The sequence below is a fragment of the Ochotona curzoniae genome, unplaced genomic scaffold (assembly GCF_017591425.1).
Source record: "Ochotona curzoniae isolate NIBS_2020 unplaced genomic scaffold, NIBS_Ocur_1.0 contig_48, whole genome shotgun sequence".
Taxonomy (NCBI): domain Eukaryota; kingdom Metazoa; phylum Chordata; class Mammalia; order Lagomorpha; family Ochotonidae; genus Ochotona; species Ochotona curzoniae.
This window is the reverse complement of record NW_024466391.1, coordinates 14,703-155,036: the sequence shown is the minus strand read 5'-3', so window position 1 is coordinate 155,036 and position 140,334 is coordinate 14,703. Positions and strand designations below refer to the sequence as shown.

The 140,334-nt window shown below is 54.8% G+C and overlaps 1 protein-coding gene across 2 annotated transcripts; it reads left to right on the top strand.

Moving 5' to 3' along the window:
• The first annotated feature begins 30,377 nt into the window (after positions 1-30,377).
• On the top strand, positions 30,378-99,373 carry LOC121161627 (bone morphogenetic protein 7-like). Of its 2 annotated transcripts, XM_040988138.1 has the most exons (7): positions 30,378-31,212; positions 54,314-54,506; positions 74,283-74,431; positions 92,784-92,981; positions 98,072-98,148; positions 98,456-98,566; positions 99,224-99,373. In XM_040988138.1, the coding sequence occupies exons 1-7, from the start codon at positions 30,795-30,797 to the stop codon at positions 99,371-99,373; spliced, it is 1,296 nt and encodes a 431-aa protein (XP_040844072.1). In that variant the 5' UTR covers positions 30,378-30,794. The 2 variants fall into 2 exon arrangements, with proteins under 2 accessions (XP_040844072.1, XP_040844073.1); XM_040988139.1 differs by lacking the exon at positions 98,456-98,566.
• The last annotated feature ends 40,961 nt before the right edge of the window (positions 99,374-140,334 follow it).

Genomic DNA, 140,334 nt, shown 5'->3' with positions numbered 1-140,334 from the left:
CCTGGAAAGCGCTCAGAAGGCGTCCTGTGTAGGACATGGCACAGCAATGACAGCTGTTGCTCGCCCTAGCCGCAGCCCCATGGAGCAGAACCGTTTGATCCTTGTTTGTCAGATTAGAAACTGGGAGGGCAACTCAGCCCTCCTAGCTCTAGCAAATGATTCAGAGCGAAGCAGGATCCAGCTCGCCCTCTGAGAGCTGCCGTGTGGAGGTAGAGCAGGTACCTTCACCAACAACGGTGCCAGAGACACCCACAGTGCCTCCGTCCCGCCTTGAGAGCTCTCCCTCCTGGAGCACTACCTGCATCTTCTACCAAGGCTGCGCTCCGTGCCCTCCCTGGGCCTCGGGCAGCTGCTTGCCTCTTCATCCCAGACAATCCTCTGTGCAGCAGGACCGGGCTGGGCAAGAGCTCAGGGTCAAGTGGTGTGAAGTGTGTAAAGCAAACTGCAGGATGTGTGAGCACCACCAGTGACCGTGACCCCAGTCCCTTCACAGAAGCACTCCTGGGGCTGACTGAGCGCGGGCCTGGGTCCATTTTGCCTCTGGCAAGTGGCCACATGCTGGCTGTGGTTCATTTCTGCCTTCGCCAGCATGCAGCCCAGGAGCTGCAAGACAGAGCAGCCCCTTTGCGCTTCCTCTTCCGCAGGCCAAGACGGACGGCTCCTGTTTGACACAGCCTCGCCCACGAGAGGCCCCAAAGCTTGCATCGCAAGCCGAGACCTGCCCTGGAGTAGGGGCCCATTAGGGGTAGTCATTACTAGGCCCTTGTCTTTGAACCTTGCCGATGGTGGTATTTATAGTCTTAAAACTGGGCTGAGCAGGCAGGCCTTGCAGTGGGTAGGCCTTGTTTGAGGCATGAAGTCATGAACTAACAGAGTTTGCAGGTGACTTCACAGAATCCTCCAAGGGGAGGCCAAGGGCTGCTGTCCTTTCTGCACCCAGAGCACTGATGGCTATGGGTGTCAACTACATGGTGGGGAAAGAAGGGGAGGTTTGGCAATGGTGTCAGGGTTAATGGACACTTTCTAAGTGCTGGGCACTATGCAGGGCTTGGCGAAGAGCCCTCCCAAACAGGAATCATTATCCCCATTTTATAGGAAGGGAAACTGAGTCTCAGAGAGGTTGGGTAATGTGCCCACTCCCACCGCTGGCATGCCTTGCACCAGACGTCTTCCTTGTCTGGGATGTGACTGCATACTCTACACCCTGTGCCATAACTGGAACACAGGGAAGAAGGTGAAAAGAGGGGTCCAGTAGGAGGAGGGAAGAGATGCAAGGGTGAGGAGTCAGTTTGGGTAGTGTGCATGGAGCCCAACCTGCTGGCATGAGGGTCAGCTGGCAGCCCCATGCAGAATTCCCCAGGGCTCAACAGGACCACATGGCCAGGGGAGCAGCTCCCAAAGCAGCCGCATGCATTCTGCTTTTAGGCTCCTATAGCGACAGGAGCCTCAGGAAGCCTTCCCAGCAGAAAAAGCTCCGGTTGGTTCCGGTGCCGAAAAGAGGAGGGTAGCTGAGGGCTTCAGGTGGGGCTGTCTCCAGGGTACCCGGCAGTTCCGGGTTCATCCACAGGGGCCTCAGCTCCTCCAGGGGGCAATGTATCTCCCAGTGGCAATTCCAGGACTCCCGAGGCTGGCTCACGCACCCATTCCTGCTCCAATCGCCAGGAGGGACAGAGGTGGCCAATACAAACAGGAAAACTTTAAGGAGGGGGAGGGTGACAGGGCTGCAGCAATGTGGTACCTCGGCAGGTGGTTTCAACCCCAGAAATTGGTCTCCCCCATTCTGGAGGCTGAACATCTTGGGATCAGGGTGCCAGTGCAGTCAGGGCCTGGCTGGGACTCCCTTCTGGGCTTGCGGACGGCTGCCCATCAGCTGTGTCTCCCTCTCAACCTTCCTTGGTGTGTGTGTGTGGAGGGGCAATGACGTGCCTGCTCCCTGGGGGTCTCTTAATACAATAGAGCAGACCCTCTGATCCCCTCCTAGAAACACTGGCTCCAAATCCCACCACAGGGGGCTGCAGAGCCCTAGCAGATGAAATGGGGTTGGGGCAGAGCACAAGCATGCAATGCCAAACAAATTTTAAGGGAACTTTCCAGAAGGTGTGAAGTGTGGTGAGAATAACAGAATTTCACGTCTACCTCAGAGATGTTTTTCTTTTCTACTAAAACAAAAAACAAAAACTACTCATCGTGTCTACTTTTCTGTGTGTCTCCCCTCACTGCAGGCACCCAAGGCCTCACATGACCGCCCACAGCCCTGCTGGCCCTGTGTGGCCACCACAGCTCCCCTGTCCTTCCTGTTTCTGACACACTAGGCTGGCTTGCAGCACCTAGCCCTCGGGTGTGAAGCTGTTCTGAGCAGTCGGAGGAGGCGGGCACACCCTTGCCCTGTGTATGCCAGAGGGGGCAGCTGCCGGTGCCACGGAGCCCGGGGGTAGAGTCCGTGGGGCCCTCATACCAGCAGCACACCAGGGTTCTGCTTGTTCCCTGGGATCACCAACACAGAGAAGGGCAAGTCCTTGTGTTTTCAACTAGCCCCCGAAGGAATTCCAAGAAAATGCAGTAAAAAATAATTTCAATAAATTTAACACTTTGAATGGGCATGGTGTTTGGACAGTTCAAAGTTCAAAAAATGTCTCAAGGTAAACAGTAACTCCGTCCACGCCCCTCAGTTCCCCATTGCAACAGGAAAGCCTACTAGTAGCTGCTCGTGGTTAATCTCTCAGGCATAGATTATTTTCCAGATTGTTTTGTTGAAAGGTAGCACTTCAGAGAAGCAGGGGGAGAGAAGGGAGGCAGACCTTGCATTTCCCGGTTCAGTCCCCAAGTGCCATCTGGGTCAGGCAAAACCCAGAATTCTGGAACTCCCTCTAGGTTTCCCACGTGGCTAGCAGAAACCCAAGCACTTGAGCCATCACCTGCTGCCTCTGAGGATGCATTAGGAGGTAACCAGATCAGAGGTAGAGTAGCCAGGACTTGCATAGACACTCTAACACAAACTCTGGGCACTTCACCCTGCTAGGCCACAACACCCACTCTAGGACTAACATCTGGCAGCGGCAAGGCTGGCCCAAAGTGCCCCTGAACTTGGGGTTTTGAGAGATGTTGCCACATCACCTACCAGCAGCACTGGTCCTGGAGCCCTGTGTGGGTGCCCGGTCAGTGCAACATGTTACCTGTTTCCATCCCCTTGGTGAGGACAAAAGCGGATGGCTCCACTGAGTGTGTCCTTGCCAAAGGTTTTTCTCATCTAGTCACCCAGTCACCTCTGCCGGTGACTTCTCAGTCACCACTGCCCGTAAGGGAGGCTGGGAGAAGCACTGTCTACAGGAGCGGATTTTCACCATGGCAATTTATTGTGCAGAGCCCAAGGAAGGAGGTGGGTTAGGGGTGGGCAGCAGCGACGCTGCCCCTACGGCAAGCCCCCTTCAGTGGCCCCTCACAAAAACGAGCCCAAGACACATAGCTTGGGAGCCTCACAAAGGTTTCCTAAATATTTGGAGTCATTGCAAGCCTTGAAGCCGAGGGTGATGTCAAACAAAAATCAAGAGTCTTAGCTTTTTTAGAATGGTGGGCAACTCTGGGTCCAGATTACTGTGGGCAGGTACTAGCTGCTGGACCTGGGTCCTGTGAGCTGCTGGTGGGTCTTTGTTCTTCTGTCCAGTCCCACCTGCCTGGATCCTGTAGGCTTTTGTGATTTTAGACCCTGGCTTAAAGGCCTTGGGGTTTTATTGTTGAGATGAGAAGGTCAAAGAGTGATGTGAGCATCTAACGGATCAGCGGTCAGCCTTTCTCATACAGTCTGCTGGTGTTTCCCCTCCTCCCCACTGCCATGCCCTGACTGCCCCAAAGTGCTAAGACTACCTGGTAAGCCCCCAGGAAATACATTGTGCAGCACCAGCTCTATAGGGATGTGCCTTCCTGAATGGGCTGGAAAGAAATCTGAGTGTTCGCCTCTTGGGCCACAGTAGGACCCACAGCAGGAACCTTGATTGCCTCCCCAGCGTCCAGACCTGTTGCCTCTCTACTGCTGCCCAAGGCGTATTGCTGTAGCAAGGTAGCTGGCTGACCCAGACGATTCCCACAGAAATCAGAGAAAAGCCAAACCAGTCCCTGTGTTAGCTCTGTGACCCTGCAAAGCAAAAGACTAAAATTTTGACAGCTTAAAGCCATATATATTTGCATTTTAAAAATCTTATTTGAGGGCCCGGTGGCGTGGCCTAGCGGCTAAAGTCCTTGCCTTGAATGCCCGGGATCCCATATGGGCGCCAGTTCTAATCCCAGCAGCTCCACTTCCCATCCAGCTCCCTGCTTGTGGCCTGGGAAAGCAGTGGAGGACGGCCCAAAGCCTTGGGACCCCGGAAGAAGTTCCTGGTTCCCGGTGCCATAGCACTCACTTGGGGAGTGAATCACCGGACGGAAAGACCTTCCTCTCTGTCTCTCCTCCTCTCTGTGTATCTGACTTTGTAATGAAAAACAAATAAATCTTTAAAAAAAAAAATTCTTATTTGAGAGGCAGGGAAATGGAGAAACAGAGCTCCAAATTGCTACTTCATGCTTCCAAAGCCTGCCATGGTTGAGGACTGGCTGCAGCCAGAGCCAGGAGCCAGGAACTCAATCTAGGAAGCTTATTAACTGAACCATTGCCACTGTCCCCCAGAGTCTGCACAGACAGGAAGCTGGACTGGGGAGCAGGAGCCAGTCATTGAAGTCAAGCTCTCACACAGGGCCTGTGACTATCTTAGCTTTCCCCCATGGGCGTGGCAGGTGTCTATCTTAGCTGCCCCTCATGGAACGTGGTAGGTGTCTGTCTCAGTTGCTCCCATGGCGCAGTTCATTATCTCACAGGCTTTGGCTGAGGAACGGACAGAGCTCGGCTGCAGGCTCTGCTCAATGCTGCTGTCATGGTACAGGCTGGGGCTGAGGTCTCACCTGAAAGCACCACTGGGTGTTGATGAACTTCATGCTGTCTGCCGCTGTTGGCAGGGCTTGGTGCCTTGCAGCCTGCTGGATTGAAGACCTCAGATCCTTGTCACACAGCCTTCCCAGTGGGGTTGTTTACTTCATCCAAGCACAGATGCCCAGAAGGCAATAGAATGAGTCAGCGAGAGCATCTGCTAGCAAGCATATGGCCTCTCATCACCCAAACAGGAAACGGTACGTCCACATCACGGCCACGCCCTAATTGGCTCAAAGCAAGTCTCTGGGTTAGCCCTTATGTGGGAGTTCTGATCACACAGGCCGGTGTGAGGAGACCAGGAGTGGGGAGGAGCAGGGGCTGTCTCCCCACCAGCTTCCTTGGAGCCAGCATCGTGGTGCAGTGGCTGAACTCATTACCTATGAGGCCAGTGTCTCCTGTGAGCGCTGGTTCAAGTCCTGGCTACTCCACTTACGATCAAGCTCCTCACTGAAGCACTTGGGAAAGCATGAAAGATGTCTGGCTCCTGGGTGGCCCCTGCCACCCCTGTGGGCGATCCTGATGGAGGTTCAGGCTTCAGGCTCTGGCTCAGCCCAGAAAATTGCAGACATTTGGGGAGTAAACTAGTAGGTGGAAGAGTTCTCTCTCTCCCTCTCTCTAACCCTGTCTTTCAAACAAATAAAAAAAGATGCAGGGCAGACAAAAGGAAGGACATCACAATTAGAAAGATTACTAATTTTGGGAAATGATTGGGGTGAGATCCTTTCAAAGAGGGGTTTTAACAACAGAAGGTTTTCATGCTGGCTGCTCCAAGGCTGAGGGGTTCCCTCATCAGCACCCATCCCCACCCTTTACTATGGTCCTACCAGCCAAAGAACATGCTAGGTGGCCACAGCTCTGGGGGCAGTACAGTGACCTACAGCAAATGGTGAGAGCAGCCCTCCTGCTCACCCCGTGACATGGGCAGAGCTCAGCAAGCCTTCAGCCACAGGACAACTGATGGTGTTCACATGGAAGGTTATGAAGGCTTCATCCTGCTGGGCGGGATGTCTTCACTTCCCTTTCATGTGCTCTTTGAGTCATAAGATGAAAAGCAGTTTATGATCATTAGCTCATGATCAGAGCCATCGGCCTGAGCCGGCAGGCAGACACACCTCAAGATGCTGCTGCAAGGTTTGGCTTTGGATCATGACGATTTCCAAAGATGTAAAAAAGTGGGAAACATGTGAAAGCCCGTAGCCTGGGTTGTTCCATTAATTAGCATTTTCTTGGCTCATTTGATCTCCCATGCATTCATCTAGCCATTTCTATCTCTACTTGTCACTCATCTCAGTTTTTTGGAGATGTATTGAAGTTCAATTGTAAGTCATTGTAAATAATTCTGGATAAATTCTGAAACCCAACAGGTGGAAATTCTTAAAAGATTAGGAGACAGACTTACATCATTTACTCATTGACATTTAAAAAAATCGTATTGTCAAGGCTAGTGTTGTGGCAGGTGGGTTAATCTGCTGCCCACGGTGCAGGCTATCCCACGGGTGCCAGTTAAAGCCCTGGCTACTCCATTTTCAATCCAGCTTCCTGCGAATGCACCTGGGAAAGGAGCAGAAGCTAGCCCAAGTGCTTGTGCCCTTCCGCCCACATGGGAGACCTGGATGGAATTCTGGGTTCCTGGCCTAGCCCCAGTCGTTCCAGCTGTTTGGGGAGTGAACCAACAGACGAAAGATCTCTATCCTCTCTCTCTGCATTTCTGTCTTTAAATAAATAAGTAAATACATCTCCCTTTTAAAATATTGACATTGCCTTTAAGACAAATCCATCCCTTCTCTTCTCTCTCCTCCCTCCACCCTTGGCCAGGTCATCAAATTGACTAGATAATTGAGATAAGAATTTTAGAGTAATTTTCAGTGCTGAGAGTATTCACCAGTAATCATTGAAATTCACTCCTTTGTTCAAACATGTGAGGGAAAGTCATGTGAGCTGTCAGGCTGTTACAAGTTCACCGGAAACCGGGACCTGAGCCATGAGCTTGGGGCGAGGGGTGGCACGTGCAGAGAGACCCAGGAACCTCGAGGTGCGGGGCGGTAGGCATGCGCAGGAGCTTGGTGAAAACACGCGGGCAGTGAGGCAGACCGCTACAGAATGCTGCAGTACCTCACCCTCTTTGCTGGCTGGCTTGCTCACTGTTTTGTGATGGTTTTAGTATCTAATGCACAGAAGTTCCTGCTTTCAAAACTTGGGAGGATTATAATTTTTGCAAAAAAGTACAAATACCTAGTGTGTGAATTGCACCATTCATGATCTATGTGGTTGGAATAATTTGTTTAAATCTGCAAGCCTCAGGTTCTCAATGGTACAAAGGCAGACAAGCACAAAACCCACACTTCCTTACGTGTGGGAGCTAAAACAAACGAACAAACAAGCAAACAAAAAACAAAAAGAAAGAAAGACAGAAGTTCCCTTGTGTATCAGTTTTGCTGCAAATGCACTGTTCTGTCAAACTTCATTTAAAATCTTTGTCAAACAAACTGTTAAGAATCACACTCCACCATAGTTTGCACAACTTTGGGACTGCTTGTAAAATTTCATTTCTGTGAGTGAACTTGAACGTCTTGTCATTTGGTTAGTTTTGTAGTCCTTGCCTATTTGCCTGCTGAATCAAGATTTTTTTTGCTTTTTCGTTGTTGAGCTCTTAATTGGTAGAGCTATCAAGTCTTTTGATTACAAGAAATTTTTTTTTAAGATTTATTTACTTTTTTATTACAGAGTCAGATATACAGAGAGGAGGAGAGACAGTGGGAAAGATCTTTGGTCTGATGATTTATTCCCCAAGTGAGCGCAACGGCCGGTGCTGTGCTGATCCGAAGCCGGGAACCAGGAACCTCTTCCAGGTCTCCCACGTGGGTGCAGGGTCCCAAGGCTTTGGGCTGTCCTTGATTTCTTTCCTAGGCCACAAGCAGGGAGCTGGATGGGAAGTGGAGCGCCAGGATTAGAACTAGCGCCCACATGGGATCCCGGCGCATTCAAGGCGAGAACTTCAGCTGCTAGGCTACGCTGCCAGGCCCAACTACAAGGAAAATTACAAATAAGTTGTTTCAAAAATAATCAATGAAATGTTAAGTTAAAAAAAAAAAGCTAAAAAAGAAAAAGAAAAAAGAAGATAACCCACAGGTTCATTTGGTGGCAAAGCCCATTGGCTTGGAGCACCATGCCCGCTTGTGGAGGATTCTGTGTCCCAGCCCGGAAGCTCCTGTCTGCTGGCAGGCAGGAGGAGGGTGGCCTCCTTGTCTTTCCATACCCTTGTGTTGTTCCTGCTCACCTGGAAGCAGCCACATCCAGAGGCAGAGCAATGCCATGTGTTACTTCTGTGCCAAAGTTCCCTTGGGCTGAGCAGGGGTGTGTCTTTGGATGACCCCCGGTCTGCTTCCTGGGCAACTGACACCCCTGATGGCAAGACCCCAGCCCCACCTGTAGGTCACCTGCGCAAGACCACTCTCGGAGCCCCAAGATGCCTTTTGTGAAGGACCAGAGAGCCCTCTCCAGGTCATGGCCGTGGGATCTGCCCGGCAGAGGAGGCAGGCTCTGTCCCTTGGCAGAGCTACGGTATTCCTCTGTTCTTTCCCACGATGCTCTGAGGGTCACAGCTATGACCATTTTGATGCCAAGGTCATTTTTGTAGATGAACGTGGGAATTCCCTGCCCCATGCAATGAGCAGATTGGCACACATTCCCTTAGGAGGCTCTGCCTTTTTAAACAGAACGCATGAATGCGCTCTCTGCCTGGGGTTGACTTTCCTTTTCCAATTTGAGCTCCTCCTCCGGGACACTCTTGCAGGTCAAGTTCTCCTAAGGACACTGTTCCCACTCCTGCATGGCCATACCATGGTGGCTGGCCCTTCTCTGCTGTGACAAACTCTGTAGCCACAAGCAGTGCAGCGTGTCCATCACCCAGGGAACTATGAAACAAAGTGTCGGACTTCGTGTTGGAAAATAGAATTGCAGGGACAAGTAAGTGGGTGGCGAAACCCAGGCCGTGAGGTTCCATGCTGGCCTGAGACCATCCAGGTGGTCTGGGGCTGGAACAAGGTTGGGATTACGCTATCTGTGTACTTTCCTAACGAAAGGGAATTTATGTGAAAGTGGTCATAGAAAGCCCAGGGCCCCCTAAGGGGCTTCCGGGCTGCTCAGGAGACCCCTGTCCCTGGGTTATGGTCTGGTGGACTTGGTGCCATCTGTAAATGACAGTGATGGTGCCCATAGGGCATGTGATTGGGGTATAGATGTATATTCTGGGTTGGATCTGGCTTAAGGATGGTGAGGCCTCGGTGGCTGATTGGGAGCAAGGGCCAGGAAGGAGCAAGAGCAACTCTCTCCTTCTGGGTACATGGGTCCAGCTCAGCAGCCCCCTTCTGTGGCTGCCAGCCTCCCCCTGCGGGTCAGGCCCACCAGCCACTCACACCTTAGTGTGAATTGCTTTACTCAGCTAAGGAGATCAGCACCCGGCCTTCCCCTGAGTGCCTCCTGGATGCCCATATGTCCACTTGGCTGGGGAGAAGTGGAGAGACAGCCCCGAGGGCTTATCAGGCTGGAGGCAGACTGATGGTTAGGGCAAGATAGTGCAGGGGGAGGGGTCTTATCAGTGGAGATGTTCTCAGTGGGGGAGGGAGCTGTTTCCTGGGCACTTAGAAGGAGGTCATTGGCACCAGTGGGGGCATCCAGGAAGCCCACGCTTCACCTCCCAGCAAACCTGTGGGTTATCTTCTTTTTCTTTGGCTTTTTTTTTTTAACTTAGCATTTCATTGATTATTCTTTGAGACAACCTATTTGTAATTTTGCTTCTAGTCAAAAGTTTTAATAACTAACATGTTCAACAATGAAAAAGCAAAAAGATCTTGGTCCAGCAGGAGAATTGACTACAAACGATAACCAAACAGAAAGATGTTCAAGTTCACTCACAGAAATGAAATTTTACAACAGTCCCCAAATCATGAAAGTCATGGTGGCATATAAATCATAAGTCTGTTGACAGAGATTTTAAATCAAGTTTGACAGAACAGTATGTTTGCAGCAAAACGGATATCCACGGAGGAGGGTCCTGGGACCCCTGGGGTGCTCCTGTCTGTCATGTCCACCCCACCTGTCCCCCACCTGCAACTGGCAGTCACTTTGACTTCGTGCCTCCCGCAGTGCCCCCACCCCCGTGAACTCATTACTTTCTGCTCTGCACCCTTGCATTAGCTGATTCCTCTGCCCTGAGCACCGTTCCCCTCCTCCCGGGACCCTGAGTCACTCTACAGAGCAGGTATGTTCCTCATGGCCACCTGCCCCTCACCTGCTCCTTCTGACGGGGAGTCAGCTGTCTGCCGTGAGTGGGCACAGGAGGTCAGAGGTGAAATGAACCCCTTGTTTCATGATCATGTGGGAGGCTGGGTGAAGGAGCTAAAGGAACTCTGTTCTTAGCAACTTTGCTGCAAACTTCAGATCACCTCCAAGGCAAAACATGACCAAGCCATGTGGATGCTCCTTCCGGCACTCCAAGCACAGACTCATGGACTCATGGGGCAGCCACTCAAAATACACACCTGCAGGGCCGCTGACCACACACACACACACACCTGCTTTTGGCTTCCAACAGTGAGCGCAGTCTGGAGACAGTGCTCTCCCAGTGTGAGGGCAAGTTCCCCTGGGCAGACTGGGCACTGAGGTTATTCACAGGCCGGTGATTTGGTGGGGAAGCAGGCCCAGGAATGGAGGAAGTGGATGGAGATGTGATTTCAGGTTCAATCCCAGGCCCACCTGACCCCAGGAATGCTCTGAGCTGAGGGCGGGACTGCAGGAGGGGAAGCACCAGGTGCTCCAGGCGGCCTGCACCTGAGCGGAGTAGCCAGTGTGCACGGGAGGAAGCCAGGAGACCCAGGGTTCCCTGAAGAGGTAAGTGCTGACACCCAGGGTTTCCGGAAGAGCCAGGAGGACATGCAAGACCAGGTGGATACAAAACTGGGGCAGCAGACACAGCTGGAAGCTTCACACGTAGAAGGAGGCTGGGAGAAGAGCTGGGCACTGCTCCAGGCCTTTCAGCTTGTGCCCCGGTGACCAGGGTGTCCCCGGAGACCGGGCCCTTCTTGGTGAGCTGAGCACACATCTGCCCAGCAGATGGAGAAGCTGCAGTGAGAACAGGGCAGGGGGGCAACCGCAGGTTCGGTACCTGCCTGGACCAAGAGGGGGAAGCAGTGAGGAGGTGCTACAGGCGAGAGCCATGGTGCTGGGACCTCAGGGACTATTCCTCAACTAACACGGAAATTGCTCTTGGGGTGAGTTGGATTTGTTCCCCAAACACACAGTGGAGGCCTCACCTCAGCATCTCCTAGTGACCTTATCTGGGAATAGGACAGCAGCAAGTGTGATGAGACTGGAGGGTGGGGTGGCTCCACCCAGTGGGGCTGTTGACTCTCCCCCTCTTTTATTTTTTTTAAAAGATCTAGTTATTTTTATAGAAAAGGCAGATTTACAGAGAGAATGAGAGACAGAAAGATCTTCCATCTGCTAGTTTACTTCCCAAGTGGCTGCAACAACTGGAGCTGAGCCAATCTGAAGCCAGGAGCCAGGAGCTTCTTCCAGTTCTCCCACATGGATGTAGGTTTTCAAGGCCTTGGACCATCCTCTACTGTTTTTTCAGACCACAAGCAGGGAGTTGGATGGGAAGTGGAGCAGCTGGGAAGTAAGTTGGGGTCAAAATGGGATGCTGATGTTTTCAGGAGAAATATTGGCCAGTTAAGCCGTGGCACCGGGCGTGGTGGGTAACCTCTTAAGAAAAAGGCACCTCACACACAGATGCTTACTGAGGCAGTGGCGGGGGTGGCTGTGGTGCCAGGGGCTCCAGGGCTGCGGGAGCTGGGCTGGATGCAATGGGCTGGGAAGACTTTTCTTGTGTGAGCTTCTCAGCACAGCCCAGCCCTTCAGACACAGGGATTTGGGCCTCCAGGCCTCCCAAGAAAGAACACATTTCAGGCTGCCATGTTTTGGGAACTTTATGCACTGGCCCCAGGAATCTAATTCAAGTGCCAGCAGACACTGGTTGAAATGGGCTTTCTGAGAGGTATGGCTTAGCCTGGCTTCTGGGGTGTCTCAGAGACCCCCAGGCCACTTAGGGGAGCACCTCTCCTCTTGAGTACTCACCCAATTGGGCCAGGGCCTGGCCTGGCCTCTTCTACAGTGCCCACACAGTGTGCTGCGGCCCGGGACAGCTCTGCCTAGCTCCTCGGAGCCTGTGGACTCCTTAACAACTTGCACCTGTTCCCTCTTCGCCCACAGTCCCAGCGCAGGTGGCCAGGCCTTGTAGCTGGTGGAGGAGCGCAAAAGTTTGCATGACAGGAGGCACCTGCTGTGGGCTGGCATTGCAGTTGGGGGGGCGAGGCCTCCCGCCTCTGCCTGCACTGGGTCCTGCTGGGCAGCCAGCCCCACGCCCAGGCTTGGCAGCTTCCTGTGAGCTCATTTATCAGGACAATAATAATCCTGCTATGATTTAGGGTTTGCAGGGATTCTCAGACTGCAGTGGTGGGACTGCTAGGCGTTTATTACCTGCTTAACCATTTGAGTAAAACGAGAAAGAAAATCCATGTTGCCCAAAAGTGATGAATGTGTCTGTGAAACATCGTAATAAAATGCTTCATTCATGTGACACAGCCGTTGGTCCCACACATGCGGGAGGTGGGAACGTCCCGGGGGTGCAGAAGACAAGTATTGCTCCTTCTCTGTTTGGTGTTGATGGGCAGGTACTGCACAGTCATAGCCCTGCAGCCACAGAGTGTGGGTCATTAAGACCCCAGAGTCATTCTCTGCTTCCAACCGTGTCCCCAAAGGAGTGCAAATCACTCCCTAGAATCCAAGAGGTTCCTTCAAGTCTGCCCCCGGATGGAGCAGCTGTGGAGTAGTGGCGTTCCCTATGGATAGTTTGAGTTCTGGCTGCCCTACTTCTTGTCCAGCTCCGTGATAAGGTTCCCGGGAAGGCAGCAGCAGAAGGCCTGAGTCCTTGGGCCCTCATGGCTACCTGAGAATGCAGAAGGAGTTCAAGGCTCCTGGCTCCAGCCAGATCCAGCTTTGGCCTTTGGGACCATTTGGGGAGTGAACCATTAGATGTTCAATTTCTCCTTCTCTCTTCTTCCCTTCTCCCGCTGTCTCTGCAGCTTGGCCTTTCAAATAAATCAATGCATTTTATTGTTTTGAAAGTCACTTGTTTTCTTGGCTGGCCTCAGCTGCACTGCCCGATGCTGTTAGATCCCTCATGGGTTGATGTGTGGTGGTGGAGGGTCACAGCATTTGGAGGTGTTCCAGAGGGCTGGGAAGGCAGTGGGGTTCTGGGCCTTGGTTTAAATTCTCACTATCACACCTGTGCCATGTGGTTCTGAAAAGGTGACTCCTCTCTGAGCCTTGGCTTATTCGCATGCTAGATGGAGCACAGAACAGGGGCTCATCTCCTAGGGCGGTTCAATGGAGAAGGCCGGTGGGGACAGAGCGGAGCTGTTCCACTGCCACAAAATGCTGATCGACACACCTCTGGGAGGCAGCCAGGTCACACCTCTGGTTCTGGCCAAGGTCCTGTGGTCTGCGCTCGTCTCCCTCAACCATACCTGCAGTTCTGTCAGCTTCTTGGGAGATTTTATTTTATTTTAACTGGAAAGTCATATATTCAGAGAGGATGAGAGACAGAAAGATCTTCTGTCCGTTGATTCACTCCCCAAGCGGCCACAAAGGCTGGAGCTGTGCCAATCCAAAGCCAGGAGCCTCTTCCAGGTCTCCCACATGGGTGCAGGGTCCCAAGGCTTTGGGCTGTCCTTGACTGCTTTCCCAGATCACAAGCAGGGAACTGGATGGGAAGTGGGGCAGCCAGGATATGAACTGGTGCCCATATGGGATCCTGGTGCGTGCAAGGGGAGAACTTTAGCTGCTAGGCTCCCACGCCGGGCCCTTTGGGGGATTTTTAGACAAGACAGCTGACTTTCCTTCTGGCTTGAATTCTTACCTCAGCCCCATAAGGTGAGCCCTACCACATGCTCCATTTTGCAGATAAGCATTGAGGCTCAGGAAGGGTTAAAGGACTCGTCTGTGATCACATGACTCTGTCCGAAGTTTTGCCACAGGCATTTACACGTGTGTCTTGCCAGGTGGGAGAGGCAGGAAGTGGGCGAATGTTTGTTTCTTGAGGAATCACCAACTAGAATCTTTCCTGCCTCGGTTTTATCTCCCTGAATCACGCAGCAGTACTTCAAAGGGCAGGTCCTGCTCGCTTGCCTCCCAGCTGCCTGCTCTTGGCAGGGCCAGCAGCCAGCCTGGACTCCTTCGGGGATCCTTCGGGGTCTGGCTTCTCTCTGTGACCTGGGGATCCTGCTTAACCTCTATGTGCCGCAGCTCCTCCGCTGGCGAGCCTGGTGGCCGCCTTGGAGGGTGGTCTGAGGCTTCCTGCGTTTTCATCTCCAATGGGCTCAGCTCTCCTGGCCCGGTTCACGGCTCGGGACCTGCTACCTGGGGCTGAGGGGCTGTGCCAGCCTGGCTCCCCACTCCTGTTCAGAGGGTCACAGGAGCCCGAGGGCCTTCCACGGCTGGAAACAGTCCGCACTGATATCAATGCCCAACTTGGTGCCTCCCCCGTCCTCTCTTGTTTGAAGGTGAAATTCATATTTCCACTATCTCCTGTAGGTGTGTCTGTGGGACTGAAGAGAGCTTTACAGATTGGAATTTAAAACCCGCAACCTTTGAAGCTGCAGCCAGCGGACAAGCCTGCAGTGCCCTGTAGTCACTCATGGTTATCAGGGGCTGGGGGTGGGCAGGGGGGAGAGCAACGGTTTCCTGGGAACAAAAGCCCTTCCCGGGGAAGGAAACTATGAGAGGCATTCGGCCCCGTGCTGCCCTCGCTTCAAGCCTGCCTCTCAGCTGCTTACCCAGCACGGCGCTCCCCCGGCCCGCCAAGTTATTAAGTTGAAAATAATTAAGGTTGCCAAGGGATTGCACCCCTTGTGAAACTGCCAGAAAGGAATCCTGTCACTGTTTAATTAAAAAAAGGAAGAAAAAAATGGAGAGAGGGGAGAGGAGGGGATGGGAGGGGAGAGAAAGGAAAGGGAGAGAAGGGCAGGGCAGGGCAGGGAAGGGAAGGGAAGGGCAGGGAAGAAGCAAGGAGTGTGTGATGTGCTGGCAGACAGGACCTGGAGGCCAGCTGAGACCATCTCTTCTAGCTCAGGTGGGTGTGGGACAGTGGTCCTGGCCTCCGCCTCCTCTTGGAGCTACCTGCTTGTTGGCCCCCAGCTTGGGAAGCTACTCTGCCCGCACTCAGGGGAATCAGAGTGGCCATGGAATCTTCCTGCTTCCTGTGCCCACCTCTCTTGAGCGTGTGGGGCCCTGCAAGAGCCCAGGTGTGAATTCTGATTCTGCACCAGCTGTAGCCAGCTCAGCTGTGTGGCCCAGGGGACAAGTCCCTTGTGCTGGCTTGCCTGAAGTTTACTTCTCTGTTGCGAAGGAGCAGTAAGGCCTGAGCCTGCTTATTTAGACTAAATCCTGTTAAGCCACTGTCCCTGTGGCTGGGCTGGCCAGATACCCGCAGAACCCTGGGCCCTCCCCTTGGCCAGCTAACAGGAAGGTGGGCGGCAGAGCTGTGTGCACACCTGGCCTAGGCTCCCTTCACACGCATCACCGCGTAGCTGGACTTGGCTCTTGCAGTGGCTCCAGGGGCAGAGATGAAGACACTGAGGCCCGTTTGGCCAAGACAGAGTGTCTTGGGCCATTGGCCTGCAAGGAGGAGCAGCCAGGAGCTGCAGCCAGGCTGAGAGGCTGGGCTGAGTCTGCCTCTCCCCCACCGCTGGGAATTTCAACGAGAATGTTTGTTACTTCAGAGAATGGTTAGACATTTTTTTTTCCCCCTTGGACCAGGAACTGCTCTGGGCATTAGGAATAGAGCAACAGGGTCAGCATGGTGGTATAGCAAGCTAATGTACCCATATGGGCACCAGTTCATGTCCAGGCTGCTTCACCCCTGAGCTGGTTTCCTGTTTACCGCTTGGGAAAGCAGCACATGATGGCTCAAGTTCTTTGGATCCTGTAAGCATGTGGGCAACATGGAAGAACTTCCTGGCTCCCAACTTCAGCTCAGCTCAGCTCTGGTTGTTGCAGCCATTTGGGGTGTTATTTCAGAGAAAGAGATCTCCTTATCTCTGAAATAACTACCTTTCAAATATAAGTAATTTCTTTAAAAAGGAATACTGTGGCAAGGACAATAAAAAGCCTTAGAGGCAGTGTTGGTAGCAGCCTCTGTGTGTGTGTGTGTGCACGCGTGCGTGTAGGCTGAGGGGTGCTTGGGTCAGACAGTGTGGGTGGTGATATTTGAGCAAGAGGCTGGACCATCTGGAATAGAACCAGGACAGCCAGAATTGGGGTGATGGTGGACTGTAATATGGGTTCCTGGGGCGGAGGGGAGGAAGCAATGGTAGGCTAGAGGTGGCAGGTGCAGGAAGGGGGCTGAGCCAGCAACATTTTCCTCCTGTTTATAGATTGCACATGTAGTACAGAAAGCAGTCAGCTCCCTGCAGCCTGTCAGTTGCAGAGAAGGGACTGGAAGCCCAGGACTCCAACAGGGGGCCCATGCTCTGGTCTCCTGTGATCCATGTCATGCGCCATGTAGGGAGCCCTCCTTCTAGAAGCCAAAGCACACATCAGTTTGCTAGTGTTGTCTGAATGGAAAGAGTTGACCCAATATGCAGGCATGGAAAGGCGGGTACCCCAACCACACAGGGCAGAGGGTGGGGCCCGCGGAGGGACCTGGTGGTTCCCCAGTGTCGGCCAGTGCCTCCTGACCACGTCCCAGGGGCCATGCTGCAAGGAGCCAGTGCATGCCCTCCATCTCACCTCCAGCTTCCTATAGGGGCTGGGGGCAGGGACCACGCTCTTTCCCAGGCCAGAGCACTTGGGGCTCAGAGGGGCACAGGGCTGGGTCTCTGTGTTGGCCGCGGAATTGAGCCGCAAGCTGCAGCTCCGTCAACTCGCTATTTGCTGTGTGTCCAGTGCTCCCAACATCAGCCTTGGAAGGATAGGGGGGCGGGATTCATAAATCAGATTGTCAACTGGGAAGCCTGCTTGGCTGCTGGTCCTCCCCAGTGATGCGAGCAGGTGTGCTTGGTTTGAGGTCGGCAGGGATGGAGCGTGAACCCAACTCGATGAGCATGTGCAGTGAGGTCCTGCGAAATCCACGCGACCCTTAATCACTCACAGACTCGATGAAGGATCCTGCTGCTGATTTATTCCCCTCCGTGAATGGTCAGAAATAGAACTGCATTGTATTCCATCTCCCCACACAATTTAAGATGATTTAGTGCCAAATAAAGAGTGACCCCAAAGCTTTTCCTTAAAGAGCCTGGAGCTCCCTGGTCGCTCTCACTGTAGAAGGGGAGAGAACGCGGGCTCCCCAGCTGATGCAACACGATCATCCCGGCCCCCAGCAAGTGAGAAACTGAGTCCCCCTTCTCTTCCCCCAGTGCTTGCCCCTGCCTTCCACTCCGCATCGGTGAGGTCAGACTCTGGCCCAGACAGGGACCCTGCTGCTCTCTGCACCCCATTCCCTTCTGCTAGGTGCCAGTAGCACCCCCTCCTCTCAGCTAGACAATCCACAATGTCCCCAGAGACTGCCACACATCCAGGCTCTAGTAGCCTGGGGAACCAAGGCCTGTGGGTCAGAGGCGAACCTCGCACCTCACCTGCACTCAGGACAGAGAGATTTGGTCCAATTACGTAGGTGTGGAGCCTGGAAGGGTGCCTCGACTCCACAGGATGGGGTGGGCCCCCCAGAGGGAGGGACAGGGCTGGCCCCAGCATCCATTCCAAGGAGGGAAGCCTTCTATGAGAGCTGTGCCACAGCCTTGCCCACCTCATGTCCCGCACAACTCCTTGGAGGGCCGCTGCCTCACCAGGACCTGGAGCAGACAGCAACCTGAGGCCTCGGAAAAGGCTGGTGTTCTCCAAGAACCCACGGGCTCTGGGGTTGCCGGGTGAGAAGCCAAGCGGCCAGGAATGCCACTCTTCAACACTGAGTCCTGGGCTGTACGGTTCCTGTTAGTACGTTTTTCTAGCAACTTCCGGGTTTCTAGCTTTTGGAAACCCCCCCACCCCACCAGGATCTGGTTTACAGTTGCTGTGTGTGAGAAAGCATGTGTACAAGTGTATATGTGTGTGTGACTGAGTGTGAAGAGTGTGTGCATATGCTGGTGTGAGTACATAGGATTGTGTGTGTGCATGTGTATGTCAGGCACTAATTACGGAAATTTGTGGGACAGACCCCTGGTCTCGCGCTCACAGAGCCCTCCCTGCCTTGCCCTCGTAGACAATAAACGAAGCGGCCCTGCTCCCAGGAGTGCCAGGACCACCAAGACTGAGCAAAGGGCCGCTCGGCCCCGCGAGGCTCTGCTAGCGCTCGGCCCCCCTCAGCTCTCCAAGAGCGCCTCAATGAGCAGCCTTGTTGAGACTTCCACTGCGGAAAACAGCTCCCGTGGAACAAAAGCAGCTCTGTTCTTACTGTCCCCCCCTGGCTGCAGATCGGGCGCTGCTGCTGGAAATCTATCCGTATCCCAGCCGACCTGGGCCCCACTGGGCTGCGGAGCTCCCGCTCGGCCCAGCTGCCCGGCGGGGGTGGGGGGATCCTGGGGACAGATAATTTACAGCAGAGGGAAAGCAGGTCCGCTGGCTCGCCGGCCCCACGCGAATGTTTTCTATTAGGAGCCGTCGGAAGCCCCCGGTAACTGGAGCCCTCTTCCTCCCACACAAGCTCAAGGTGATCACATTTAGACCCTTCAAAGAATTCCTGGGCTGGACGCTGATCCTGTCTGCGAGACCGAGTGTGGTGTGGGGCTCTGCAAACAGAGACTGAAGCAGAAGCTTCTGGAAGAGGAGGGTCTTGGTGCTGATTTGAAATGCTTGCCCTGGAAGCTTTGTGGTTAGTGATTTTCTGCTGCTGAGAAGCACCGAGCAGGCAGGGGCACTGGCGGTAAACCGCTAGAACCTTCCGGAAACAGGAGAATTGCCCCAGAGTGGAGCTGTTTGTGTGTCATGGCAGGGATGGGAATGTCTGTAGCCAGCGTTCTGGGACAGCAGATGAGGCCAGCGACCCCCTTTCTATGGAATGGTTGGCCTAGAAGAAGTTCCTTGAGAAATTTTTTTGTATTAAAAGATTTGTTTGAAAAGCAGAGAGCTAGAGAGAGGGAGATATATCTCCTGTTTACTGGCTCGTTCCCCCAACAAGCAGTTCTGAGTCAGGCTGAAGCCAGGAGCCAGATGTTCCATCTGGGTCCCCCATGTGGGTGGTGGGGACCCAAGTACTGGAGGCATCACTGCTGTGTCCAGGGTGCAACTTAGCAGGCAAGGCAGGGAGGGGCGGAGCCGGCAGCGGGGGGAACCCAGGCAGACACCCAGCTGTGGAATGGGAGAGCCCACCCTGTTCCAGCTAAAGCTTAATGTTTTAATGAAACCTCATTTGCAGTATTTGGCAAGGTTGACATTTCCAGGGACAGTCATATCTGAAACAGATTTTAGTGCTAAGCCCCTGGACTCCCATGGCTGTTTTCCTGGTGGCCGCTGCCCAGAACTGCCCTGAATCTGGCTGGGCAGGGCCAAGTGCAGCTTAGAATTGCTTCCCGCATGGAGGCTGCAGGGGAGATTGGAACAAAAGGAGTGGAAGGAACAGGCCCGGTGAAAACCCCAGGGATGAGGTCCCTTTGCGACAGGGACGTGGGTGCCTCCATGTCCCACAACTCCATGTGACATAGGTGTGGACAGACTGCCGAGTGACCAGTACTTCATCCACAATGGAATCCTCCCAGCCACACAGCTGGTGCGGGTACAGCCTGGGTATCAGAAGTCATTTCTTATATAACAGCGCCTCGCTCTTTGTGGAGTGTCTCATGAATTCCTCCTGGGATTGTGAGGAAGATAAACCAGAGGGAATGGTGCCTGCTTTCCAGAGAAACCGGAGACTGCCCAGGGCCCCGACAGGTGGGCGGGCGGCAGGTGTGGGGCGTGGGCCCCGTGGCCCGTGGCTCTCCATGTGACAATGTCCAGCAGCCCCGCTCCGAGGAGCCAGGATGGGCTAGAGACCAGCAGGTGCTTTCTGGAGGGGACCAGATTGCAAACGGTGTGATTGGGGACCATGAGGTGTCTGTCACGAGTTAATTCTGCCATCGTAGCTAAACACAAGCTTGGGTATCATGGAGGCCAACACTACCATCATCTGTCAAAGAAACTCCCTTTCTTCTAATTTCAAAGATTTATTGAAAAACAGTGGCAAAGAGAGGGAGAGACTGAGAGAGACATTGCGCATTTGCTGCTTCACGCCCCGAAAGGCTGTGGCAGCCAGCCAGGGTTGGCCAGACCACAGGTGGCAGGCAGGGACTCCACTGGGCTCTTCTGCTGCAGCAGGGATCTGCTCTGGTCATGCACTGCTCCCTAAGCACGGGGCCTCACCTGGCACCTGCCCACCCCAGGGTGCTTCTCTCCAGCGATGTGAGCGGCTGCCTCCCCACTGGCTTCAATATCTCCTCTCGAGCCATGAGCCACCAGAAGCCTTTCCTGGGCCCTGTGGTTCTTGTTGCTGGGCCTCCACTGATCCTGCACTCTGTGTCTGGATGCCCTAGGGGAACATGAGTAAGGAGTTGTGGTTTGTATCAGGTGCACCAGGATGGAATGAACCCCGAGAGGTCACTCAAGCAGAGGCGGGATGGGTGAGGGAAGCCTGTGGGCAAGCTGACCTCTCTGACAGGGGAGCATCTGCCGTGTGCCAGGTACTGTCTCAGCTGACGAAGGCGACAAGTGTGGTGCAGGAGGGGTCTGAGGAATTGGGAGCCATTCCAGACAGGTGGGTTTGGCTGGGGTAGGACAAGCACAGGGACTGTGGGAGCACCTTTTCAACCAGCTGTGCTAAACACAGTCTAGGCGCAAGCCTTCTTGCTAAATACAGAATACAGAATACAGGGCCTGGTGTAGTAACCTAGCAGCTAAAGTCCTTGCCTTGAAACTGCTGGGTTCTAATCCTAGCAGCTCCCTGCCTATGGCTTGGGAAAGCAGTAGAGGATGGCCCAAAGCCTTGGAACTCTGCACCTACATGGGAGACCTGGAAGAGGTTCCGGCTCCTGGTTTTAGATTGGCTCAGCTCCCACTTGTTGCAGCCACTTGGGGAGTGAATCAACAGACAGAAGATCTTCTCCTCTCTCTCCTCCTTTATATACCTGACTTTGCAATAAAAATCAATAAATCTTTAAAAAATAAACAAAGAGTACAGAGTGAGCATGTGTGTCCTCTGTGGGCTCAGAAACTCACGGGCAGGGGTCTCATGCTGTGCGGGCATGTGTCCTTGGGTGAGCAGCTGGGCCCCCAGGGGCTTCATCCTCCAGTCTGCAAAAGCCCAGATCAGATCAGTGTGACTCTTCAGAGGTTTTGTTTCACCTTCATAGCGCCCAGCTACCTGCCTTTTTTGCTGCCAGCATCCCCTACCCCCAGCTTTGGGAAATGGCTGCTTCCCAGGACTTGGGTCTTTGCCCGGACGCCCATCCCGACCCAGGTGCAAGCTGGATCTTGGCTGGGAAACACAGGTGTGCTGCTTTTCTGTTCACCACCTCTGGTGTGCTGGGCCACCGGAGCCCTGGTTGACTCCACCCTTTCCCCAGAGAAGCCAGCATTTAGACAGACACTGGATCCTATGGGGAGCCGGAGGGGAACAAAGCCAGGAGGCAGGGCCCCCAGAGAGGGCTTCCTGGCTGCGCTGACCTCTGCTGGGCCCTGGGCACCAAGCTGTTTTCTTTGGGCCCCTGCCACTTGCACTTGACCCACGGTGGACTTAGCAGAGCAGCTAGGGAAGCACGGCTCTCCTTCCCTGATTATAGGCTCGTGTGGGGGAACTTGTTTGCCTGCCCTGAACCCAGCGTGACAGGAAGTGCTTTGCCCCCACGTGGTATGTGGGTGTCCTCCCAGGCAGGGGACAGAGAAGCTCTGCCACAGGGACCCCATGCACGCACAGAGACAGTGAGCTCCCTGGGTCACCACAAAGCTGGCTTCTCCGAGCCCCGTCGAGTCATTTTGTCTACAAAAACTGCCTTGGAGAGTCCCACCTTTGAAATGCGGGCCGCTTGTATCTGCTCAGCCTGTTATATTGCTGCATGCCAAGATTCTGTGAAAGCCTCATGGAGGCCTCCAGGGGAGGCCACCCTCAACCCCGTTTTTTTCCTCTTCTTCGTCTTCTTCATAAATGGGAACCAAAGAACCAAATGTCTGCAAATTGAATTTTCTGCTTATAATGAGGCGTTTGAACCCCTGTCAATCATCCTTTTGTTTCCCCAGTTCCCACCCCACCCCCAGCAAATTCCCACATGGCATCTGGGAATCAAAGACGATGAGGCCGGAAACACAAAGCCAGCACCACACTGCTGGGGACCTGGAGGGCCGGGGCTGTCATCCGCAGCTCCCACCTGCGGGCAAATCCCCAGCAAGATGCCCCAGTGTCTACACTGTGGCCCCAGGGGGAGGCCTGGATCACAGTCAGGCACACAGTTCTGCATGGCCCCAGCTGTGGAGGGACCCAGCTCCCTGGCTCCAAGGCTCCACACAGCTCATGGGGAACAAGCTAGGTCAGAGGCGGCCCAGGAAGGGCTAATTCAGGAGGATGCTACGCTCGCTGCTCCGATCAGGAGAAGATGGTGGCCCAGCTGTGGCTATGTCGTTTCTGGCTGGGAGTGTGGGCTGAATGCTTCTAGCTCCAACAACAAGGCACAGGAATGAGCAGCATGGTAGACTCCTCCAGGCACAGTGTCAGCTTTGGAGAAAGCCAGGTGGGACAGATGCCTGTGGCACGCACCTGCCATGGCCTCCACCAGTGGTATCCTCCCTGTTCATCTCATGGTTATCTTCCTCTCCAACTTTACCTGCTCAGAGAGGCCTTTGGCTCGGCTCTCAGCCCTGGCTGCCTTCCTCTCCTCGGTGTCACTGTGGCTCATGCCTATATCTCTCTCCGCCCCGACCTCCAAACCCAAACTATATGGGATCTGGCCGTTCTCTCCACTGCAGCCAGCTCAGAACTTGGGAAGATGCTGTGAGATGTCAGGGAAAGAAATCAACATGTAACCGAGTCAGTGACAGAAGTTCCAGTGCTGGCTATGCGGCATGGTGAGTTAAGGTCTGGTCTGTGGAGCTGGCATTCCAGGAGTGCTGGTTCGAGTTCCAGCTGCTCTACTTCTGACCCAGTTCTCCGATCATGCACCTGGAAAAGCAGCAGAAGACGGCAAAGGGCATTGGATCCATCTTTCACCCACATGGAGGACTTGGGTGAAGCTTCGGGCTTCTGTCTGGCTTAACCCTGGTCATATGGGGAGTAACCAGGGGTGAAGATCTCTTTCTCTCACTTTCAAATAAGTAAATCTTAAAAGGAATAAAAGCACAGGGCTTCTGCCCACAGTTGCTCAGGGGGTGTACTGTACAACTCTGGGGTTGCCCTTCTCACTGGCAAGAATGGGAAGCCTGATCCATGAGAGTGCCAGGTGTGACCTGCCCCACCTGATGCTGGGTCTCCGGGCTCCTACCTGTGCCAACCTGCTGCTCATCCATGGTGGTTATGCTGGCTCCACTCTCTACCCACACTTGGTATTTTCCCAGAATTGTCTTCTCCAAATGCCAGGGGAAGTTGAATCTTGCTAGTTGTCTTGCTTTGAGCTATGCTGTTGTTTGCTCCAGCTGACCTGGGACGAAAGCCATAACGAGGCAGCCTATGGCCTCATCACTTGTGGCTCCCAAGGCAGCGAGGTTGCTTATGGTGGCCATGGGCATTTACTGCCAGCCAGGGCTTGTCCATGTCATTCACACACATGCAGTCTGTTTCTCGGGTCAAGGTCCCCAGAAGGAAGTGGTGCTGTTACACCTGCTGTACATGTGAGGATGTGGACTTGGGTGCTACTGTCCCGGCTGAGTTAAAAAATGACTCTGTGGTGTTCTGGCATTCTTTAACCATAAAAGGGGCACACAAATACCAATTTCAAGATTGTGTGTCTGGCATTGTGGTGCAATGGGTTAAGCCACTGCTTATGACACTGAATCTCATATGAGCACTAGTTTGAGTCCCTGCTGCTCCTCCAATCCAGGCCCCCGCCACTGCATCTGGGAAAGCAGTGGACGATTGTCCAAGTCCTTGGTCCTCTGTGGGAGACTCGGATGAAGTTCCACCTAGATCCTGGCGTTGGCCTGGCCTAGCCCCATCTGTGACAGCCACTCAGTCAGTGAACAAGCAAATGGAAACTCTCTCCATGTAACTCTGCCTTTCAAATAAGTAAATCTTAAAAAAAGTTGCAAGGATGAAATGAAATAATGCCGATATCGTCGCCAGAGCATGAGGCTGCTGCCAGGTGTTGCCAGCAGCGTGGGTGTGCCTTATACTGCCGTCTGCACACACTGGAACAGGCAGCTTGCGTAGGCGCTACAGCCTGGGTAGAAATGCAGAGTCGTTTCTTAGGGTCTGAGTGTCGGGTGCAGGTGCCCTGGGCATGAGTCCCTGAGCAAGGAAAGGCAACCCTCCTTTGGCAGCTTGAACACCTCTAGCTCAAGTCCACTTGAGCTAGCAGGGTTGTTTTGTCAGCTGATCTAGTGGCACAGGGCTGTTAGGGAGCCCCATCCAAGGATTGGAGAGCTCAGCAGGTGAGAATCAGGTCCTCATTCCTATGGAGGTAGAAAGGATGATAAACAAATATACACATAAGTGTGCACTGTCTCAGGGGGTGCTAAGCATGAGTGAGCGATGGCAGGCACAGGTATTTTCTGAGAAGGCCTCACTGGAGCAGAGACCTGGAGGAGGTGAAGGAGGGAGACGTGGATTTGGGCAGATGAGGCTTCCAGCTCTCTGGAACAGCATGTGCAAAGGCCCAGGGGTAGGCATTCTTCTATAAGCCAGAACGGGACAGAGCTGATGTGTCTTATTTGACCTGTTTATACAGAAGAGTCCCTTTTTGTGGGACTGCCAGATCAAACACAAGATCACCAACACAACCCACATTTCGATCAATAGTGACTATTTTTAGTATTTTTGGGATCTATTTCTAGTTTTAAAAAAGTCATTATTCATCTGAAAATCAAAGTTACCTAAAGGTCTTGCATATTTATTTGCTATGTCTGGCAATGCTATTTTGTGCTGGGTCACCACGGGAGCTTTGAAAATAAAAACCTTATGCTGACCTCAGGATGGGGGTGCTTGAGAGAAGGAGGGAGCCAGAGTCAGGGGTGCTGGGCTGCTCACCGAGTAGCAGGTGGCCAGCTCTCTAGGCTCTGAGCCGCCACATCCTCTTCCCGCGAAGCTTCGGAACCGGTGCCTGTGCAGCCCGTGTAAACTGAGCTCGCTTCTGCTCATCTTCTCTGATTACCTTTTTCACAAGAGTCAGAAGTAACCTAGTCAGAGTGAGGGTGAGCCTGACAGGCAAGCAGGAAAGATAAAACCCAGAGCAGCGAAAGAGAGCAAAAACACAGTGAGGGAGCAGAGGGCAGGAAGGGAAGGCCAGGCAGAGCCTGCACCGTGTCAGGCCATGGGACCCGAACTCTAAGCCCGCCTCTGCCTGGTCTCGCCAGAGGACTGTGGGCCCCAGGGTTTGTTTCTGCACACCGTTTCTCCATCATCATGATGAAGACACTGAAACCCAGCCTTGCAGAATACCCACATAGTTGATGAAAATACAGCACCAAAGGGCTTAAACCTGCAAGTCTGGAGGGAGCCTGCTTCAGGCACAGCAGGCACCAGGTGCTCACAATGCTATCTGTCTCGTCTTCTCTGGCTTTGCTCTCCCTTGTGGCTCTGCCCTGAAGGGAGAAGAGACACTGCCAGCAGCGCCTGACGTTGTAACCACATTGCAAGGGAGCCTTCAGGGAGGCTCTTAGCCCAGCCAGTTAAAGTTCTAACTTGAAGCTTGTTGCCTTGTATCGGATTATGTGACCATCCCAGAGGCTCCATGGCGGAAAGGAGAGGTATCCAGGCCCTCTGCACGTGCTGGATGCTGCTGGGCCACTGGGAACCAGAAAGCCCTCTGCTGGACACTCCCCCAGTGTGCTGGAACACTCAGCTGCCGTGCTGGAGTCCGGTTTGAACATTCACTCGTGGGTGATGTGGCTTTGGCAAGGTTTTTGCAAGTACCCAGACCTCAATATTCCTGTCTATACAATGGGGAAAGCAAGCAGTGTTTGCCAGGGTGGTCGGGAAGAGTGCTCCTTGGGAATCATAGCTGGCAGATAGTGAAGCGTTGATTTGAAACCTCAAATGACTTACTTGTTTTAATTTTAGATCTTCTTAGCTTGGCTCCTCCGTGTGCAGTGCACCTGTATCCCAGGAAGGAGCGCAGCCTTCCAGGCAACAGCATATTTCCAGGTCCCAGGAATCTGTGTGCAGTCAGCGTGGCCAAGGGACGCTCTGGGATAAAAACCAGGAGAAAGGGCACTCCCAAATCACGCCACGTACCCCGACACTTCAGCACCTGGCTGTGTAGACAGATGTGACCTTGGATCCTGATCCATCAGGGATTTTCTGTGTGACTTGAGTAAGTCTCCAGCTTCCTGTCTCTGTGGTCTGAGAAGTGAATAGGCCCCTGGGGGAAGAGTGCCATGGGCTCAGTGGCTGCAGGAGCAGCGCCTGAGGGCTCCCTGGAAGACTTGGAAGGGGGAGAGGAAGACCCCTGGGGAAGCTGACCAGGCAGAATGCACACTCAGAACCCAAGCCGACTCTGGAGAAGGGACAGCCACAGGAACAAACTACACAGCAGCTCCCCTGAGGCGCTGGTCAGCCCCCAGACTTGTGGCATCAGCTTGTTCTGGGTGTGTGTATATGTGTGCATTTTCCATGTGGAATTAAGGCTCTGCCACACTCACTGAAAGGTTGTTTTTGTCTCTTTCTCTGTTGTTTAAAGAAAACCCAGCACGAGCAGGTGTGAGCGTATGGTGTTTCTCAAGGGAAGGGAAGCGGAAGGGAGCACAGGTGCTCGGATGAAGCTTTGCCTGTCTCCTGCACACGCAGGAGCCTTCAAGGCCGCACCGGGAGGCTCTTGGTCCTGTGATTCCTGCTGAGGCACAGGGCCAGCCAAGCAGGTGGACAGAGGGAGCACAGCTGGGGACTCTGGCCGTGGTAGGGTGTCTTGGGGCTCTAGGCTGGCAGCGCCTCCTTGGGCAAATCTGAGTTCTGCAGATGGAGGCGAACAGTGTGTGTGTCAGCAGAAGGTGTCTCACTGCCGTGGAGACATGCTGACTCGCTCAGAATCACTTCTGCACCGTGTGACTGATGAGGCATACAGACCAGCGCCAGGAGGCCATCGGAAAAGGGGTGTGGACAAGGAGAGGGGGCCACCCCACACCATTCCTGCCGCCTTTCATCTAGACACAGGGCCCCAGGTGTGGAGCAGACCGGGCAGATCGGATTACGGCCCCAGAGCAGGCCTAGGGCCTGGCGCCCTTGGTCTGGTGGGGGAGGTGGATGGAAGGGGACTGGGGAAAGGAGAGGGGGCCCAGGGAAGTCCCTTGCTCAAGACGGTTCCTGCTTTCAGCATGCTCTGCACCGCGGCTCCCTGTCCTTGGAGCCCTTTGCTTTCTCAGCTTGGCCAAATGCGGCCATCTGACTAGCACTTTGTTGCCGTTTTCACAGGTGGCCCACTGACCTGTGAACACACGTTCTTTTAAAATCCAGATGGGAATGAACCTTTATCAAGGGTTTGTGCTCGGCCCAGCACTGGGCAAAGCCGCTTGATGGGATTCCCTTTGAGTCCCCCCTGTCCCTGCAGAACCCCCAGGGGTCCTCCTTTCTCTCCTCCTTCTCCCCCGCCACCCCTCCATCTTCTCACAATCAAGAAACTGAGATGCAGGAGGTTAAGTCCGCAGGGGACACGGTGGGGCCGGGTCTGAATCCAGGCCAGCGGGCTCCCCAGCCCACCCTGCTGCCTAAGGCAGCGCAAGGCCTTTCCCACTGGTGGCCTCAGCTCCCAAGCCAGCACCCGGCGTCCTCCTAGCTAGCTAGTTCTTGTTTGCAGTCACACCAACCGCCCCTCTACCCCGCATCCACTGGGGCAGTCTGGGGGAGGAGAGGAGAAAGGAAGCCATCCCCTCCCCCAGCTGGGATCACAGAGATAAGGTGACCTGGGGAATTGTGGGAGGTGAGAGAGCACCTGAGAAGAGCTGGCTGCCTCCTGTCTCGCATGAGAAAAGACGGTGACTCAAAGAAGAGACCTGGGTGGTGCGCCCGCCCGCACGGGCAGCCCCCTGGGCGACTGCCTCTGTTTAACACAGGTGAATCAAAGAGACCTGGGCCGTGTGCCCACCCGCACGGGCAGCCCCCCATCAGCAGGCCCCTGGACGACTGCCTCTAACACAGGTGAACATTGAGCACCTGCCCGGTGCCAGGCCCAAGGCAGAGGCACAAAGAGAAGCTCACTAGAATCCTCATCTCCAGGACTTTCTGAGGCTGAGAGGGGACAAGACTGACTCCCAGGGATTTGTTGTTTTCATATGCAAATCGATTGTAGGGACACCTGTCATTCTAGCCTGCCTGCCTGTCACCTCTCTGGCTGGTGGAGCCCCCTCCCACTCCAAAGATCTGAGAATGGATTTCAAAGCAGCAGAAGCCTCAGCCCAGCACTGGTGCGCCTTGGCTCTTTTTCATCTCAGAAGGATGCTGCCTCCACCATCTCACCGGTCTGGCAGTGGCTCCGCCCATGAATGGTAGTTTCTGCAGGATCCACAAACCTGGCTGCTGCTTCTCCTGGTATGCCCTTCCTTGGCAAGTCTGGCTCCTTCTCAGCCTTCAAGGACTCAGGTCAGTGGCATCTTTGGAAACCCTGGTCCCCACTTCCCCATCACATCACTCTAAGCTTCTCCCCGTGCCCACTGTTCAGTAGACCTGGGCTGCCCACAGCATTCCTGCATGCTCCCAGCCATGGACAAGCACTACTGAACTGCTGTCCACAAGCCCAGCTGAGCTGCCTGAGAGCCAGCCTTGACAAGGCTGCCCGTGCTGTGTCCTTCTGACTAGTGCTGTGCCTGGCACCAGGACTGGCTCTGTCATTTTCAGAATCTGCTGCAAAGTGAGAGCGGGTACCCAGCCAAGTACAGCTGTATAGGCTGCAGTTCAGACAGCATCCCCCGAGTGACTTCCAGGGCTCAACTGTCCTGGGCGATGCAGGGCAGGTGGAGGGGCATCCAGGCCCAGTCATGTTGCATGCTGGAGCCATGTGTGAATGGCGGGGGCTGCAGACCTGCCTTCCCTCTGCTGCTGGGCCTCTGGCCTCCATCTCTGCCATGGAGTGCTCAGGCCCAGAGTGCCTAGGCGTAACCCCCAGGGTCTCTCAGCTCCAGAGAGAGGCTCTGTGGGAGCCCAGGGAGGGAACATGCGCCTGTCTCCGAGCTCAGTCCTGGCCGCCCATTTCAAGAAGGGACGACGAGGTTGAACTTTCACCCCATGGCCAATGGGGTGAGCTATTGTTTTGCTCCTTTTTGACTGTGGGCCGAGGGCGCTGGAGGGTCCTGAGTCGCCTGGGGGAGGAGGTGGGCTTAGGCACAGACTTCAGCAAGCGGACTGGATACAAAGGCCTGTCCCTTCCCAGGCTGAACCAGGAGGCTGACACTGGGGGCTGGGGGGCGGGAGGTGGCTGGACACATTCCTTCCCCAGAGGGAGGCTGGGAAGAGCTCCCTGGCTCACGTGGGGTTCACGTATTCATTCAGCAAACATTGACTGCAGCCGGTGGCAGCCAGGTGCTGGGTTTAAGGGCCAGCACTGCATGACTAAAAGGGCTACAAGAGATGGCTGGTCTGGGTTCCCAGGGCGTCGGGTCCCTGTGGGGGCAGCAGGGACAATAAAAAGGGCGCTATTCCACACAGTGAGAGAAATGAAAGAAAAGATTGCATGAGGTCTAAAAAAGGGCCTACGGAGGCTCCCAAGGGCCCTGACTCCGGTCGGGGGAAGAAGCGCGGCTGCAAGACCAGACGTGGGGGTACTGAGGGAACAGATGGAGGTCTTCCTCCATCTACCCCGCCCCACCGCATCCCACACTCGGCCAGGCCCGAATTCCGTCTCCTGGCTGATCTCGACTGTGAGCCCCGAGGGCGTCAGGCCGCCTCCGGGTCCCCCCTCCCCTTTGCAACTCGTGCGGTACAGTCCCGCGGCACCCCGCGGCCACTCGGTAAATATTTGTCCAGCGCGCTTGGAAAATGAATGAACCCATTGGGCACAGCCTGGGCGGAGGGCGGGGCCGAGGGCAGGTGGGAGGCCGGCGCGGGAGGGGCCCGGGAGCCGGTCCTGCGCCTCCTGTTCGCAGGCCCCAGCGCGCACCGCTCGGCGGCTCCCGAAGCAGCCTCTCCAGCGGCCAGGGGCGCGTGGGGCTGGGGTGTGACTCGGGGCCTGGCTGTCCGCACCTGGGGTCTGCAGAGGGTGGGTCGCGGCGGCCTGCGGCGAGAGCAGCTGGAGGAAGCAGCGTTCGCTTGCTCGCCCGCCCGCCGCCTCGCTGCCTCCTCGGCGCTCTCTCGCTCTCCGGACGCCTAAGGTTGGCTGACTGCTCCTCCCACCCGCGCCCGCCTCCTCGCTCGTCTGCTCTCCAGCTCGCCGGAGCTGGTTTCCCAGCCGTGCGGTGCGCCCGGACGAGTGCGGGGCCAGGGCGCCCCGGGGCAGCGCCGAACGGGGGGGGCGGGGGTCAGGGCAGAGCGCAGCCGGCTGGGGAGGGGCCATGTCTGGCGCGGGCGCAGCGGGCCCCGTCTGCAGCAAGTGACCGAGCGGTGTGGACGGCCGCCTGCCCCCCTCTGCCACCTGGGGCGGCGCGCGGCCCCTGGTGCCCGGAGCCCGGAGCGGCGCGGAGAGCCGGCGCGATGCACGTGCGCTCGCTGCGAGCCGCGGCGCCGCACAGCTTCGTGGCGCTCTGGGCGCCCCTGTTCCTGCTGCGCTCCGCCCTGGCCGACTTCAGCTTGGACAACGAGGTGCACTCGAGTTTCATCCACCGGCGCCTCCGCAGCCAGGAGCGGCGCGAGATGCAGCGGGAGATTCTCTCCATCTTGGGCTTGCCGCACCGCCCGCGCCCCCACCTCCAGGGCAAGCACAACTCCGCGCCGATGTTCATGCTGGACCTGTACAATGCCATGGCGGTGGAAGAGGGCGGCGGGCCCGACGGCCAGGGCTTCTCCTACCCCTACAAGGCCGTATTCAGCACTCAGGGCCCCCCTCTGGCCAGCCTGCAAGATAGCCGCTTCCTCACCGACGCCGACATGGTCATGAGCTTCGTCAACCTCGGTGAGTGAAGGCAGCGCGGGAGTGCGCCTCCCGGTCAGGGGGCGCTTGGGGACGGAGAGGGGGCCGCTCCTTCGATCCAGACCGCTCCTCTTTCCACTCGCGGTCGTTTGCAACACGGCAGGGTCTCCCAGTTCCCCTGCAACTCCCTGCTCCCGGCCCCGGCGGACCCCGCTCTGTGCGCGCCCCCTCAGGTGAGGCGAGCCGGACTTAGCTGGCCTGTGTGGGTTCTGGGACCCGCCCGGAGTCCCCTCGGTGTACGGTCACCCGCCTAGCCGCAGAGCAGTTCAAAGCGCAGGGTTCGGTCATGTGAGCCGTCCCGGGCGGGCGCGGCCCGCGCTACCTGGATTTAAAGGGCCCGGTTCGGCGCGAAGCCGCCTTCCCGCCCCTCGGCCCCTCGTAGCCCTGCCGTGCCCTGGCACCGCGGGACGTCGCATTCCCTTACCTGCCCCGGCCAGCCCTATCTGTCCCGGTGCCGCGCGCTCGCCTCGGCGTGCCAGGCGCTCCGAGCGCCTCCGGGCCCCTCTCCCGGCCGCCGGGAGGCCCCTCTCTCTCCAGGCTCCCAAGGTTAGAGCCGGGGAAAGAGCCGTTGCCATTGCGAGCTTTCTATTTTAAATATGTAATGATAGGTCCCGGGCGGGCAGAATCCATTTTCAGCGTTTATCACGTGTGGCGCGCAAACCACCGGTTTTGGCGATTGGGTGGCGGGCGATCTCCGGTGCAGACACCCTCCGGGGGCGGTGTGGCCCCCAAGTTCCCGACTGGAGCGGCAGGGAGCGGGTTAAGGCGGGGGGCGGGGGAGAGGCACGAGGTACCATCTTTGCGCGCACGTCCACCAGACTCACTTAAACTCACCCCCGGCCGCGCGCTGTGAGGGCTGACGATCAAATATTTGGTTTCCGAGATAACACGCCCCGATAGCGCCGTTTCCTGAGCCTCTTTTATTCTATTTGTGTAACTCGCTGCAAACCCCTCGAGTCGAGACGGGTTAGACTCAGCGCGCGCTGGTGCCGTCAACGCGGAAATGAGGGACGCGGGAGCCCCGCGCTGGGCACCAGGGGCGCGGCGGCGGGGGGCGGCTCTGGGACGCGCTGGTCCGCCTCCCGCGCTTCCTGCTCCAGATAAGGTCCCCGGAGTTCCGGGAGGCCATTGTCCTTAATAACAGCGAAGATCAAATTGTGGACCGAGCTTTTGCGAACCAGGGGGGTGGAAGGGTTAGATGCCAGAATCACTTGGAGAAAGTTTGGATTACACTCAGCAGTGGGCTAAGAGGGAGGTGGCTTCCTGCGTCTTGATCGGGTGCCTCTCCGGAGGCGTTGGAGGCGGCAGAGGGCAAGGTGCAGAGCCCTAGGGTCACCCGGTGCTCGCTCATCCTCCCTCATCCTCCCTCCCGGTGACACTGGAGGAAGACGCAGGGACCTGCAACAAGATCTCCCGGGTGCAGGGGCGGGAGCTGGGGGCTGAGTTTTCCTGCACGATTTCCTTTTCCTGTTTGTATTTGTTGAAAGGAACTTTCAGATATGTGCATAGCAGCCAATCAGTGCAGTTGGGGCGCGTGGTCCTCCTGCGGTTCTGGGAGGCCAGGCAGGGTGAGGAGGTGGGGGTGGGGAGGTGGATTGTGATCTTGCTTTCTGCTGTGTAGTGGCGAGTCCCACCAGGGCAGCAGGTCCCAGCAGCTGCCTTCAGAGGCTGGCCAGTCTTTAAAGAGGTGTTTGTAATCCCCAGCTTCTGTGGAGGATCCTGTAAAAGCCCGGCAGAAAGTACCCTGCTTCCTGGCCGGTCAGGGGTGGGCTGGGGGAGAGCCAGTCTGTTCACTACCAAGGTGTCCCCCCCACCCCCACCCAACCCTGGCCAGCCCCTCCCCTCCGGCAGCAAAGCAAGCTGAGACCTGTTTGGGAAGGCCCCAGCTGGGTGGCTTCCCTCCTCCCGGCTACACACACACACACACACACACACACACACACACACACACACCTTCCAATCCATTGCTTTCATCTCAAAAGGACAAAGACCTTCTTGTTTGAGCCTCTTAATCAGGAGGGCTGGCTCTGGGCTTTGTGGGACGGTCCGACTTTCTCGGTCCAGCTTTCTGCCACATCACTCCAAATTAGATGGCAGAGTGGCTTTGCACAGAGCACACCCTGATCTTGCGTTCTTTCGCTCCTGGTCCCTAACCCCGAGGTAATTAGGCAGCTGAAGACCTGGACTTGCACTTTGGCATGACGCTGCCTGTGGACGCTTCTAAGGTTGGCCTGTAATTCCTGCAAGGTGATGGCTCGGGGGTCTAAGCCGCCAGTCCCTTCTGATCCATAGCGAAGGGGTCTTGGAATTTCTCTATAGGGAGCGGGTGGCAGACAGTCTGGGATGGGTTGGGGGAATGTGTGTAGGAGATGCGTTCAGACTCCAAAAGAGAGAGAGATGAGAAAGATACTGTTATCCTGGGATTGCAAAGCACAGTGATGTCTGGGAGACAGTATCCTGCTGCTGAGTTATTCTGACACACTTCACCTAAGGGAGAGGAACCATTCATTCTTATGCTCTCTCTGGGAGGACTCTGGGACCATGGATGGGGACTGGGGGGATGTGGGGGCAGGCCCCACGGCCCCTCCCCCACTGCATACCTCCACCGCGCTGCAGCCCGTGTGCGCCCGTGGGGAACCCCTGCCTGAATCCTGAAGGCTTTTGCAGGCGTCGTGCGTTTATTCTTCCTTCTGCCTGCAGCCAAACCAGGTTTTTTGTTCCTGTAAGTCGTTCCCTGTTGGAATTCAAGCAGTTTGCCAGGCTGAGTGGGATCTGGACTGGAGGGGGAGGCCGAAGGGGAATTTACGACAAAACCAGGTGCTGGCAAGGAGGGCCTGCAGTTGCCCCGGGAGGAGCACACCTCCTTGCAGAGTGCTCCAGGAAGATGCACTGGGTTCAGCCTGGGCCCACAAGTTCAATGGCAAGATTTGCGAACTGGTTTGGATTCATAAGTCTCCGTGCAGACTTAATTTGTGAATTCAAAACAGGCTTGGCCGTCTTAAATAGTCCTGGGCTGGGACAGTTCTGCGAGATGTGTTTGTTGGGGAGGTGGGGGGGGACCTGTCTGTGGCCTTTGTCTGGCATCTTCTGAAGAAACAGGCTGGTATGGAATGGGCAACTAGATTATGGCGGGACCACATTTGTTTAATCTTTAAAACTGAATTTAAAAAAAAAAAAAGAAAGCTAGGGAAAGTTGGAAACCTATCATTATAGGAGTAGAAAAGTGGCTTTTGTGTGTGGAGCAGGGGAGTGGGACGGAGGCCGGGCAGTTTGCTTTCTGCTCCCTTCCATCTGGCTGTCCTTTTTGTTGACAAGTGTTTGGCATTAAGATCGCTGCTTTTTGCCCCTCCGAACAGGCCCTACCACTGTCGAGTATTAGAGAAAGATTCTGTTACAGTTTAGGAGTTTCCTTTGGGGAGTGCTTCGCGAGCGAGCAGGCGGCAGGCATCTGCAGCTGTCACCTGGCTTGTGTTAAAATTTGGAAGGGGCTGCTCTGCATTCCAGCGCGGCCCTGGCTGGTGAGCCGCCAGAGGTGAATGTAGATGTCACAGCGGCCTCCCCCTGCCTTCGCCCTCCCTGCCTGTGCTAGAGCAGTGCACCAGCAGCTGTGTTTTTAGTAACCCTTTCCAAATTGCTTCTTTTAAACCTTGTTTTCCTGCTTCTATAAATCAGACACCCTGCCCCATGTACACACACACACACACACACACACCAGGACTACATGACCAAAATTTGAACTGTTTTGATCTTGTGTGTCTGTGTCTTCTGGCTTCAAGACAGGTGACCCCTCACTGCCAGCTTGGGTCAGTCGGTGGCAAAGCGTGGCCCCCACGGCAGGCCGAAGGCCTGGGTAAACATCGCCTTCAGGGCTTCAAGGGTGGGGCTGGGAGCGCTTTGAATGTATGGCGTAGAGAAGGGGTTTCTGAGAACCAGCCCCAGAGAGCTGCAATGTCGGTGGAACATCAGCGTGCCGGGCGGTGCAGTCTCTGCCCAGATAAACACAGCTGGTGGACGGTCCCCCAGCCGCCAGCGTGCCTGCGATGTGAGCAAATCTCACATGGCCGCTGAGCTCGGAGACTGGTGGTGATTTCATTCCAGGGAGAGTCCTGGCGAGGTTGATTGATCATCGCTATCGCCCTGATATCGCCCCGCCCCTACTGGGTAAGGTCATATTTGGCCCACTGCAGGAAGCACATGTCCTAACCCTGCCCCAGGCTGCCCCTCCGAGCAGCCAGCTGAGGATTCCTCAATAGAGAATGCTGTGCACCCAGCTGCAGGCGACGCTGCCTTCCACGGGCTGTGGCAGAGGACTTGGTTGGGGGCAGTAAAGGGCTGCTGTGTGCATCACCTCAACGCTGCCCCCCAGTGTCCCTGGGGTGACGGTGCGGGTGGGTATATGTGGGACCTGTCGCAAGGAAGGAACGAGAAGGACCTGTGGGAAGGAACGAGAAGGCCAACCTTTGCCGCCGCAGGGGAGAGCTCTTCAGCTTGAATACACTCACTCCACGAGATGGAAGTCCCACTGGTAAAATCAATATATTGAATTGCACAGCCCCTCTGCTTTTAATTAGTTTAAATCAAGCATGCTGGTGCCATTTTGCTGCCTCTAGCCTCCACGGGTTGAGGAATTACCAATATTTACATAGAAACTGTTAATTTGGGGTGAAAATGATAACACATTTAGCTTGACACACTTGAATTGCTCCAAGCTGATGGATCCCAGATCGACATGCGATGGGGAAGGGGTGGGGTAGGCCGGGATGATATCACCGGGCGAGGCGGCGGGAGGAGACCAGGACAGGGCCTGCTGCTTGCTCGCCATTGACGTGGATGGCCCGGATGGCCAAGCACAGCGGGTGCGGTTAGGCACGTGGGGCCTGGCGCTGTTCTAACTATTGCAGCTCAGGAGCATGGAGGCTTGCCCATGTCACCGAAAACCCCTTCTTGCTCCCTCTCCTTTTAAGATTTTTTATTTGAAAGGAGAGACAGAATTCTTCCATTGACCACTGGTTCAATCCCCAGATGGCTACAGTGGCTAGAGCTGGGCCAAATGGAAGCCAGGAGTCTCTTCCGGGTCTCCTATGCGGGTATAGGGGCCCAAGCACTTGGGCCGTCCTCTGCTGCTTCCCCAGGCACACTAGCAAGGAGCTGGATGAGAAGTGGAGCAGTGGAGACTCAAACTGGCACCTATATGGGATGCTTGTGCTGCAGGTGGTGGCTTTTCCTGCTATACAGCTACAGGGAAGCCTGCTTGTCTTAGGTGTTCTTCTAAGACTGTGAGACTGGCAAGTCCTTTTGGGATATCAGAGTCTGCTCTGTGGATCGTGAGCTTTCCATGCTGGGCAGCTCAAGGCCCAGGGCTGCCTTTCCCAGCGCCCGATGCTTTTCTTGGCAGTTCCTGAAGCGGCTGAGACAGGCCTGAGGGTCCCACGGACGGCTGAGCCCGGCTGTTACGTGAGCCGCAGGGTCTGAGCTGTGTGTTCTGCGGGGAGCGAACGCCGGGTTTCGCGGCAAATGGCATTTGACAAATAATCCCTGACAACAGCGTGACTTGGTTTTTCTTAATGTGGAACAGATACTTTGTCGTGGTGAACCTTCCCCGGTGAAGCGGCCGTTCCCACATGACTGTGGGTCTCTCACTCTCCCAAGTGGGGTGCTAATGGTTGGGCGGAGGGGGAGGTCCTCGGAGACACTTCCCTGGGAAGCCGGAAGGGCACTGCACTCTTGTGCTGCTGCTGTCATTGGGTGCGTTGTGTGATCTGCGCAAAGCCAAGGCTGAGCCCCGCAGAGTGGATTGAATTAATGACAGTTCTGAGAGCGCTGGTTTTAGGGTAATTGCTTTATTGTTTGGGAGCTGGGGTGCTTCTAATCCAGTTCCTGTACAAACATGTTGAACGTGTGTTAATGCATTTCCAAATCAGAGGCTCTCGGAGCAGCCCTGCTTCTCATTAATTGCTGTCGGTAGCATGGTACAGTGTTTCAAAGGGCTGGCCGAGTCTCAACTGTGTTTCCAATTTCCTTCCTTTCCTGTGTTTGGAATGCCAATGTTAATTTGTTCCCAGGCAGGAGGGGGGTGGCTGCCAACGGAGGCCTTCTCTGAAGGGTTCCAGTCCTCACTCCTTCGCGGGACTGCCTGGCTGGGTTTCCTGACCCCGTGCAGCTAATTCTGGGTGATCTATGGAGCAGGGGGGCTGGGGAGCTGTGTGTTGGGGGGGGCTTGCTTCTGTGGGAAGGAAGTTGGTGGTGACAGCAGTGGGTGTGGCCTGGCAGGGTGATCCTCTGTAGACCCAGCCTAAAGCTGTGGTTGCCTATGGGCTGTGTGACCTCTGGCAGGTTGGAGTGTCAGAATTGGCCAGGCAATACCCTACCCCTGAGCGCCTCTAGGTGCCCGGCACATGGTGGTGCTTGCCTCTCTATGGAGATGGTCAGATCAACCATCACTTTGGGACGCCAGTTGAAATTTCAGTTCTTAAGTATGTCGTTTTCAGATTCTGATGGTAAGCCATGTGGGTGGTTTCAAAGATGTCAGAGGTATGTCAGTTCCCTCTGAGGTCGGTGGCATTCACACGAATGTACCAAAGTCACTGGAAGAGGCATACAGTGGAATGCGGAATCTCTCTAGTTGTTAGCATCCAAGGCTGTTGACAAGTTTTGTGGCCTGGAAGACTGGAACAGAGTAAGGGGGCATGCAGGAACTATCTATACTGTATTGGCCACTGAAAGTAAAAAATTGTTGCCAAAGAAAAAAAGTCTAGATTTTTATTTTTTAAAAAAGGAAACAAACAAACAAAAAAGCTCACCCGCATTGCTGAGACATTTCTTTCTGCCTCTTTCTGGAAGATGGTCAAAGTACAAATTGTTTTTCCCTTCCATGGAGTGACGACCCAAAGCATTCATTAACAGAGTGGCAGGCTCCCCCACCCCGTGGTTGAACAGGTGCAAGTCTTCCTACTGCAGCTGGGGTCCAGAACAAAGCCCGGTGTTCAGCAGCGTCCACACGCTGCAGAACTGTGCCGTGTCCCCAGGGCCGGGGCCTGGCGGTGGGCCTTCTGCCTCAAAGCTGCCTCCAAGTTCCCTTCGGCTCTTTCTCAACTGTTTGAAAAACCCGTGGCAGCAAGTATTGAGTTTCTCTTGCATCTCGGAGATCATGTGTTCAATTCCATCTTTATCTCTATGGTTTAGTTTTCAAGTTTGCATCTTTTGTTGTCTGGCTTAATTAAATTTGGCTGTGATTAGAAACTTGCACTGTTTCCAAAATCCAGGGCCTGCCTGTTTTGAATGTTCTGGATTTGGGCCTGTGCTGTCTTGTAACTTCAGCCTCTCTGTTGCTTTCATTTAGTTTTGAAAAAAAGAAAAGCGCAGAGATCTAAGTGCAAGCCTGATGCTGGGCGTGCAGTGGCCCAGTGCTTGCCTGCCCAGTAGCTGGATATGCACGCACACACAGACACGTTCCAATTGGGGACTTTGAGCAAGGGACTCTGCTTGGCCACCTGCTCCTGTTGTGACTGGCAGAGCTCTCATAGCACGCAAGGTGCTCAGGGATGGGCCATGGTGTGCATAAACGGACGCAGGACTCCAGGCAGTGTCCTCCAAGGTACTTGCTCGCAGATACCCACTGGTCGATTCCAGCCTGCTTAGAGACACCGTCCATGATTATGTGATGTTAGGGTATTTCATGCTTTATACAACCCAGGGTGAAAGTAGATATTGGAGTCGGAGGCATTAAAGGTGAAAACAGTATGGAATTTTGGTATTCATTAAATAATTTGCATCTCAGCTGATCCATCAGTACGGGTTTTAACTGACATGCTTTAATTAATAAAGAAGATGCATGTAATTAGCATTCCTGCCACTGCAGTTGGCAATGGGATGAGATGTTCTTACATGCTTTCCCAAGATGTGGGTTAGCTCTCTGGGATTGCTAAGCTACAGATCTGGCCCCCAGTTGCAATGATTTAACTCCTAGTCCAGTCAGCATGAATGAAGTTACCATGTAGTCACCAAGAGCCTGTGACCTTGGAAGCCTGGAATCCAAGCTTTGCTTGCATTAAATTCCAACTCCATTGTAGGTTGGTGAGGTCTCTGCCCCCCAAATGTCACAGCTACTATGCCAGCCTGAAAGATGTGAAAAGATTGTCAAGCCTCTTCCTGGGACGGGTGTTTGGTGTAGTGGGGCAGAGGTTGGTTTGGATACCCAAATTCATGTCCTGGTCCCTGAGTTTGAGCTCAAGACCTGTTCCTGACCTGGGGTGCAAATGTGCACGTGGGAAGCACAGGTGATGGGTTCAAGTGCTTGGGTTTCTGCCATCCGCTTGGGAGGCATGGGTGGAGTTCCAGCCCTGCCTTTGATGTGGCTGGCTCCGATGTGTTGCAGGCCTTTGGGAAATGAGCCAGTGGGTGAGGGGCATCTCTTTGTTTCTCTGCCTTTGACTCTCCCTGCCTTTCAAGTTTCTTAGTTAATGAATGAACCTGGAAGAGACAGCGCCCATGCGCTCGTGTTCCCATGTTCAGAGCTGGCTCCATGGCTACACTGACCCAAGTGGGCGGGAGACCACGGCCCTGTTACACAGAGGGAAGGCAGCGGCTCAGACAGAGCCTGGAGCCGTGCTTGCCCATCACGTGGCATGAGCCGAGGCCATCTTCAGATGCAGGGCAGCCTGGAGCACGTGGCTGTGTTGCAGAAGCAGCCCCACTTGTCAGTTATGCAATGATTTCAAGGCTCAGCTCTTGAATTTCTATGCTATCAACCACTGACTTTTGAAAAGCTCTTGTATTTACTTTCATGTTTACTTGAAAAACAGAGAGTCAGTCCCATCTATTGGTTCCTTCCTCAAGTTCCTGCAATAGCCAAGGCTAGACCAAGCCAAAGTCAGGAGCCCAGAATTCAATCTAGATCTCCCAGGTGGGTGGCAGGGATTCAAGGACCTGAACTGTCCCTTGCTGCCTCCTAGGGCAACTGTGAGTAGGAAGCTGGACTCTGAAGTGGAGTCAAGTCTGGAAGTGGGCATCGCAGGCCACCTACCCAGTGTCAGTTCTGGCTGACTGTCACTTTTGAAGTTCGCTTAACCAGAACAAGCCCCATGTGTCTTCTGTGCATCCAGTGACTCCATCTTGCTGTCCTGTATGTTGAAGACCAGTATTTCTGGAAGCTTCAGAACGTGTCTCCTTTTGTGACGGCTGGTAATTCCCTTGCTAACAGGCTGACCAGGCGATACCCTCCCACTGAGCTCAATTAGAACAGTCATTCCTCCTGGTCCCACATGAAAGGTGGCTTTAAAACTTGCTTGTCCCATGGGGCCCGGCGCGGTGGCGCAAGTGGTTAAAGTCCTCGCCTTGCACGCCCGGGATCCCATATGGGCGCCGGTTCTAATCCCGGCAGCCCCGCTTCCCTTCCAGCTCCCTGCCTGTGGCCTGGGAAAGCAGTCGAGGACAGCCCAAGGCTTTGGGACCCTGCACCCGCGTGGGAGACCCGGAAGAGGCTCCTGGCTTCGGATCGGCATAGTATCGGCCCGTTGCGCTCACTTGGGGAGTGAATCATCGGACGGAAGATCTTCCTCTCTGTCTCTCCTCTCTGTATATCCGCCTTTCCAATAAGAAAATAATAAAAATAAATCTTTAAAAAAAAAAAAAAAAAAAAAAAAAAAAAAAAACTTGCTTGTCCCAGAGAGGGGGACTGGGACCTAGACCGGTGTCTTTCTAGGAGGATTCAGTAGAATGCGGATCGGGAATCCTTAACCTGAAACCAGAAATGCCCCAAAATCGCTTCCAATGCTCCAAGTGGAAAATTCCACACGGCAGAGTTTTGTTTCATGCATGGAATCATTTGGATTCTGGTGACTTCTAGGCTAGTGTAGAAGATGTGCATGGTGACACTGTGCATTTACTGGTGGTGTGCTGCTCAGTATCCTAGCAAAGTACAGAAAGATGACAGGAAGGACTTAGTACCCTTGGGTGACAGCAATCTGGAAAACCAGAGACGGGGCTTGGGAGAATTGAGAGAGAGAGCATGCTCCCAGTGACTGGGGCTGGACCACGCCCAAAGCTGCAAAGTGGGGACCCAGTGTAGGCCTCCTGTGTGAGTGACAGGAGCCCAACTCTTGGAGCCACCGCCTGCTGCTTTCCAGGGAGAGCATTAGCAGGTAACAGGTTGTGAGAGGAACAGGTACTGGAACCCAGTGCCCCGACGTGGGAGGCAGGCATCCCCAGTGTTTGGCCAAAAACCTACCCTGGGGAGAAGCCTTAAAGCAATTCTGTGTGTTTCTGTCAAGTCTCTTTCTTTTCACGCTGGGACACCTGAAAGAAGTACAGAGTGGTACTGGGGGCAGAACAGGGTGTCCACCAAGACGTGGGTTCACATCTCAGCCAGGCCTGGAGCCTTCAGGACCCGGTTCTCCCCTTCGGGGGAGGCCAGCCGGGGAGGGGTACTGGCAGTGCCCGCAGCTGTGCAGCTTTCTTGAGATCTACGGTGACTTCCATAGAGCCTGGGAGCCTGTCAGCCAAAAGAGACAACAACAGGCATCAGGGTGCTCACGCTGCACAGCTGGTGGGTCTTGCTCTGTGTACAGTCCTGTGGTTACACTTTCCCCCAGCAAACCAGAAACCCCGCTTGGATGCCACCTGCAGAGCTTGGGGGTGCCACCCCTGTGTGCCCTGAAGAGCAGACACAACCACTGACAGAGCACAGTGGGCATAGTAGGGACCCAGTGCAAACTTCTGAAAAGCCTGCAGGGCCCATCAGCTGGCACTGCCATGCTCACCAGGTGCCCCACTCCACACAGCCCTGGTTGACAGGCAGAGAGGGGAAAGTGGAGCTGGCGTGGGCCATGCAGCCTTGCCCTTGACCCTGAACTCTGAGAAGCAGTCTCTGTTCTTTGCCGCCTTCTCAAATTCCCTTTTCTGACTGACTCAATCTGGAGTCTGTGGAGAAGGGGTAGCCCTTAAAAATGGCAGCAGGGCCTTGGAACCTTCCGGGGCTAGTAAATGTTTATGGGATGGAGGTACTGGTTGGTCATTTCCTTCAGGAGGAAACAATAAATGCTGTGACTTTGCCTTTTACCTCCTCAAACCCTGAGCGTCTAATTATTTTAATATGTAGGCCGGGAGGTTGGGAACGGAGGTGGGGGCAGATGGTCAGGAGTTTTGGGCATCTGGTGACTGTATGACCCTGGGACTGGGGGGGGTGCCCCTTTCTTTTGCAATGTTGCCTTTAATTAAGATGAAATAATGTATTTATTTATGTGAAAGCAGAGTGAGAGACAGAGAAAAAGAGAGAACCTTCCATGTGCTAGTTCCCTCTCTGAGTGCCAAGCAACAGCTAGGGCTGGAGCAGGACAAAGCTGGGAGCCAGGAACTCCTCCTGAACCTGCCATGTGGATGGCAGGGACCCAAGCCTTTGGTCATCCTTGCTGCCTTCCAGGTGCTGGGAGCTGGATCGGAGGAGGAAGAGCAGGGACTTGAACCGGAGTGCCGATACAGGAGGCCAGCAACCCAAGGGAGGCTTAACCACAGCACCTGCGTGCCCCTGGGAGGGGCCCTTCTTGGCTAGTTTCTGGGCAGGGCCCTGGTCATCCCATGTGTCATCGCTGAAGGCACCACTGGTCCCAGCCCATTGCTCCTGCCCCTCTTCTGAACTGTCACAACCAAATGTCCAAAATGGCTCCCTGTGGCTTCAAACCTGACACAAGGGGCCTGCTTCTGTAGACCCTAGTCCTCAAAGTTGGCAGCCTGGGGCCGGCGCAGTCTGTGAGTCAGGCTGGTTCCAACTGGGACATCAGTAGGGAAAGGAGTCAGAGTTTAGGGGCCACAGAAGAGCCAGGAAATGCAGATTCCAGAGGCTGTTAACAAAGCCTTGCCAGCACCCCTTGGTGCATCTGTGTCATTCAGGCCCCAGAGTGCCTGGGTCTATCATTGGCCCTTCCTGGAGGCGTGCAGTACCCTGACCCTGGCCGTATGTGATGCCACCTGCAAGATGCAAGAAATAGGGCCTGATACGATAGATCTAATCTTTCATCTCCAAGTGCCAGCATCCCGTATGGGCACTGGTTCATGTTCTGGCTGCTCCATTTCCCCTCCAGCTTCCTGATTGTGACCTAGGAAAGTAGTAGAGGACTGCCTTGGGACCCCGCACCCATGTGGGAGACCCAGAAGCTCCTGTTTTCTGGCTTTAAATCGACTCAGCTCTGGCTGCTGTGCCCACTTGGAGAGTGAACTGTGGACAAAAGATCTTTCTCTTTGTCTCTCCTTCTCTCTGTGAATCTACCTTTACAATAGAAATAAATATATCTTTAAAAAAAAAGACGCAGGAAATGAACAAAGTCTGAATGTCTGCCCCCATGTCCTGCAGGTGTGCAGGGGCTCAGATGGGCCTCTCTGCCCCCACTGTGCTTTCAGGTGACTCCCCTGAGGACAAGGCGCACATGCCATGACACTGCCCGAGTTTTCTTTGTTTCCAGCACCTATTTCTCCAAATTTTCTTTTTCTTTAAAGATATAATTTACTTATTTGAAAGTCAGAGTTACAGAAAGAGAGAGAGGGAGTGATTCTCTTGTACCGCTGGTTTGTTCCCCAAATGGCTGTCACGGCCAGAGCAGAGCCCAGGCCGAGGCCAGGAACCAGATCACGGCCAGAGCAGAGCCCAGGCCGAGGCCAGGAGCCAGGTCACGGCCAGAGCAGAGCCCAGGCTGAGGCCAGGAGCCAGGTCACGGCCAGAGCAGAGCCCAGGCCGAGGCCAGGAGCCAGGTTACAGCCAGAGCAGAGCCCAGGCTGAGGCCAGGAGCCAGGAGCCAGGTCACGGCCAGAGCAGAGCCCAGGCTGAGGCCAGGAGCCAGGTCACGGCCAGAGCAGAGCCCAGGCCGAGGCCAGGAGCCAGGTCACAGCCAGAGCAGAGCCCAGGCCAAGGCCAGGAGCCAGGAGCCAGGTCACGGCCAGAGCAGAGCCCAGGCCGAAGCCAGGAGCCAGAAAATAGGGGCTTCATCCTTTTCTTCCACACAGGTGGCAGGAGCCCAAGCACTTAGGCTTTTCCAGGCCATCAGCAGGGAGCTGGATAGGAAGTGGAGCAGCTGGGTCTTGAACTGGCATCCATAAGAGATGTTGGCATTGTAGGCGGAGACTTGCCTTGCTATACCACAGCACCATCCCAAATTTTCACCCAAAGTGTCTCAGGTGGTTATTGGAGCTTTGGCTCTGGTCACGTGTTAACCCTATTACCTTGGGTAAGCTGTTGAATCTGGGGCTCTGTTGGTACCTATCCCCTGTGAAGGTGCCATGGTGGGGAGTCAGGAGGAGAGCTGAGTGTGGTCCCTGCTGGGAGGCTGCCACCTGCCCACTCTGAGGCTCCTCCATGGTTGGCCTCTTGTGCCTGTGAGCTGCACCTGCAGCCTGGGCACAGCTGAGCACATGACCCAAGCCTGGGGCGGGTGACCCAAGCCCCGACTCTAGGGGATTTTGGTCAGGTGGCCGTCCCTGGGCTGTGACACCCCAGCCCGAAATGGGCAGCTCCGTGTTGGCATGCAGTACAACAGGAAGCTGGAGTGCTGTGATGGATCCTGCTATTCTAGAAAGTTCCCGTCTCCGATTAGGATCTGTGTTTATTGGCACAGGGTTTTAAGGAAACACTGAAGCACCAGGACCGGCTCTGGGTGTTCCCCCTGCCAGCCTCGGGCACAGGCAGCCTGTTAGATTCAGACATCTGGCTGTGAGCGGACCAACACTATGTAGATAAAAGTTCACTGTAAAATTGACCACAAAAAATTGCTTTTTGTCTCTCTGGGTACCATTTATACTGGATGTGGAGGCATGGCCTGTCTTGGCATCGTTGGATTGAGGCAGCTGATGCTCTCCCCCGTTCCCGTGTTTTCTTTTTAAGACTTATTGATGTATTTGAAAGATTTACAGGGAGAGAGAGAGAGAGAGAGAGAGAGAGAGAGAGAGATCTCTTCTAAATGTCTACAGTGGCCAGGGCCAAGCCCCAAGCCAGGACCCAGGAACTTCATCATGTTCTGTGACGTGGATGCAGGGGCCTGTACACTTAGGCCATCCCAATCGCAAAGGCTTCTTGGACAGAGGCCCAATAACTCGAGTCATCTTCTGCTGCTTTCCCAGGCACATCAGCAGGGAGCTGGATGGGAAGTAGAACAGCCGAGATACCAATTGGCACTCATGAGGTATGTTGGCGTTGCAGGCGGCAGCTTGGCGCACTGAGCTACAGTGTCGCTCCTGTATTCCCATCTTAAGTGAAGACCCACCTTCTTGAGCACGCTGAGCCCACATTTGTTTCAGGGTATGTGGAGACAGGGCCTGAGATGACAAACCCCTCTCTTTGCTTTGGGCATAGCCAGTTCCTGGGCGTTTGAGCCCGGGGGGAGGTAGGAAGAGGGGGTGGTGAGCGACCTTGGAGGAATGACTGTGGAGTCCATGTGCTCAGAGATTTAGTGTGAGTATCATAGGGCGTGTGAAGTTTTTCCAGCTCCCTGGGTTGGTGTTGAGTAGAAGCCTGGCATTTGATAGAATGTATGCCAGAATGATCCCTCCTTGGGGTCAGGCTCAAGGCAGCGGGCAGGGCAGACCTGGCAGAGCAAAGAGCACAAAATGCTGGCCGGCGTCAGGGCTGTGCGCCTGCGTGTTACGGAGCGCCTGCCCAGAGCGTCTTCAGCACGGAACTGTGCTATCGCTTCCTGTAACCACAAGCCATGTCCAGCTAGAGCTTCCATCTGCACCCTCTCATTCTCACATTCTTCGTGCCTGTGACCGCATGGGTACGTGACAGCTGCTGCGTCCCCAAATGTTGCATCTTACACAGACTCACGTTCAAGGCAGGAGGGGCTGGATCCCCTTTCTGGCCTGTGGCTGCGTTTCCTGGGAGTTCCCTACGTGAGTTATCCTGGAGTCTCATGGACCCAGGTGGGTCGTAAGCCTGATTTGTTGTAAGGAATGAGAATAAGAGAGACAAGGGCTGCTGGTCAACCCAGGGCAAGGTGGCTGAGGGAGCTCGGTGGGTACATTCGGTGGCCACATTCTGAAGATCTGGATGATCTGTCTCCCCCACTTTGGTGTTGTTTATTTCTTTTCAATTTTTAAATTTTTAAAAAAGATTTATTTATTTTTATTGGAAATGCAGATATACAGAGAGGAGGAGAGACAGAGAGGAAGACCTTCCATCCAATGGTTCACTTCCCAAGCAACTGCAACGGCTGGAGCCAAGCCAATCCGAAGCCAGGAGCCAGGAGCTCTTCTGGGTCTCCCATGTAGGTGTAGGGTCCTCAAGGCTTTGGGCCATCTTCAACTGCTTTCCCAGGCCACAAGCAGGGAGCGAAATGGGAAGTGGGGCTGTCGGGATTAGAACCAACGACCATATGGGATCCTGGTGCGTGCAAGGCAAGTACTTTAACCACTATGCTATCATGCCAGGCCCCTAATTTTTAAAATTTTAAAGGTTTATTTATTTTTATTGGAAAGTCAGATTTATGGAGAAAGGGAGAGATAGAAAGATCTTCTGTCTGCTGGTTGGCTTCCCAAGTGGCTGCAACAACCAGAGCTAAACCAATCCAAAGACAGGAGCCAAGATGTTGGGCCATATACTATTGCTTTCCCAGGCCACAAGCAAGGTGCTGGATGGAAGTGGAGCAGCCATGACACGAACTGGTGCCCACATGGATCCTGACACTTCCAAGGTGAGGATTTAGCCAGTAGGCCATCATGCCTGACCCTCTTCTTTATTTTGATTTTTAAAGATTTATTGATTTATTTGAAAGGCAGAATCACAGAGAGAGGGGAAAGAGAGAGAGAGAGAGAAGAAGAGACAGAGATAAGAGTGAGTGAGAGAGATCTTTCATTTAACAAACTTTATTTTTCAAACTCAGGTGCCATGGCTTTCTTCGGGTCACTCCCATGGGTGACTTGGGTCATTTCCCTCCATTTTTCCCAGGACATTATCAGGGAGCTGGGTTGAAGGTGGAGCAGCTGGGACTTGAACAGATGCCCATATGGGATGCCAGCTCTGCAGGCGGTGACTCATCTTGCTGAGCCACCGTGTCAGCTCCTGCTCTGCTTTCTGTGTTGCCTCCTTCTGAAGTTGGAGTCGCTCCTGCTATTAGAAGTGTGGAGGTCTGCTTCAGCATCACAGCCTCCTTGGAGCTCCCCAGAGTGAGGACCTGCAGAAGGCGGACTACTTGGTCATGTAGTTTAAGTAACCCCTGTGCCGCCCCTGGAGATCTGAGTTTCTCTTTGAATCATACCTTACAGGTAGGACCCACTTTAGCACTGGCTGTGAAGACTGGACAGGCCACCAATCCATAGGTAGTTGTTCGATGGAGAAAAGTCTGCTTCATGCATTTAACCCTCAGATTTCCTTGGACAAGGAGAACATTGTCCTGCAAGGGACCCAAGAAGCTCAGGAGTTGTCCCTTTGGAGGAAGTGGGGACTAAGGCAGTTTGACCAGCATTCTGTCTTCTGAGTTGGGGACAGACAGAGCAAAAGATCTGGAGCACTTTGAAAAAGTGTGTGTGACTGTGAGCCACAGCTGGGAGCTGTATGGGAGGAGGCCTGCCTGTCCCCTGAGAGCCCTCTAGGACTTTGTCTTATCAATGAAGTGGATACCTGTGTTGCTCTGGGAGTATGATATGACAGAGCAGGGGTGGGGAACCTGTCCTCTGCCAAGGGCCATGTGATATTTGCAACACCATTCACTGGTCATACAAAATTGTCAACTTGGGGCCCGTTGTGAGAGCATAGCAGTTAAAGTCCTTGCCTTGAACATGCTGGGATCCCATATGGGTGCTGGTTCTAATCTTGGCAACTCTGCTTCCCATCCAGCTCTCTGCTTGTGGCCTGGGAAAGCAGTCAAGGATGGCTCAAAGCCTTGGGACTCTGCACCCACATGGGAGACCCAAAAGAAGCTCCTGGCTCCCGGCTTTAGACTGGCTCAGCTCCTTGGGAAGTGAACCATCGGACAGAAGATTTTCCTCTCTGTCTCTCCTCCTCTCTGCATATCTGCCTTTCCAATTAAAAAAAAAAATTGTCAACTTGCACTTGAGCCTGCTAGAGTTTCATTGAATTTTGAGTCCTGCTTGCAGTTGCCTTGTTAGGGCCAGTCCAAATGACTGTGCCTGGCTTATACAGCCCACGGGAAGGGCATGAGAGGGTTGGCGTGGCCCCCTGACGTTCACTGGAAGGAGGCAGCATTTTTAGGAGTTGTTGAAATTCTCTGGTTGAGGCAATGAAAATCTATTTCAACGAGAGCAAGCGGGTAGAGTGGTGGTGGGGCAAAGAAGCGAAGGAAGAGGAAACCATGGGCCCGCAGGCCTTGGGTAAAGATGCCCAGCCCAGCAACTGGAAGTTCTGGGGCATGCATGGGTTATTCTGTCCACATCTGTCACTCTCTTTTGCAACTTACCGGTGTGTCCACCATCTGGCTTCTGGGAGGGAAGGCAGCCATCCATAGCAGCTTGTAGCCCAGCTCCCCAGCCAGCCACACACTTGCTTCCTTCTTGTTGGGACACATGAGGAAGTCCGCTAGGGGTACAATGGGCTGGGAAATGGTTCTAAAAAATATTTAGCCTGTCGGTGAACAACAGCTGAAGGTTCCAGACCCCAATTTCATTTAATTGAAATTCTTGGGGGGCCACTCCTAGGCAGCTTGAATCAGGAAATACTTAGAGCCACTGGGTCTGGAAGGTGCATCATGCTGCATCAAGTTGCCTGGGGCTGCTTCTGGCCGCCTGGCTGAATTGGATACGTCTTTTCTCTAATTATGCCTGCATTTGCCATTCTAATGATCGCTTAGTAGAAAGGCTTCCTGTGTGCTAAAAACTTGTTTAATTTGCATTGTAGCCCTTCTCACTGTCATCTCTAGTTTACCAACCAGGAAACCGAACCCGGAGCAGTGGGGGAGCTGGCCGGGGGTATATTGCAAGCAAGTGTGTTGGCCTTGAGCCTTCCCTCTTGAACTTGATTCTGAGCTGCTCTTGGGGTTGGATAGATTGGCTTGGAGATGCCAGCTCAGCAGTCTTGCCAAGGGAACACTGCCACAGGAAGCTGCATCGTGGTGTTACATGCCTGAGGGTGCCCGCCTCCCATGCAGGAGCCCCTGGGTTCCACTCCTGATCAGCCCCCTAGCTGATGCACGCTCCGAGAGGCGGCAGGGGTCCCTGCCAACCACAGCGGGGGAAACTGAGATCGCTGTCTGTGCTCTGACTTTGCCTGGCCCAGCATTCGTTATTGAGACATTTGGGGAGTGACCCAGCAGATGGAAGACCTCTCAGTTCCTCTACCTTTCATATGCGATGAAATGAAATCAGAAGTTTAAAAAAAAGTTAGAATGGTGACCAGGCACTGCAGAAGGTCTTGAAGGATCCCGCATTCTGCCCACCCTCCCCCGCTGTCCCTGGGCAGTGTCTCCCAGCTCTGTGCAGCCGGGTCCACAGGACCGCAGGAATGCCACTGACCACTCTGTCCTCTGAATGTTGGTCTGACTTTAGAGAAGACTTTTATTTTGACAAGGATCTGGGAGTGGGGCAGGAGGGCCCTGCTCTGCCTTTGCTGCACCTGCGCCTCTCGGCTCAGGGAGTTTGGGCTGATGGAACCCAGACCTCAGGAAGGGCTATAAATTCTCATTTGATTTGATTTGCTTCTAAAATACCTGGAACCAGCTGTGCCTGCCCAGCTGACCCAGGCTGCTCTGACTGTTGCGGTGGGGAGAGGTTCGGGCAGGCACATGCCTGGCGGTAGACTGCCACCCCCACCCCTCGGCTCTCTGGGGCCTGCTGGCGCTGGCTGGGAGAAGGAAGGCCCTGTAGTGGCTGCCTCGGCCTGTGTCACAGACGTTGAAGCAGCATCTTGCCGAGGTGAGCCGGTGTTCCTCATGGCAGGTGCTTTATCCCCATCCTCCTGTCACTGCGTGAGTCCATAAGGGGTTTCTTCCTTCTCCTGGACCCACGGGGAGGCTTACAAAGGCTTCGCATGGCAGGAGGAGGGCACTCAGCAGCAGCCTAGTGGGCACGGCAAGTGGCAGAGGTACTCTGACAGCTGAGTGGGCATGGTAGGAGGCAGGGGCAGTCAGCGGCAGAGAATTTAACAGCTGCATCCTCCAAGATCCTCCCCATGCCAAGTGTGCCACAGACAGCCTCTGGGCCGGTATGTGCCCGAGTGGGGGTCACCCACCCACTGTGAGAGATCCTGTTTCTGAGTCGCACCCCAGGCCTCGAGTCAGAAATCCTGTGAGTGCACACTCAGGCTCCAGATCCCGCCGCAGCCCAGGGAGGCAGTGCCGCCTGCAGCCCTGCACTGGCCAGTGGCAGGGCCACGCGCCTCAGGGGCCAGGGCACTGGCACTTGCCTTGCAGGTGAACAGCATTGTGGAGGGCCCTGTCCTTGGGCCCTTTTCTGGCTGTCCTGCATTGGAATCTACTAGAAAGAATGGTGAGCAAACAGCAAGCCAGGCCGGTCAGCACACAGATCCACATGGTTTTGGGAAGAAAGTTAGCTGCCAGGAACATGCCCAGGATGGATGTGGAGCTGAGGAGAGAAATGGGGGTCCTGGAGCAGGGACCATCCTCCCCCTTTCCACCCACTGCCCGCCTGCTGTGTTCCTGAACTTGGCGTGTGTGATGACTGCCCAGCATAATGTCGTTGGCAGGCGCTTGGGGGTGACCTGTGGCTAGTGTCTGCTTATAGACACAACATAGGGTCTCAGCTATGTGCATCCCCAGCCCCAAACACCCACCCCGGGCCTCAAACCTACAGCTCTGGAGGGGTCATCTTCCTGCTTGGGTGGAATTTCTTGTACTCAGCCTCTTTAAGAAGAGGGGTGGAGGCCGCAGGGGCTGGGCAGGGGTGAGGGAGGCATCCCTTAGTTCTTCAGGATGAGACAGCTCTGGGGTGCACCTGGGTGAGGGGTGCTGTGTGCACCGGGCTGCATGCGGAACTCACAGGCATTTTTGCTTTGTTTTATTTTGTTTTGCCACACTTTGGCATAAAAGCCGCAGCTGGGGCAGTTGCTAGCTTCAGTTTCACAGGTGCAGTCAAAAGGCGCCTCTCCTTAGTGCTGGGCCATTCGAGAACCCCCATCATTTTTTATGTCGGTGTCTCATCCTATTTCTCATGGCAGTGTCAGTGTGGCCTCTGTAGATGTAACCCCATCCATGGTATCAGAATGGCTTCATGGTAAAGCGGTCAGGGACTGCTGTGTGCTTTCCCTAGCTTCTAAAGGCCGCATGCTGTTGGCAGCTGTTCTAAGCTCCTTCATTGTCACATTTCAGATCCCTGTAGCTGCAAGCTGTGCGTCTCCTGCCAGGAGCAGGGCACCTCGCTCAGCCAGCTCGGTGAATTCCTGTATGTGCTGGCACATTCTGGATGAGCTGATCTGCTGGGGTGGCAGGGTGGGCAGCTCTTGGGATATCTGAAAAAACTTGGTTCTGGAGACTCAGCTCTGGCTTCTGGTTAGGATGTGGGCTGGGTTGATCCTGCTGGTTCCTTGAGCCTCCTTCCCCACAGGGAGCCAGGAGTCTGTCTCCCACCCTCACTGATGCTCAGAAACCTCGTGGGTGGGTCTGAACCTGGTGAAGACCCAATTGGAGCCAGGAGTGGAAGGTTCTACTGCTCTCCTGAGGGGTGGTTTCCTGGGAAGTGTCTATGTGCTAGTGAGCCCTTAGCTCCCGGCTCACGGTTGCAGCTGCAGGCGGAAGGGCGAGAGGCACTGCTGGGTCATGTGGGCACTCAGGCCTCTTGGAGTGGGAGGGTGTCTTTCCTGATGGGTGGGTGGGGGTCGTGGGCAGGGGTGCCCACCTAGGTAGACAGCTTGTTGTTATTGAGTGCACCTAGCGCTCTCTTGGCATGTTCCAGCCCAGACCTTCCCCTCTGAGGGTCAGTTTTGGGGTTGTTTGTGGCGTTTGTAGGGAAGGTCCTGGAGTTGACTGGGGTGTGACTGTCAACAAATGAGCAGTGATGAGCCCAAGTCTAAGCAAGGTCCTCCTCTGCTTCCCAGAGCTTGCTTTCCCTGGGGAGCCCCTCCCAGAGTGGCATCTGTGGACAGTCACACCGAGTTCTTTCGGGAAGCTTGGATGCTGTGGGTGTCAGGAAGGGTGGAATACAGCGGGTCGTGCCCCTGCCGTCTCCAAGCAGTAGAATGAGTCATCTCAGGGATGCCTCTTCGCACGAGCTCCTTTTAGAGACAGAGACCTTAGAATCCCAAGAACTTTAGGCAGTTGAGAAACTGTTTCTCTCCTACATGAAAGCAGGACAGATCCATCTGCTGCCCCCTACCCCATGTTTGTCATTGCACGCCATGGGCGTCACCTTGAGCAACGCACCTATGTTTGTGTCATGCTCATTCAAACATGACTCCATTGTTTGGTGTGATTTTTTTTTTCCCGATTGCTGAGATCTCAGCTTGAAAAAGGCAGGTCTCAGCGCAGATGTCTATGCTGCCAGTCAGCAGTGAGGTCTAAGCTGGCAGATGTCAAGCATAGCACTTCACCCAGGCTTGCCGAACACACAGAATGGGGTCATGACATGATGTTGGCAGCCATTTTGCTGCCCACTATTGTATTTCTTCTTCTTCCCTTTTGTTTTCTTTCCAAGTAAAGTCATGAACGGAAAGATCTAAATCCCCCCACTTCTCTTGCCCCTACTGTCTGTCCTGGCTTGTTCCTTTGGCAGACGTTGCCAGGTAGGTGCCCACGATGTGGTCTTCCCACCACTCTCTGGGGAAGGGGCATAGGACTAAGGGGAGGCACATAGTAGTTAAGTAACTTGGCCAAGGTGACACTGCTGGTGAGGACGCCCTGTGTTTCAACCTTAAGCCACCTGGCCTCTAAGAGTGTCCTCTGATTCCCCAGCTGCATGGTCACCCATAGTAAGCATTTGTCCTCCCTGCTGGTGGAGTCCCAGGCTGCTCCCCCACCCCGGGTTAGCCAGAGAGAAAGGAATGGATTGAGGAGCTGATACCCCAGGCCTAGAGTGAAGGTGGAGTGTGACAGGGTGACTAGGGGAACTCTGATGGGGCAGCGATGTGGGTGAGAACCCCACATCACCAAAGGAGGGGATTTGGAGATTTGGTAGGGAGCAGGCTTGGGTGGGAGGAGTTCTGGAATGGTTTTGGAAATGAACTTGGGGTGGTTTTGGTGTTCTACAATGATAGTTGGTGAGGAGGCCCTAGGTAATGAGCTTGCAGTTCAGAGAAGCATCTGGGCCAAAGAGGGGGTCATCTGTGTGTGGGGACCAGTTGCGTGTAGGGGACCCTTTGTATGTAGGGGCTGTCCACAGTGGGAGCCGTCCGCAGGTGGGAGCCGTCTGCAGGTGGGGGTGGTCCACAGGTGACACCTGCAGGTGCCTTCCACAGGTGGGTCACACCATAGTGTCTGGGTGGGTGAGCTCTCTGGGGGAGGCTCTGATGTATGAAGAGGGTCAGGCCTGAACCTGCAGTGCGGTACCCAGTGTGCAGGGAGGGTTCATTGCCCTGGATGAGTCTGTATCCAGGTCTGAGAAGGGGCAGCCAGGAGCTGTGGGCACTCCCAGGGTTGCAGACCGCAGGAAGAGGAGGTCTGTGTGGTGGGAAGAGGTGCTGCTGAGTGCCGTCCCCTGCAGGTCCAGCAAGACCAGGGCCCCTGTTGCCTCAGTGTGGGTACTGGGGCTGCAGGTGGGAGCCCGCGCTGGAAGCCCTTCCCTGTGGTGCCAGGCTGGAGGCACTGACCGCGCCCTGAGGGGACAGGGCTGGCTACTCCCTGAGGGGCACAGGGGTGGTCTCTGGGAATTACCGTCACCTTCTGGGTCTCCAGTCCCTGTAGTTGCATGTGTCCTTGTCTCCTTTTGAAGCTGTGGCTGTCCCCAGCCTTGCCCACTCTCCTTGTCAGGCAGCCCTGCCCTGTCCACTGCTCCCCTGACACACTCTTCAGAGCTCTCTGGTAATCTCGGTGGCATTCTGAAAGGGGGACTGCCCCGCTGTACTCTGGGGGCTCATGCCCGCGGTCACCACACACGCACTCTGCGCAAGAGGCCAGGCGCCGGACTGGAGAGCGCAGCCAGCGCTCACGGGCCTGGAGGGCGCAGCCAGTGCTAACGGGCCTGCTGCTGTGTCTGTCTCCCCTTGCAGTGGAACATGACAAGGAGTTCTTCCACCCGCGCTACCACCACCGCGAGTTCCGGTTTGATCTCTCCAAGATCCCTGAGGGGGAAGCGGTGACGGCCGCTGAGTTCCGGATCTACAAGGACTACATCCGGGAGCGCTTCGACAACGAGACGTTCCGCATCCGCGTGTACCAGGTGCTCCAGGAGCACTTGGGCAGGTGGGTGCTAAGGGGCGACTGGGGATGGGGACGGGGCGGGGACCGGCGGGGCCGGCTGGGATGTCTTCTAGAAGGAAGACGGCTGGTGAGTAAGCTGGCGAGAGGCATGGTGGGGAGCAGTGGGAGAGGGGAACAGGGGCTTCTGGTAGATCCTTCCCTGACTCCCCAACTCCAACCCAGTCTGTACTGTCAGCAGCCCCGGAAAGTGGCCTCTGGTGATAAAATGTTAGGGAAGCAAAACCTGAAGCCAACCTGGGCAGTGAACCCTCAGCCTCCCACGAGTCCCAAAGGATGGAGCGGGAGAAGCTGCTATTGGGAGACTAATTTCCAGGGACCCTTGACCTTCAAGGTCTGCTGGGAAGTCAGGAGACACAGTGAGGGCTGGGATGTCTCTCAGGCCCTGAAAGGCAGGGGACAGGCCTTGTGGGGTGGTGGCTGGGCGTTTGCATTCCCCAGGCTGCTGGCATTTCCCTGCTCCGAGGTCAGGACATGGGCACCAGTGGAGGAAGGCCGTGGCGCCTGTGGAGCGACCCTGTTCCTGCAGACACGGACGGGTCTCGCCCAGCCCTGCAGACCCTGGTGAACGCTCTGGAGTGTTTCTGTTGTCTCCTCTGTGTTCATGCTGGCTTCCACAGCCACAGTGGACACGACTGCTCCCCCAGCCTGGGGCTACCGTGGGAGAAAGCGGCCGCCTGAGGCCGTGGACCGGGTAGGGGAGCAGAGCTGCAGCACTGTGACTGTGAGTGTGTCAGACACACTCATGAGCAACAGGGAGGAGAGTTGAGGAGCAGTGCAGACAGGCAGAGCCCCCGCCCCACACCACCTGCTGAGCCACCGCTGCCCCCCAGCACACCCCACCCCAGCCCTGAGACGCCCCTCCCACAGCTCCCCAGGCCTCCCAGTGCTGTTGTACGTTTTGCACTTAAGAGCCCATCATGTGCTCCTGTGGCACCTTGACTTGGTCATCTGGATGGACACTGACCTGGCGTTCCCTGGCTCTGTGGTGACAGGCAGCACTGCAGTGGGCATCCTTGTCCACATACCTATGCACATGCGTGTCCATCAGATGGACTTTGAAGTGGGATTGTGGGGCTAGGCACCTTGTGGGTCACTTGCATAGATGTTGCTCACACCACCCCTTGGGGTTCTGCCAGTTTTTGCTCTCAGCAGCTGGAGCAGAGAGGGCTTGTTGCCTGCGTGATCCCTAATGCCCTGTCTTTCCCTAATGCCCTGTCTTTGTCATGGTCGTGGGCATCGAGGACGTCCACTGTGGTTAGGGCTGCATGAGTGCCCACACCTCGCTGTGTCTCGCATCACTGTCCCAGCTAGAAGAGGCCCAGGTGTGGAGCTGGGTGGCATTCCTTGGTTTTGCTTCTGAACGGGTGTTCCTTACATGGGAGGGCAGACAGCTTTGGTGGTCACCCATGAATGTCAGGCGTCCCCAGACTCAGTCCCAGGAGCTGTGTCCTGCCCCCAGACTCGGTCACCAGGAGAGGCCTGGAGTTTGTTGTTGGGTGCTGCAAATGTTGCCTCTGTGCCCTGAAGAATTAGGCCAGGACTTCTCTCTTGAAGGTGCGTCTGTCAGGGCGAGGCTGGTGCCCAGGAACCCTGGGTCAGGCGTGCCCCACTGGTCTCCTGGTGTAAGCCACGAGCCATGAGCCATGCCAAAGCCAGGCTGCCCACACCTGCCCCTCTGGAGGCCTCTCCAGGGGGTTGACCACGGGAGCTTGGTGGCTTTGAGCAAGTCCAGCTCCACATAGCTGGAGGGGTTGGAGGGGTCACCTGCACACCCCTCCAATCCCCGTGGCGCTGAGTGCCTCCTTCCCAGGTCAGAGCCTGCTCCCCGACCAGCAACACCCACAGGCACTGCTGTTGCTGCCAACGGCATCTCCACCCACTGCCTCCACTCCTCCCATTGGAGGGGAGGTGCTGGGGGCTCAGGGCAGCCTCGAGGAGGTCAAGGCTTTGGCCGTTATCAGGAGACGTGTGGGCTCAGGAGAGTCTTATTTGGGCACAGTGGACTCCTGCATGCCAGGCACGTCTCAGAACTTGGACAGTGTGGGAGCCAAGAAGCTAGGCTCCCGGGCTCAGGGGCCTCACCTGCCGTTTTGGCTGAGGGATGTGTGAGTTGCCAAGGACCCCACAGCAGGTGACTGGAGATGGCAGGTGTTTTGTTTCTCAGAATTCTGGACTGTTCTCTGCCCATGGAAGCCCTGCGCCCCTATGACCCGAGCTTCCTCCAACTCCTGCCAGCCACCACTGAGTCTTGGCATGTCCTGGCTCACAGGTGAATCCAGACTCTGTCCCTACTGCCACAGGACCTCTCGCCTTCACCTGGGTTTCGCCCATGGCTCCTTCCTTGCCTTGTGTTGGATGAGGGGCCAGCCTACTCCATAGGGCCTCATCCTAAGCTTTGGATCTCTTCCCCGATCAGACCACCCTGATGGAGGCCAAGGTGAGAACAGCTGCTTTAAGGGGTCCAGGTCCCCTGATAGTGGGAGGGAGGTGATGGGGCAGGATGCCTGGGGGCAGAGGAGGAGACAAGGTGAGGCAGGTGCTGTGGTTTGGGTTGTCATGGATGCCTTGCTGAGCTGGGGGTGTTTGACAAACAGATCTGGCAGGAGGAGAGAGGGTGTGTCACCAGTAACTGTGAAGGCCACATTCCCCAGGCTGGGCACGTAGCAAAGCCAGGGGAGGCCTGTGGGTCCAAGACCACCCATAAGCTACCTCCCACGTGTTTAGAAAGTACGAAGGCTCTGGCTGAAGGCAGCTGCATCAGGATGGTCCATTGCTGGCATTGTGGGCCCCTGGTGCCTCCTCCGCCCTGCCTGCAGGAGGGATCCTAAGGCTTGCAGGGGAAGGAGACGCTTGAGTCACTGTGGTTGGGACGGGTGGGACAGGCGTCCTTCACTCCTGTGCAGGTGGGCGGGCAGCCGGGGTGGGCCACACAGACATCAGAGATGGCAAAGTGGCTCAGATCTGCCACAGGTGACCCTTTGGTGGGGTTCTGTGCACCTGCCACTTGCTGGGCACTGGGCGCTTGTCAAAACTCTTCAGGCCCTGGCTTCATGAAGCTACCATGAAGGCAGAGATGGTGGTGCAGGTTCCATGACCTGGCAAGTGGGAGGTGTAACAGTGGGCGTGGTAAGACCTGGGCAGTGAGAAGAAAAAAAAGGGATCACTTTTGTAGTTTTCTAAGTGCTCTTCCGCATCTGAGAGAGCACACAACGCTGCTGTTTTCTCAAAGTGAAAACTCCTAAAGGAGGTCAGCTGGGCATTTTCTGGCCTGGTGGCCATGTTTCCGGCAGCTCTCACATGTAACTCTTATAAGCCAGTTGGTGTGAATCACCTCAGCTTGGGTTTGCTGCTCTGTGATGCATCACACAGAGCAGGTGGAATGCATGGGCTTTCTCAGGAGACTGGACAGCCAGCCAGCACCAGACTTTGGCCATCACTGCCTCTCCAGTGTGTTTCAACCATGCTGCCTCCCTCAATGTTGATTGCCCTTGGAGACAGAGCTGGGCTTCGGGGTTGACAGGGAGCCTCTCAATTAGATTGGGGGCAGGGAATGAATGTTGGCATCTCTTGACAGGCTGCTGGGGTGCCATATGAGTTCTGCTTGCCTCCCTGAGAAGGTGTGTGGGGCTCAGGGTAGAAGCAGGTGCATTGTAGCCCCCACAGCCCAGGCTGGCTTCGGGGAGGTGGCACATTGGATCCTCACTCAGCCTGGTCCTCCTCTGGACTTGCAAGTGACAGCCCCGTAGCTTGTGCCTGGGGACTTGGTGGCAAGATACAGGGCAGGTCTGAGTTGATCTTGGTGAAGGTGAGTGAGCTGGGCAGGGAACTGTCCTGGCCCCAGCACAGCTCTAGCTGGGGTTGAAGCTTGTTATTTGGTGCTTGCTCTGCAGCCATGTGCTAGATCCTTCACCTGTGTGTGAGCCTGGGCTACGACCCCATACATCTAGGCTCAGGTTCTGGCTCACACCACTGGTTTGCAGCCATGGGGTATGGCTGTGCAGCCCACATCAGGGGTTTCCTCACCTGGGCACCCTGCAGGTCAGGTGCTACCTCCCACACTATTTCTGGCTCCAACCATGCACCAGATCTCCTGGGGCTTAGGAGGCTCCTGGTACCCACGGTGAGGCAGGTGTGCTAGGTGCTGACATTTCCTCAAAGTGTGCCAGGGCCACAATTGTCAGTCTCCATGATGCAGGAAAGGGAATAGCTTGGGGTGGAGATCCCTCCAGCTTCTGGCTCTGGAGGCTTCTGGAAGCTTCTAGAGTCTTCTTACCACTCCTGAAGGCCTACGTGCCCAGTTCCACGTCTTCTGGCTTCCATGCCACTGCTCTGCACCTCTGCCCCAGGGCGGGAGTGCTCCTTAGAGGATGTGGCACCTCAGCGCCCAAGTGCCTCCTTGGAATGCCAGGTGGCTGCAGCCGCCAAAGCCCATGGGGATGTCCCTGGAGGTCACAGCCGAGGGGCAGGGCGACTTGATGCTTCTTCTTGCCACCCTTTCCCGGGCCCCACTCCAAACCCCATCTCAGCCGCTTGAGCCCGCTGTGCCCTGTGTTTTCTTGCAAAGTCCTCTCTGGAAAAAGCCTGTGCTCAGTGCCACACAGCCAGACAGAGCCAGGAAGCCACCGCGTCCGCCCTGCTAGTGCTCGAGCCGCAGACATGCGGCACCCTGCAGCCACATGCCCGCTGGCTTCCTGGCCCGTGGGTTGAGGCCATCTGCTGGGCTTGGGTGGCTTTGATCTTTTTGCCTTTTATTTTCTTCCATAATCCATCCCAAGCCCAGCTCTGCAGGGAGACTACGGGTGGTGGGTGGGGTTCTGCTTGCTGAGTGCTGGTGGCGCAGTTGCCTCATGCTCCCAGCTACGAGGTGTCGTCCCAGGTTCTTTGCAAGTGTTGAGTTGTGTGGGATCTGGTGAGCCTGTGTCCCCATGGGGTGGTCGGTCCTGCTGATCTCTAAGATGTGCCAGACTCTCAGCCTGCCAGCTGGAAGCAAGGACAAAGCCCACTCTGTGCTGCTGGCCCTTGACCTACTTCCTGTAACACCATTCCCCCTGCCAGTGGGGGCACTTGTCTGTCCTATTTCACAGAAAGGAAAACTGAGGTTAGCAGTCGAGACAGAGAAGCTTGCATCTTCGAGCTGTGTGTGTTTTCTCGCCCCGGCCGGTGGATATGTGTGTTCCCTATCAGTTGAGTAACCATGGGGCAGGTTACACTTTCCAGGCAGGGAATCAGGCAAGAAGGAAGGCAAGTGCCCTGCTCAGCGTGTCCCGGTTGTGCCGTGTGGCAGGGAGTTGAAGGCCGTGGGCATTGGAGGCACACGTGGAGCCGCCCTGGCCCTACTGCTTGGCAGTTGGAAGGATTGGGCAGCTGGCAGGCTCTGGCTGGACTCACTGAGCTTCATAGGAAACATCCAAGTGGGAGCCGTCAGGGGAGGCGACAGGCATCCGTGTGGCGGGAGCTCTGTCTGTTTTGGTTGCTGGCATATCCCGGTATGCCAAGAACCTGGCACACGGTAGCCACTCCGTAAACATCTGTTCTGAGCCTGGGATTGGGCCTTCCCATGAGCACATGGGCACCTCGAGGTCACGGACCCAGCTGTGTCCTGCACGGAGCCGTCCTGCGGTCCCACCTTGATGGTACCTGCTGGGCGAGTGGTTGTTGGCTGGAGTTTTGCCCTCTTGCTAGTCAGTTGGTCCCAGCGCACTCTGCAGCATGCTCTCGCTCTGAGAACTGTAACCCAAGAATGCGTTGTTTGCAACCTTTTTCAGCATCTGAGCTCCATTTCCAACAAGTGAAAATTGCCCATAATTATACTGCTTTCCATCCTTTGGAAGGCTCCCTGCGATGATTGTAATTACATTATTTGGAGCCTGTGGGCCAGCGAGGACCCCAGGGTGGGGACTGACACCGGCTGGTGGGCTGTGGCCTGGGCCCTGCTGGAATGCACCCTGGGAAGAACGGGGCTGCAGGACAGGCTGTGCGCACCACTTGAGCCAGCGCTTTCATTCCAAGGAGCACTTCATGCTTGGCCCCAGACCTCTGCTTGCCTATAGGAGCCTGTTTTTCCAAATGTATTCACATCTGTGTTTCATATCAGGGCCTGTAATTGCTTTAGCCTTTTTTGGCAGGAGACAAAGAGAATTAATATTTTTCAATTTGGTCCTAAGCAGTCATCTGTAGCTGGGAAGGAAAAGGCCTGCCTGAATGTTAACTGCAGGGATGGGCAGTGTAGGTTCACCGGGAAGGTCTTTTAGCTTTTAAAATGTTTTTATTTGAAAGTTTGATTTTACTTGTTTGAAAGGCAAAGTTAGGGAAAGACACAGATCTTCCATCTACTGGTTCACTTCCCAAACGGCTGCCAATGCCGGGGCTAGACCGGACTGAGGCCAAGGGCCGGGAGACTGCTCCCGGTCTCCCACATCGGTGCTGGAGCCTAAACATTTGGGCCATTCTCTGCTGCTTTCCCAGGCACGTTAGCAGGGAGCTGGGTCAGAAGTGAGGACTGGACTGAAGCAGCCAGGACTGGAACCGGTGCTCCTGTGGGATGCTTGCCCCCAATGCCACAACACTGGCCCTTGCCAGGGACACCTTTTAAAGGAGGCTGCCATGGCTAATGAAGTTGTAGTTGATTTGAGTCCAGGCCAGAAGTAGGCAGCCAGATAGACGCTCAGACTTTTCCCATGCACTGGTTCTTCCTCTGCCACCTAGCCATCCATGCACTGGTTCTTCCTCGGTCACCTGGCCATCCTCAGCAATGCCTGTGGAATTCCCCTTTGCCTCTCCAGGAATGGAGGAGAGAAGGCTGACTCTTGCCCTATCGTGCACCCCATTCTCCCTCTGGAACCAAGGCAGGCATTGCTAATCAAGCAGTTTCCTTCCTGCGGAGCCAGGCTCTTCCTGAACCCTCAGGAAGCACCATGCCTGAGCCAGGCATTGCTAATGGAGTGAGGTTGCCCTCGAGGGAAACCTGCTGACCGCTGGTCTGAGGTCAGGTCCGTCCAAAGCCAGCCCTGCCTTGAGACAGTGTGGCTGTGAAAGCTGGACTAAGGAAGGATTGGGAGAGGACAGTCCCACATAGTGTCCCCAGATGGTGTCTGTAGGGGTTCTGGGACAAAATATTACCCCCACCCTAGCCGAGGTACAGAGTTTCTGAGCCACAGCAGGATGCTAAGCAGTGACTGTGGTTCTGTGGTTTGGATAATAGTTCAGGGTTCCAAAAAGGTCCCCGTGTCACAGGTTTGATAACCCAGAATTCTGTTTATAGATGAATAGACATTAAGACATTTTCAGTGTCTACAGGTGGAGCTGCAGCGAGCAGTGGGCAGCTTCTTGGAGAGGCATGTGAGCATAGGCTGTGAGTGCCCTGTCCCTCTGTTTCCTGGCTCCACATGCCACTCCGTACACGCACATAACCCTCACTGATCACCTGACATATGGAGTGTCCGATCTCGGCCTATAGGCCTTTATGGCAGGGCCACAGGCATTTTCCTTAAAAGCTGGCCGCCTTCCTACTGGTCTTCACCTGTACCTACCCCCAGCACCACTATAGTACCCGACTCCTGTGCTTCGGGCCAGCACAGGGGCACCCAGGGTTGGTTACTATGTGAGCCACCTGGGAAGAGGTTGAAAGAGACCGCAGTGCACAGCCCAGGCAGGGCTGGAAGCCTTGGTCACTGAGGTTTCAAGCCCAGTCTGGGCGCTGGCGGCGTCCTTTGCAGGGCTCCTAGTGTGGGCAATGACGTCAGCCTACGCCTGCCTTCTTCTGCGTGCCTGTCATCTGTGCTTCCGGATTGCTGTGATCTGTGACTTCAGCCTCATGCCCAACTGTCCCTGTGTGTGTGTGGATGCACGGGGAAGCCAGACAAACAACGGCAAATGTGGCCTCTTTGGGGCCTGTGGGTGGGGTGCGTTCACTGTAAAGAAGGACCCACATTGGTGCGTCTGCAGGCATGATGTGTTCACTTCTGCGTTTCCCTCCCTGTCCAGCTTCTGCTCCAGGCCCTTCCCTGGACGCTCGGGGATTTCAGGCATTGGTGGGCTCAGGATGGCTCTCTGGGGCCTTCTCGGAACTCCCACAGGATAAAAGCAGCAGGGGAAGCAGCATCTGGTGCTCTGAATTTGGGGCTTTGTTTGGGCTAGCCCCATGCGGTTTGATTCTGTCTGTGACGCTGAGCAGTGGAGGTGAGCACGGCTCCCAGGCCCCAGCGTGAGCACCTGGCTTGCCCCAGGGTTCTGTACATTCCAGCCACTTCTGACTTGTGCTGTTTTCAACTCTTGATGGGTTTGTCGGTATGTAGCCCCGTGGTGAAGGCGAGCAGCATCTGTAGTGCCATCACCCCCATGGTGTCTCTTCCCTGTGAGTTTGTGCCACTTGTTTCTGGTGAGCTTGACAGTCAGCCAGTTTGATGGTGAGTTCACGGCTGTGGAGTTCTGTTGCCTGGTCCACTCCCCGAATGGTTGTGACAGCTGAGGCTGGGCCCTGTCAAAGGCAGGAGTCAGGAGCTCTTCCCGTGTCTCCCATGTGGATAGCAGGAACTCAAGAACTTAAGCCATCCTTTGCTGCCTCCCAGGCACATTAGCAGGGAGGGAGCTGGATCGGAAGTGGAGTAACCGGGGCCTGAACTGGAGCTCTGCTAGGAGATACAGATATCTCAAATGGCAGCTCAGCTGTATCGCAGTGCTGACCCCACGGCAACGCCCATCCTCTGCCTGGACATACAGGCAAGTGCTGGACATGTAGGCAAGTGCCTACAGTTCCTGGATGCTCAGCCCGCAGCCCTTGGCATCCATGCACAGCTGGACGCAGCACATGGCATTGCTTGTTGAAGGGAGGCTGGGTCAAAAGAGCTTATTCCCACGTTAAGTTTTTCCTTTTCTCTTCCTCCGGGCCTGGGTAAGTCCTGATGTCTTGTTCTCCTCTGTGTTGGAATTTGGGATTTGGGCTCTCTGCCTGCTTCTTAGAGGTTGGGTAGCCACGTCCTGGAAGCAGGCAGTTGGTAGACAGAGTGATTCGAGTCAGGTTTGCTGTGGGACTAAAAGCTAAACCTGGAAGCCTTCCTGGAAACCTGTGGTTGACACAGCAGAGGCCCCAGTGGAGGGAGGTCTCGGGTGCGTTTTCCTGCAGAGCCCACCTCAACATCCTACAGCTCCAGAGGTCACTCACAGGATGTGCCTGGTTACATCCCCGGGGTCCAAGTCCCCGAGAGCCAGTGGCCTGAGGTGACTGACCAGCGGACCCCTTTCTCACTGTGGCAGGCATGTTCTGTCTGCAGCCCCAGCCCTCAGGCCATCTTGGTGGGGTTCCGCTGGGAGTCTAGGAAGCAACCCTTCCAGCAGCTCACATCAGCTTCCCGGGGTGAGCTTGACTGATCCTGTGAGTTGTGCTGGCTTTGACCTGGGGTTGGGCCGCAGACTGGCAGCTTCTCGGCCAGTTTTCTCCCTGCAAGGGGACCCTGCTCGGCTGCCCTGATAGACTCCCTGGGCTGTTGGGGCCCTGAGGGCAGGGGGTAGTGATTAACCTCACAGGGTACTGGTGGGCTGGGCTCCCAGATGCTCACTGTTCCGTGTTAGGGCTGTTTTCCATCTCATCTCCTCTTCCCACCCTGCCCCCGTGCGCAGGGTTCCTGGTCACCTCTCTGATCAACCCTTTGCTGTGAGGTGCGTGACTCAGATCTGCTTCTGGGGGGTCCTCAAGACATGACAGAGACTGGGAGCGTCTGCCACACAGGGCAGCCAGCGGGAGCTGTGGCGGGAGGCACGTAGGCACCTGGCACATCTCCTGGCACCCAACAAGTGCCTAACAAGTGGGAACTGTTTCCGTAGCTGTCCCTTGTCCTGGCGCCACCCTGGATTAAAGAAGCGAGGGTCGGGCTGAAACCTAGACACCCCCTCCACCCTGCCCTGGTCATGGGAATTCTTGCGTTTAGGAATCCGACCGCTTGCTTCTGCCTGCAAACCCCGCGGTTAAGTTCATTTCCTCTGCCCGTTGTGTGCGCCTCTTTCCTGTCTCTGTGTTTGGGATCCTAAAACAGCCTGTGGTCCTGTCTCTTTTAAGTTGGGCAGCTGACCCAGCATGCGGCCTGTGTTCGGTTGGTTTGTTTATTCCTTGAGTGTGCGTGGAAGAGGCCGAGTTGGCCGCGTGGATTCTATTTTGGTCTGGAGCTGGAGGCTGGAGGAAATGAGGCAAACAGGGAAAGTCTAGAAAGCTGAGTGTCCCAGCCCAGTGGCCCGCCTGTCTCCGTGAAGCCAAGCACCCGCCTGCCCGCCCATGGGGCTTTCCCAGGACACTGAGCGCTCCCCACAAGCCTTGGTTTCTCTGAGGGATCCGTGTGATGGCGTGGTGGTCTGCAGCACAGCTTTTGTGCCTGGATTCCAGTGTACCACGTGGGCCCACTGCCATGGCAGGTTCCACAACAAGGCCCTGGGTTCAGGGAACCAGTGACGGCCGTGCCCAGGGCCCTGGGTTCAGGGAACCAGTGACGGCAGTGCCCAGGGCCCTGGGTTCAGGGAACAGGTAGGGCAGGAGGTAGGTCTGAGACCTGCTTTCTTCCCAGCCCTGACTCTGCCCCAGGAGATCCTCTTGGTTTTTCTTGATGTATGGAAAAAGGGCGTGCCTGGTCCAGTAGCCCAGCTGTGGCAGAGGAGTTGTGGAGGTGCCCGGGGGCTGCTTTGGGCTCCTGCCAGCAGATAGCAGTGTCTATGGCAGGACAGGCAGGTTGAGACCCCCGGCAACTGGGAGGCAGCAATCCCAGCTTTCATCATAGCTCCCGAGAGGGACCATGGAACCCCCTTCCCCCACAGCTGGACAGAAGTCACCAGCACATGTGTTCATGGCAGCAAGCAGGCAATGGCCACGAGAAGCTCCAACTCCTATGGGGGACAAGAGTGCCTGCAAGTGTGCCCTCTGACCTGGGCTGCAGCCTGTGGACTTGGGCTGTGTGGTGCCAGGGGCTGTGCTGTGGGGGTGTCGGTGGGCATCTCCCTGGGGAGCTGGAGGATGGGGGGAGGAGTGGTGTTGCAGCAGGGGAAGAGCATGCACGGAGGCCAGTGTGGGCTGGAGTGTGGCAGGCAGGAGGGCCTGAGTAGGGCTCGGGTGGGAGGATGATGTGCCTCTGGGGGGCGGGGGAAGCCCTCATGGGCTCATCTTGGGGCCTCATTGCTCCAGGCAGGGCTTCCCAGGTTGGACCCTCCGTCATCACTGCCCATCCTTCCTGTGCAATTCCCAGCAAAGTGTGAGACTGTCCTGGTCTGTCTTGCTTTCTCCCCTAAGAACATGAAAGGTTTTAAGGCAGATGCAGCCTAGTTCAGCCTGTGCATAAGCTGGGAACCAGGCTGGGGTGTGGAGTGAGGGGCATGGGCAAGGCAGGGGTGTGGAGTGAGGGGCATGGGCAAGGCGAAGTGTGAAGTGTGACCTCGGTGGGGCTGAGCAGCAGCTTGCACTCCACCGTCACGGTCGTCCCAGCCCGCACGGCAGGTGCCTTGCAGATGTCGGAGCGCTCCAGGCTGGCTCCGTGTACACCTGCGCACACTCCTGACCTTCTCTGTTGTGGGAGACCCCAGGCGTGTGGCAGGGGTTTGCTCAGTGTCAGGCCTGTTCTCTGTAGGCATCTCCACCCACGATGTGGACGAGGCCTGTTGGCTTTGGTGCAGAACTTGCAGCACAGTGGAAGGTTCATACCTGTGCTGGTCTTGGGGCTGTGTCACACAGTTCATCTGGCCCTCAGAACAGGCTCTCACATTCAGGAAACTGATGGACAGAGGTGGACTATCCAGCTGGGATTCTACCTTAGGAGCTGCGATGTTCACACCGTGGTCACACAAATGACCATCCTGGGGAATGTCACCATAGACACCATGGGGATCCAAGCCAGCCCTCTGATGGGGCAACAGCCTCCCAGTGTTGGCTGGAATCCTCAGGGGGTCCCCCAGGGTGACAGGACTCTGAGCCCCTTACTGGGCTGATGAGCAGCCTGCAGGGAGCATGCAGCCCCAGAGCCATTTTGCGCTCTGAGCCTCCTGCTGTCCTCTTGTGCAGTTCTATCAAGGAGAGGTGATTTCCAGGCCCTCAGCAAGTGGCAGACCCTTCCCCCTGCTACTAGGAGAGCAGGGACACAAAAGCTCAGGGTGGCTGTCTGCCCCCTGACTGTGACATCACCAGACTGCGATATGCTTGCCCACCCTCCTCCCACCGAGAGCTTTGGCGGGCCCTGCCTGAGAGAAGGGGGCTGGTGGTGTGGGGGTGAGCCGGGCACCACAGGCAGTGCTGCAGAGCCAGGGCGAGCAGGTGTGGCTTGTCCAAGCAGATCTTGTTCCTGCACCCAAGCACGGTGGGCAGTGTCTGCGGACTGAGGCCTGATCTTGACTGTGACAGCGAAAGCGTTTTCCAGCACACACCCCAGGTCCTGACCTTGGAGTCTGCTTGGCGCTCAGCCGGCGGCAGCAACCAAATACACTGACACTCTCTCGGGTCTCCGGAGCCCGTAGCTCACGCATCAGAGCTCCAGTCTGCTCCTGGCCCCCAGCTCCAAGGGCATGGTTGACACGGGAGTCCTGCCCACTGCCCAGGGCCCAGGGTTCCCTGAACTGGGCAAGTGCCTTCCCCGGGGTTGGTGGGGTTCCATCTGGAAGCTGTGTGGGGATCCTCTTCCTCCATGAGCAGGATGTGGGTGGGGCCCTCAGGGTCAGTCTCTGAATAACCTCTAAGTAGTCTAGAAGCCAGAAAAAAAAGCTCTTTTTCCACCTTCCCACGTTCGAGATGTTAAAATATCCATTTTTCCAACGTGGTCGATCTTTCCAGGGAAAGGCGGGTTGGGAGACACCGGAAATGAACCCTGACACGAGGGGCTGTTCCTGCCAGGATTAGATTTCAGTGGTCAGGGAAGGGGAGTGCCTGGTGGGGGGGTCCCCCCCCGGGGGTCTCCACCCCTCCCAGTGGTTCAGTCCTCATGCTGCTGGTTACGTAATAATAGTCCCTAGGCAGGAGAGTGGGGGTGGTCACGCTCTGCAGTGCTGGGTTAGGGGAACCTGGTGTCAAGCACTGCGGAAGCTTGCTGGGTCTCTTTCTGGCATTTCTTTCCTTGAGAATCAGGGCCAGGAAGGGATGGCGGGGGACATTAGGTGGAAAGGTGCGAGGGACCTCGGTGGAGGGGTGTGACCGCCTGGCCAGGTTTATTCCACTGCTCAGGTTACACATTGTGAGGGATGCCCTGTGCAGCCGGAGGTCTTCTCGGACTAGGGAGAGCTTGCTTGAGTGGACACGGGGGACCCCAGGTGTGGGCGCTGCCCCAGAGTGGATGGCGTTGGTATCCCACCATCTGCCCTCATGTTCTCTGTGCACCTGTGTCCCATGGCACAGTGTGTTACACGACGACTGTGACACCAACATCCTGTCTGGGAGTGGCAGGGCCATGCCCGTTCCAGCCACTGCACTTCCCATCCAGCTCCCTGCTAATGTGCCTGCTGTGGCAGTAGATGATGCCCAAGCGCTTGGGCCACTGCACCCATGTGGAAGAGCTGGATGGAGTTTGAGGCGCCTGGCTTCTGCCTGGTTCAGGCCTAGTTCTTGAACAAAGAGTGGATGGGATATATTTTCTTTCTCTCTCCCTCTCCCCAGCCCCGCCCTCCCTTTATGTGTGTGTGTGTCTCTTTCTCAGTCATTTGTCTCTTAAGGAAATAAGTATTTAAAATCAATTTAAAAAGAAATGTGAATGACTTAGTAACTTAGTGCTGTGTTCTAAATGGGGCCTTAGCTTGGCCTCAACCATTGAAAAAAAAATACAGCCGTATTGAAAAGCAATTTGCGTGCATACCCTTGACTCTTAGAAGGGAGATGGTGATTTGGAGGTTTTGAATGGGATCTGAATCCCTCACCATGAACAAATGTCAGCAGTCTTCCTTCTCCCAGAAGGAAGTGCCATCCCCATCAGCAGACACCTGCACTTCCTCCCTCCTTAGCTGTTGGTGGCCCTGAACCCCGACTCCAGGAGTTCACTCGCTATGGGGTCTGACTTCTTCTACTTTTTTTTTGGTAAATATTTTAAAATTTAATTTGGAAGGCAGGGTTATGAGGGTAGAGGCGAGGGAAACATCTTCCACCTACTGGTTCATTCCCAACATCGCCACGGTGGCCAGGGCTGGATGAAGCCCAGTCCAGGAGTCTGGAACTCCATCCTGGTTTTCTGTGTGGGTGGGAGAGGTCTGAGTGCTCAGGCCATCCTTGTATTGCTTTCCCAGGCACCTTAGCAGGAAGCTGGCTAGGAAGTGGAGCAGTTGGGACTTGAACCGGTGCTCATACGGGATGCTGACATTGCAAACAGCAGCTTTATCCACAAGGCTACAATGCCAACTCCCTCCTGTGACTTTGTTGTTGTTGTTTGTTTTTAAAGATTTATTTATTTTTATTGGAAAGGCAGATGTATAGAGAGGAAGATCTTCCATCTGATGGTTCACTCCCCAAGCAGCTGCAATGGCTGGAGCTGAGCTAGTCCGAAGCCAGGAGCCAGGAGCTCCTTCTGGGTCTCCCACACAGGTGCAGGGTCCCAAGGTTTTGGTCTGCTTTCCCAGGCTGCAAGCAGGGAGCTGGATAGGAAGTGGGGGCTGTCAGGATTAAAACCAGCACCCATCCATGTGGGATCACAGTGTGCTCAAGGCAAGGACTTTAGCCACTAGGCTACTGCACCTGGCCCCCCTCCTGGAACTTTTAACATAATTATTTCAAGGTCCCTCTGGGTCCTAGCAGGTGCCTGTGCTTCCTTTCATGGCCCATCGTGGTAAGGATCTACCCTGTTGTTTATCCATGCATCAGCTGGAAGTCTCGTTCCCCTTCAGTGACTGCTGTTGTTAGCAGTGCTGTTGTGAAGGTGGTTGTTTGTGCACGCCATCTTCTTAGGACACCGCTGTTCATTTCCTTGGGTCATGTGAGCAAGCCGTCTTTCTGGAATCTGGAGGACTGTTTCAAGGTAGCTTTACCACGCCTCGTGTGTGGGGTGCCATTGCCCTGCATGCTCGCCCGTGCTGGCTCCTGTCTCTGACTTCCCTAGCCGTCTCGGAGGGTGGGTGGTGCGGTGTGTCCGTCTCGGAGGGTGGGCGGTGTGTCCGTCTTGGAGGGTGGGTGTTGCTGTGTGTCCATCTCAGAGGGTGGGCGGTGTGTCTGTCTCGGAGGGTGGGCGGTGCGGTGTGTCCGTCTCGTCTCGGTGGGTGAGCAGTGCTGTGTGTGTTCTGACTTCGTCCCCTGTCTCGTGCTGGGTTGCCGGTCATCAGACACCTTTCCTCACATGAGCCTCTTTCATTTGCCCGGCCAGCTTGTCAAGGAAGAAATTACGGTGATAATTTGGTAATGTTAGTAAAATTGCAGTCTGTAGCCAGCTGGGGTTAGAGCAGGGAAAGCCCTTTGTTCCTGCGGTCCGTTTTGGACTGCGGTGCTTTGTGTGTGGAGTTGAGCGGGTCGGGTTTCCCAGGGCACTCACATCCTGCTCGTGCTGTTTCGTTGCACCTGCTGCTTTGCACGCATCCCCCTTGGCAGTGGTGGGTTGTGGGGACTTTGAAGCAGCGGGCATGAGGCTCTGTGCCTGGGACCCTGTAGTGACCCTCGGGTGGGTGGCTGGGTTTCGGGTTTTCGGTTATAAACAGTGTTGGCTGTTGTTTGGGTTGTCTATCTCTGGAGCCAGCCACCCACACATAGTGGCTTGGAACAACAATCATTTTATTGCTCAGGAATTTGGGCTGGGTCTTCTGTCTTTGTAGTGTCTGCTGTGGTCACCGGTGATGCCTGGGGCCTGGCTGGGGCTGGGCTGCCGAGGTTGGCGCCTCACCTGGGGGTTGGTGTGGTTTCCCCTTTGTGGACCCCAGTCCTTTGGAATGTCTGCCTGCTTCCCTTCCATGTGGTCACACTCATCAGCAGTACAGTCAGAATTCTGTTTTTAAGACTTAGTCACTTTCTTATTGGAAAAGGAAAGTGATCAGAAGGAGGGAGAGAAGGAAGGAGGGAAACGTACGGGCCGTTTCCCAAAGCGCAACAACAACCCTGGCTGGGCCAGGCCAAAGTCAGTAGCCCAAAGCCAGCAGCTTGGAACTCTGGGCCTCCCACATTGGTGGCAGGGGCTGTCCTCTGCTGCCTCTCCAGGTACATGAGCTGGGAGCCAGCTCCCAGCTCAGAGACAGAACTCCCAGGTGGAATGCCATTGTCACAGGTGGCAGCTTAGCCAGCTGTGCCCAGGCCAGCCCCCACAGTCTTGATTTGGTGTTTGACTTCCAGGACTGCCAGGACTCTGCTCAGCCCTGAACCCAGGTCTGGCAGGGTTCCCCAGGTCACCACTGGTCACAAGGCCCCTCCAGCTGGCGGAGTGGGGGAACAGCAGCCCCCTCCAGCCCTGTGTGAGCGAGGTGTGTGAGTTTCCAAGATGGGAGGAAATGGCGGTGGCTGTGCTGGTGGCAAAATCTCACACAACTGCCAGATGCCAGATCTTGCCCACCTGTCTGATGGGTTTTGGAGTCCACAGTGAAGGTTTTCTGAAGGCAGGTGTGTGCACGGCAGGGGGTGGATTGGAGGCTTGGCACTGTCCCATCGCCTCCATAGTGAAGCCATGAAAAGTCCCTGTCCTGGAGTGGCCTGGGGTGCAGCTGGGAGCAGGTCCTGGGGCAGCCCGGCAGGACCCTGGGTGCCCTCTGGATCCCCAGTCCTTGAGGAAGAGGGCAACTTCTGTTTCTCAGCAGGGGAGAGTGGCTCCGGGGTGAGCTTTGTCCATTGCCCCACTCCTGTGTTCTCTGCCACCGTGCCGTGGGATGGCATGCGTCATGTAGGAGTCAGTGGCTTCCTGTGTTGCTTTTGTCCCCAGGGGCCTGACAGGGCCACAGTGGCCCATCGTCTTGAGTCAGCTTTCCCAGCTCTGCCACCCACAAGGTCTTTTGCAGGGGACAGTGGCGTCGCCTCCCTGGCCCTTGCTTTCCTTATCTGAACCGGGAAACAGCTGGTCCTTCCAGCACGTAGGGCTGTCGGGGAGATTCAGAGGGGAAGCTTGGAAAGCACCTACATTTTCAGGGGTGACAAAGGTGAAAGAAGGCATTTCACTTCCTGGGGGCCCTTCCCCCACCACGCCTCAACCACCTCTGCTCTCTCCTGGCCTGGGTCACACAGGCCACTGTATTTAGTGTCACTACAAATGTCACAGAGCCCGGAGCTCTCCTGCCCACATGGACTCTTGGAAGTTGTTGGAGGCAGCAGCTCCTGCTGCCCACTTGCCCAGCTGTTGACCTGCATTGGCTGCTCGTCATGGCTCCAGGCCCCTCTTCCTGGGCGGGGATCTCCCCTTCTCAGGGAGGCTCCCCTCTGCCAGACCTGCAGAGGTAGGGATGGCTCTCTGAAGTTGTGCTCAGAACACAGTACAGACTCCATGACTTGGAGGCGAGGAGCCAACATCTTCACGTTGAATCATGGGTGAGTCAGCGCCAGCCTGTCACATCCGGCCCTGGGTGTCCTGGCCTGCAGCGCACCATGCTTAGTATCGCCTGGCAGGGCACACTGTGTTGAAAGGCCGCATGGAGTTCCCTGGGTGACCATTCATTGTTTGATTGTCTGTGATGGCTTGCCCTGAGAGCTGATCACATTTTCCTGTAAACACCAATTTTCCAGCAAAATCACTCCCCAGGTTTGTGACTTCTGTGCCGTGGGCGTTGCCGACAGGGCCCCCGGAGCTCCCCGGAGGCTGAGTCAGGAGGAGATGTTGACCTGGGGTGATGGCCTTTGTCTCCACTGTGCTGTGCAGAGCAGCTGGCTGCTACCAGGGCCGTGCTGGAGGTCCCCTGGCCTGGGACAGTCACCCAGAGATGGAGGTGGAGGGACACTCATGTTTACAGTTGAAGTTCCACGTAGATATCCCTCACATTGATTCCCAGTCGGCCTCTGCCTGGTTGTTGGGAAGAAATAGACCTCAGCGGTCATGAACTGTGATCTTGGGATCTTGATTCCATTTGAACTTGGACATCTAATTTGCAGTCTTCAGGGGTTTGTGTAGCTCTCAGGAGTCTGCCCAGGTCACCTCCCCGTGTTAAAGCCAGGAACGCCTCTCGCAGGGCTCACGGCTGGCTGGGGGCAGTGGGCTGTGTGAGGGACGCAAAGTCTGCAATCCTAGCCATGGTATGGCCAGGATCTTCAGAGGTTGGTTCCAAGACATGTGGAGTGGGGCTTGTAGAGCAGGGTTTCTGGGGCGTGCAGTGGGGTGCCCCCTGCATCCATCAGGTGGGTCTGGTGGTACTGCCCGGGGCAGCTCCAGGCTATGCCCCTGGACTTTGAGATGTGGAAGTGCAGCCCATTGTGCCCAAGGAGACTACCACATGCCGCCCGCCTGCCACGGCTCCTGTTTTCCAAGCCTGGCTCTTCATCCCTGTGTGGGTGTCTGTAAGTTAGAGACATTGGCTAAGGTTGCAGGTGTATTTCCTTGCACTTTCTCTTCATCTGCCTGTCAGATGGATTCTGGCTCAGCCCCTGAGTTACAGTCTACAGACCTGGAGGTCTGCGGGCTGCACAGCAGCACTCGTGGATGCTTGGCAGCCGTGTCTAAGGAGGCTGGGGCCGACTGAAGGGGACAGCTCCTGCCTGGCTCCAGCGAAGTTGGAGCGTGTTGTGTCACTGTGAGCTGGATGTGCCAAAGGCTTGGAAATAGTGACAGCTGGCCCCGGGCAAGGGTAATATCCAGAGAGCTAACTTGGTGTGTGGTTGCAAGCTTGGGCTTGCCGTTGGCCTGGCTGAGCTCCAGTCCTGCCTGGATTCTGTCCTCATGGTATAACCTTGGCCAAGCAGCTCCACCTTTCTGAGCCTCAATGTGAGAGTTGCCTGGTGGCGTGGGCAAAGTGAAATGTTTCATGGAATTGTCAGAAGGACTCAAATGACTCAATGCCGCTCAGGCATTGCAGCCCAGAGCCTGGCTTTGTGTGAGGGCTCAGTGAATAGTCGACATGTCTGATGTCTTCACGTGTGAACAGAAAGTGCCTTAGGGTTCCCAGGAATATTAGGGGACTCCATGAATGATAGAGCATGTCAGGGTCTTAGGGTCGTCCATTGTTTTACCACCTGCTTGGCTCACTCTGATGGATCAAATGTGGTGACCGACTATTGAAGGAATCAGAGTATTGAAACTGAATCCTAATAATTAAAAGTGCTACGAAGACCTATATACCAGAATTCTATTATGTGGGAAATATAAAATGCACCTGTCCACCCATCCAGTCGTCCACCCATCCAGTCATCCCCCCCATCCAGTCGTCCACCCATCCAGTCGTCCACCCATCCAGTCGTCCACCCAGCCAGTCATTCATCCACCCTCCCCCATCCATCTAGCCACCTGCCTGTCTGCCATCCATCCATCATCCTACCCATCTAGGAAGCTTGGCAGCTTCCTAGCTAACTGGCCTTGGGCGAGTCACAGGTTCCCTGTGTCCTGAGTGGAGATGCTAGTCCCACAATTCAGTACCGTGAGAATCGAGAGGGATGGCATATGGAGAGTACATGGGGCAGTGCCAGGCACATGAGAAGTCATGCAGTTGCTGTTGTTTCGCTCCCCTGCCTGCCTGTAATCTGTCCCCTGGGATCCCCTGACCACTTGCAAGGTGGGCTTGACTCATAGCAGCCCCATGTGTGTCTCTCAGTCTCTTCTGCACTCCCTTTCTTTGTTGCCTGGATTTGTGGTCCATCAACCTGGGGCACAAGGGGCTCCATAGAGGAGGCCCTGACCTGGCTAACGCAGAGCCTGTGTCTCTCCTCTCTCACAGGGATTCAGACCTCTTCCTGCTCGACAGCCGCACGCTCTGGGCCTCGGAGGAGGGGTGGCTGGTGTTCGACATCACGGCCACCAGCAACCACTGGGTGGTCAACCCGCGCCACAACCTGGGCCTGCAGCTTTCAGTGGAGACTCTGGATGGTGAGTCCCTGGCAGTGCCACCACTGACTGGCCTGCACTCATGCCACTGCACGTCGGGAGGCTCTCGGCTGTGTGTGCCTGTTTCCCTGCAAGCAGGCTGCCCTGGCCCCTCCAAACTGACACCCACTCACAAGTCTTTGGACAGCACCTTCCCCCAGCTCCAGGTGTCTCCCAGCCGCAGCAGCAAACCTGAGCCATCGGCAGCTTTTCAAACTCAGATCAGGTTCTGAAAGTGTCTGCTTGTCTGCTTGGGGCTACAAAAAGTTTGTCAATTTGCCCTCTTGGGGCTGTTCATTTGTGCACATATGCACACAGCGTGTGTTCACGCACTCACAAGAATACCCAGCAATACCTGAGGGTCCTTTCACTCCACCTTGCCGGTTCAAGGTCTCAGACTTGTCTGACCTCCCTTGACCTGGTCTGTGTGAGGTGGAGCCCCTGGGGTCCTGGTACAGACTCCTTTTTTTTTTTAAGATTTATTTATTCATTTGAAAGGCAGAGTAACAGAAAGAGAAAGATATCTTGCATCTGTTGGTACACTCCCCACATGGCTGTGTTAGCTAGAGCTGGGCCTGGCTAACGGAGCTCAGGTGTCCCACATGGGTGGCAGGTGTCCAGTCACTTGGACCATCCTGTGCCACCTTCCCAGGCAGCTGGGGAAGCAGAGCAGTGACACTCAGACAGGCAGAAGCTTAACCTTCGAGGTCACAGCACCAGCCCCTCACCTGTTGGTTTTGATTTTGTCTGTGGGAAGAACTGTTTCATGGAAAAAATTAGAAGAATGCTATCATCATATGTAGCATGACATGGCATTCACAGTTGGGCATCCACACATGATGTGCCAGTGGCACGCAGCCACGCTCACTTGTTAACATTCCGTCTAGGGATAAATGGTTTTTTCTAAATAGAGTTGAGGAATGATAACAGAGACCCCATGCCCTGCCAAACTGAAAATATGAGTTATTTTTGGAAATAGATTTACAGGAAGTTGGTGGCCACTACTGTAGGCCAGACTTTCTCAAACTGTGCTCCATGCCATGTCAGCAGGTACTCCAGGGACAAGGAAAGGCCTCGTGCTCATGTCAGCATGAAGAATGCCAAGGCATGTAAACCAAACAGGTCTCTGCAGGACTTATCAGAGCCTTTAAAAAAAAAAAGGCTTTAATTTTCAAAGACAGAGAAAAGGAGAGACAGAAAGATCTTCCAGCTGCTGGTTTACTCCTCAAATGGCCCTAATGGCTGGAGCTGAGCCAATCCAAAGCCAGGAGCTTCTTCCAGGTCTCCCACGCGGGTGCAGGGTCCCAAGGCTTTGGGCCATCCTCATCTGCTTTCCCAGGCCACAAGCAGAGAGCTGATTGGGAAGTGGGACTGCCAGACACAAACTGGCACCCATATGGGATCTTGGCACATTCAAGCAGAGGACTTTAGCCACCAGGCTACTGCGCTGGGCCCCATCAGAGCTTTTCCTTGTCCACCTTCTGTTGTGACTGTTGTGGAATAGTGGGTGGAGGAGCCTGAGTTAGCAGGTGCTACACAGTCCCGCAATTGCTTCTCCTTCAAGGCACCTGCAGGAAATATTGGGAAGAACTAAAAATGAAGTTCTGTGACCGGTGAGCTTGAGTGCTGCTGTCAGTGACCTGTGGCTTCTGGCCTCCAACCTGACTGTGGCGGGGCCTTCGTGTCTGCTGCCTGCCCGCTGGCTCGGGCAAGCCTGGTTTCTGTGGCCAGTTCCTCTTGGTGTCAGGCCTGCTGTCTTCTTCCTCTCCTAAACCCATCCACGAGCCCCTTTGCTTCCAGCTTCTGTTTCCCCCGAGGCTGTGGACAGGGCTTGGAGTCTGTCGAGGCAGCGCAGGCTAGGGGTCAGAGCCCAGTTCGGAAGCAGATGCCCAGGTTCGAGTCCCAGCTTGGGCAGGTGCACTGCAGCAATGCCCAGCCTGTGCTGGCTGTGGGACTCAGTGTGCCGTCATCACTGTCTCCTCTTGTGTCCACTTGGCAGGTAGATACTGTCATCAACATCCTGGGGATGGAGGGTGGCAGAGGCTCCTGGGGACCCCTCGCCGTGCTCTGCGGCTCACTGTCTGGTGTGAGGGCAAGGCTTCCATGCTAGGTGGACAATACCCATGACATGCTGCCCCTGTCTTTTTCATTCCTGGTTAGGGCACCAGGGTTGGGTGTGGGTGCTGTCCCTGGGGACCTAGCATGTCCAGGGACTGTGCATGCGCAGGAGGCCTGGATTGGGCAGGGACCACCCCCTAAGTGGTTGGGCTGCACAGCTGAAAGAGGTTTCCATTCCCTGGGGATGAGTGGAGACGCAGTGAGCCTGCACAGAAGGCTCTGGAAGCTTTGCTTTCCCCCATTTGGTTCTTGAGCACGGCTCCTGCCCTGGAGGTGCACAGAGCATGCCTGGACACTGACACAGAGCCCAGAAACATGTGAGCTTCATGGATACCTGGGGCCTGGCCAGGGACAACTCTGGCAAAGCTGAGCCTGGTGTTGGCGGTCCCTGTTGGCAAGTTGGTGGCACCTGAGCTGACGGATGCCCTCTAGATTCTCCCATTAGATGCCTCCCAGGGAGAGATGCTGGCTATGCTGGGAAGGTCAAGGTCATCGCACAGCTTGGAACACACCGATGATGCGCCAAGCTGGACTGACTGCAGAGGCCCAGTCCCTGCTGAGGCCCTCCTTCCAGGACTAACTCAGCATTGCGGCCTCAACACCCTTGGGGCAACAGCACTGGAGCTGTGGTCCTCTCCAGGGTGCAAGGAGCCTTACCCTGGGCAGCCCCTCATAGACACTGGGCTACATTGTTCCCCCAGGCAGAGGGGTCCTCAGGCGGCTACAGGGACATGGGGTCTGACTCCTGTAGGGTCCTCATTTCCCCACCCAGGCAATGGGTGCATGTATGATGGCTGTCTAGGCCAGCTGCCTTCATCCTAGCCAGTGGGCATGCATACCATGCTTGGGAGGCCTGACTTTCCATGAGGCCTACTTTCCTGCGGCCTCAAAGCTCCAGGGCCCCACGGAACCCTCCTTTCCTTTCCATCTGGCCCCCGGCGGGAGGTCTCAGGGTCAGAGGTGCCCTCCCGAGACCACCCGGGAAGTGTGGGAGGCGTACGTGCCTTCCTTCTTCCCACCTGCGGCCCTCCTGTGACTCACCCCTGCAGCACAGCTGGCTTCCGCCCTGGCTCCCTGTGCCCCCATGATGGGGGAGGCAGGGACCCCGGAAACTCCACAGCACCTGTGGTTCATCATCTCCCCAGGGATGGGGCGGCCCGCTGTCAGCACATCTCTTGCTAAGGAAGATTGAAGGACAGGCAGCTCATGGCTGAGCCACAGGGGCAGCTGTGTCCTGCACCCCACATGGGTGCTGGGGACTCAGGGCGAGGAGAAAGCTGCCCAGGGGGTGGAGAGGGGCACCAGCGCAGGTAGAGAGGATGACTTTTCAGAAGGCGCCAGGCCCCAGGCCTGGCATACTGTCCACACTCTTGACATCACTGCTGGGGTTGCTGTGTGGTCCCCATATGACCCCTTGCTGCCTGCATGCTGTCACATCTCTGAGGTTGCACTCCAGGGAGCTGATGAGCTCCTGGCTCTGGGGAAAAGTCTGGCCCCAGTCCCTCCCTCTGTAGGGAACTCAAACTCAGGGTGGGACTGTTAGCTTGGGGAGCCCAGGACCCTGTGGATCCTTCCCCTGCCCTGGGAGGTGGTTTCCTGCAGCACGGACCTTGGAAAACCCCAGGGCCTTCTCACTGCAGTAAGAGGATTGGAATGGCATCTTTTACACCTATGTTGATTCAGAGATGGACAGAATCCTGGCTGGATTGGTAGTTCATTTCCTTTGATACTGAGGGGTTTTTTTTGTTTTCTGTTTGTTTGTTTGTTTTTTGTTTTGTTTTTTTTTTTTTTTTGGTTTTTTTTGTCCTCTGATTTTAAGGGACACCAACACATTTCTATAGGTTTTTGGCCCTGGACCCTACTTTCTGGGAAAGGAAACAAGGACGGGGCTGACCCCGGCACCACATCTCAGGGTCTGACACAGCTCATGGGGTCTCTTTGCCCTCTCTGGAAGCATCCCCCGCACAAGAACCTGTGTGCACCTGCTGTGGACAGGGTCTGTAACAGGTGCTGCAATAGCTGAAAGGGAGAATAGACTTGCTGTGCCCAGGTTGCGGGGCAGGGTGGGGTCCTGTCAGGTGCTGGGAGAATGGGAGGCGCTTGTCGCTGTCCTGCTGATGATCACATCCGTATCCTGGGCCACCCTCCTCTTCTTCCCTGCCCTCGCGGCCGTGACACGCACAAGTTGTTTGCTGCCAGGACCTCGACTCCAGCATCTTACCCTGGTTCACTGGGTCCTTCTCCCCCGATCTCAGAAGAAAGCCACGTCCATCAGCCCTACTTGTCTGGGCCTGACTTCGGCTGCCCCGTCACAGCTCCTTATTCAACCTGTCCTTACTGCAAGGCTATGACACCTTCTCTCACATCCCATCCTGGACAGCAGATGCACGTGTGTTTGGTGGGGGTCTGTGTGCAGAGAACCCCCACAAGCATCTCTCCATGAGAGAGGGCTTGTCCCACTTCTTGACCACCCTGGATTCAATGGGTGGGATTGCACTGTGTTTCGAGGCTCAGAGGCTGTGGACTGTCTCAGCATGGTGCCCTGCCCAGCAGCCGGGGAGGTCAGGCTCTGCCCTGTGGCGCCTACGGAAACAGCCTGTAAAGCCGCCTGGCCAGCAAGCCCGTCCACGATGCCGCTGCCTCCCAGGTGCCTTGGCCACCGTGATTGCCTCACATCCTGTTTGTCCAGAGGCCAGAGATGGAGTGAGAAGGGCCTGTGACTAGCAGCAAGGTTTGATCCTGCCAGGGCTGGTGGGCAGCGGTGGTAAGCATGAGGCCCGTTCTGGGCGTTGGAGGCCATGCAGATGTCATGACTGTTAACAGCGTCCTCGCTTGTCCCTCGGCCTGGGTCCATCAAGAGAAGTGGCTGGAAAGCATGTGTTTTCCGCAATTAATGAGGAACATTCTTGCACTGTGGGCCTCCAAGGGGCAGCCAATGGCCCCGGGCCTGGAAAACAAAGAAGCGCAAGAAAGCCGAGAGGCTGCACGCTCTGTGGGCGGTTTCTGTCCCTTCTCTGCTCTCAGTGCCTTTCCAGGGTTCACTGAGCCCCACTGGGCTGGGTAAGCTGATTCTGCTGAGACCACCTGGGGGTGACATTGGGGTCTCCATGTACCAGCCGCCCCTGTCCCCAGCTTACCTTCTGGCACTTGCATCTGCACGCTCCCCTGGCCCTCGGAAGGCCTTTCCTGTATCCACCTCTGGGTATCCTTGCTATTTTCAGCACCCAGAGGCCCTGCATCCATACCTGGGCATGCATGCTGAGTCTTGAGATCCTTTCTGCTGACATCTGGCTAGACTCACTAGTGATGGTGCAGTGATTAGATAGGTGGGCTCTGTGCCTGCCCTGTGACCCAGCTGGCCAGGGTGCTTGACTTCATACTTGTGCCATCACTTCCAGGTGCAGTGCTGTCACTCCTCCTGGGGAGGTTACAGTGACGGGCAGGGCATGGGACAGGCATCTGGCATGGGGCAAGCTCCTATCGGGTTATTCGTTTTTGTTACAAACTGAACACAATGGCAGCTGATGTGGAGCATAACCACATGGTATCTTGGTAGATGGGCTGACACTCACTTGTACAACTCATGTCTTTTTTTAAAAAAAATTTTTTTTTATTGTTGCTTACATTGTATTATGTAGTACAGTTTTATAGGCGCTGGGGATTCCCCCCCACCCCTCCCATACCCCTCCCCCCATGGTGGATTCCTCCACCTTGTTGCATAACCATAGTTCAAGTTCAGTTGAGATTCATTGCTTGCAAACACATGCCTAGCATAAAGTTCAGCGTCTTATTGTCCAGATAAGTTCAGTGGCCTCTTGGGGACACCTTCTATGGTCTGAAGATAGGTCTAACAGAGTAAAGATCCGGTCAGTTAAAAGCCCCAACAAGGCCTCAGTATCAATATACAACATTATGGAATTAATTGACATAGTATTGGGTAAACAATATGTTAAAAATAATGCAAGTTCCATTCTTCGAAACATCTGGGTTGAGACAGTATCAATGACAGGTTCAAAAAATAACAAACAACCAAACAAAAAATTACAGGTTAAATCAAGGCAAACATGTGGTATCTAATCTTTTGGGATTCGCTCATTTCCCTTAGCATTATAGTTTCCAGTTGTGCCCATTTAGCCACAAAGAACTGCATTTTGTTTTTTTTAATAGCTGAGTAGTATTCCATGCAGTAGATGAACCAAAGCTTTCTTATCCAATCTTCTGCTGATGGGCATTTCGGTTGCTTCCATGTTTTTGCAATTACTGATTGTGCTGCTATGAACATAGGGATGCATGTTGGTTTGTCGTAAAACAGGTGTTTTGGATATATTCCTAGGAGTGCTATTGCTGGGTCATATGGTATGCAGATTTTGAGTTGTTTGAGTGTTCTCCAGACTGATTTCCATAAAGGCTGTACCAATTTGCAGCTCCACCAGCAGTGGAGTAGGGTTCCCTTTTCCCTGCATCCTCGCCAGCAAGCGTCGTTGGTGTTCTTGTTTATGTGGGCCAATCTTACTGGTGTTAGGTGGTACCTCATCGATGTTTTAATTTGGATTTCCCTTATTGCTAGGGAGCTGGAACATTTTTTCATATGTTTGTTTGCCATTTGGACTTGTTCCTTTGTGAAATGTTTGCCCATTTCCCGTGCCCATTTCTTGAGTGGCTTGTTTGTTTTGGTTTTTTGGTTGTTTTGAAGTTCTTTGTATATCCTGGAAATTAGCCCCCTATCGCCTATATCGTGTGCAAAGATCTTCTCCCACTCTGTGGGTTGCTTTTTTACTTTGTTGATTGTTTCCCTTGCTGTACAGAAGCTTCTTAGTTTGATGAGGTCCCATTTGTTTATTCTGTTCTCAACTGCTATTGCTTTTGGTGTCCTTCTTAGAAAGTCGGGACCTACTCCTAGGTCTTGCAGGGTATTTCCTACATTTTCTTGCAAGAGTTTGAAGGTTTCTGGATGTAGGTTTAGGTCTTTTATCCATGTAGATTGGATCTTAGTGTATGGTGATAGATGTGGGTCTATTTTTTTGTTTCTACAGGCTATCAGCCAGTTGTCCCAACAACATTTACTAAAGAGGCCTTCCCACTTGCTTGAGCTGTCATTGGTCTTTTTGTCAAAGATTAATTGGCTGTATTTGTGTGGGTTCCCTTTTGGTGCTTCTATTCTATTCCATTGATCTTCCTTTCTGTCTTTGTGCCAGTACCAGGCTGTTTTGATAACCACTGCTCTATAGTATGTCCAGAGGTCCGGGATTGTGATTCCCCCTGCTAATTTCTTATTCTTCAGGATGGTTCTAGCTATTCGTGGTATTTTGTGTTTCCAGATGAACTTTTGAATCATTGTATCCAGTTCCGTGAAGAATGTTTTGGGCAATTTGATTGGAATTGCGTTGAAAATGTATATTGCTTGTGGTAGTATAGACATTTTAATGATATTGATTTTGCCTATCCAGGAGCACGGGATGTTATTCCATCTTTTGAGGTTTTGTTCAATTTCCTTTTTAAATAGTTTGTAGTTTTCTTCGAATAGGTCTCCTACGCTTTTGGTTAGATTTATTCCCAAATACTTCATACTTCTCTCTGCTATTTTGAATGGTATCCTGTTGGTTAGATCTTCTTCCATCTTGGTGTTATTTGCGTACACTATGGCTATTGATTTTCGTTCGTTAATTTTGTACCCCGCCACTCTGCCAAACTCTCGTATAAGTTCTAGCAGTTTCTGTATTGAGTCTCCTGGTTTTTCTATGTATAGGATTATGTCATCTGCATATAGTGAAAGCTTGACTTCTTCGTTTCCTATACGCATGCCTTTGATTTCTTTTTCTTGTCTTATGGCCTCTGCAAGTACCTCTAGGACTATGTTGAATAGCAGTGGTGATAGCGGGCACCCTTGTCTTGTTCCAGATCTCAGTGGGAAGGGTTCTAGCTTTTCTCCATTCAGTATGATACTGGCATTGGGTTTTTCATAAATTGCTTTGATTATGTTGTGGATTTTCCCATCTATGCCTACTTTGGCTAGAGTTTTTAGCATGAAGAGCTGTTGGATTTTGGCAAAAGCTTTTTCTGCATCTATTGAAACTATTATGTGGTTCTTGTTTTGCAGTTTTTGGATATGGTTTATAACATTTATGGATTTCCGAATGTTGAACCATCCCTGCATTCCAGGGATGAATCCTACTTGATCCGGATGAATGATCTGTCTGATGATTTTTTGAATTCTATTGGCTAGGATTTTGTTGAGAATTTTAGCATCAATGTTCATCAGAGAAATAGGTCTGTCGTTTTCCTTCTCTGATGGTTCTCTGTCCGGTTTTGGGATTAAGGTGATGTTGGCTTCATAGAATGAGTTTGGGAGGGTTGCTTCCTCCTCTATTGTTTTGAAGAGCTTGTAGAGGATTGGGGTTAGTTCTGTTCAGAATGTTTTCTAGAATTCTGTAGTGAAGCCGTCTGGGCCTGGGCTTTTTTTCGTTGGGAGATCCTTGATGACTGTTTCAATCTCTACCTCGGTTATGGGTTTATTTAATTCTGCAGTTGCCTCCGGACTGAGTTTTGGTAAGTGGTGGGAGTCCAAGAACTTTTCTATTTCTTGGTGGTCCTCAAATTTGTGGGAGTACAGTTCTTTGTAGTAATTTCTAATTATTTTCTTAATGGTTGCAGTGTCTGTTGTTATGTTGCCTTTGTCATCTTTAATGCTATTGATTCTCACTTTCTCTTGTTTTTTTTTTTTTTTTTTTGGTCAATCGGGCCAGTGGAGTGTCTATTTTGTTTATTTTCTCAAAAAACCAACTTTTTGATTTGTTGATTTTATGTATAGTTTTTTTGATTTCTATTTGGTTTATCTCCTCCCTTGTTTTGATGATTTCTTGTTTCCTATTGTGCGTGGGACTCTTCTGCTGCTGTTTTTCCAGATCCTGGAGGTGTGAGGTTAGTTCCTGTATTTGGCGTCTTTCTTGGGCCTTGACATGCGCTCCGATTGCAATGAATCTACCTCGTAGCACTGCTTTGGCGGTGTCCCACAAGTTTTGGAATGTTGTATCAGAGTTTTCATTGGTTTCCATAAATTTTTTGATCTCATCTTTGATTTCTTCTCTGACCCAATGTTCGTTTAATAGCATATTGTTCAATTTCCAAGAGTGCCTATACTTCCTGGGGAGTTTTGAGTTGTTGATTTCCAGTTTCATCCCATGGTGGTCTGAGAGGGTACATGGTATGATACTAATGTTTTGGAAGTTGTTTAGATTCGCTTTATGTCCTATCATGTGGTCGATTCTGGAGAAGGTGCCATGCACCGCTGAGAAGAATGTATAATCTGTGGCCTTAGGATAAAAAGTTCTATATATGTCTACTAAGTCCAGTTGTTCTATTGTTTGTGTGAGCTCTGTTGTTTCTTTGTTGAGTTTTTGTTTCGTAGACCGGTCCATTGTTGTTAGAGGTGTGTTGAGATCGCCTACAAGAATTGTGCGGGTGTCTATGTCTTCCCTTAAGTCTGTAAGTAATTGCTTTACGTAACTAGGTGCATTAAGATTCGGTGCATAAACATTAATGATGGTGATTGCTTCTTGATGGATCATTCCTTTCACCAGTATAAAATGGCCTTCCCTGTCTCTTTTGATGTTAGTTAGAATGAAATCTATCTCGTCTGAAATTAGGATAGCTACCCCAGCTTTTTTTTCTCGTCTATTAGCGTGAAATATCTTTTTCCATCCCTTCACTTTCAGTTTCTTTGCATCCTTTCTGGTTAGATGCGTTTCTTGTAGGCAACAGATGGTTGGGTCTTGTTTGATGATCCATTCTATTAATCTCTGTCTTTTGATTGGTGAATTTAGACCATTTGTGTTGAGAGTTAAAATTGAGAGGTTGCAATTTTGCCCTGCCATGTGATTGTGTTGTGTGTGTGTTGTTGCCTATGTAATTGTCTTGTTTGTGCGGCCTTTAGTTTGGAGACCTTCTTATTTGCCAACTTTGTTTGTGATTTGCCTCCTTTTTGTCCGGGACTAGCGCATTTCTAAGGAGACTTTGCAGGGCTGGTTTTGTGTAGACATATTCTTCTAGTTTTTCTTTGCTATTGAAGTATCTGATTTCGTTCTCAAATACAAATGAGATCTTTGCTGGGTAGATTATTTTTGGTTGACAGTTGTTTTGTTTCAGGACTTGGAAGATCTTTGTCCATTCTCTCCTTGCTTGTAGGGTCTCTTCGGAGAAGTCAGCAGTGATTCTGATGGGTTTTCCCCTGTATGTGATCTTTTCTCTACTTCGTACTTGTCTCAGGATTCCTTCTTTGTCTTCATTGGAGTAGAACTTGAGCACCGTGTGTCTGGGTGAAGATCTCTTTGGATCATGTCTGTTGGGAGTTCTCTGTCCATCCTGTATGCGGGGTGGGTTCGTGTTCCAAGTGTTTTGGAAATTTTCCTGTATAATTTCATCAAGCACTGCTTGCATCCCAGATTCTCTTTCTACTCCCTCGGGGAGGCCGATGATCCGAATATTCAATTTTCTAAGGTAATCCTTCATCTCTTGCATCATTTTATTAGTTTTGCTGAGGTTTGTCTCCAGCTGTTTAATTCGCTGGGCACCTTCATTTTGTGTGTCTTCTGTTTCAGAGATCCTTTCCTCTGCCGCATTTATTCTGTTGATGAGACTTTCAATTTTATTATCTTCGGCATCCAGTTTGGTTTTGATTTGTTGTATTTCAGTGATTATGCGGTTCTGGAGGTCTTCCAGCTTTGTGTCCACGTCTCTGAGAAATTTTAGCATTATTTTCATCAATTCCTTTGCTGGTAACACTTCCATGTCTTCATCTCGTATCGCCAATATTGATAATGGCTTTTGGCCCTTGTTTGGTGGGGTGCTGGCTCTTTCATCTGGAGCACAACTCTTTCTGGTGGTTTTTCCCATTGCGTTGGTGTATTCTGGTGAGGCAAATGGACACGTGTGTTGAGGGGCTGTCAGGTGCTTTCCTGTAGAGATTGGAGCCTGCAGGCGTGGTGTTGCCGGGCGTGGTAATTTTCAAGGCACCGTTGGTGCGTTCTCAGGGCCCGGGGCTGTAGAGCACCACCTTGGGGGCCCAGTGGATTCCAGGAACACTCTGGGCACCTCTTCTACAGGTGTGACACCCCAGGGCGTGGAGGTATGGAGGCGCTCTCTGGGTGTGCCCCCTGTGCGGGAATCCACAGGGCGTAGAAGGTTTTATGTGCTTTCTCCCTGCGTTCTCCGTGTCAGGGACTGCAGGGTTTTTCAGAGCCCACCTGGTGCGTCTCCCGCACACGGGACTGTGGGTGAGGCACTTTCCAGGCGTGGCTCTTGTGCAGTGAATCCACCACTCGTGGTGTGTGGGTGTTCAGAGCCCCTGCTCCCGTGTGGCTCCCCCACACAGGCCCTTAGCGGAGGAGTGGCCCAGGCGCCCTGTTATAATGATTTCACGGCAGGTTCGCACCGTGTCAGTGTGGTGCAGGAGTTTTCAGAGCTCTCCTGGTGGGTCACCCACGCTCAGAACTGCGGGGTGGGAGGCGAGAAGTGAGCAGTTCACACTATGGGAGTGGTACCTGCGTGTCAGAGACACACAGCGTTACACTTCCCAAAACTCAGAGCCCTCCTGACACCTGACAGCTGCGCTGTGGAGGCGGCTGCTGCAGGCGGGACCGCCCAGCCCACTCGGGGCAGCATTCAGAGGCCTTCTGGTGTTCTCACGCACCCACCAGGTAGGGTGTGGGGGTCTCCAGACCCTCGCCAGCAGCCTCTGCACACCGAGACGCACTGGCCCCCTCAGCACAGGAACATCTGAGGCGCCTTCCCGGGGCCCCCTCAGCCACCAACACCACTATGCGTAGTTCCCAAGGCACAGACCTGACAGTTTCAGGCTGCCTGCCCCGCGTTCTCAGAGGCTGGAACCTCAGCAGGTGGTGAGGAATGCGGAGGCTGTTATGTTAACCCTTTGCTCACCAAACGTCCGGCTGTTGCAGTCTGCCTCTGCTGCTCTCCGCCAGCGACGATCCCTCCGATTTCCCTGTCTCCGAGCTGGCCGCGTTTCCCGTCAGGCCGTTTTCAAAAGTGACTCAGCAGGTCTGGAGTGGGATGTCGGTTTCTCTACCTTTGCCCTGCTCCGTTCTCGTTGTTCTTCCAAGTTGTGTGGATCTTTTTGGCTCCACACTGTCCCAGGGAGCTTCACGGACCTCTCCCTGCGGTTCCCTGCTGTTCCTCTTTGCTGCTTCTGTAGCGCTCTATCCCTCTCTCATTGGACGCTCCCTCACAGCCTTCCTCCTACGTCGGCCATCTTAAAACCACCCCAACTCCTGACTTTTTGCATCAAAATGCAGATGGTCATGCCTGGGCTGTATTTTAGGAAGGCTTCATTTGCAGAAGCAGGCAGGGGTCTGGACATGGCCTGCGGGCCGTGGTTTGCTCACTGGGCTGCAGGGTCAGTGGAGGTCAGGACTTGCCTGCTGTGGCTCCGTCATCTTGTGCTGAACTTAGGTCTGGAGCTTATCATGCTGCAGTCGGCCAAGTAGCTGGCCCCAGGTGTCCAGGCAAGGAAGAGGCAGGAGGAAGAAAGCTTGTGTCTTTGTGCACCTGCCTTCAACTGAGTATCCTGTGGGATTTGGAATGGGCTGTTCCCAAAGCGGAAGGGGTCTGCTGCACGGTCTCCGAGGGCGGATGGAAGCCTGGGGAGCTGGAGGCGGGGTCTGCCTGCCAGGTATGCACCTGGCGCACCTGCCTCATTCAACTCTACCCCACTTGGGCCTCAAGGCAGGGCCACATCAGGTGGTTTCCAGGGCCTCTCCAGGCTCTTGAACAGATGGCTCTGAAGCCACAGCAGGGACTGAGCAGCACAAGTGTACAAAGGGTGACTTACTTGTGCCACATCAGGAAAATAACCAGAGCCCCATAGAAAATGTTTTTGAGCACTTCCTCAGCCACCCAGACTGGACACAGCCAAATGTCCTTCTCCAGGAAACACAGATTTTTCACATCCCTGGGAGTCCACTCAGTATTCAACAAGCATGACTGACATGTCACCACATGGTCCCATCCCAGAGCCATCACTCAAGCTGGAAAAGGAGGGACAAGGTGCAGGCTTAGGCAAATGACACTGGAGTGTTGAGAAGATGCACAGCTTGTGGGGATGTCAGCTGGGTGTGCCTGAGGCTGGCATCTGGACAAGGCATGACTGCCAAGCACAGCTTCTCCATCAGGACACACCCTGCGTGACAGGGAGGGCCGCTCTGTGTGTTGTTGGATGCTTAGGACTTCCCTGGCTTCAACTCAATCAGTGCCAGACACGGCTACCCAGCAGCAGTCACCTGAACTGTCTCCAGGCACTGCCACCTGGGGAACACGCCCTCCCTGGTTGAAAAGCCAGCACGGAGCAATTGTTTGGGGGTGTAGGAGCTGCCCAGTGCCTGATGGCAATGGTGCTTGCGCAAGTCTGCACCTGTGCTGACGTGGGCTTGCATGCCTTGCTTCATTGTGTGTTCATTTAAGAGCTAAAATGTAAAAGGCAGAAAAATGAACGTTAATCCTATCAGGCAATCTGGCAGGAAAGTCAAGAATCCCACCAAAGAAGGAACTGATGACCCAACTTGCCCATACATCAGACTAGACAGTGCCACCCCACTCCAGGAGCAGAGGGCTCCCCCACCCCCAGCCCAACACATCTGTCCCTACCCTAAGGAGAATTCCTTAGCAAATAAAATACGCCAGCTAGATATAAAGTATTATTTCTTAAGAGTTTCTTATTGGAAAGAATCACATATATATACACACAGGTCATTTCCCCAAGAAATAGGGTCATAACACATGCTGTGTTCCAGCAGCCAGGCCAGGGCCGGGCTGGAGCTGGGAGCTTAGCATTGCAGCTGGGACTCCACAGGGGTAACAGGGACCCCAGCACCTGGGCCGTCTGCTGCCTTCCCACGTGCATTAGCAGGGGAGCCAAGACTCCAGTGTGGGGAGTGGGTAATCCAAGTGGTGACTTGCTAAGTCACAACACCCGCCTTAAATTACAATATTAGAATACAGGTAATTGCTCATTTTAACTATATCCCATTTATTGCAAACCTTTATTTAGCTAAAATTCAGATTTCAGCTTGGTATCCTTTTTTTTTATTCATAAAATTTGGCAATTGGGAAAATCTTCAGATTTTTTTTTAAAGCTTACTCTCAGCTACCATGTGAAACTTTCCCAGCTTTCCAAAGTTGTACATTTTGTGTGTTTTGTCTTACTCCTTAGGCTAATCAGTACACTCTCCCAGTACTATGCCTTACACCGTGTTACCTCTACCCTTGCTATGACTCATGTGAAAGACAAGTACTCAGATGAAATGACTGCACAGGCGGACTAGAGCTGAAGTTGTCTGGCCCTCCACACAGGTACTGGGTGCTGTGTGCTCTGCTCCTCTGCAGCCCATGCAGGGATTTCCTGTCCCTCATCCTCCCCAGAACCCTGGCTTGCTCAGTTTCTGCTGGCTCTGAACTCGACTTGTTCGAACTTGGGGTAAAATTGACGAGGGCAGCCTTTAGGCTGGAGGTGGCCATGAGTCTGGTTGATGGGGGGATCAGCCCATGTGCACATCACAAACAATTTCATGTGGAATTACCCATGCTTGCATGTGGGTGCCAGCTGCACGGGGTGGATGAATCCCTAAGGCCATGTGCTGGGTTTGATCTTCTGCTGCCACTGGTTTTGTTCTGCACTGTGCTGTGAATTCTGTGTCCACTCCCAGTGTCCAGGCATGTACAAGGGGCTGTTCCCCAAAATGGGTTCTGAGTGGGGGATTCCTGTTTGCAGCCACGAGGCCACATAACCTCCAACACTATGGGAGAAACCTGGAGTTGAGAGCAGGGGCTTACCCAGCTCAACGTCTTTTCTCCATATCATTCCAATAACTGTGGTTGAGTATTTGAACTTCTGAGGACAGCCAGGCAGAAAAGAGGACTGGTCCTGGGAGAGAACCGTCCTTGTGGCCCTCAGCTTGCCGGTTCACTGTGGCTTGGTGCTCATGAGTGGCTCCTGTCCCACGTTGAACAGCCTTCCACCCTGCTTGGCTCCAACTATGTCTGTAGGCATGCAAGGTGGTCCAGGAGGAGGCCTGGGCGTGCTCAGAGCCCTGCAGCAGGCTGGCTGGGGCATGGGTGCTGGTGCTCCACAGGACAGCATTCATGTCCTGCCTCTGCTGCTGGCTGGCTAGAGGTCTCAGTCCCCCAGAGTCTTGCTGCTTTTTTGAGAGTGAAGTGCTGGGATGTGCACCCTGCGGGGCTGGGTGTAGGCCCCAGTCTCCCAAGGGTTAACTCCACAGCTTAGCTTGGTTCTCAAGGTGTAACAGGAAGAGCAATCATGGCCTGATACATTTAGCCCCTGGCTTGACTGCAATTTCCCTCCTTCCTGCTTCCCCTTTTTGCACATCCTCGGGGGAGCTTAGGTGTTGCTTAAGCATTGGGAAAGTGCTGGGAGGGGCCAAATAAACTATATAAGAGCAGTTCGACTTTGAATAAAGGGCTTCACTTCACAAGAATGAGCCTCTGTGTGTTGTGTGTGTTGTCTGTCTTGTCTGTCTCATAACCCTAGTCCCTCCGCTCGGCTTGGGGTATGTGGCAACGTGGGCATTGCCAACAGCTGGGTTGAGCACAGGATGGTTGGCTGTTGGCAATGCATTTAGTAGGTCATCATCCAGAGCCCCCGGTGTCACCTGGAAGGCTGGGGCAGAGCTGCCTGTGCGACATTGGGGCTGGCTACTCAGTCAGAAGGGAATAGCTGCATCCCCAGTTCCCAGATGAGGACACTGGGGCACTGCTGGCAGCCTCACCTCTCTCAGGCCACACACCCAGTAACAGGTGCAGGTTTGCACCTCGATATTCTCTTCCTTCCCTGGACGTGGTTGTCCCAGCTACTGCGAGAGCAAGGTAGACACCCTGGCCCAGAGGTGCAGAGGGGCTGTTGGCAGAGCTGGGCTCTCCAGTTTCTGGATCAGCATCAGGCTTCCAGGTCAGGCATTTTTATTTTACCCTAAAAGCCTTCCAGGGGGAAACACAATTCCTGGGGCTCAGCTTTAATGGGTTCTTTTATAGAATCGTGCAAATTATGGACTGATTAACTCAAAGAAACCCCGCACAAGAATGCAGGAAAGCCCAATGCTAACAGGGAAAATAGTAGAGCAGGGGGGAATTTGTTTTAAATGTTAATTGGTGAAAAACGGAGGTGAAGCCCCAGTGTGACACTGGTCTTGGAGGCCGGCTGTCTTGACTTCTGGCCCATCTGGGGGGCTCAGGTGAAGTTGGTTCCAGATGTGGCTCCCCCCCCACAAGTCATGGCTGCTACAGGCCACCAGCCCTATTTGCTGGTCCCGCTCCCTGAGCCAGGATGTCCTGACTGTAGTGGTTAGACAGCCTGGCTCAGTTAGCCTGGTCTGGTCTCGGATTCTGCTTGTTGCTTCTCACTGGGTTGATGGGTCGCTCAGCCTCTCTGGGCTTGTTCTGTTGTGAGGGGCAGACTTTGGAATACTCCTCGACATAATATGAAACATGTTTTCCAATAGCTCATCATCGTCAAAGGGATGGATGGATGGGAGGTCAGATGGGTAAATGGATAGATGAATGGAGAGATGGGGGTGGATGAATAGATGGACAGGTGGGTAGATGGATGGACAAATGGCTGAATCTGTGGACAGATGGACAGAGTCCCTTCTTGGTGTCACTGGCAGAACACGGCATAGACTGTTTCTTCCACTGCCTCCTTGGTCTCTGAGACCCTACATTCTCCTGATGTCCCCCTTCCTCCATCCTGGTCTTTTAGTACTGGGCACTACTGTGCAGTTGTGGCCACGTTGGCCTGACCTCCCTGGCATCTGAGACATCTGGACCCCTCCCTCAACTGCCTGTCCAGCGATCTGCTCCTCCCATATAAGCCTGCTCAGCCTCCCATCTTCAAACCCCATCTCCCTGGGGACACCCATGAGCACGTTGCTCTGGCCAGACCACTGCCCCAAGCCTGCTTTTCTGGAGCACTGCTGGCAGCTGCATTTGCCCTGTGACAGATGTAGGCTTTGGAGCCCAGGAAGGATGGCCTGGGACCTGCTTACTGCTTCCGCAGGCCTGCCAAGCACGGGCTCTGGATGCCCTGCCAGGGTCCCTGGGCGTCAGAGAGGTATTTCCAACTATGGCTGCTGAACCAACGTGGACTTGGTTGGCTGATTTACTTCCTCACCGTGGTCAACTCTCCTCCGTATACCCCGGCCCCTTTCTCAGTCCCATGGGACCCTCTCTGCAAATCTGATCAATTTCCTTTCAAAATGCACCCAAAAGTCATCCTGGGCCTGTTCAGGGCTATGTCAGTTGTCCTTTGGTTGCCCAGGACTTCACTGGGTGAAGGGCACACATCTCATTTCTCAATGTCCTGTGAGTCCATAATTACTTCAAAACTGAGAGTTAATGGCAGAATAAAGTCTCAAGGTGTATTTCTAAAGGCACTGTGATCATTTCTCTTTGACTTCATGCCAGCCTTGCTCCGGTACCATGGGGTCTCATCTCCCTACTTCCGACTCAACTCTTGCTATCCATCTCCAGGGGACAGCCAGAGGTGGTCCCTGCCCTCGCAGCATCCTTGGGAAGTCACGTCCCAAGTCCCAGTGGCAGGATGCATGACTACAGCATGCGATTGGCTATACTTCTGATAGCCAGAGGCTCAATTTCTTCATCAAGACACATCCTGGGGCTCTGGGTAGACGTGGGTTCTAGGGATATGAACCAAGCCAGTTAACAACCCTCAGGAGATACCTGCTGGGTCTGAGACTGCCCCTGCCAGCTGCCTTCCTTGCCCCCATCACTCCTCTGCCCCCTCTGCCTCCTCACTCTTCCCCAGCCTCGAGTGCTCACAAGGCCCCTGTGTGGTCAGCTGGGTCCTTGGCCATGGTCCCCGCCTTCCTTGGCATGAAGCAGGGTTATGTCCCACGCTTTGAAATGAGGTGGGTTAGACTTGGATCTCACTAGCCTAAGACTGTCTGGCTCGGTGTGGCTCCCTGTCCCTCCCTAGTTCTGTGTTGCACTGCACACATTTGTGTCTTTGTGGGATCCCTGCCAGAAGCACGGGAGCCTGGAGAATTATTGTTTCTTGTTCTGTGGTCAGCTGCATTCCATGTGCCTTCAGCAGCTCCTGGCCCTGCTGGGTGGCCAGTGTGCATGTGTGGACGTGTGGTGAGGTGTGTACAGCCTTCCCCTAACTGCTTTTTGTTGCTCTTAACTGTTTCCGCTCTAGGGCAGAGCATCAACCCCAAGTTGGCAGGCCTGATCGGGCGACAGGGGAACCAGAACAATCAGCCTTTCATGGTGGCATTCTTCAAGGCCATGGAGGTCCACTTGCGAAGCATCTGCTCCACAGGGGGCAAGCAGCGCAGCCAGAACCGCTCCAAGCCACCCAAGAACCAGGAGGTCCTGAGGGTGACCAATGTGGCGGGTATGACACAACTCCCTGCGACGCCTGGAGGAGGAGGGCTTGGAAATCTGTGCAGGGGCTCCCCAGAGCTGCTGCCCCTCCTGCTCAGAGCTCACCATCTTCATTCTGTAGAAACAGCGCACTCATTTGAAACACAAGGAGTAAACCCTCGATCATGTGTTGGTCACACGATGTGAAGGAGGCCTGTGTGGGGAGATGGTAGTGGGATGCCTTGGGAGGAAGAAGGGGCTTGCGAAGCAGCTGACACCTGTGGCAGATTCCGGCACCTGCTAAGTATGGCTGGGAGGGCTTTCTGGTACCTGTTTTGGGGGAATATGTTAAGGTTTGCTTTACTGTAATTTTCAAATTTAGAAAGGTAACTTCTCATTGCACACAGTTCCAGGATAAACACAGGCAGAGCTTGGCAGCATGTGCACCCTGTAGTTCTTTCTTTTGCAAGATTTGATTTATTTGGAAGGCAGAGTGACCAAAAAAAAAAAAAAAAAAAAGGAGCACACACAGACACACACACCACTTCACTCTCTAAATGGTTGCACCCACCAGGGCTGAGCCAGAATTGCAATTGGGGCCTTATGTGGGTGGGCAGGGGACCAAGGACTTCATCCTCTTGTGCTTTCCCATGCACATGAAAAGGACGTTAGACTGGAAATGGAGCTGCCAGGAGTTGAACCTATGCTCCAGTATGGATACCGTTGTCACTGATGGCAGTCTGACACACTGCGCCGCCATGTGAGCCAGGCTCTGCAGTTCTGGAGTCTTCCGTTGTACAGAGGGTACAAGGAGCTGGTCCGAGAGCATGGAGCAAGCCTGTAGCAGCTCGGGGATGGGTGCCCCGAGCCCGGGCAGTCCACCAGCCTCCCTACAACCCTGGAGGCTGGTTCTGATGATTCCGCGGAGGCTTGGAGGGGTGTGGTCCTTCCCCAGCAGACCAGTTGGGCACTTGGATGCCCCTGGTAGACTGAGGTTGCTAGGTTGCATTCAGATCTTGAGTTTGGGGGCCAAGGCATGGGTACAGCCTTCCTGTACCGGGGTCAGCTGAGGCCTCCTCCCCCAGCACCTGTCTGTCCTGCTCTGTAAGGGTCAGTGCCCCCATTTGTCCGAGATGCATTTGATTCTCCCAGGGGACTGGAGATAAGGCTTTCAGTAGATTATTGCCTCCCTGCAGTCCGCTTCCCAGGGGACTTCACAGACGAGCAGCTGGATCAAGGCTGTCCTGCGTGTGGCTCTACACATCCCTCACCCCTAGTTCAGGGAATGGCCACCTGGGGCTCTTGGTCCTAATTCCTGGGAAGTTGTGTGAGAACAACCAGAATAACAGCGCTGAGTTGTGTCTCTGTGCTCGTCTGTGGAGCCCGTGAACACACTGCTGTACCGGGCAAGGCAGTTAATGCTGCCTGTGGAGTTGTCTTTCAGCTGACCTTGAAATCAGCTCTGGTCACCCAGGCAGATCCAGACGATCCTGGAGTCTGGTACCTTTCTCGGAGAGCACAGTTCCTCCCCGTGATCAGAGATGTGAGAGTGCGGGGTGCTGCTCTGCTGGCTGAGGCGATCATGAGGTCCTCCAGATGAGGAAGGTGGGCAGGCTCTCTCCCCTGAACCCCCTGACACTGCTGTCACCCAGTGTTGCCCAGGCCTTGGGTGGGTTCAGAGGCAGATCCTAGTCCTGCCCATGAGTTCCAGCTGAACCCGAGGCAGGGTGGGTCTGGGCACCAACCAGCTTAGCCAGCCACAGGGGGCCCTGTGCTGGCTCTAGCTCTCCCAGCTCATGGGCCTGGGGCATGGTGGGGCAGCAGAAGCGGCAGCGGCAGAAGTGGCAGCGACAGTCCCCAGACTCCTACCACCTCCCCTGTCATGAAATTTCTGTGCAGTTAGCTTTCCCAGGGCAAATGAGATCTGCTGTGGTTGGTCAGCTGCCCCCAATGCCCCTTGCGGGGGTTCCTGTGGCTCCAGGCTGTGGAGTAATCTAGGGGGTCTGTCCCAGCAGGTGACTCTCTTGTGTTTTCAGGCTTTTCAAAAGGATCTGAAATCCCACCCCATACAATAAAAACCCACGCGAGCCCTGGTTTGCGCTTGGAAGCCCTCTATGTGCTGAACCCCTGGGTGCTGAAGCAGCTGTTTCAGAGAGAGGGGCGGGAGAGGGGAGGGGGCTGTTACTCACTTGGCCCTGAACCAGGACAGCATCTGGGGTATGGGCCCCTTCTGGGGACTGCAGCTTCCTGTGGGACGTGAACAGAGAGGCGGGCACCATGAGGGCAGTGCTCAGGAAGGTGGGGTCCGAGGGGCAGAGGTTCATGGTGCAGAGGAGGGATTCCTGTCACCATTGGGGGAGGAGAGGAAGCCACAAAGGCTGAGACCAGGGAGGGGACTTGGAAGGGTGGGTGGAACCAGGCTTCCTCTTGGGGCCTGGCCACTTCACTCCACAGAAAGCGCCCACACGTCTTGGGTCTGAACTTTGTCGCGGATAGATTCCTGTCCTGCAGGGCTCCGAGTGGGAATAGTGGGAGCAGAGCAGATGCAGGGCAACTCCAAGCCAGGGCTTTGACAGAGGTACCAGTCGCAAGTGCCGGCTAATTCCACTGCAGCCAGGTCTCTCCTGGGTCCTGGCACTCTCGCAAGGGAATGAAGGGCAAAGGGCTGCATCTGTATAGCCCCCAGCTGGGACCATCACCACTTTGCCTGGCATCTGCCTCTTTGCTGGGCGGGTCTGCTTCCTGGCTCTGCTGCATGTTCTAAAGCCCACCTGGAAGTTTGCTTTCTTAGGGCAGTGCTGAGGCCGAGGCCCTGGGCTGGGCTTAGCCAGGCCTTGCCTGCGTGGGAGGGTGCACACAGGTGCTTGTGCCATTTGAAGTGCTCCCAGGTCACGTGACCGCCAGGAATCCTGCCGCAGGGCTACACAGGTTGACATCACTGGCTTGGTGGTGTCTGTGACGGGCAGGGGACACGTGTCCCAGCCTGTGCTGCCACCCTCACTCCGGCCCTACCTACTCATGTGATGGCTCAGGCTCCAGAAACTGTGGCCTTTGCCTCCCGTTGGAGCCAAAGTCCTTGTGGCCAGCAGGCCAGCCAGTTGAGCGCGGGGGCGGCAGCACAGGCCCAGTGCAGGCAGGGACTTGCTCGGGCAGGGTTTGGAGGGAGGTGAAGGAAGCAGCCTCTGGCTTCACTTCCTGCTCACCTGTTCTCTGTTGTGGGTGGGGACCGAGGAGGCTTGTGCCAGCTCCCTTTCCCTGCTTTGCCATGGGCATGAGCCCACAGAGACACAGGCGTTCCAGCCTGGTTCTGCTGGGACAGCCACGAGCCGAGGCCTGGAAGGGCTGGGTGGTAACGTCCAGGCTCCCAGCAGGTCTGCAAGCAGCTTTGTGGGCTGTTCTCTGCCCCAGGCTGCTGGGCCTCGGCTTGGACGTTGAGCCTTGCAAAGCTTCTAGACTGGGTGTGGGAGACACTTGGGTACCTGAGCCGGGCCCTGGGGTGGGCTGTCCCTGCTCGACCAACCCCTGTGCACCCTCCTCCCGTTGTAACTTCCTCACACCGAGTGAGCAGCTTTTTCAGGACTGTGGGAACTGTAGATTGTTTGCTTGTTTTGTTTTTTAAGATTTATTTATTTCAAGGACCTGCCCAGTGGTTCAACTGACTAATTCTCCACCTCAAAGCTCCAGTATCCCACAGAGACACCAATTTGTGTCCTGGCTGCTCCATCTCCCATCCAACGTGCGGTCTGAATCTTTCTGTCTCTCCTCTCTCTAAATCTGTCTTTCTAATAACAATAAATAAATCTTTTAAAAAAAGATATCAATTTGAAAGAGTTATAGAGAGGGAGGGAGAGACAGCGAGATCTTCCATCTGCTGGTTCAGTCTTCAAATGACTGCAAAGGAAAGGGCTAAGCTGATCCAAACCTGGGAACCAAGGGCTTCTTCCACGTGGGTACAGGGACCAAAGGTTAGGGTTAGGGTTCCTCTACTGCTATCCCAGGCCATTAGAAGAGAGCTGGACTGGAAATGGAGCAGTCAGGACTAGAACCCATACCCATATGGGATGCCAGCATTGCAGGCATAGGTTTAATTTGCTATGCCATCACATCAGTCCCTGCAGGCACTGTTGCCCACAGCCCCATTCCCCTGCTGTACAGTGGGCCGCCTGCCCTGCCCTGGGTCTCCAGTGGCAGGGAATGGGCTCACGGCTTAGGTCTGAGGCTCTGACATTGTCCCGGGGAGGGGAAGAGGCTGCCAGGAGGCCACCCCCACACTCCCCGAGAGAAGTCAGGGTAGCTGGGTACACCTGGCAGGGCTGGTGGGCAGGGCTAGCCTCTGTGTGCCTCTGCCCTCAGCCCCAGCCCGCCCTGCATTAGCGGCTGTTAGCATGGCCAGAGACCAGCCTTGCCCTTGCCACTGTGTGCCTGTATGTTCATGTCACCGACAAGGGGGCACACCAGGCTTGTGGCAGCCAATGGTGACATCACAAGGCCTGTTGGCAGAGGTGGCCTTGGAAGGAAGGCTTGACTGCTGCCTGATGCAGACATGCAGAGATGATGGGCAGGGACAGCTGAGGGCATTTCAGGTGGGTAAGGGAGAAGCCAATGGCAGTTACTATGCTGTGTGTCCATATGCACACAGATTTGTGTGTGTGGAAGAGGCAGGGATCACAGCAGGTTTGCAGCTGTGCAGTCCTGGACCTAAACACTGACAGTCCGTGTCCCCAATGAAAAACCCCAGGGTGTCCCTCATCATCCCTCAGAGAGACCTCAGGAGTGTTTGTCTAGCTCAGTGGCATTGTACTCCCACAGGGGGTGTCCTGGGGGCCACCAGGCAGGGGGAGCAGGGGCTGATCCCTGCCAGCAGCGCCCCTGCTGCCAGCAGTGGGCGGGCACGTGGATGGAGAGCAAATCTGGGCAGGTGACAACATTCTGACAAGTGTGCATTTCACAGACACCCACAGGAGGACCAGGAGGGGCTGTGAGCCAGGACTCGGTGCGAGCAGGGCAGGCACTAGGCTGGGCATTGGTCTGAAGCTGCCTTCCCAGGAGGGCTGTTGCACAGAGGGGGCCTGACCTGTGTCTTTTTCCTCCTTGGGTTCTGCTTCTTGGCCTCGTCCTCAGAAAACAGCAGCAGTGACCAGAGGCAGGCATGTAAGAAGCATGTGCTGTATGTCAGCTTCCGCGACCTGGGCTGGCAGGTAAGGGGTGTCTTGTGCAGGCTGGTGTGTCCTGCCTGGTAGAAGCCACTGGTTCCAGTCCCACACTGAGCCTTGCCTGTGGTGCTGCCAGGAGCCACAGCACGAGGTGGCCACCATGGCACATCTGCTTTGTTCGTTACTGTATTCTGCTTGTGCTGGATCCCTTGCTCAGCAGGTGTGGCTGAACCTTTGCCCTCTGATGTTGGGCCTGCATGGTGGTGCCTGGCCATAGGGGGATGGTAATGGTGAGGGCACCTTGTGCGGGGCAGGGCCTGCGATGGGCCTCACACTGTTCTGCCTGCTGCAGGACTGGATCATCGCGCCTGAGGGCTACGCCGCCTACTACTGTGAGGAGGAGAGCACCTTCCCACTGAACTCCTACATGAACGCCACCAACCACGCCATCGTGCAGATCCTGGTAGGTGGCAAGGGGTCAGCTGAGCGTGGGCTGGGCTGCAGAGCCCCTTGGATGTGCCTCCATGGAGGGAGGAAGGTTAGATTGACAGCTGACCCGAGGCTGCTGTGTGAATTTCATGGGCATCCTTGCACGATTTTTTTTAAAAAATCACATTTTGTGCATTAATTGGTATAAAGGTGAATATGGTCTTGACTGGAGTTCTTGTTGCAAAAGAAGCTAAACAGCTCCCTGAGCTCCTAGGAGCTCATGGGAGGGGTGGGCCCTGCTCTGTGTCAGTGTGGGGTCCATTGTCTTTGGCTGAGGGGCATATTCACCCCTCCTTCAGTCGTGGCCTCCCCACCTCCACACCTGGAGGACCTAAGAAGCAACCTGTCCCCACAGGGACAGCTTATTGGCTCCCAGTGGCGCTCGCGTGACCCCTGCAAACATCTGAGTTTGCTTGCCTCTGTGCCGCCTTCTGTACCTGTCGTAGTGGGCAAGGGTCAGGAACACCGCCTGAGGGAAGCCACTGGGTCTGACTTGCCTGACTGCTTTGGCCCCTTCCCCTCTGAAGCAGCCAGCACCCCCACTCAGCTCCCGTAGTGTGCCATCTGTGTCACCTGCGGTTTATGTGCACTAGCTGTAAGCATGGCTCGCCCTATGTCCACCATGTTCCAGGTCCACTTCATCAACCTGGACACAGTGCCCAAGCCCTGCTGCACGCCCACCCAGCTCAACGCCATCTCCATCCTCTACTTCAACGACAGCTCCAATGTCATCCTGAAGAAATACAGAAACATGGTGGTGCAGGCCTGTGGTTGCCACTAGGCCCCACACTGCCCGGGGGAGGGGGCAGACCTGAGGGGACCGCATCTTCCCCATCCTTCTGGGGCCCTTGTCCAATGTCTCCCATGGCCTGGTGCCCCCACCACCTGCTTGGGCCAGGAGCTAGCTGACCACCTGCCTCCACAAGGCCTGCCCACCGCCCTGCAACTGCGTGCGTGAGAATGTTAAGGAACAGGAGCCTCCACCACTTTGCATCTGGTTTGTGCTGTGGGTGGTGTCCCCCGGGCAAGACCCTACAAGCTGCTGCGGGCCACGTGGAGCAGGAAGAATTCCCGGTTGACCAGATTGCACGGCTGTGGCCACTGGCTGTGCAGTGCAGAGCTGTGCATGGACTCGTCCCAGAGTGAACAGCACCCCTCAGCCAAGGCCTCCAGCAGGCAAGAAAGGAAGAGGGTGCAGCCAGGGGCACATTTTCTCTGCTCTAAGGGAAGGCTGACGTTAGACGTTCCTGTACTAAATGTCACAATAAAGCCAGTGGGTGGAAATGGTTAGGTTGTCGCAGATCTGTCTTCTTGACCCCAATTCTTGGAGTGTCCTTATCTCATAAACAGAAGCATGGCTGGAGGGAGGCAGAGAGGTGTTCTTGTTCCTAGTCCCAGCTAAACCTGAGGGAAGGAGGGAGTGTTTGCCTGGGTGCACCCCCAAAGCCAGAGTTTGGTGGGGAAGGGAAGACGTGTGTTATGGCAATGGCCCGAGAAGCTAGTACCTGGCTGTCCAGTCCTCCCTGGGCCAGGCTGCGACCTGCATGCAGCTGAAGCTGGAGGGACAAAGCCCCAGGAGTCCTCACCCTCAGTAGGAAGAGGTGAACATGCTGAATGCTCCAGAAGCTTCTGGGGCTGGGCACTGGTGGGACACCCACAGACTCCTGGGAAGGGGTTTGGCTGACCATGTGGCTCCCTGAGGTCAGAGAGAGGCAACATGGTGGGGAGTGGCAAGAGTGCAGGGCCCACCGGACTTGGATCACTGCAGAAGGTTCTAGAAGCTATCCCAAGGACAGCTGCCCAACCAAGCAACCTGACTTGCTGATGGCATTTCTTAGCCTGTTGTGTTCAGGCAGCTTCCAGTTGCAAACAGAACAGTCACAGGAGGGTGGCCACTCCTGTGTCAGTGGAGAGAATGAGGTGGTTTGGGCAGACGGTGGCCCTGTGGGAGGAGTGCCAGGACCATTTGCTGGGGCCCTGACTCTCCTGTCTTTTTCTTCTTCAGTAGCATGGGCCACAACCCTCCCTGGGCCTGGGCATTTCAGGGAGAGTATTTATTGGTTGGGTTTATAGTTTGTTGGCAAACACGAAGCATGGCATGTGACAGATTCCCGATGCTCAGCTCTTGACCACACTGGTTGGCATCCCCTGTGTGTGCTAAACTGCGAGTCAACAGAGAAACGGATTCTTTCCGTCAGAAGCCTGTTGAGCTCGTACTCCTCCCTCCTTGTCTTCCATGTTAAGACAGTTAATTGATGGTTCGCCGTGTGTACCAGGATGCACAAGCGAAAAGTCTATGCAGAGAAGTGGCAGAGGGATTGATGGGCAGGAAAAGGGCACATTTGCCCCAGGGTCCCAAGCTTGTGTGTCTGTGCCGTGCGTGTTTGTGTGTGTCTATATGTGTCTTTACTATGTGTGTGCATGTCTGGATGTGCTGTGTGTCTGTTCATATTGTGGGTTTCTGTGTGTGTGTGTGCTGTCTAGGTGTATTGTATGTGTATGTGTTTGTTCATATTGTGGATTTCTGTGTGTACTGTGTGTGTATGTTCATATTGTCAGTTTCTCTGTGCTGTGTGTGTCTGTGTGTCAGATGTGTCTGTGTTGTGCGTGTTTCTGTGTGTTGTGAGCGCTTGCCCCAGCTGCTGGGTGCTATGCACTGTGAGCTAGCTGCTCCCCACCCCGGCCCTGGGTTGGAGCAGACACGCTGGCCAGTGTTTGCTGCAACTGTTTGGGGCTACAAACAGGAGAGATGGAACCAAATAGCAAATGTGAACTTGGTAGGCTCCACTACAAAGCTCCTTGATTGAATTACAGTACAGCTGTCAGCAGCTGTTTCAAAGCAGCAGGGGGTAGATGCGCTGTGTTTACTGCGAGCATAGCTGAGAGATTCAGTCATCCCAACAAACCAGAGGCAGGAGGGAAAGGGAAAAAAACAGGGGGGTGGGGTGGGAGAGGAGATGCAGACACCCGCACTTGAACGCCACGCAAAGCCGAGATGTTCCGCCGGTGCAGATTGCGTGGGCAGTTTGGGGGCCTCCCCTGGAACCTGGCCCTGCACGGGAAGGCCGAGGGCAGACCTGGGGACGGTGGCCAGGGCTGAGGCTGCCCAGCACTCAGAGTGCACTTGCCAGGCCGCGGACAACTGCGCTTCAGGCTTCTCGGCACTTTGAAGCGGCCGCGGAGGTCACTCAAGGGTTGCTGTTCGGACTGCAGCCGGGCCTTGGCCACACTGCTGGCCAGCTCTCTGCGCCTCCGACGACACAGCCTCCCAAACAAGCTCCAGCCCTGCCATCTCCGAGCCCTCCAGTCACTGGCCTGATGTGCTTCCAACTTTTGTTCTTCCCAAGCTGCAGACCAGAGCGGCAAATCAGAGGTCCACATGCGGCTGCAGATGCATTTTGCCAGCGTGCTTTCTGAAGAATCAGAAGAGTCGGGTGAAAAAAAAAAAAATTCAAATCTGGCTTCTCTTGAAAAATAGCTCTGGCCACCTGGGTCCCTTTCTGGCTGGAGCAAGGGGCAGCTGGTGCTGTGGTCACCACTGCTCCCTACTGCCTCCTACAGAGGGCATGTGTAGGCTGCAATGGCTTACGTCCAGATACCCACTGACCTGTGGGCAGAGGATGCTGGGCAGACCAGCTCACCTGCTCCCTCCTGTTCAGTGCAGGAGGCACACCTGTTCAGTGCAGAGCCACACAGCCTCAACTTCAGCCTTTGCCTTTCCCTTGCCCACTCTTGGTTGGCACCTGCCCTGTCCACTTGCAGTGGCACCACTTCTGTGTTGCTTCTGCTTCCTGTCAGGTAGACAGGTGGCAGAACTTCCTACCAATCCTCCAACTGGTGGTGGCTGAAATTGGAAGTTGAACTTCCAAAAGCCCGGGTCTTGCCTGGGTTGGAATCTCTTGGGGGTTTTATGGGGAATGTGAGAATTCCTGGGCCCCAGCTCTAATCCTCCACAAGCCCCTTCACCAGGCCCCGTGCCAGTCCCTGAATTGAGGCTGTGCTCCCAGACCAGGTCCCCAGGCCTGGAAATGCCCTTCCTGCTTCCCCTGGCATCGGGCTCAGTGATGGAGCAGGGCTGATGGCCTCATCCATTGCCCTGTGCACATCCCAGTCCCTCCCTCTGCTTTCTCTCACCTGTGGGCCTGGCAGGGCACTGGCAGGTGTGGCAAGGGCTGCAAGACCTTTCTCTGCGTACGAGATTCACATGGCGTCTTTGAGCCCCTCCCTCGGCTCAGGTCCTGTGCAGAATGCACAGAGTACCTGCAGCTCCTGGGGCCGCTGGATGCAGCACTGCACACCTGTGACTTAAAGCAGTGCTGATGGAGGTGTTCACTCCTGGGAGTTGTGTCTGTAGGGACTGGCAGCCTCTCAGGGAGCCCAAGCACCCCTTGTGCCTGTCTCATGGAGGACCCTTGGTCTTGGCTTGAGGGTCTGGACAGGTGAGCGAGGCTGACCTCATCCTAACCCCTTAATTAAGAGCATCTGCAGACCTTTGTCTTGGCAAGCTTGTATGCATAATTCCTAGGCTTGCCTTTCCTCAGGCCACCGATCTGGCCATGAGGATAAGTCACCTGGTGCTCTCCCAGGCCCTGTCCCCCTTTCCCACCACCAGGGCTTTCCAACCTAGTCTCAGCTTGCTCTGACACTGCCCTGGTTGATCCATCTCTGCCAGGCTGAATTGGTGGGAGTAGTGGCTGCAGGAGCCACTCCCAGGCACTGGCCCTTCTCCATCCCTTGTTGGTCTGCACTTGCTGCCAGGGGCCACTGGCCAGGATCCACCCTCAGGAGTAGGCAGGCCAATACAAACAGATGGCCATGGCCAAGGGCGGCTGTGGAGAGCGGAGCCACGCCTCAAAGATGGCATTTGTTGGTCATTGTCTCGTGGCACAAAGGTTGTAAACAGGTTTCGGGAAGTTACTGAGGATTGGGCCGAGCACGCAGGGAAGCTACGTGACCTAAGTCATGATGGGTGTGCTTACCGCATGATGTGAGGAGCTGTGTATGGATTGGTTTGTGTAATGTAAAAAAGTTGTGGGTAAAGAAGAGTTAAAGGAAGAGATTCTCCCAGGCGCACCGCTAGAGCTAAGGCTATCGCTTCAAGGCTATTGCTAGCACTAGGCTGTAGCTGCTTTTGCTTTGCTGCAATAAATCTTACAACTGCTGTGACTACCCTTGAGTCCGCAGAAATAAACTTTTTAAAGAATCTTTACCGTATCGGGGTCTTGCTCATGGGACGAGCGACCCCGATAGGCGGCCAAACCTCCACGCCCCCTCCAGGAACAAGGTTTGCTGTGAGGACAGGATGAGCTTCCTCCTGGAAGTGCCCATGTTGCCCTCATTCATTCATTCATTCATTCAGTGTTTCCCTACACAAAGTCAGGGCACCTGCTAACAAACTAGCCAGGACCACCACCCGACACAGAGGCCCTCCCTCCTCCAGGAGGAAGTGATAAAAACCTCGTTGATGTCTCACTAGTATGGAGATGACTACAGACCACGCTGGACTGCGCCTGTTTTGTACCTTCTGATTTTTCAAGGAAGTAGAATACTTTTGTGGATTCTAGGTCCTGGACCCTGGGCACTGTGGCTGCATTGTCCAATGCCAAAGCCAGGTCTGACAGTGAGCATTGACACTGAGTGATTAGGAGTGGAGAGAGGGAGCTTTCTGGACAGCAGGTTTCAGGGGTGGTGGGGGTGGAGAGGCGGGGACAGACTTCCACAGGCGGTAGCCCTTCAGTCGAGGTGTGGCTAGGGGACAGAGCAGTCCGTGAAAAGGGGAGCAAGTTTGCTGGTGTACAGGCCGCAAGGTGGGCTGGCTTGGTTCATCAGGGTCTCAGTGCAAGGGCCCTTGTGGCTGGCAGGAGATACATCAGGGAGGGCAGGGGCAGGCTGGGCATGGCTTTGGGGTTGCAGACTCAGTTGGGGGACAAAGTAAGGGAGGGCTTCCTGCAGGAAGCAGCATTCTAATTCTACCCACCATGTCTAGGCTGAGCCTGTCTCCCTTCCCCTTAGGGGCAGAGGTTGGCAGCAGTTGGGTGTGGGGTGGGCATCCCTGAGCAGAGGTTAGGGTAGGAAGCGATCCCTGTCACATTCACACGTGCTGGTGGCTGAGGCCACAAACAGGCGTTACTCCCGGGGCAGGCATCTGCTTTCCTACAGATGTTGTCAGGGACAGAGGACTCTCCTGCCAGGAGCAGGAAGCCACGCACACCAAGCAGGGGGCACAGGATCAGCTCCTGCCCCACACCGAGCTGGCTTGGCTCTTTCATTAACCAGAGGACCCGCAGCTTCAGCAGCATCACTCTCTGATTTCCTCATGCGCAGTGTGGTTGCCAACCCTTAGCTAGGGGGCTCCGTTAGAGCACCTGCGTGTCACAGCAGTGGCTCCCAGGAGGTGGATTTGCTTTCACTTTGGAAGGAAGCCTGAAGCTTCCTTCTCAAGGGGATGTTTGCAGCTCTCATGTGCTGTTAAGGACCTAGGCCGTGTGGTCCAAAATGGCTGCTGCAGCTCCAAGCCGTCGTGTTTCCAACATGCACTGTGCGTTCTATGTGACATCAAACGTCCCTGTGCCAGACACAGAAACAGAAGTGCAGCCAGGTGGACACAGTAACCAGAGAGGAGCCTAGGAACTGTCAGTTTGGAATCTTGCCAGCAATGGCCGTAGTCAAAGCTCCCAAGCCAGCATCCTCTCACCGCCAGCATTTGATGGATGCCTGACAGGCAGTCTTTTGGTTACACTGGCCCTCTGTGAGGCCTAACATCAACCATGACCCTGGTGGATTCAATCATTGCCCATTTCCTGTCACAACTCTCACGGTCCAGCTAGGTCTACTGCTCAGGATGATGGTGAGCCAGAAGCAGTCTCCACTGGGGCTGTGCCCACCTGCAGCCCATGGCTGACCAACACAGTTCCCTGCAGCCGAGGGACCCACGCCCCATGTTCCTGTTGGGACAGCCCTCTGCTGAAGTGTCCCCAGGGCAAGCCCAGAACCTGGTGGCCTCAGAGTTTCTGTGACTTGGAAGTCATGCTACCACGGGCTGGGTGTTGGGAGAAATGGGTTTTGCCCCTAGCAGCCCAGGACATGGCCTTCCTCGTGGCCTGGGGGCTCCTCATTTTAGATGAAGGTCCAAGGTGAGGAGTCATGGATCAGTCCCCTCTGTCTGATGGCTCCAGGTCCAAGACTTGGATCACGGGTGACAGTTACGCATATGTGCCCTTGCAACAGCGGGGACCTCTCCTCCTGGCTGTCCCATGAACCCTGAGGCCTCTGTCTCCACCTTCTGTGCTGAGCAGAGGAAGTGGCTGGGGGAGAGAAAGGCTCAAGACCAATGTTAGATTGTTTGTCCAAAGCCACGTCATTGTTGAATGCCATGACGCTGATGAGCAACAGACTAAATCATTCCCAGGATAAGTTTACATGTATGGGGGATGGAGAGTGGGATATGGCAGAAGGGCAAGAGGGTAGGGGTATATGCCTGGACCACAGCGGGCTCCGAGGCCCATCCCTTGAGGCCCACCTGGGTGATGCAAACCCAGCTTAGTTTGATGCTGGACAAAGTGCTGAAGTTGCTAAAGCCAGCGGAGCTGTGACGTGTTGAATACTGACCCATTCTAACTGAATCCAGACCCCGGCTTGCTCTATTTTAGGAGGCTTTAACTTAAGTTCTAGCACATTGAGACCTGGCAAGGTCACCCTGGCCCATGGCCTGTGCCTGGGAGGGGGCTGGAGATGGCTGTTCAAAGTGCCACTTCCCAGCTGGCTTCTGGCAGACACTTTTCTCCCTCCAAAGGGCCCCTGAGGCCCACAGACAAGAGCTTGTCTTTGCTCGACCTTGGTTGAGCTTGATGATGAAGGAAAGGATGAGAGATGGCTGGCCCTCAGCCCAGCCCATGGGCTGAGTGGTCCCTAAAATAACACCATTAATTGGCCAGGCCATCACTGCTTATCTGCAAAGTGGGCCTGCTGATAAGGACCCCAGAGCCATGGGTGAATTAGTCTTTGCTTCTGGCCAGCTTTCGTCATTCCAGGAATATAAGTAGTCTGGGTGGGGGACTAACATGCCAGCAGGATTTCTGAATCAGGAACCCTCACAGCAGGTGCACAACATCCACCTTAAGCCACATGTGCAGAGCCCTGCTGTCCCCACTGTCCATGTGTCTTTATCCAGAGCCGGGACCTGTGAGCTCTGGGGACCTGCAGCACACTCTGCCTCTCGCCCAGGCTGTCGGCTGTGGAATGTCACCTTCAAGGTCACCCCTCAAACGTCCTGGCTGCTGGCAGACCATCACTATGAGGCTCCTCTGTTGCAAAATGGCTACTTTTAACTTGGAAATAAAGAATGGACCCCATGGAAAAATAAAGAGCTGACCGTAACTGCAAGCTCCCACTGGATGCAAAAATCTATAAATAAATGCCACAGTTACTTCTGACTTTTCTTTCTTATCTGCACCTGTCTGTTCTGTGGGTATGATTAACACAAAATGAATTTTGCCTATTGTTGAAGCCTTCTTGTGGCATTGACACAGGTGTTGTCCCAAATGTCTGGTCACCCCTTAGCATCATCTCTGATGGTTGCCAGTGCCCTAGACTTGGCACGCAGACTGGCACCAACTGCCTGGCTTTTCATGCCAGCTCCATCTCTTACCTCTGTGTGTCTTCAGGTTATTCTCTCTCTCTCCCTCCCTCCCTCTCGATTTTATCACATGTGGAATGGATTTTAAACATTTCTTTTAAGACTTATTTGTTTTTATTGGAAAGTCAGATTTACAGAGAGAAAAGACAAAGTGGCCACAGCTGATGGAGCTGAGCCAATCTAAAGCCAGGAGCCAGGAGCTTCTTCCAGGTCTCCCTTGGGTGCAGGGTCCCAAGGCTTTGGGCTGTCCTTGATTGCTTTCCCAGGCCGCAAGCAGGAAGCTGGATGGGAAATGGAACAGCCAGGATATGAACTGGCACACATATGGAATCCTGGTACATGAAAGAGGAGGACTTTAGCCATTAGGCTACTGCGCCAGGCCCATCTGTAAGCATTTACAACCTCCAAGTATTTTGAACATCAAATGAAAGTGCTCAAGAATGTGCTTGATTCAGGGCTGGTGTCTTGGTGTGGCAGGGTATTCCTCTGCCTGCGGCATCAACGTGACATATGGGTGCCCTCCAGCAGAACTCAAAACCATCTGTACATAAATAGCTCAGGTCATCCATTAAGGGGGTTCCTTGCAGTGCCAATTTCCAAATTATTCCTCCTGGTACCCCTCTGGTGGCCTGTCATGCCACCAGGGCTGCCATCCACAGTGTCACAGAATGCGAGGTCATTTCCCTTCTCATGCGACGGGACCTGTTCCTGGACCCTGTGCCTTCCTGCTCTGTGCTTCTCATGCATTGTTCAGAAGTCACTTGGCATAAGATACATGGGTGGCAGCTCTCTGAAACCTTCAGACTCTGCAGGCATCATTTTCTCATCTCACACTTGGTCATTCTAGTTCCGGTTTGAGAGGCCAGACACCTGCCACTTCACACCTGCCAACGTTGACCTCTGCTCGACTCCGAGTGCACCTTCTCTCTTTGACTTCCATGAGACCTTTGCAGCTTCTTTGTCTCCAGTTTGCTTCAAAGTGCTATTCTCTGCTAATACTCCCCATTTTACTTTATTATTTTATTATTAGCATTATTAACTTCCTGCCGGTGGGCAGCTGGACCTGGAGAGGACCCCGGTTTTCCGGTCCTTGTTGGGTCCCTTCATCTCCCTCCCACCGTCCTGTGACGTTGTTGTTAGTCTGACCGAACTGCGCCTTGCTTCTGCAGGACAGTCTTTTTGCTTTCCTCGCTCTTCCTTCCTGCTCTGCATCTTGGTCCTTGCCCTGGACCTCAGGGAGGATGCTGCAGTGTGTTCTCTTTGCGCTTCAGGGTGAGTCCTCCCCCATTCACATCTGCCTCCAACCTCCTCCATCGTCTCCTGCAGGTGTGTTTTGCTCCCTGGGAGGGAGTCTCCCACGTTCACTGGGGCGTCCAGCGCTCACCAGAGGGTCCCTGAGTCTCTGTGAGGCGGATGTCCCACCTCTCTGCTGGCAGAGGTGGCCTTGGGGAGATTCCTCCAGTCCAGCCTGCTCCCCTGTGGAGTTGTGTCCCGCCCCGTCTCCGTGCTGTCCCCATGGGCTGTGCCTGTTGCCTCTTGCTGTTGCTCCTTGCTGGGACACTTGCACATCACCTTCTAAGAGAGCCCAAGCAGTAGGGCTGCACAGAGCCCAGAGGCCTGCAGGGACAGGGCCCTGACTGGGTGTGTTTCAAAGCCCCAGTCCTCATCCCGAGGAAGGCCTTCGTCCCAGGGAGAGCTCTTCCACAGCCAGTGTCCGAGTCGCAGCTGTCCAAGCCTCTCCTGCCCAAGGGGGAGTCGTGCAGCCCAGATCCCTCATGCACTAACTAGCAAGTGTCTGGAAAAGTCCCTGTATTTCTGGAAACCCCAAAGATAAACAGCATGCACGGCTGTCATTACTGAAATTGCTGGTGCCGCAGAGACACGCACGCCCCCCCCCACCTCCTGGGGCAGAGTGGCCTCCATAATTATAGGACAGAGCCTGCAGTGGGGCCCCATCCAAACAAGACCTGGGCGCGGGCAAGGTGGCCTGGCAGTAGGCTGCTGAGGCAGGGCCTGGAAGAACTTAGTCACCACAGTGAAGGCCCCACTGGAGGGGGCTTTCCCGCCGCCCCCACTGCAATGTGGTTTGTCCCAGAGGGGTAGATGTGGACATTCTCAGCCTAGCAGATTGGGCCACAAGGGTGGGGGGGTGCACTAGACTAAGGCGGAACTCAGCAGGCACTCACACACTAGAGTAAGTGAATCAACCTGAAAAGAGGGGAATGCAGGACCAGGCAGCCGCTAGAGGGCAGAGGAGGAGCTGGGGGCTAGCCAGGGCCTTGGGCGCTTGCCTGCATGGTGAAGCTCCAGCATCCCCGCCTGGCCCAGGAGTCTGTTTTCTCATCGGCACATGCCTGACTTCATGGCATGCTATGAACGGAAGACAATGAGCAGGTGCCTGATGGACCGGAAGAACAGGTGCATGGCAGGTGCACAGTGACTATCATTACTGCTGTTGCTATGGTGCTTCCTCTGCTATTCTTCTAGAGGCCCAAATATTCTGTGCCAACCTGTGGTCAGCTGTTCTGTCTGACGGGGACTGTGCAGATCCCATAGCTGAGGGAGGTCACATGCCAGGGAAATCTGGTCCTTTGGTCTGCTGACTTGATCCTGCGTCTGGCCAGCGCTGATCCTGGGAAAGGGACCTGCCAGGGTGCAAGGCACAGCCTCAAGCTTTGTAAGAGCTGCAGGTACCACAGGGAGGCCCCTCTGAACAAGAGGATGTTGCGTACAGCCAGAGACAGCCCAAGGTGTCTCAGCGAGGTGTCCCATGCCAGGGTTTGTGGAGAGTGACGGACAGGGGTGGTCACTGTTCCTGTCACCTCTGCTCTAACAGTTTGCGACTGGCCAGGCTCCTAGCTCAGCTCCTTCCTTGGGAGATCACTGTGCGGTCCCCACCCCTTCTCCTTGGCTCAACACGGCTGATGGTCAGGGTGGGACTCAGGAGCTTAGAGTCCTAGGGCACAGGTGAGCCCAAGATTGTCACACTAGGGCCCTGGGAGGGCACAGGAGAGCCCTGGCACCCACAAATATCAGGAAGGGAATAAATAAGTAAACGAACCCCAGAGTGAGTGAGTGAATGAGTGAATGCATGAAATTGAGTTCTTGCTGTGGCATGAAGTGGTGCGGGTGGAAACCAGAAGCGTGGTTGGAGCCAAGTGCCTGAGTCCCTGAGCTGAGCTGGTACCCTGCACCCCTGGCCCCCTGACCCTCTCTATCAGCCCCCACTGGCATTTCTCAAGCCCAGGAATCTGCCAGGCTACATTTGGAGCACAGAGAGGGTGAGCAAACTGGACGGTGAACCAGGAAGTCCTCCCTGGGGCTCCAGATAATGGAGGAGCACTCAAACCCTTGCCAGGTTTTGGTCTCTCATGGCTTTCTAGAAAAACACGTCAAGGCCAGCTTATCTTCCCACCTGGAATGCGGATGCGATGGCCACCTTGCCGCTGAGAGTTTGCTTGACAAGAGCTTGCAAGACACGCCAATGTGGCACATGCTGCCTCATTTGCATTTGACGTGCATATGGCAGCCCACTGGCCATCTGGTCACTTTCCTGAGAGAAACAGCTATCCAGGTCCCTGGTCAAGACCTGCTGGGCTATTTGGCCTTTATATCAGCAAGCACTGTCCATATTGCATATTTTTCTGCCACAAGGTACATCACCCTTATTATTTTTTAAAAAGGGTTTATTTATTTATTTATGTTTGGAAAGGCAGATTTATGGAGAGAGGAGACAGAGAGAAAGGTGCACCATCTGCTGGGTCACCCCCTAGTGGACATGACAGCTGGAGCTGAGCCCATCTGGTGTCAGGAGTTTCTTCGAGGTCTCCCATGTGGGCGCAGGGCCACAAGGCTTTGGACCATCCTTCACTGCCCTGCCAGGTCACAAGCCAGGATCTGGAAGGGAAAGCCGAGCAGCTGGGACATGAACTGGCCCCCACACGGGACCCCTGCACATGCAAGGTGAAGACCCCAGCCACTAGCTCACTGCGCCAGGTCCTACCTTACAAATTTTTTTAAAGCTTTACATATTTTGATTTGAAAGGTAGGAGGCATGGACACAGAGCGAGAGCAAGAGAGAGAGAGAGGTCTATCAACTGGTTTATGCCCTAAATGGCCGTAATGGCAGGAGCTGGGCTGACCCAAAGCCAGAAACTTCTTTTGGATTTCCCACATGGGTGCAGGAGCTAGATGGGAAGTGAAGCAGCCAGGACTGGACCCAGCACTCATATGGAATGCCAGAGGACTTACCTGCTGTGCTGGCACCGGCCCCCATCACTCTGGTCTTACCAGTGAAGATGCAGGGACCCCAGGAGCTCTCAGCTCACCATTTATAGGGTGCAGCAAAGAATGGAAATGTTTTATCCCCCCAAATCATTAAGATGTGAAGACAGCCAAAGGAGCGCATAACACTAGGTGTGGGGACCTATGTGCTAGCCAATCCCTCTTGCCCATGCCACTGCCCCCTAAACAACCTGCTAGAAGAAAACAGCTGAGGATTACTTAGGGGCTGCCAGGTGCCAGGACCTATAGAGCGCCTACACAGTTGATGAGTGGGAGTGGGGCTGCCACTGTCACCAGGCACCTGGGCGGCTCAGGCTCCCTCATCTCCCCGAGGAAAGGAGACAGCAGAGCAGGATGCCATGTGGGACATGTTTGGGGCAGGGGGCCATATCACACACATTCGGGACAGGGCACCATGTTGCATGTTCAGAGCTTCCAGGAGCGGTGCTAAGTGAGGGCTCAGTAGTGCGGAGGCCAGAGTACATGTCAGGCAGATACTGTTATTCCCACTGTGCAGATGAACAAGCTGAGGTCCAGGGAGTCTAGATAGCCTGGTGAAGGGGTGAATCGGAGCAAGTCCACAGGCTCTCTTATCCAGGCTTCATACTCTGTGTGATGCCTGTCTCTCCTTGGTCCAGAGCAGTGCGACCCTGCAGCAGCCCCCACGTTGATGAGCCTAGCTGTCCGGATGTCTCCCTGAGCTCAGCCTGCCTAGGCTGCTGATCCATCGCCCTTCCTGGCCTGGCTTGGGTTTTTGTCACTGGCCTGGCTTGGGTTTTTGTCACATGCTTCCTCTGTCCCCTTCTGCCTTGCCTACTTTGATGTGGTCCCGGTGCCCTGTCCCACATCTGGCCTGCACATGGAGGGCAACATCTGGGCCTGTCCCCAGGCTGTCGCCACTGCATTCCTCCCCAGCTGCTTAGGGTGCCTGCCTCTGGTGCTCGCTATGGGAGCACGGCGTTGGAGTTAGGCTCCCAGAAGGAGAGCAGGCTTTGGGAGAAGCTACTGTTGGCGAAACTGGCCCTGAGCCCTCCAGGATCCCTCCTACCCTAACCCAAGCCCAGCAGCTGAAGGGGCCCACTGAGCACCATGCTCCAGGGTAAAACACACACTTAGGGAGCAAGGGGTGGTGGGGCAAGTCTCCAGTCAGACAGGCTGTGCTATCTACACGGTCATAGTCACAGCCATGACCTTGGTCACAGACTCAGCCACACCCCAACCAGCTGCTTCATGAAGCCCCTGGGCCATCTGGGATGGTGCCTCAGTTCTGTCATGCGGGCCTCCCTGATGGCTGTGGGTCTGTGCGAGGGGCTGTCTCCAGGGAAGGGCTGGACAGATGTGAGCTCTTATGCTGGGAAAAGCTGAGGACCACACCAGCAGCCAGAGTTCTTCAGGGCCAAGGTGCCTTTGGGACAAGGCCGATAGTCACAGCACAGGGCAGCTCACATGGGTTGCTCCTAGGAGCTCTGAGGAGACTGTAGCCCAGGTTGAGTTCATGAAAATCACATTTGGGACCACAGAGACTTAATTTGGCAGGTGGGTGAGTTGATTTTTCAGCTGAGAGCTTAGAAGCCAGCCTCTTGGGCAGGTCTTGTAGCACAGCCGGTGTAGCCACTGTGCACCACATCCACACTCTGTATCAGAATGTCAGCTGTTACTTCTGATCCAATTTCCTGCTAATGTGCTTGGGAGGAAGTGGATAACGCCTCAAGAAATTGGGTTTCTTCCTTCCTTCTTTCTTTCTTTCAGAATTATTCATTTTTAATGGAAAGGCTGATGTAGAGAGAAGGCGAGACAGAGAAAGATCTTCCATCTGCTGGTTCACTGCCCAAGCAGCTGCAATGGCCAGACTGCAGCCAATCTAAAATGAGAAGCCTCTTCCCAATCTCCCACACAGGTGCAGGGTCCTGAGGCTTTGGACCATCCTATATTTTCCCAGGCCACAAACAGGAAGCTTCATAGGAAGTGGAAGAACCAGGACACAACCTGGCACCCATATGTGGGGTGTTGGCATTACAAGGTAGAGGATTAGCCAACTGAGCCATCGCACTGGCCCCAAGAACTTGGTTTTCTACCATCCATGAGTCATTTGTACCCTTGCTGGATGACATGACTCAAGGGACCTATGTGACCAGACTGTTTCCTGTTCTGCTTTCCTGCTACTGCACACTCCCCTGTGTCTGCCGCTTGGACACTGAGATGTGTCCACGGGCAGCAAGCGGAGGACCCGCCCAGCCCTGGCTCACAAGCAGTCCCCTGGCCTAGAAACTTGTCGCCCACGTGGGAGAGCCGGGGCCTGGACACCTCCTCCATGGCTCCTGGTTCCCTCCAGAAATCCTTTGGCTGGGCGGGCACCGGTCATCTGAGGACGTGAGACTCTCAACGGGGCAGCGAGGGGCAGCCTGCTGCCAAAGTGGAGGAAGCCGGGAGCAGAGAGCACCAGGCCCGGATCTCTGAGGGAGACCATGGCTCTGGGGCTGTGCTCACAGGTACTCCAACTTCCCACCCCGTTCCTAGCCTTCCCCCGGAATAAGAACAGAACGAGTCTGGAACAGGCTCCTCCCCAGCCTCCCCACTCTACCATTCCCAGGAGCACAGGCCAAACCCAACATCAGTCCATGGGTAGCCATGTTTGCACTTCATCCCCTCTCTTGGGTAGCTGTAGCTGATAGGCTCAGAGGAGACACGTGATCCACGCTGGACCAATCGGAGACTCTAGGGGTTTGACCTGGGAGAACTTTGGCCTCTCACCAACGTCCCCAAGCTGGTGCTAGGTGAGCGAGGGTTCTGTGGCTCCAGACTCCTCGCGAATGTTATGACCTGGGTGGGGCTGGGGTTCTGGCCGCTCCAGATGCCCCCTTGTCCCTCTACTCGAGCTGTCACCAGGAAGCTGGAAGCAAGCAGCAGAGCTCAAATACAGCCTCCCCCGCCAAGCCTGGGAAGAGTGCGTCCCAGTCAGGGTCCAACACTGTGAACACTAGCCCTTACCAAAATAAAAATTCTTGCCAAAAATAAATAAAGAAAGAAAGAATTAAAAAATTGATGGTGAACAAAATAACCAAAAATGTAAAGTAAGACAGTCGTAAGCCCTAAGAAGTTTTGGGGTCAAAGGCAAGCCTGCGGCGTGAACCAGATCTTTAATCATCTCAGCTCCTGCATTGGTTAGCAGTCAGTCCCCTCTCACGGACCTGGGGCTGGAGACAAATGCCTCACCCGCCTTGCCTGGCCCCAACCCAACCCTGGTGTCGTCCGTGCTTGCTCCAGCCACCTGCCTTTCTTCATTGCCGCCTCCTGTAGGCGGCTGTCCTGAGGGAATGGCCCCAATAGTTGTCTGGCCTATTCTGCACACTGGACTAGGAAGAGGCTCCCAGATGCGAATGAAACCCCTCTACTACTCAGAGCCTCACAGTGGCTTCTCGCCCTGAGCTAGGGACCCTTGGCACTGTGATCATGCGTCCCCTCTTCTCCCAGCCTCCTCCAGCCCCCTGGGAGGACATCACTGCTGGAGCACTGGCTGTGGCTCCTCTGGGACCCTTCCTCCTCAGCCATTCTGCTCAGACTCAGCTGCCAGGGCCCTGCCCTGCCCTGCCCCGTCCGTCTCCCTGCTGTCTGTCCTGTCTGACCTTTTCATGCCTGTCTCAAGCTCGGGGCTTCTCAGGTGTTAACATGTTTCTTTCCTGGGGTAGGATTTGTCCAGAAGGGCAGTGGAGGCCTAGTTCCTGTCTGCTATATGACCGGCCAAGCCCTGGGGCATTCACACCACGGATGAACACATGGAGCCCATTTTTCAGATGGAGCAACCAACCCGGCTCTAATCCTACTCTCTAGTGGATGCCCGGAAGTCTTGTCCAGCACCCCCTTTTTTCTTGGGCTCCTGGAGTATCCTACTGAAAGATTCCTGACCCCCCCATGTCTCCACCCCCCACCCCGCGCCCTGAGTCTGGCTCTGATTACCGCTTGCTGCTACCCACCAGCAGACCCAAAATGTGGACCAGCTGTGCCATAGGAAATCTCCCCTGAGGCTGCCCCGACGGCGCAGGCATGTCTGGAGTTAACACAAATCAGCTTTTAACATTCATTTGTTTTCCTCTTTATGTAAAATGCCTATCATTAATTCTGACTCGCGAGATCAAACAGTTAACAACGTGTTGATCCTAACTTACTCGCAAGTGATGTGTCATTTCTGAGACTTACGGGGGATCAGTACTTTCCTGGACAAACGCACCACAGCGCTGAGCGGGGGGCTCCCCAGCGTCCCAGGGAAGGAAACAATTAACAGCTTCCAGCGCCCCCGGCCCGAGCCTGCAGCAGCACGCCTCCACGTTCTGCCCAACACTGCCGCCACCTTTTGCTTTCTGGCATTTTTTTTTTCTCTTCAACCAGAGGAAATGAGCATCTCTAATTCATCAGTGGGTGAATTGAAAAGCAAAAGGCCTGCTGAACATTAGAGAATCATGGGTCTTGCTTTGGTTCTAGGCCTCCGTGCAGGATCATCTCATGAGTACTTTCTTTCTTTCTCTTTCTCTCTTTGAGGCCCACTCTGTCTTCCCAGAGAGGACCCTATGGCTTGTCAGTCATATTTTTAACCCAAATAGCAGCAGCTCCCAGATTAGCATACACGAAAATGACTCCAGGGTGCAGGTGACTACATAAGCTGGTAATGTAAGCTAGGTATAGGATGCTAAAGAGTGGTGGGTACCTAGCACCCAACCTGAAGGGGCTGCCTCTACTCAGAGCCAGCCTGGTTCCCTCCCAAATGGACACATCTGCCTGAACCAGGCTGGTGCCAGGAGCCAGGAACTCCAGCTCGGTCCCCTGCAAGGAGTGCAGAGACCCAAGCACTTGGGCCATATTCTGCTGCCTGCACAGGTGTATTAACAGGGAGCTAGATGGGGAAGTGGAGCAGCCAGGCCTTGAACCAGCACACTGACTTTCTCTGGCATCAGTGCTGGTTTGCAGCATCTGGCCTGGAGTGGCTGTCTGGGTTGGCCGTCGAGCTTAGAGACTGGGCTTCCTGCTGGCCCCAAGCAGCAACTGACCGCTTCTGCCCGCCACCCTTCATGCAGTCTTTCCTCTGTAGCTGGCACTGTGAATGAGGTCCCACCCTGACTTCACACCAGCTGCCTGGCACAAGCGCGACAAGGATAACACTTGGAATTGTTGGACGTCCCTTGGAGTCCATCCTCTGTCTGCATAGCAGATATTTGAATTCCACCCACCTCACCCAGCAGCACCAGCTGTGCTGGTCCCAGCCCATTCCACCTGCGGGCTTCCCATCTGCAGATTTAACTGAAAATGTGGGAGGATGAGTGTCTCTGGGCTGGACACTACCAGGTTCTTGCATTCATTGCTGCGTAAACACCACAGCAAACAGCATCATTTGCATAGCATTTGCATGACATTAGGACACCTGTGGGGCTTGTGGAGACACTGTACTGCTTTCCCTAAGGGATGTGGGCTTCCTCAGATGTAGGTATCCATGGGGAGTCCTGAAGATGCTAAGGGCCTCCTGACTCCTTGAATGTCCCATTCTGCTTCTGGCTTCCCTTGGAAGTGGGACCACAGGGGAGACACGGCTCCACAACTCCTTCCATGCATGTACTAACACGCAGTTGGGGCAGATCGGAGCCCAGCGGACATAAGAGGGTACTAAATTAGTCTCCTGGCCAAGCCAGACACCTTAGTGAAGTCCTTTCTGCCAGAATTTTGACAAACTTGGGGTATGTTGGGTGGTAGACAGGACCATTAACCACGCACTGAATCAATCTTGCCTTTAAAAAAATAAATAAAAGATGAGGGGTAGAGAAGTAAAATCCTTAAGGGGAACCTGATGTCTCTGAGCTGGGCTGGAATCTTCCCCCTGGGCAGGCCTGATGTTGCACAGAAAACAGCTGCGGGGGTAACAGGAGCCCAGCCAGGCCATCGTAGTGTCATAGGCTGAGTGTTCCCTGAATCTTGCCAAACGTGCATCCAATTAGTTGCTCCTAAAGGGCCTTATTTATAAGATAATACTTCTGTGGTCAGGTTGCACTTTTTCCATTCGTTTCTGCTGCCCAGGGCTTGCCTTGCACGGTTGGCCTGTAATTAACGGAGACAGCTGTGGGCTGGCTGCTGGCGTTAGAGGCACTGGGCGGAGTCATGCGCAGCTCAAACCTGGAGATTTGTTCTCTCCTTGCGGGGACAGCAGGGTGAGGGAGCATGGTAAGAAGACCTCAGGGCAGGGAGGAGACCATGTGAGCAGGAGGACAACTGTGAGATGGGATCCAGGCTCCTACCCCACTGCCATAAGACCCAGCTGGCAGGCTCTCTGGACGGGGGGCAGGAAGGTGCTCCCGGCTGTGCTGATGTGTGCCTACACCATCCTAGGGTGCCACCTGGGCCATTCTGGGGCACAGCCTGAGCTGATGGACTGAATGGTTGCAGAGGCCAGTCCCTGTGGAGGTTGGAGCTGCTATAGAAGTCGGGGGCAGCTGTTCCTTGTGTTCAAGTTGGTGGGCAGGCAGCCTCGGCAGCACCACTTCAGTCCTGCTCAGGTGGCACAGCTGTCCTGTTGGAGCTTGCATCCTGCCCTCGAAGGAGCTGATGTGGGGGATGCTCTGTCTGTTATCAGACACGGTGTCTCTGAAGGCCCCACGGGACACACAGGCTGTAAGATGGTGAGCAAGGAGGGGCGCAATAAGACATGAGACCAGATGGGGCAGAGGGTAGGAAATGGAAAACTCTAAATTCTGGGGTACAGAGGAGGCAGATGGGAGGCCCAGGTCCAGCACATCTGGGGATATTGCACCTGCAGAAGAGTGGGCAGGGCTGTGGCAGCTTCTCAGAGCAATTGCTCACGTGACCACTCTCTTTTTTAGATAATCTTTTCACTTTTACATATTTGTTTATCTGAAAGAGTTACAGAGAAGGAGAGACATAGAGATCTTTTATCCATTGGCTCACTCCACAAGTGGCTACAATGAGCAAGGCCGGTGCAGATTGCAGCAGGCACCAGGAGCTTCCTTGGGGTCTCTCACAGGATGCAGAGACGCCAACACCTGGGCCATCCTCTGTTGCTTCCCCAGATGTTAGCAGGGAGCTGGGTGGAAAGTGGAGGAGCCAGGGCTCAATGTGCTTCATGTGGTAGCTTTACTTGCTACACCACAATGCAGGCTCCTCTTGCATCCTTTTCTAAAATGCCTACTTATTGATTCTCACTTGATTTGAAAGGGAGAGAGACACACAAGTGAGGGAGAGAAACTTTCGTGACATAAACTCTTTTGAAAGGCACCATTCAGTAGCACTACCGCATTGTGCAACTCTCACCTAGAGCTACTTTCAAACATTTTTTTTCTCCTCACCGGTAAGAAACCCTGAAAGGAGACGGTGTGGGGCATGTGTCCCTGTGTGCGTCCTGTCTGTGTGGTTTGTCCCGTGCCCGGAGTCCACCATGCGTGGCCTTTGTGTCTGCTGCCTCTAGCCCGGCGCTGTGTTCTGGAGGCTGGAGCTCAGATTCTAAGAGCCAGTGCTCTCAGAGGAGGGTGTCAGGAGAGCAGGTCCTCCCTTGCAAGCAGGTATTACGTTGCCAGGGCAAGGCCTTTGAGCTGGGCAGGGCCAGGCCAGTTTCAGGGTCATCACCTGCTGGCATGGAGCGGTGGAAGTCTCCGTATTTGCGGTATTTGGGGTCTTTAAAGGTTCACGTGCAATTCTGAGGATGCCCTCAGGCTGAGAGCCTCCTGGGAGACACAGCACTTGACACATTTCCTAATGGATCATTTATTTCAGTGCAGTAATTGCACAACATCCACAGCCGTCATCATGGCATGGCGCGCCCCTCCCCATTGCACAGATCAGGATGCTGAGTCAAGGCCGAGCCTGGCCAGAGGGGCCCTGTAGGATGTCTGTTCTTCCCCATTTCCTTGTGCATTGGTGGGAAAAGGGCCGAGAGTGGGAGGACCCAGGGAGGCCTCCCATCATGAGAGCTCAGGGATGCCCTGTGAGCCATGGCTGCTGGAAGCAAGGACCGTGGAGCCCATGGCTTCAGATAGCACACAGCTATTGTCCTACAGCTCTGGGCCTGGGCCTGAACGTGAGACGTGGCCGGGCCTGACTAGGGCAGAGTCCACCTCCTGGGCTGAGCCCCTGCTGGTGGTGCTCATTCACAGCAGCACGTGTGGGCTGCTCTGTTGCAACAGGCATGTGTGCAGCCAAGGTCAAGCGTCTCCCTCTTCGAATTATGCCTGGCTAAGGCCTGAACTTGAATCAAAGAAATGGTGACAGGTTTCCTTGGGGTGCTGTGGGTGGGGTGGTGGAATTGGAGTGCCAGTGGCCATCAGGAGTCGTTTTCCACCAGGGAGCCTTTTTACTTGCTCACAGTGAAGGGCTTAGCCAAGTCCTACATCACACTTCTCCTATACCAGCATGTGTCCGTGGCAGACATCGTTAATCAATCACAGAAAAGCCCCGCCCCTCCCCGCTATCCAGCTTCTACATCCTACACTTGCACCCCAGTCAGGAGCCACTGCCACTGAGGGTCCTCCCCCGGGATGACACCCACCTGATCTGAAGCCAAGCCCTACCATGAAGTAGGCCTTCCATGACACTGTGATTTTGTGAGCCACACAATCCTGGCAGGAGGAAGGTAAGCCAAGTCGGGGGGGTCTCAGAACATCCCCCACCCCCAAAAGTTAGGGTGCCCAGGCTCTGTGGCATGCCTGAGAATTCCTCAGAACTTTCGTCCAGGAGTCAGACCCTCCCACTTGTAGCCCAGCTTCTAAATTACATGTTTCAAATTTCCGTCTCTCTGGTTCGGATGCCGCGGTTTGGAAGGGGGGGAAGGGCTATTAACTTTTACAACCGTGGGATACAAATAATATTTCTTTTGGAGAAACTTTCCTGTTCCCAAGGCCATTTCCCTGAGAGCCAGCTGAGTGAGCTAGGAGTGTCGCGGGAGGTTGGTGGGCTGTTCCTGCAAGCCACAGCCCCACCTTGCAGTGGTCGGAGCCAGACGCCTTCCCTGCTGTTTCTCCCAGCTCGGCGTGACTCCCCCACCGCACCCCCTCGGGCCCTGCCATGGCCACTGGAAGCACCTCTCTTCCCCTCCCCGTGTCACCCAGTTCATTCGGCTTCCAGAGCACAGCATGGCCTGCTTGTCTGGAAGCACTGCTGCTGTGTGCAAACCCTGACCTTGCTTTTCCTTGCTGTCGTGGCCCGGCTGCTAGCGTTTGGCCTCTGTTTTTCTACACTCACTATAATCATTAGTGTGTTTTACAGAGTGCTAACGTTTGGATATCTGCTTTCTGGATGTTGGTGATTTAAAAACACACACACACATACATAGTTTTCCAATCCCCAGTTGCTACTTGCGGAGCTGACGTTGGTGAAGCTGCTTGGATGGAATGGTCGGAGTGGCTGCTGCTGATGCAGGCTCCGGGCTGGGCTGGGAGCATCAAAGTTTCCCCAGTGCCAATGTCATCTGAACACACGGATCTCACCTGCACCGCCTCCTTGAGAAAAACTGATTCTCCCTGGACTGCACAGCCAGTTGGATCCACAGCTTGGAGTCTGCAGTTTTTCCTGCAGCTAGGTCAGGTGACTCAGTTCCGTTCGAGAGGCGTAAATGGAAGTGTGCTTGCCTTGTTACTGGCTGGAGGTGCAGCAGCCATGGTGGGTCATGGAGGGTGACCCTGAATGTGGAGGCTGCACATGGTGGGATCCCCAGAGTCCCAGCATGGCATTGAGAGGATCGAATTTTAAAAGCTCTTGTAAGTCATGGACATAGTCCGGGTTTCCTGTAACTCAATCTGGACTTTATCCTGATGGAAAATGCTCTTCTAAATGGATTTTTGTGATGATTAAATGCTTTAATAGATGGATTAACATCTTTGAAGTATTGAGTCTGGAATGGAGTTAACCCGTGTGTACAGTAGCCATTCCTTTCATTATCTTTTCAAGCAAGAAGGTTGCGTCTGGGTTGACATGTTTCTCACAGGCTGATCTGAGTGTAGGATATGCTGCCATGGTCTCCCAAAAGTCTACCATGGCCAAAGGCAACCTGCACCTGCACCCCACATTGTCCACGATCCTGCTAAGCCTGCCAGGCAAAGCACGGGTGCCCAGGGTCAACCACTCTCTTTATGTGGCAACCTCAGCAGGATGATGGGAGGGATCTGGGATGAGGGGCTGTGGACTGGGCTGCGTGCCCTTCCCGCTCCACCTCCCTACATGATCTTGGGCCTCCCACCCACCTTCTCGCCCACCTGACACAGGTGATGGCTGCTGTGGGCCCCTCTTGCTGACCCCAGGTCTCTGGTCTCGTTCTCCAATGAATCCTACACTTGCACCCCAGTCAGGAGCCACTGCCATTGAGGGTCCTCCCCTGGGATGACCCTCCCCCGGGATGACACCCACCTGATCTGAAGCCAAGCCCTACCATGAAGTAGGGCTTCCATGAAAATGATTTTGCCTTCCATGAAACTGATTTTGTGAACCACATAATCCTAGCAGGCTGGCTATCATGTTGAATTATTTTGGGGAGGTCAGGGGCAGCTGGCGGGGGGGACTAGTGTTTCCATCATGAGTCAGTCTCGCCCACACTCATGCTGATTTATTTAAAATCCTTCATTGAACATGTACTTGGCCCAAGGCCTTTCCACTGAATGTGTCATTTCATCCTGTAAGAGTTCTGTGACCCTGCTGGTTGCATTTCCTGATCTGTGGGTGACAGCAAGCTGCTTGGCACCTGAGCCCAGACGTGTTGAAGTCCACACTACAGGAAAGCAAGCCAGGGGGTGGCGCTGGCAGTAAGGAGACCCCTGGGTAATGGATTTCTGTGTCGCTATAAGTCCCACCTTCCTCCTCTCAAACCACAGAGAATTATGGCAAAAAGAAACATCCGCCATGCTCTGGCATCTCCTGTGAGAAAAAGGCATTTGCTCATTATTTTTTAAAAAAGATTTATGTATTTATATGAAAGATAGTTACAGAGAAGGTGGGATGGAACAATCTTCCATCTGTGGAAGATGGGATCACCCCATCACCAATGCCCCAAGCTGGGCCGGGAGCTTTTGTTCAGACCTCCCACTAGAGTGCAGGGGCCTACAAACTTGGATCATCTTCCGCTGTTTCCCGAGGCCATTATCAGGGAGCTGGAGTGGAAGTGGAGGAGCTGGGAGTTGAGCAGGCACCCCCGGGGAATGCTGGCATTGCAGGCTGTAGCTTAATCCATTAGTCACAGTGCCTGCCTGCCATTGGTGCTTTAAGGGTAATTTGGGGTTTGTAGTGAAAGAAAATTTTGTTTCAGAAGTGGATCCTGAGTGAACCAGCGTCTTTTGTCACACACACCCAAATTCCCTGCTTATTAGAAAACCTCCCTTTGTTGGCAGGCAGAATTCCCTGGGCAGGTGACAGACCCGGGGACAATCTGAGATAAGCAGGTCTGATCTCAGGAGTGTTACCTGCTCGGCACTCAGAGAGAACATGGCCTCTGGAATCTCAGTCCGAGGCTGGCATGCACTATGAGGGCAGCAGTGTCCCTGGGTGGTGGCCTCCCACCTGCCTGTGGGCCTCCTGACATGCTGGCAAGTGGTAAGTTGGACCATTGGCTTCTGTGATGCTGATTGGTAAAGTTTCCATTCCAGCAGATGTCAAGGCTGCGAGTGAATGGGGGGTGAGTGGGGTGTGTGTGTGTAGGGGGAGAACTTCTGCTCTGGAGGGACTCTCCCAGCCTGGAAAATGAAGAAGAGGAAGAAAATGCAGGAAGTTTTGTTCCAGCTTTGAACTCCAACTGAGATCCCTGCTTTCCCATGATGAGGCGGAGCAGCCAGGACACCACCGCCATCATCACCAACATCACCAAAACATTAACCTGCCAGCGCCGTCAGCACTGTCATCTCGACCAAGACCCCTGGCGGTGCTGACAACCAAACCACAACCCCGGAAATGCCACCCCCATCATGACGTGATGACATCTCCACGCTGCTGCCCCGAGCCTGGCCCACGCTGACCACCCAGCTGGTCTCTGCCCCAAGGCCAAAAGTGCCCATCACTCCGTGCAAACCCCCAAGGGTACCTCAGTGCCAGCTTAGTGCTCCTGCTGCAGCCCAGGCCTCTCCTTGTTGCCTCGCCACACCCCACTGCAAGCCCCTCCCTGCAGAGGTACCCCCATTTGCCTTCTGGGACTCTCCCCCAAGTTGTCCTGTCTGCAGGGCATACCCACTGGGCCCCCTGAGAACTCACAAAACCTTCCCTGGATGCCCAGCCTGATTCTGTCACCTATGGTGTGGCTGATGGCCCCTCATGTCGCCCATCAGCCCTTCCTTGCCCTGAGGACACCCAGGCCCCGCAGGCTCCAGACTTGTGTTCCTGGCCTGGCACCTGCCAGTCTCTGAGGGATCAGGGAGCCTCAGAAGCTGCAGTCTGGCTTGTTGGCAGGGGCCAGAGTGTCTGTTAGTGTCTCCAGGCCCGACAGAAGCCACAGAGAGCTCAGCGGAGTGAGCTCAGCGGCTGTGGGTGCAAGGTGGGTGTGCACATGTATGGCGCGTGACCACAGTACCGCGTTCCTTGTGCAGCAGTGCGACTGGCCTGGGAGACAGGGGGCCTGGCAGAGGCACCTAAAATTCAAGTCACGGATAGAAGGCAGAGTGGCAGCTGCAGGGGCTGGGAGTGGGGGGTGGGGTGGGGAACAGGCAGGGTTAGATAAGCAATGAGTTCTCAAAAGCTTTTAGATTTAATTATTATTTGAAAGGCAGAGAGAGAGAAAAATCCTCCATCTGTTCACTGTTTCACTCCCCAGATGGTAGCACTGGTTAGATAGAGCTGAGAGAGGTCTAAGCTGAGCCCCTTGTGGGTCTCCCATGAAGTTGGCATGGACACCAATATTTAGGATGCCCTTCACTGCTTTCGCAGGCCAGTAGCAAGGAGCTGAATTGGAAGTGGAGCAGCCCAGACTTGTACTGGTGACTCTATGGGATGCTGACACTGCAGGCAGAGGATTAGCTTGCAACACCACAGCACTGGCCCCTGGGCATTGAGTTTTGCAGAATGAGAAGCATGAATGTGGCTAGTTTCACCAAAGTGCACACTTACCAACAGTAACCATGGTGCATGGTCTTCTACCACAGAAAAAAGCTCAGGGCTCCGTCAGCTGGGGAAGCTGGGAGCCTGGGTCCCCAGGGTCTGGTGCGAGCCCCACCATGCCTATTACTATCCTGCACAGCACTGGGAAAATCTAGCTCCAGCAGAAGTGGGCAGGTGGACATGACCTCCACAGAACCCTGGCTCTTGTGGAGGCTTGCTGGCATCCACACGCAGGGCTGCTGCTCTTTGGAGATTGTTCTAGATTGTTCTAGGAGGCAGCAGTGAAGTCTGCAACACAGCAGCCACCTGGCCCTGCATGCCCAGCCCCAGGCTGCTTAGGTCAGGGAGGATTCCCTGGGTGGGGGCTGGGAGTGGGGCAGACCTCCTGGCAGGGCTCTTGGGTGGCCGCCAGCGGGTGTCATTGGTCCTGGCAGGCTGAGCCCTGACCTCTGGGTGGGTGGTACAGCCTTGGCCTCTCTCACGGACGCGTCCTGTTTTCCAGGGTGTGTCTCCTGAGTGTCCTGGATGCAGCTGGAAGCCTAGCTCGCTCTCCCTGCTGCCCAGATATGGCTCCTGGCCTGGCCTTCCAGCCTGGGGAGGTGTGGCCACGCCTGCCGGCACAGGCAGGGCTAATGTGTTGGGGAGGGCGGGCAGGCCCAGGCATCCTCCCTGGGATGCAGGGCAGTGTTGTGGTCTGCACCTCTCTGCAATGAGGCACCCACTCAGAGCACAAGCAGCCCTGGACAGGTGGTGACACTGGACTCCAGACCCTCCAGCCTGCCCATTGCTCTGCAGTGACCCCAGAAGTCAGGTTGGCCCCGCAAGGACCTCAGCGGCCACATAGCTGGCACCCGCCTCTCAGCCTTTAGCCTTCTGATGTGTTTGCCTAGCCACCGCCTCCCAGCTGCCACCAGCGGCTCTGCTGGAACTGGAAGGGGGCTCTGAGATCACAGGGCAGGGCTGGCCCAAGGGCTGCAGGCCTCGCCCCAGAGCAGCCTGGGGACTCGCACGGGGCCTTTGTGAGTCTCACGTACTCATTAAGCTCTGGGGTGAAGCCCAGGTCAGGTTTGACTGCAAATCTGGACAGATTCTCACTAGCCAGGCCAGCTTGGAAACTGCTCTGCAGAGAGGCCCTGGGTGGTGCTAAGCCCTTGCACAGGAGCGCCATGACCTGCTAGCTCCCATGCCATGGGCAGGGCACTGACCTGGGGGTGCGTGCCCCTGGGGCTGGAGTGGAGAGGCACAGCAAGGGGTCCCCTCCTGGCCACATCATGGCAGGGTGTCCGAGCAGAGGCAACCTGAGCTGCAGTTAGAACAAGAGGAAGTACAGCCAGAGGAAGAATCTGCTGGAATGGTGCGATGGTGGAGGCCCTCTTTCATCTGGGCTTCCCGCAGTGCCTTCTATGGAACAGATCCTGCATTCCTCACCTGCCACCACAGCCTGGCCCTCAGCTCTGTTCTCACCAGCAGGTGGGCTCCGCCCCCTGGCGTCTTGGACATTCTGGGACCTGTTCTGGACCATGGTACATGGTACGTGGTGGAGGCACTGCTGGCCCAGCTCCAACCTCAGAGCCTGGGAAGCCTGGCAGGTGTCTGCTGCAACCCCAGGCCCCTGCTGCTGCTGCTGGGAACAAGCCCTGAGCTCATGATCACACTGTCAGCATCACAGCCCAAGCCACTACCCCCTCAACCGCTCCACAAGTGACCACAGAGACGTTCAAGCTCAGCCCTGACCACAGGGACATGTTCAAGCTCGGCCCTGACCAGAGGAGCCGAGTCAGGTTGAGCAGAACTTTCGACCTGAGCTGGATGCTCACAGGAAATCACAAGAGGCTGCAGTCTGCATGACACTGGGCTTCTGAGTGGCTTATTAGCAGCTTGCAGCGGCTGCAGCTCATGCCTCTGGCAGCTCCCTTGTCCACCTAGCCCCCTGCTGGCCTTGCGTGTTTCACTGTCCCATCTCTCACTCAGAGCCTGATGTGTCTGTGTTCATCAAGTGGGCAGAGCAATGCATCAGTATCCCTCATTCAGTGGTCTGACAATTGTGTGCACCTGCCACACACTACACTGGGTCCTGTGGCATATCGGGGAGCCCCAGCTCTACTGCTCACAGCTCAGTGAAGGCACATATAGGATAATGTGTAATTGAGGGACTTCTCAGGGGCAAAGGAGGACTGTGTCATAACTGTGGAGGCATTTCCTTGCTGCAGAAATTTGTCAAGGTTCCAAAATTGGGCCTGGCATGGTAGTCTAGTGGCTAAAGTCTTTGCTTTGCATCCGCCAGCATCCTATGCAGGCGCCAGTTCTAATCCCAGCTGCTACACTTTCCATCTAGCCCCCTGCCTGTGGCCTGGGAAAGCAGTGGAGGACAACCCAAAGCCTTGGGACCCTGCACCTGCTTGGGAGATCTGTAAGAAGCTCTGCGCTCCTGGCTTCAGATTGGCTCAGCTCTGGCCATTGTGGCCACTTGGGGAGTGAACCAATGGATGGAAGATCTTTGTCTCTCCTTCTTCCTGTGAATCTGATTTTCCAATAAAAATGAAGTAATCTTTAAAAAAAAAAAAAAGAAAAATTAATTTTTAAAATGGTGGCTGGCATGGTGGTACAGCAGGTTAAACCTGTGGCTGAAACGCTTGACATCCCATATGGACGTTGGTTAGAGTCCCAGCTGTTCTAACCCAACCCAGTTTCCGGTTACTATAATACCTGGAAAAGCTCAAGTGCTTGGGTCCCTGCACCTGTGTGGGAGACCCAGAAGAAGCTCCTGGCTACTGGCTTTGAATTGGTCCAGCTCCAGCCACTGCGGTCATCTGGGGAGTGAACCAGCAGATGGAAGAACCGTTTGTCTCTTTGCTTCTTCTCCAAGCCCCGCATTGCTCTGGCTCTCAAATAAGCAAAATAAATGATTTTTTAAAACATTCACAGAATGTAGAGTTACCTAGGGAAATCCTGAGTTTCACCAGTGTTCCTTGACGAGCATCTGTTCTCTCTCTGCTCTCTTGCAGGTCAGCAGGGAGCGCATCGCACGCAGCTGGGCTCCCTACAAGGGTGGCGCTTCGAGCAGGTGTCGCTCCATCCTCATTACTTGGGGCTGAGGCCTGGGAAGGTGGAGCAGCCACTGGTGTCCCAAGCCCCATGAGGTGGGGGGTGGGGCGCTGCCAGCTGCAGTGGATCTTCAGCTCTTCCCTGGGCTGAGGTCACCGAGGGCTGAGGACAGCTCAGGACCCTCACCTGCCAGCTTCCAGAAGTCCCCAATGCTGGGCCTGGGGGAGAGGCTGTAGGAAGGAGGGGCGGTGAGGACTGGAGTTCTGAGCCAGGCTTTGTGATGAGTCAGGTTGCGATGGGGGCTGGACCTTGACGAGTGAGAGCAGCAGATGCGGCCCTGGCCCAGCATGTTCTGTTCAAGAGCCAGGGCCAGGTGGCCTCCGCAGGCCCCGAGGGTGCCAGGCCAGGGCTAGTTTCTAAGCTGAAGCCTACATCTTGCATGGAGTCTCTTCTGCTCCTGCCTCTGAGGTTCCTACGCCCAGTGCAGTGGCCACTGTGGTGGCCTGGGGCTGCTAACTGGTGGGAGAGCCAGGATGGACAAGGGTCCGTCTCTGTGTAGGATGGGACTGCCAGCTGCACAATGGGGCTGGGGGAGACTTGGTCCTACAGCATGTCAGCTTTACAGCCCCTGTGCAGTATTTGCCAGCAGGTAAAAAAAAAAAAAAATTGCATCTCACATAATCCAGGATTTACACGGTGTGATCTTGCAGGTGTCACCTTTCTCCCCATCCCTGCCAGCACTCATCTTAAATTCTACTCAAAAACAAAGGGCTCCCTGTTGGCTGAGAGTGTGCAAAGGGCGAGCTTTGTCCCAGGCTAAACAGCCCATTCAGCTGCAACGGCCTGGAGCTGGCACTCCCCCACCAACATCGCCTGATACTTCCAGAGCTGGGCACCTCCACCAGGCAGCTTGAGTCTGTGTTTGTGCTCTGAGTCACCTGGCTGAGCAGGTACCCGGGGGAGTTTAAAGAGGTAGAGCTGTGGCAAGTACAAGAGAGGAGGATCCTCACCTGGAAAAAGGGGACCCAGAGGGCAGGCCAGCCGGGTCTGTGAGCTTGGATATGCTCAGTGGCCATAGCAGGCTTTGGCTGCCACACAACCGACAGGTGCCCGGGCTCAGTGGTGTAAACAGTCCTCCCTTCCTGTCTCTTGAGTCCAGAGGTGGGAAGGGAGTGCCTGGGTTCTTGGTCATAGTCATCCAGACTGGAGCCAGGTGCTGTGGGCTCTGTGCTGTGCCCAGCTCCTCTGCCATGGCGTGGCGGTATGCACGTGCCCTGTGTCCTCCCGGCCTGCCAGCTCCAGGCTGCCAGCCTTGGTCCTCTCACCATGCCCCCTTCTGTCTTCGAAGGCAGCAATCAGGAAACCCGCTCACATCCATCTCTGTTGGGCTTTCACTCTCCCCCGCCAGGTGCCTAATGCTGCTCTTGTGGCTGCTCCAATGTTCCTGCAGGTGGGACAGCTGCCTCTCAAATGTGACCAGTGGTCAGGGCAGCCAGAGAAGTGAAGGTGGCTCTAGCACACACCATGGCCACGGCTGACACCAAAAGGCAGGGATGCGAGGCTGGAGTGGCTTGGACAGCTTCAGGAAGGTATGGTGGCAAGGCTGGAGTTGCTTGGACAGCTTCAGGAAGGCTATCGTGGCCTTCAGTGGGTTCCTCTTGCTCTGAGCCTCAGTGCTTACATCTGTGCAATGGACGTGGTGTGCACTACAGCTAGAACTGGGAAGGCAGCAGGTGCAGGGTGAATGTGGATTGAGAGCTTGCTGGCCCAGCACCTACGAAAGCTTGTGTGGCCCACAGCAGCAGCCAGGGGAGGGCTTGGTGGCACAGGACTCAGAAGGAAGGTGGGGAGGTGTGTTGCTGGAGCTTGAGTCTGAGCAATCCACTTGGCCTTGGGTCCCTAACAGTGTGACCCCACCTGCCCTCAGGCTGGGGGCACAACAGCTTAAGCGTGTCCCACTGGCCAGCTGCTCAGACTGAGTGCACAGTCCACACCTCTGTCTTTCTTATAGCACTGCAGACACAGTGCTGGGACCCGTGCGCTCCTGGTTCCTTCCTTGGCCAAGGGTTAGCCTGCGCCCACCCACACGTTGGAGCCACTGACTCTGGCTTGGTATCCCCAGGACAGCCAGAGCCCCCGTGTCCCTCCCTACTGTGCCCTGGGCTTCTGTGTGGGTTGACCTCACCCGCAGCTGCTCTCTGGAGGAGCGAGCCTGGGTGCACGGGGATGCGAAGCTGCTGACCGAGTGCCAGGCCTCAGCGGAGTCACAGCAGGTATGCAGCCCCTGGCTCGCTGTACTACCCCCGAGTTCTCGGGCCTTCACTGGTGTCCCTGTCCTGCTTGGTGGAGAGTGGACATGCCAGGATATCACCTGCCTGAGGCAGCCAGGTGGACTCTCACAGCATTGCCATGTGGGACCAGAGCAGTGGCCTGGGGCCAGGGCCTGGGAGGGCTCTGTCACCAACGTGAGAGTCTTCATCATTTTTGATTAATTATGTGGACAGTCCTGCCTTGTTAGTGTTGCCAGATTTAGCAACTGAAAGTGCGGATCTGGCAATCAAAATTAATTTTCAGACAAATGGTGAGTGCTGTATTAAGAGAAGGGCATTGGACTGAGGTGCAGCAAACCTTGACTTCAAGTAAACAGTGACGCTGGTCTACTTGCTGTGACAGGTGTCACACAAGTGTGTGGGCAGATGTGCACTGCTGCAAGCTTGCTGGTCACTGGAAGGCAAGCCTGGCACTCGCAGGTGCCACCAAGACGGGCACAGCGGTTGTCAGGGTCTGGGTCTGAGTTTTATCCACTTCGCCAACTTGTTCGCAGGGGCTGCACGCAAGGGTGCACCCCACACAGAGGCCACTCGTAGCCTGCAGAGGATGCTGTGGGCTGGAATGGTGCAGACCGCGGCCCTATCTCCTTGCATGTGTGGCTTCAGGAAAAGCAGGAGGGGAGGGAGGGAGAGAGGAGGGAAGGCAATCTGGGCAGGAAGCAGAAATATGGCGCACTGTGTGCCAGGCGCTGAGTGCAGCCCAAAGGTACCAAAGTTCTCACAGAGCCTGCCTGGCTCTTGCCTGTGCCATGGCTGTGACTTGCAGCCTTCTGTGGAAATGAACTGCACTGAAGGGCTGGTGAGTGATGTATCAAGCTAGTTTTCTACTTGATCTTAGCCAAAAGGCCAAGAAGCGATAGGCTAATTTTCTGTGTGTCAGCGCTCACATCCCGTATGGGTACCAGTTAGAGTCCTGGCTGCTCCACTTCCAGTCACGCTCCCTGCTAATGGCCTGGGAAAGCAGTGGGGGATGGCTCAAGTCCTTGGGCCCCTGCATCCACATGGGAGACCCAGAGGAGGCTCCTGGTCCCTGGTCTTGGGTCAGCTCAGCTCCAGCTGCTGGGGAGTGAAGCAGGGGATGAGAGACCTCTCCCTCCTTTTCCGTAAAATCCACATTTCTAATAAAATGAAACCTTTGTGTGTGTGTGAACATGTGTTGTGTGTCTGTGTACATACGTGCATATGTGGAGTTTTGTGAGCACTGACTGTGTGTACATGTATGAGCAGGCGTGCAAGGAGTGTGTGACCGTGAGCGAATCTGAGTGTGGAAAGAGAGTGGTGTGAGTGCTATGAGCTTGTATGTGTCCGTGTGTGTGAGTATAATGTAGGCACACAAGTGTGTGTATACAAACACTGCCTCAGTGAGTGAATGTGAGTGTGTACGGACGGCTGATGGTGTTGGTGACTGTGGGAACACGTGTGAGCAGGTTGTTTTGTGGGTGAGCGGGGGTGAGTGTGCACAGCAGTACACCTGTTCCCTGTGTGTGTGCATGGCTGTCACAGGTGAGCAGTAGCCTGTGTGAGTGTGTGCAGGCGCCCCCTGCAGGTCTCCGGGCTTGCTGCGTGCTGTGAGACACCTGCCAGCAAGCCAGCACACACCCCTGCGAGCCCTGCGTGGACAGCAAAGCCTGAACACGCTGGCGTGCCACGCGGGCCGCTTGCACACCACACACGTCCCCCGCCCGCCGCCCATCGCCTGCCGCCCCCCAGGCAGTCTTTCTTGCTGGCTCGGACTCTCGCTGCTCCGTGCCATCGCTCCTACGCTGCAGTGAGGACATGACAGCAGTTCCCCCGCCTGTCCCCGGGCCTCGGCCTTCCCAGCACTGAGCAGTCTGAGCCAGGCTCCCCGTTGCCCACGCCCTCGCCACACCCCTCCTGTCTGGCACCTCATCCTGGAAGCCTCCTACCCCTCGCATTACACCCTCCCCACCTTACCGCCCTGCTCACAGCCCACGCATCTGCCCCCACCGTGCCTACTTCCATGCTAGACCGTGAGACCCATGGAGCCTCGCTGCGTCCCCAGCCGCCAGGCCACCACCCAGGCCATCGTGGGTGCTCTTGGGCTGGATTCCTCTCCCACTCACCGGCTGTTCTTGGTCAGTAAGATGTCCTTTCCTCCAGGAAGCCTTCCATGGTGTCCCCTGTCTGCTCTCGGGGCTTCCCGTGTTCACTCTGGCACATGTCCTGTCCTCCTCCATGCAGTTTGGCTGGCCAGTGCATTGCCTGGTGCACAGGAAGTGGTTAGTAAAGACACATGTGTAGGGGTTGCATGGTGGCTTAGTAAGTTAATCCTCTGCCCGCAGTGCCAGCATCCCACATGGGTGCTGGTTTGAGTCCCAGATGTTCCACTTTTAATCCAGCTCTCTGAAAATGGCCTGGGAAAGCAGCAGAAGATGCCTCAAGGCTTAGGGGCCCTGCACCCACGTGGGTGGCCTAGAAGAAGCTCTTGGCTCCTGGTTCTGTAGCAGCCCAGCCCAGCCGTAATCCAGCAGATGGGGGAATTCTCTCTCTGTCTCTCTCTCAGTCTGACTTTCAGGTAAAGTAAATCAATCTTTTTTTTTAAGATACAACTGTCCTGGGAATTAATGAATGAGAGGCCCGAGGATAAAAGGTGATGAGTGAATAGATAAAAACTCTAACCCATGGGAATGGTAATGACCTTGCCGGCCACCTCCCCCACCTGCCTTTAGGCTGGGGGGCAGCTGAACTGGGCCCAGCTGTGACCATGGTGGGCAGAGGTCTGTGGTGCAGGACTGTGCCATAGGCCAGCGGCCAGATGCTCCCTCCCCAGCCACCTCCCGGCCAGGCTGTCGCTGCCCTCTGCTAGCCATGTTGGGAACCTCCACCCAGCCCTTGGGGCTTGGGGTGGCCTTTGCCTGCCACTCCTGGGGTGGACCTTCTCCCCCGTCTTATGGGGTGGGCTTGGCGTGCATCTGCCAGCCATTGTCAATGCTGTAGAAAATAGGAGGGCATTTCCTAGGCTGAGTGCCCGTGGCTCTGGGCTTTGGCAACTCATTGGAGCCCCCTAGTTGCTGTCCAGGGGTCTGGGAGCTTGACATCTGCTAGCTGGCAAGCCAGGGCTACCTAGCCTGGGGTTCTGCTACCACCGCTGCCGGTGTGACCTTGGGTGAATCACTTCGCCCCTTGGAGCCTTGGGCTTCACGATTCCTCGCGGTGCATTGTTGGTTCAACCTGTGTGATTAAGGTCTCCTCCAGGCACCTGAGCACATCTCCGTGGGGGATGTGACATCTCTTCCAGACGTGCAGGAGCAGAGCGCTGTTGTAACATCCATCTTACAGACCAGGACACTGAGTCTTGCAGGGAATGTCCCCCCTCCCACTTCGCCTCAGGCTAGCCTCAGAACCAGGCTGCACACCCTGACCTGCCTGGACCCATGGCCTCCTTTCTTTGCCTGGAGCCCCTGGGCTTGCAGGCACAGGAGCAGCCCAGATCGGCCGACACGTAGCTTCTTGGCTGCCTTTCACACAAGGAAACTAAGTTTCCAAAATCATCAGGTTTGGTAGCCACTTTCTTCCCAAAATATGGGGTGACTGGGATGTCAGGTCTTGGGTTTCGGGATTGGGGTCCCAGCCTGTGGGTGTCCTCAGCTTTCTTCCTGCCACCCGCAGAGAAGATCCTCCACCCCCGGACGCGCTGACAAGATGTCCCAGGGCCCCCATCGCCACCCACGACAGCGGGTTGCACAACTGCTTTGGAGTCGCTATTGTCAGCTCTTGCTAATGGTGAGAAAGCTCCCCGAGCTGATCCTAGTGGGGGCAATTTGTCTTTGGCAAGAGCAGGAGGCGGGTTTTGATTCCAATTAGCAAACCACAAATCCCTCTGGAAGCCTCTCTTTCAGGGGAGTCTAATGGCACAAATTCCACTAGAAAATTCTTGAAGGGAGCCTGAAGCTCCAGAGTGTGTTGTGAGCCAGGAACTTGACATCTGTTAACTTGCACAGTGTTCATGGCCACGGCAGAGACCATAACCCTGTACATGGGAAGCTCAGTCTCCCCTGGCCGGTCCCCACGCCTTGGGGCTCCCAGGGTAGCTGTCCTGCCTGCTGCGGGGCCCCTCGCTGTCCTGCCTGCTGTCAGTGTCCCCCAGACTCAGCTCAAGTGACCAGTGTTTCTGTCAAGGTCATCTAGTGAGGGTTGTTGCCAAAGTGTGGGAGCCACCAGAGGCCATATGCATGTGTGGGTATGGCTTTCTACACAAGCTGGTGGCAAGTGAGGGTGGTCCCATCCGTTTGCCAGGCGCTGTTCTCCACAAGAGCCGTCACTGCCCCCTACCAAGAGGGCCCGGGGATACAACTGTTCCCAAGGGAACACTCAAGGAGGACCTAGGGAGAGGATTTTTTTCTTCTTAAAAAGCTTTGCTCAATGGAAACATTTCTTCCCTGTATCCAGATGGAGCTGGTGATGGCTGGAGCTAGTGCAATCATGCCATGCCATGAGGAGATGAACCCCAAGGAACAGAGAAGTTCACACGAGGAGGGTAGAGGATCCCAGCTCTACCCAGGACTGATGCGGATGTTGCTGAAGGAATCACTGGTAGGAGTTTGTTTCTTTGGAACCACAAGCCTCCTACCCGATTCCAGGCTTAACCAGGCTTACTGCAGCAGAAACAGAAGCCTGACTCAGCTCCAGTGGGACAGGGAGCGGTCTGTGAATCAGCCCCACAGAACCGTAGGCACTGGCCACTGCAGCATGGCTGGCTTCTGGTGGGAGCTCGGCGAGCATGTAGCCTCCATAGATCATCAGAGAGGCTGTCTGTAGAGGCCTGCTCGCTGCAGGCACACGTGGGGGTACACACGTGCTGCAGCTGGGGCACACCCTGCCCTGCCCAGAGGCCTGGCTGGACGCAGGTGCCAGAGACTGCCAAGGTATCCGGTGTGCCCATGGCTTCCTTGGCACAAGGGCAGGGCCCCGGGGGACAGGGTGTGGCTGTTATCTGCTCAGCAGACAGCTTTACCAGGCAGTGTTGTTTGCAACAGATGACATCTAGATAGAACTTTCTGGAAGGCACTCCACACAAGGCAATACTTGGTGACCACAGGTGTCCTGGGACATGGCCTGTGAGAAAGCTCAGCCCCTGCTTCTGCAGGTGTACAGGTGTACTGTTGGCCAGCGTGGGCGTACCCAGGTGGGCCAGGGAGCCACCTGCCTGTTCTGACCTAACGTCACTGCTGCTGGCCTGGGGAGGGGGCGTCATGGCCTTGGGTGTGCTTGGCTTCGGGCATGGCCACCGACAGCACACAGTAAGAGCCGCCTGCCTTCTGCCCCACCCCAGGGACACCCCCTCCCACCCCGGCTAGCCGGCGAGTGTACAAGAGGCACCTCCTGCAGTGATGAACTTCTGTGCTTTTCATTTTTTAAAAGATATATTTATTACCTTTTTTTTTTATCAGAAAGGAAGATTTTACAGAGTGAAGAAGAGACAAAGATCTTGCATTTACTGGTTCACTCCTCCAAATGACCACAGTGGCCAGAGCAGGTACAGGGTCCCGAGGCTTTGGGTCGTCCTCCACTGCTTTTCCTAGGCCACGAGCAGGGAGCTGGATGGCAAGTGGAGAAGCCGGGACACGAGCTGGTGTCCATGAGGGATGTTGACACTCATAGGTGGAAGATTAACCAATTGGTCCTGCCTGCTCTATACCTGCGCCTGGGTGCCACAGCCGCAGACTCATGCTCTCTGCTGTCCCAACAGACTCTCTCCTGCCTCTCCGTCTCTGATGGGTGCCTCCCTTCCTCCTCGCCCCCCTGTCTCCCCTCTTCTCCGGGGCCAGCTCAAGCCTTTTGGGGCTCAGTCTGAGTGTTAGCCCTGGGCCGCTCTCCTGGCACCTGTTTCAGGCTTCGCAGCCCAGGAGGGTTTGAAGTGAAGCTGCAGGCATCCCCAGCTGCTGTACCCTCTGTTGCTTCCACTAACGACAGAATCCTAACCAGGGGGCAGCGAGCCTCTGGCCAGGGGCCTGGCTGTGATTTGTTGCAATCAGCCAGCCTCATCGTTAGTGAGGATAACAGTAAAAAGGAAGAGAGAGGGCATCTCCCAGCCGGACACCAGGCTGCTGGCTTAGGAACGTGGGACAGGAGGTGTGTCTGTGACTGGCAACCTGACCCTGTGTGTCCCTGTCAGGAGGTTTAGAGGATAGCTGGTGACCGCCAAGCCTTCTCTGCTGGCTTGTGAACCACGTGGACACTGCCATGGTCTGAGCATACACACCTGTCCTTCCAGGACATGGCGACCTTGCCGGGAGCTATTATGCAGGTAAAGCAGGCGACGGAGACTGCCGCAGCAGCCCTCTCACACGACACCTGCAGCAGGACAGAAAGCAGTGGCTGTCTGTTTTCAGATGTGAAGCCAACAACAGAAACTCGGTGACCAACCCCAGGGGAGGAGAGAGCTGAGCGGCCAGTCCAGGTGGGTCCAGCCATGTCTAAAGTCCACTGCTGGGCTTTTCCATGATGTTTAACCTCTGAGCTCCCAGGGTCTCACCCAGCCTGCACCCCACCGTCCTCAGCTGGCACACTCACCCCCACACTCTCCACTAAACTATCTCCATTCTTTGAACAAGACTCAGTTTCTCCATGGCCTCCAGCTCCTGTCCCTTGGCCCAAAAACTTTCTACTGCTTGGATGGCTGCTCTGTGTTGTTCTCCCTTTCAATCCCGGGACCCCAGACACTTCTTCCAGGAAGCCTGCTCAGGTTGTCCACAAGCTACCCAATTCGTGTCATGCACTGCCATCATCCTTAGATGCCCCATCTCCCAGTGACCTTCCACAGGAACTGCCCATTGGTAACCCTGGGACAGCTTGGACACAAGGACAGAGCGGCCCCAGGTCCCTGCCACTCTGAATTGAAGATTGGGATTGGCTGCAGAAGTTGCAGGGCTCTGCATCAAGTGCAAACGTGGGGCTCCTTCACCCAAGTCCCCAGGGGATATCAAGGCAGGGACCACCAAGCCATAAACCAAGGGCAGGATCCTCAGCGGCAGGGGTCCACGCAGCCAATCCTTGGCATTGGGGGGACCCAGGAGCCATTCCTAAACACAGTCTCCTTTGCAGCCCATGTACCCCAGCTCAGGTTCCAGGAGGGGGTTCACTGGTGTGACATGAGATAGGAAAAATACAGTGAATTTGTGCAAAGGCTAAACATGGCTCTCTGGGTCCAGCCTTCTCTGTTCTGCTTTCCTTTTATGTGGTGACCAAAGAGATGTCTTCTGCTTCAGGGGACACCGAGAAGGTAAACTGATCAGAAACAAAGCGCTTGGGGACGGCCTCAGGCTGCTGGCTCACACCCCGCCTCTCACCTTCAGGCACCTGGGTTGGAATCTAACTTTGCTGCCTTCTCTAGCTTCTTGCTGGAAGGCAGAGGTGATGGCCCAGGTGGCTGGTCCCTGCCACTTAACTGGGAAATGTGGGTGAGTTCCTAACTCTTGGTTGGCCTGATCCAGCCCTGGCTCTTGCATCCAGCAGATGGGAGAGCTGTGTGTGTGTGTGTGTGTGTGTGTGTGTGTGTGTGTGTGTTTCTAAATACATACAAATCTAAAAAAATTAAAATCGCATAGAAGGTGAGGTCTGTCCCCCCAGACACCCCCGCCCTGTGTTTTGGTGTTTGGCTCTGCAGGCCCCTGCTTGGTGGACTCCAGTCAGCCCAGCGCTTGGCTCTGCATGCAGAATGTGCAGCGCCTGTGGCCAGCAGAGGGGGCCGCAGGAATGCAAACATCACCATCACGGCGGGCGCGGCTGTGGGAGCTGGCATACCCTCAGGGCCATCCCTGACCCTCACTGGGTAAGTCAGCCTCCTGGGACCAAGTCTCCTTTCTTTGAATCTGTCATGCTCTGGGACCATCTCAGGGGTGTAGCTAGCTAATCACCCACCAGCAGTGCCAGCGTTCCATATGGATGGCAGTTCATCTCCCAACTGCTCCGTTTCCAGGCCAGCTCCTTGCTTATGGCCTGGGAAGGCAATGACAGATGGCTCAGGTACTTGGAACCCTGCACCTACATGGGAAATTCAGAGTATGCTCCTGGCTCCTGGTCTCGGATCAGCTCAGCTCCAGTCATTGTGGCCGTTTGGGGAGAGAACTAGCAAATGGAAGAGCTCTCTTCTCTTTTTTTCTCAGTAAAATCTGTCTTTCAAATAAAGGTATATAAATGTTTTTTTAAAAAATTGGGGTGCTCAGCCATAGCTGCTTGCGGAAGCTGCCTTGGGTCAGCAAGGAAAGAAAAGAATCAGGTTAGTTTAAAAAAAAAAAAAGAAGAAGAAGAAGATTAACAGAACTAGCCAAGGAGGGGCGGGAGTTCGTGAGGACAGCGCTTGGGATGCCCGCATCTCCTGTCGGGGTGCCTGGACTGGACTTTCAGTTCTGCGCGTTCCTGCTAACTGGCACCCTGGGAAGCAGCAGGCAGTGGCTCCAGTGCTCAGACCCCTGCTGACTACATGGGAGACCCGGATGGGGTTGCGAGTGCCTGGTGTTGGCCTGGTTTGGCCTAGCTGTTATGGGCACTGATGGAAACTTGCATGCTCTCTCCCTGTCTTTAAAATAAAAAATAAGTTTTTAACTAGCACCTTGAGCTTCTCTTCCTGACCCAGTGGGCAGGCAGCCCAGGCACCAGCATTCTTGACACCGCTCGTTACTGCATTCTAATAAATTCTGCTTTCCTGGGGTGAGGGCTGTTCACTGCCTAGGCAGCTGTCCGCATTTCCTCCAGGTTTCAGCAACGAAGCACTTTCTGTGTGGCTCCGGCTGGCACTCGAGTACCTGCCAGGACCCTCACCCATCTGTCTTGCCTGAGCTTCCTGTAGGCATCAGGCCCGAGCTTTGCAGCCAGGAGTCTGGGCTGATGGGGCTGGTGGGACCAACAGGGCCAGTGGGGCTGGGGACTCCTCAAGCCCTCTGTGCCCTCACGTTCAGGCCAGCCTGAGTTGAGCCTTGCCTTGCAAAGCCTTGCTGGACCTCGTCTCCCTGGGGAAGTGGGCTGGCGTGTGGGGTCAGCTTGTGACCTCGATACTGAGTCTGGGTTAGGGTTAGAGCTGGCCTTGTGTTTTAGGCACACCACCCCCACCCCCCAAGAGCTGCAAATCCATGCTCTCCCACCTCCCACCATGCCAAGTTTCGCTAACATCAGCTCTGGCCGGTGTACACTCAGCTCGCTATGTGCCAGTTGCCATTAAGCTGTGAACATGGAAATCATCGCGGATTTTAATACATTGCCAACGATGCCTGGAATATCCCGGCTTTCTAAGTAGTAAAAATCGGTTCCAATGTGATTTAGCTCACATCAGAAGTTGGATTAGAAACGAACATTTGCAGGGAACCTACAAATTACATTTGTAAAGATGGGACTATAATTAGAGGCTTAATTAATTATCCCAGGGATTTGTTCCTGAAAAGGTGCGTCACATGCGGTCCATTTTGTCTGAGAGCGAGAGAGTGATGGCTCCTGGGACAGAAGCTCTCGCCTCTAGGGACTGGTGATGGCTGCATTTTCCCACACTGCTGGGTTTCCATCATGAGACCCTGCTGCCATGTCCTGGGAGACTCCACGTGTGCTGCTCGGAAAAGAACAACCACAACAAGGAGGGTTCTTCTGGAGCAAGAAGGCGGCCCCAAGCAGAGGAAGGGAATTTAGAAGAGCAGACCCCATTGCTGCTCCTCCTAGCTGTCAGTGTCAGCTCAGATCTTGATGCCGCCCTCCCGGACATTTCAACATGCTGACATGAAACGGCCACTCGGGGAAGGGGGTATTTTCTCCCTGCAGCTAGACTCGCCCCCATCCTGCTGCAGCCGGCGCTCTAGGTCTTGGCATTTAGCATGAAGGGCATCTTAAGAATGTTAAGACTGGGGCCCGGCGCAGTGGCGCAAGTGGTTAAGGTCCTCGCCTTGTCACGCCTGGGATCCCATATGGGCGCTGGTTCTATCCCGCCAGCCCCGCTTCCCATCCAGCTCCCTGCCTGTGGCCCGGGAGAGCAGTCGAGGATGGCCCAAAACTTTGTGACCCTGCACCCGCGTGGGAGACCCGGAAGAGGCTCCTGGCTTTGGTTTGGCATAGCACCGGCCGTTGCGCTCACTTGGGGAGTGAATCATCGGATGGAAGATCTTCCTCTCTGTCTCTCCTCTCTGTATATCTGCCTTTCCAATAAAAAAATAATAATAAAACTAAATCTTTAAAAAAAAAAAAAAAGAATGTTAAGACTGACATGTATTTGAAAGGCAGAGTGGCACAGAGATGGCAAAGAGAGTGATTTTCCATCTGTTGCTTCACTTCCCAGAGACCCACAGCAGCCAGGGCCTGGGACAGGTGGCAGCCAGGAGCCCTGAGCTCCTGCCACGTCCCCCACCCAGGTGGCAGGTGCCATCAGCTGCTGCCTAGCAGGCTGTGCATCTG

Excerpts from the sequence above, each read along its gene's own strand:
- LOC121161627 (XM_040988138.1), top strand. The coding sequence starts at position 30,795 with ATGCACGTGCGCTCGCTGCGAGCCGCGGCGCCGCACAGCTTCGTGGCG. Across the intron at positions 31,213-54,313 it reads CATGAGCTTCGTCAACCTCG|TGGAACATGACAAGGAGTTC; the intron begins GTGAGTGAAGGC and ends CTCCCCTTGCAG. Across the intron at positions 98,567-99,223 it reads ACGCCATCGTGCAGATCCTG|GTCCACTTCATCAACCTGGA; the intron begins GTAGGTGGCAAG and ends ACCATGTTCCAG.